Consider the following 144179-nt stretch of genomic DNA (forward strand, 5'->3'; position numbering starts at 1 on the left):
CAAAAAGCCAAGAAGCCTTACAATAGGCTGTAATCCTATGGGCATTTACATGGAAGTAAACTCCATTTAATCCAGTTGGAGTTACTTCTGAGTAAAGATTATTAAAACGGAAAGTTTTCCTTACAATGGGAACTGCTGTTAATCAAGGGAGGCAGCAGAAGGGTTAATTCAGGGCAAAACTGACCAATAGCTGCCACGGGGTGGGATACCTGCACTGGCATCTTTATTTTCCCCCTTGGGAAGGCAAATGGCACCTGGGGAGCACCTGAGGTTAGAAAAATGGAATATAAGAAACAGAGCTAAACCTCTTTATATCACAGCCCCAAGCGAGTTTCTCCTTCCTTGCTCGTTATTAAGTCCTGAGAAAAATCCTGTTTATGAATCACCATGTCTATTTGATCCTCAGTGCAAGGCAACTTCAAATATCCAAAAAGCCCTGAAATGTTTGTGCAATATTTCATATGTGTGTAAAGGAGTTTTTGGGACATGGGCATGATCTCTAAGGGCGTTTTCGCACTCACCTTCAGCCGGCGCGACCCCCCTCTTCACCGCGCAGGATCTGCGCGGATTTCGCACTAAATGCCGCGGAGCAGCCGGAAGAGCCGGAAGCTCCCAGCGCAAAAGCCGCTCAAACGTAAACCACCAAAAAGCAGTTTCCGTTTGCGCGGCTTTTGCGACGGGAGTTCCCGGCTCTTCTGGCTGCTCCGCGGCATTTCGTGCGAAATCCGCGCAGATCCTGCGCGGTGAAGAGGGGGGTCGCGCCGGCTGAAGGTGAGTGCAAAAACGCCCTAAGCTTCCCACTTGGCCGTTAATTACCTGATGGATATGCAATTTTCCCCCTTAAAACGCACAAGTGCTTCTCCCAAGTGCTTTAATAGTGAAAATCTGCCATCTGGGTTGCCAGTTCTAGGTTTTGAAACTCCTGGAGTTTTGGTTTGTTTGGGGTTTTTTTTTTGGGGGGGGGAGGTAGATCCTGGGGAGGAAGGGGCTTGGAGAGAGATGGGACTCGTCAGGGAATAATGTCATACAGTCCATACTCCAAAGGTGCCATTTTCTCCAGGGAACTGATCTCCATAGCCTGAACATCCGTGGTGATTCTGGGAGATCTCCAGGTTCTATCTAGAGGGTGGTAACCTTAACCACTGAGGAAAGCTATTGAGCACCTCTGCAATGAGCAAATACGTATTGTCTTGAACGGTTCATTGAAAACTGGTATTTGCATCAATTGCCCACATATAAGTGATACACAGAAAGTCTGTGTTTCGTTGTGTTTCCCCAGCCCAATCAAGGAACAAACGGACAGATCCTGAAGGAAAGAAAAATATCGAAAGCTTTATTAATAAGAATACACCAGTACTGATAGGAGAAGTCTGAGCCCACAGGGTGCAAAGAACCCCAGGACGTCCCAAACTCCTCAGAGAAACAAAGGGTTGCAGACCCTCTTGTACTACCAAAGATGCATGAATACATTAAACATTTAAACAAACACTATTGGACCCAAAATAAGGCCTCATAGTCCTGGAACCTCTTCATTGGCAGGACTTATTTGGGAGTTTGGTGAAACCAGATCTTGTTTACCCACCCAGGAGGGATGCTCTGATACCCTAGAAGGGGCAATAAAATATACTGGTTTCCTGTTTTCCTGCTTTTTGATCTCTGGGCCATTTGGTGACAATCCAGACTTGTCTCTATAGGAATGCAGGTAGATGCCCACGTCAATGTATTGCAAGGATGTTCTGTATCTCTAAATTGGACATATGCCTTCCTTTATGGTGTTGCTAGGAAACCCAGAGCCTTGGTGCCAAAGGTGGAATTCCACACCCCCCCCCTTTTCTCTCCAACCAGGGGCCAGCTTCTGAAGAAAGATTTTCAAAAGGAACTATTGGCCTAAGCATTCCACCTCACCTATTTTCCTATATTTTTACATGCATTGCTACTAACTATTGCTAGTAGTCATAATTGCCATAGCTGGTTCATAGGTAGTGATAAGAAACATCAGAATAAAGAATCAGAATGTGCTGGATCTGTATCTCATAAGCATAACATACTTTTTTTTTTAACTTACTCAATTTCCTCCCTCTCCCAACACATACATCTCAGAATAGAACTGTCAGGGGTGCGGCGGTTGGTGGTGGGGGGGGGAGGTAAGGCTCTCCTGTTTATTCAAAGTGTGTGTTTTCCTGAAGAGGGGCCATCTGTGGCCAAAACACATTGGGCTTGTTTTGAACTTTGAACACATCTGTTTCTGCACCCACTGGCGATCTGTTCTTGCGCTGCCGTCAAAAATAGTGCCACCAAAAGCTTTGGACAAATGTGCTGAATGATATAATTAACTCAACTATAACAATTTTTTTTTCTTCCATTCTGGATATTTTCTCCGTAGAGAATACATCTCAGATTACTTGGCTCCTAATTGTAGGAATGTGATTAACGTCAAGAGATTTTTAAAAAAGGAAAAAAAACCCCACTGCTACCTTCTGCCAAAAACTGTATCAATGCAAGCAGCATTTCTGTGTTTGTAATCATTCTCCGCTTTGCAAGAAAAGATGCTGTTTATTTGCTGTTCTTGGGAATTAGTTTTGTCCCTCGATTCACCCTCGTCACACAAAGTGCTACTTGGAAATAAAGACAAAAAGGTCGTAGAGAACATTCAAGAATGGTGCATTTCTTCTAACTTGCTAACTTGTGGCTCGTGTAGGGTTGCCAGTTTTGGGTGGGGAAATTCTTGGAGATTTGGGGTGGACCCTGGGGTGGGGGGGAGAGAGGGGCCTCGGCTGGGTTTAATGCCAGAGTCAACCCTCCAAAACAGGCATTTTACTCAGGGGAGCTGAACTCAGCTGTCTGGAAATAAGTTGTAATTCAGGAGATCTCCAGATCCTACTTGAAGGTTGGCAAACCTACATACAAACTAGACACAAAGTGTGACAAGAATTTTGACAACAAATTGCAGTTGTCAAGGAAATTTTTAATTTCAAATGTTTCCCTACAATAAACAAACATGCAGCAGTGCAGAATATAGTCTTCATTTCCCCAGCAACTGGCTGCACTTTCACTCTCTCTCTCTTTCACACACACACACACACACACACAGACTGTTTCCCTTCCTCCTTCCCACCTTGTTTTGCAAGCTCACCCCACCTCCATTCAGCCTATCTGAAGATTTAAAGGCACACACACCTTTCAAAGAGCAAACTGTCCCAGCATCTCCTTAAGCCTTCCCAGGACATGGAGGCTGTTGGGGTGGGGCTTCCCCCTGCCGGTCAGCTGACTGGGGGCAGGAAAGAGCCTGCCAAACCGGGAGATCCCCTGCTGGGACCTGGGGGTTGGCAAGCCTACAAGGTGCACTTCCAAATCTCTATAAATTTGTTAACACAGAGTTGACAAACCTAGACCACAGGGCTAGGGAACAGCCCACCCTCCCCTCTTTCATTTAATGATCTGATTCTGGCACTTAGAGATGGTTCTGTAAGAGTTACGATTGCTTCTGGGAACCTAGAAGTGACCATTTCTGTTCTCTGAGATTGGATCGAGTAATTTAGAAAATATTCTCTAAGCGTCAGAACCCACAGAGGCACTCAGACTTGATTGGGCTGTTCATCAGAAGTCCATTGGAACAGGACTTAATCTGATAAGCAGTTTAAGACAGTGGGAGTAGAGCCAACTTTTATTCAAAAATCTCTAATTAAAATCACTTAGACCATGGGTGTCAAACGTATGGTCCGCGGGCCAGAACTGGCCCACCTGGAGCTTTAATCCGGCCCACGATCAAGTGGAGAGAGGAAGAAACGTGGAGAGAGACCTTGGTTCTCTCTTCAGCTGTGACGAGACTATGCGCTTAGCTGCTCTCCCCTCTCCCCCTCCCCATGAAGTAGAATGGGTCAAAAGCCACTTCCTGTTCCTACACAAATCCCACCCCCTCATTATTTGGAGCTGTATGAGGGACTGGCAGCATGAGAGCAGAAGCCGAACCGAGGAGCCTGAAAGGTGAGTGTGTGTATATTGTTGTTCTTGGGTGTATTTTTGTTTGTTTTTGCCTCGTGCTTCCCAGGCTTGTTTTGGTTAGGATGCAGAGCGGCATGCCTGTTCTGCGGAGATTGCTTTGCCATGGAAGACTCCACATGGGGTCTTGTTTACCCCGCCGGTTTTCGAAGTCATTAGAAATTCCCTCAAGGGAAAGTGATTTTTGCATGGGGCCAGTACTGCAGGCATGGCTGGGGAGAGCTCTTAACCTTGCTGCCTTGTCCTGAGAGAAGCAAGAAGCCACCCCGCGCCCCTCCCTAGGAGACACTGAGGAGCTTTGTGCTTTCTGCATGCAAATTAAGCTGGTTGCTAAAGTCGCAGAAAGGTGCATCTGTGTGTTTACCAGGAGACACCAGCAGCCATTTTATTTAGCCTCTTCCCTTTGGTTTGCAACTCTGCCTGGCAATCCAGCAAAAAGGAGCCTGGGGCGGGGGCAAGACAGAAAATTACAGGCATATTTCTGCCACTTTCAAACCTCGCTTTAAACCAGTGGTCTTCCTTCTCAGCAAGGGGCTGCAAGTGTGGACCTGGAGAGCTCTTCCTCTCGCCTTATCCCAGGGGAAGCAAGCACCCATCAACCATCTTCTCTTTGTGCAGTTTCTGTGGTGATGGCATTTGGGACAAGATGCCCCTTAGTGTGGTTTCTGCTCTAACTTGGCTAGTGGGGGGAGGGAAGGAAGAGGTTTTTGGGGTGTGTGTGGTTTGCATGCAGAGTAATAGAAGTGAACCCGTGCAATTGCTGCTGTGCCTCTCCCGGGTTCTTTTGCACACCCCCTCCCAAGTTTTCTTCAGCACTAATTCATTCTCACCTCCCCTTTTTGCAAACTTAAGCAACGCACGCAAGGTTGGAAGTGAACTTTTTCTTCATTGTGATGCAAAAAAGGGCAAGGGTTTTGCTTTGCACAAAACTGACGCTGCTGTTAGGAGCCTGTGATGGTGTGTGAGGCAGGTAGGGCGGGGTGTGTGTGTGTGTAGCATCCCCTCACTAATAGACACGGAGAAGACTTGTGTTTTCTGCATGCAAGTTAAGCTGGCTGCTAAAGTCATGAAGAGGGGGTGTGTTTACTGGAAGGTAAAAAGGTAAAGCCCCCTGTGCAAGCACCAGTCGTTTCCAGCTCTGGGGTGACATTGCTTTCACGTTTTCACTGTGGACTTTTTACAGGGTGGTTTGCCATTGCCTTCCCCAGTCATCTACACTTTCTGGCCTTTTTATTTCTGTCTGCTACCTCTCCCCTTTGGTTTACAACCCTGCTGACAAGCCAGCAAAAAGGAGTCTGGGATGGGGTAAGAAAGACTAAAGGGCAGATTTCTGCCACTTTTAAGCCTCCCTTGGAACCAATAGTCTTCCCTCTCAGCTATGGTTGGAAATCAGTTGCTTTCTGAAAGACCCTGAAAAGTGCACCCCGCCCCCTTTGCCTGGGGTGAGGAAGTGTAGTGAAAGAGAGCTACCCAACAGCAGAACACTCCTCTCCCCCCCCACCCCCGTCGTTTTTATTCCAAAGGTGCTGGCTTGTCCCAAAAGGAACAATCAGCATTATGAGGAGCCGGTGAACCCAATCCCAGATGAATGGTACTTCTGCTTCAGAATATTTATTCCAGATTCAAGATCTCTGTATGCATATGTAGACTAGTAGCTGTTAATTTAAGACAGATTTGTAAATATACTTTAGTTACATGCACACAAGTTAGCCAAAGTTAAGCAGTTTGAAGACTTGGTTCATCAGAGCTGTAGCCAGGATTTCTTGTTTAGTGAGGCTCATCCTTTTGTAGTTTTCATTAAGAAAAAAGACAAGAGTAACATTGCTTGTTATGCAGCGGCTGTCCTGGGTGCAGCTGGCTTCCCCCTGCCCCTTGCCTCCTCCCTCCCATTGCTTTGCTACAGTGTGTGCATATGTGTGTCTATTTTGTTGTCGTTGGACTCCTTAGAATGGGGGGCAAGGGGTTGTGGCTCAGTTAAAAGAGTCTCTACTTGATATTGAACATATGAACATATGAAGCTGCCTTATACTGAATCAGACCTTTGGTCCATCAAAGTCAGTATTGTCTTCTCAGACTGGCAGCGGCTCTCCAGGGTCTCAAGCTGAGGTCTTTCACACCTATTTGCCTGGACCCTTTTTTGAAGATGCCAGGGATTGAACCTGGGACCTTCTGCTTCCCAAGCAGATGCTCTACCACTGAGCCACCGTCCCTCTTCATATTCAGAGTGATATTCAGGTGATATTCAGAGAGTCCCAAGTTCTATCTCTGGCACCTCCAGCTGAAAGGACCAGAACAGCATACTCAAGATTGCTACAGCACAGATAGTGATGCAATAGTCTCCAGATAGGGATGCAATAATTCAGAGCAAGAGCTGTCAGTTAGGAAAACCTGTTAAATACACAAAATATTCCAAGAGTGCTAATCTTTTAAGCGTGTTTGCATTTGAAGTAAAAAAAAAAAATCTTTAATTGGTTTGTCTGTGTCCTTTGTAAAGTTTATATCTCTGCTACCTGGCATTACATTGTGTGATGCACATGGCCCGGCCCGATAAAGCCCCTTTATGTCAGTTTCATATAGTCCCCCCCCCCACAGTTTCATATAGTTTTTGAGGGCGAGTACTGGGCACAACTCCTTTTCTGAGCAGACACCAAGGGTCACGACAGAACCCCTCTGCTTTTGATTGATTTTAGACCGTCTCACGTGTAAGGCCACCTGTCCATCTTCCAGCCTAATGTCTCTCACCTGCAAAGCCCTAGCTGAGGCATCATTGCGGGACATAACTACCAATTCTGATACTCGTAAAGCTCCAAAAAATGCAGTCAGCGCAGCTGCATGTAACAGTGTTACCTCGATGGTGGAGGCACAAGTGGAGCCCCAAGTGGTATACAGCCCCTTAAGGACCAAGGGGAACATGGGCTGCCTACAGTCGGACCAAGGTCTGGCTTCCCATGCCCATCCTTCTAACATTTTCTGTATCCTAAAGTCCCTTGTGGCTTCCTGGTACTCCTGCGCTTTACTTACAAAAGCCAGCGCAGCCAACTGGCCCTTGATAGTTTTAACTGTCAGGCCCCTCTTTTTCTGTGACGCACAAAATTGCATCACGTCGTCCGCCGGGATTGGCAAGCTGTCTAGCAGCTCTGACTCACTCCTAAAAATGTTGAACTGGCTCACAGCCCGGTCGTATGGCCTTCTGGTGCTGGGCGCTATGGCAAGCTGAATCGCCCTGCCAGCTTCAGCCCTCCAATCCTCCACAGCTCCACGGGGATATGCACCGGTAGTGGGTTGGCCTCTGGGGCAAGATGGCGAAAGCGCTCCATCTGTTGGCAAGACAGAGCATCCACCACTTCGTTGCAGATACCAGGGACATGCTTAGCCATGAACAATATATTTAACTGTAAACAACATAACATGAAAACTTGAACTAAAAGCATAACCTGCAGGGATCTGGATGTCAGATGATTCACCACATGCACCACGGCCATGTTGTCACACCAAAACTGCACTGTTTAAATGGCTAAATCATGACCCCAGAAGAAAAGCACGACAACAATGGGAAAAAACTCTAAGAAGGTCAGCTTACGGCAAGGGTCAGACGCCAACCATTCCGGGGGCCACTGCTCGTCACACCAATGCCCCCGAAAGAAGACTCTGAAACCCATAGTGCCAGTGGCATCTGATGTAATCTGGAGCTCCACTTGCAGTTTCATATCTTCCCGCCAAAATGACACCTCATTAAAGGTTCTCAAAAATTCTTCCCATACTTTAATGTCATTGCTCATGCCCTCGGTCACCCGCATATGATGGTGGGGCTGCCGCAGACCTGCCATGGTGTCACAGAGGCACCGTAGAAAGGCCCGCCCAAAGGCCATGACTTTGCAAGCAAAGTTCAAGTGCCCACTAACTGCTGCAATTCCAAAAGAGTGACCTTCCATTTTTCCTGTGCTGCCTGCACCCTGCTAAGAATAACCTTTAATTTGACAGGGGGCAATCGTGAAGCTTGGCGCTCAGTATCAAGTTTGATACCTAAGAAGGTCAAAACGGTAGCAGGGCCTTCAGTTTTTTTCCAGGGCTAAAAGCACCCCTAGGGCCTTGGCCATTTTCTCAAACATGTCCAATAGAAAGGCATACTGCCCAGACCCGGCTGGACCAACCAGGAGAAAGTCATCAAGTAATGCACCGTATTGCGCAAACCCAACTTGGCCCTAAGTGCCCATTCCAAAAAATTACTGAGAACTGTTCAAAGGCAGCACAGGATATGGAGCACCCCATTGGGAGCGCCTGATCCATATAGAAATTGCCTTCAAATGCAAAGCCTAACAGCTCGAAGTCCTCAGGGTGGACCAGGAGAAGGTGAAATGCTGACTTGATGTCGCACTTTGCCATCTCTGCGCCCACTCCACATCAGCACACGATATCCACCGTCCAGTCGAAGGAAGTGTACCGTACAGTACACAACTCAACCGGGATGGCATCGTTCACCGATTGGCCCCAAGGGTAGGATAAGTGATGAATAAGGTGGAACTCGCCCTCTGCTTTTTTAGGAACCACCCCCAAAGGTGATACCTGTAAGTTGGCAACTGAGGGGTGCTTAAATGGGCCTAGCATAGCCCCTCCGCACATTCTTTCTTAATCTTTGCTCAAAGAACATGCTCTAAACCCTTAACAGAACACAAATTAGAGCAGAAAAACGGAGCCCGGGGCCCCTGACAAGGGATTCTGAACCCTTTGGTAAAGCCTTCCCATAATTAACGTGCGTCCTCCCTGTTAGGATAATCATGCAGCAGGGCCTTAAGAACCATCAGCCAAATGGGGCTGGGTCCCTTTTCCAGTCTGCTGTGCTGGCCCACTGCCACCCTGCCACTTGCCGGCCCCCTTGGGCTTGGCTCTGTTACAGGCTGTAAACGCGTAGGGGCCTCTGCACAACAGGTATTAATGTTTGTATTTGCAGACTTTTCTGGCACAAACACCCTGTGAGGTAAATTCCCAGCAAAGCAGCTGTGGCTGAACCAACTGCCCCGCAGATGTGTGGGTGCCAGAAGAATGCAAAGCCTTATGGACAAGATGACCACTGTCAGATCTGTCCCCTAAATTTGGCTTAGTGGGGGCCAAAAACTGCAACCACAACTGCTGGTTAATCTGATCCCAGGGAAGACCGGGGTTAACTGCGGCCCTCATACAGAATTCCTCATCATATTGAAGCCACACACCTCCCCCCCCCCCCGCTGAAATCAGTCTATGGGCGATATATAATATCGCAATACTGAAACAAGGGGGCGGCCCACAGCGGCTGCGCCCTTGCAATAATCCCGGCGTAGATAAGAAACCAGGCAGCCAGATGTCCCAGGTCTGCTCCACTAGCCTTCGCTTTAGCTTCTCTTTGTCCTTCTCATCCAACTCATCCTTGAACTTCTTGTCCAGCTCCCTATACAAAAGGCTAAATATATCTACATATTCCCCTTTTAAGATCTTGTCCCGGGTTGCTGCTGTCAGGTGGTCGCCCAGCGGCATCGCTGGGTCCCCAAAAGGGAGGGCATGAAAAGGGATCGAGCTATATTGGACTGGTGGGTGGGGCGGGAATCCCCACCCGCCCCAATTGATGGCTGCCCACCCTGTGGGCAAGGAGGCAGATTGCTGCCACCCCCATGGCGATAAGCCAGGCATCGTTTGTGCCACCGCTGCCCCAGCACCTCCGCCTTAAAATCCCGAAGCCATAGCTAAGGGACAGGGGAACCAGCTACCCATCAAGGTATGTGAAGGCATAGGACCACTGTGAATGGGCTGAATACTCTGAGTGGGTTGTTGTCCCACCAGAGGGGCCACTCCTCTACTGGGCGCAAGGCTCACCATCGCCGTCACAGTTGGAACCTGCGGACTTGGCATCCCACTTGGACCTCAGGCACCCCATGGCCAGACTGGGCCCTGCTGTGTCATGCCCGACCTACCATCCACCTCTGGGGGGACCAATGCCACCGCATCAGGCTCCTCTGGCTGCTCCTCCTCAATTGGTCTCGTATCCATAGCACCGCTGCAGCCTTCGCCCGCCTCCTGTAAAGCAGATAAACGTGCGAGCACCTCCTTCTGAAAGGACATGGTCGCTGCCCACCCTGAACCTTTCAGCCCTGCAAATCTGTGAGATGGGCCACTTAGACTTTTGGCTTCCTCAAGAGCCACTAGTTGTTCTAGGATGGCCTGCCTTGTCTGGCTGTCCTCCTCTTCCTCCAACATAGGGTGTGGTGGAAGTGGACGCTTGGTGGGCTTTTTGGCTGGTTGCTTGCCCTTCGGCAGACCCTGGCCCTTCTTGGGTGCCATAATGCCCCACCCTACACTGCCAGTCATTTCCTGAACCCCAAGACCACTCAGGCCCCCCATGCAAGGAAACCCGAGGCTACCTGGAGAAAAAAGGGGGGGAGGGGAACAAGGGAAGCACTGGGTGAATGCTCCTAGTGAGCGCCTTCCAGGGAACCACCCCTACTGGGGGACCGCTTTCCCTTACTCCCTATAACCCCCCCTGCAATGCCCGAGGGCCCTGCAAACTGGCCCGTCTGCAGCCGCCTGGCTACCCAGGCCCGGAGCCCCATGCTGGGATCCTCCTCTGCTCCAAACCCACGATGCTGGGCCATCCTGGCCGCCGAACCTTGCCGCTGCAGTCCTCGCACTGGTGGATCCTGCCACTGACCTCCTTGTGCCGCCCATGCCGGTCCCGATGCTCTCAGCCACGTTGTCGACAAGCTGCTGATCGTCTGCGGCTGTTTGGGCCTGCCCGCGCCACTCTGAAGCCGGAGAAGAGTGAAAGGCTCCCTTCCTGGCCAAGAGCGGCATTCTAAGTGCACCACAGGGGGCGAGGCTGGCCTATTTAAGACCACGTCCCACCCCCAAGCTTCCAGATGGCCGGGAAGGAACGACCTGCCTCCGCTCTTTCTGGGGCGGCAATGGGAGGTCCCTAGCTTTAGCGGCCGTTGGCAGAGTAATTATCAGATCAGATTGGATGGAGGAAAACAATTCTGTAGTGATTCATGATAATTCCACATGCAGAATTCCTCGGGTCATTCCATGATTCTTGATGTTTTAACTGCACATCTCTAATGATCAATATCCTCTTTCATCCAACAATATGGCAAGCCACACCAGGGAACATATGAACATATGAAGCTGCCTTATACTGAATCAGACCCATGGTCCATCAAAGTCAGTATCATCTTCTCAGACTGGCAGCGGCTCTCCAGGGTCTCAAGCTGAGGATTTTCATGCCTACTTGCCTGGACCCTTTTTGGAGATGCCAGGGATTGAACCTCAGACCTTCTGCTTCCCAAGCAGATGCTCTGCCACTGAGCCACCTTCCCTCCCTGTTTGGTCAGAGGTTAAAAAATGTCACTTGTGCAAATATTGGGCACTGCTACTTTCCCAGCCAGAACAAAAACCTTCAGTGTTTACAAATTGTCTTTAAGATAGAAATTATTAAACATTTGCATGCTAGTCTGTTTTAGGGTGATTGGAAATGCAAGCTGGCCTGAGGTTTCTGCATGTCTTCACAGAGATGAGAACGCTAATCTCAAATGACAGGCTGTTGGAATGGTATGAGTGATACTTGAAAAAATATTGTTAAAACAGAGCAAAAGTGCCTGAAATAATATAAATCAGATCCAAGTTGAGCAATCAAAGGTGACAGAATGTAAGTAACAGCACTCTTTGCGTTCAGTGAGCAACAGGATGGCACTCAAGGTATGCCCATCCACTGCTTTTGGCAGCAATCCAGTATTTATAATGTCATGATGAAACCACAAATGCACATTATACGATAAATACTATTAAGCAGCTATGAAAAGTGATTCTCAGTTATCTCTTGCAGAGAAGCATAAACCGGATCATTTCAGCAGCAATGCTGGGGATACAATGCAGGAACCTTGCCAGGATTTTTGAGTAATGAAACAAATGGTGCTTCGGATAATGCTCTGCTGTATGGTATGCTAAATTTATCCTGTTCACACCGAATTGCAGAAGAGGTCGCTTAATATTTCATATTCCTTTCATTTCTCTGAATTACCTTTCCAAAAAATTAGATCTATCCGAAACTAGAAAAAAACATTTTAAAAGCATCCTGCTTTAAAACTCCAAAGAGAGGATCAAGAGACTTTTAAAACAGAGGGCATTTCCCCACAAAGCTTACCGCGGAGCGACGTCCCTCTTCACCGCGCAGCATCTGCATGGATTTCCCACCAACTGCTCCGCAGAACCAGGAAGAGCCGTGGCTTTTGCGTCGCTAAGGTAAACTGGTTTTTAGCAGTTTACATTTGCGACGCAAAAGGCCCGGCACTTCCTGGTTCTGCGGAGCAGTTGGTAGGAAATCCGCGCAGAAGCTGCGCGGTGAAGAGGGACGTCGCTCCGCGGTAAGTTCTGTGGGAAAACACCCAGAGTCTCAAAAATGATACCAGCATTGTTCAGATCATATCACTGTGTTGAACATAAGAAGCCATTTTACTAGAAGTAGATGAAACAATGAGAAAAAAAAAATGGCGGGAACACTTTGTAATTGATTTTTTTTTTTCCTGCATGGGTTCCTGGTGCTTAGTTAACAAAGTAGAGATGGTTAATAATCCTATTTTGAAGGTTTCACATTGGTGGAATTTGAATATGAGAATGCTTTTACATAGTCAGAAATTGTGGTCTGTGGCTGTGAGATTTTGTATATTGTTATTGCTGCTCAATTGACTATAATAAATTGGAATTGGAATTGCATGCTTAGTTACAGGATTCACAGAGGAGAAACTTGATGGCTGAAGAAACATTCTCCAGGCATTTAGCTTGCTCTGGAACTCTCTTCCGGAAGTAAGACACATTGAATAAAATGGTATTTACTAGGGGTGACCTATCAATCCAGGTCTATCAGATCCCAGAGCTTTGAGATGGAAGGGGGAAGGCCTAATAACAGGTGATACCCGTTGCCTAAATTGAAGGCCTGGTGGAAAAGCTCTGTTTTACAAGCCCTGTGGAACTGAATTAAGTCCCACAGGACCTGGCTCTCCAAAGGGAGCTCATTTCACCAGGTAGGGGCCAGGGCTAAGAAGGCCCGGGCCATTGTTGAGGTAAGTCAGATGTCTCTGGGTCCAGGGGTGTTGAGTCGCTGTCCTTAAAGGCCTGTGGGACTCATATGGGGAGATGTGGTCCCAAAGGTATGCTGGCCCCCGAGAGCCAAGTTTGGTGTACTGGTTAAGTGTGCGGACTCTTATCTGGGAGAACCGGGTTTGATTCCCCACTCCTCCACTTGCACCTGCTGGAATGGCCTTGGGTCAGCCATAGCTCTGGCAGAGGTTGTCCTTGAAAGGGCAGCTGCTGTGAGAGCCCTCTCCAGCCCCACCCACCTCACAGGGGGGGGAGGAAGGAAAAGGAGATTGTGAGCCGCTCTGAGACTCTTCGGAGTGGAGGGCGGGATATAAATCCAATATCTTCATCTTCTTCTAAAGGTAAGTACCAGCACCTTGAACCAGATCTGGCACTCAAGAGGTAGCCAGTGCAGTTTGCGCAGCAGAGGATGAATTAATGCCTGCACAAGTGATGACGTCAACGTTCTACTGACAACATACTACTGACAAGACCTGTCTGAGTGAATGATTTCTTTTTGTCCCAGGTGACCAGGTGTGAGTAAACTTCTGAGTCAAACCAAACTGAAGGACTTGCTTGGCAGTTTCCTTGCCTGCTCCGTAAAGAATAGTAAAATAAGGGAGCCTCGTTCACCTATTCTTTTCCACTCCCATAGCAACTTTATCAGCCTTTCCTGGTTACCAGAATTAGCACTAGTAGCTGCCGCAATCTCTGTTCACATTTATGGAGAATGTACACAGTTAGGTGCGGGATGAACAACAACACTCTCGGGGATGCTCTAGGCTGATCCTGCATTGAGGATGTCCCGTATGATGCCTAACAAGTCTAAGATTCTACGTCCATTCTCTATGCATATATTGACTCAAGAGTGTCAGAGAACCAGCTCTAACACTATAGGTGCAGATAGAAAGATTTATAAAGCAATAAACACACAGGGAGACGTCTGAAAAAGTTTCAAAAGGTGCACCGGGAGTTTGCGCAAGGAATCAGCAGGGACCTAACTCCTCCTGTCGCCCCTGTTGCTTTTATTAACAACATGACATCACAACATTCCATCTGCATCAGCCAATTAAGGGTCGTACTTATTCTATCTCTGTGCATGCTTACATCAATCAGCCAGCATGTTTTCTCTGATAACACTAACAAGCTTCAATGCATTACACTTTGTCTATGATCTCATCTCTCCTGCTCTTCAACCTGCATTCCTACACAAGAGGCCTTGTGCACAACCTGTGAATGGCCATGTACTTAGACCTGACATCAATGCAAAATTGATGCTTTGCACTCTAGGACTATCATTCTTGCTGGAGCATCAGCCCTTCTATGTTCCTTTTCCACGGGTTAATAGTTAAAAAAAAGAAAAGGCAAAAAGCACAGACGTGCTAGAGTAATACCAAGAAAGGTGCTGGTAGAAAAGTTAATTCAAAGCAGGCTGGGTAGGCTGCGTCTGAAGGGCTGGTGTGGACAGGCTATAGTGCTCAACTCTTTCTTTTCGGAAGTTTTTTCAACTTAACATTTCCCTTCCTGAACTGTTTATACTAGGAATGCCAGATTTTTGGGTGGGGGTGGGGATCCCCTGCTGCCAGGTCCCACTTCTTCATGACCAATCACCTGTGTTAGAGAATTTGCACGCAGCAGAAGACACTGAAGAAGAGGGACATGGAACACAGGCATTAATAGACAAGAGAGACAACTGTATGCAACAGTGGAATATATTTACCAGGACGGTATCCAATATTCAAAGTCGTTGCCAGGCCAAGGTCATACACAGTAATCAGTTCACACTACAGTAGATAAAAGTATACACCAGTAAGTATACACAGAACGATCCAAGCACAGTAGCACAGGATCAACACCAGCAGTGTTCGCTGCCACCCGGACGGTAAGTAACACAGTACCCACAATCCTTACAGGCAGGAAGAGCAAGCTCACTGAGCTTCCCTTAATACACATACCAATCATTCAATCTCACTAGAGGTTGCATCAGCTCTGAGTCAGCACAAAGCCTAATTACAGGTGAGGTCATTCCACCTTACCTCAGTAACAAGAAACAGCTGGTCCATGATTCAGCATGACTCAGCATGACATTTGCAGAAACAACATCACTATTACTAAGATGGAATCAGTCAGCCATTTTAAGAACTGATTCCCAACAACCTGGCCATGGGGGACTCACCTCCCCTAAAAGGAAGGAACATCCAACATTTCAGCAACATGCCTATGTGACTCCAACATGACCCGGAATTGATGTAGGCACATCAGGAACATTGGGACAATACTCTGGTTTCTGGGCAAAAAATGCTATGGTAGAAGTTACTATCTTATAGCTTTTGCCTCAAAACCAAAGATTTTCCTGATGTCCCTGACATGTTTATGTCACTTCCAGATCATGTTGGAAGACATATGGGCAGGGGTGGCATTCAAGCATGTGCTCCTTAGCATATTAGACCACACACCCCTGATGTAACCAATCCTCCAAGAGCTTACAAGGCTCTTTTTTGTAAGCTCTTGGAGGATTGGCTACATCAGGGGTGTGTGGCCTAATGTGCAAAGGAGCTCCTGCTAGAATTCCACCCCTGCATACGGGCATGTAGCTGAAATGTAGAATGAAACTTCCTGCTCCCAGTAAGGAAAAAGAAAGGAAAGGTCCTCTGTGCAAGCACCAGTCATTTCCAATTCTGGGGTGATGTTGCTTTCACAATGTTTTCACGGCAGACTTTTTACGGGGTGGTTTGCCATTGCCTTCCCCAGCCATCTGCACTTTCCCCCCCAGCAAACTGGATACTCATTTTACCGACCTCGGAAGGATGGAAGGCTGAGTCAACCTCGAGCTGGCTACCTGAAAACCCAGCTTCCACTGGGGATCGAACTCAGGTCATGAGTAGAGCTTAGGATGCAGTACTGCAGCTTTTAACACTCTGTGCCACGGGGCTCTTGCTCCCAGTAAACCCACCCCCTATCCCCCACCGGCTGCCTGGAGAGACCTGGCAACCCTGTTTTACACCAATGTGGAGAAAGTCACAAGCAGTGTTCCCTCTAAGCTGCAGAGCCTTGTGAACAAAAATTCTACTTTGTGAGCTACTGGCATTAAACTTGTGAGCTATTGCATAAATTAGTGTGCTCTGGGGTCATCCTTCCTGAGCTAAGACAAAAACGTGTGAGCTGGAGGCTAAAAATCTGAGAGCTAGCTCACACTAACTCAGCGTAGAGGGAACACTGGCCACAAGTAGACTTTTCTCCACATGAGAAAAAACAGTGTGACTAGCAATTTTAAGCTGAAAAGTTTTTGTGGCATGAGAAGGATTAAGCAGCCGTACTCAGGAAATCTCTTCTCCACGAAGATTCACAGGCTGTCTCAGTTACATTGGGTTTATATGTATGTGGTGGAAAAAAAGGATGCCACTCCACATTATGTATAGTGTTCGCCTCAGTTTAACAAATAAACAGTATGTTCAGCTGCTCTGAGCACAATGGGAAACCTTAAACATTTTGCCTCAAAACCAAAGATTTTCCTGATGTCCTTGACATGTTTATGTCACTTCCAGATCATGTTGGAAGACATATGGGCAGGGGTGGCATTCAAGCATGTGCTCCTTAGCATATTAGACCACACGCCCCTGAGCTCCAAGAGCTTACAAGGCTCTTTTTTGTAAGCTCTTGGAGGATTGGCTACATCAGGGGTGTGTGGCCTAATATGCAAAGGAGCTCCTGCTAGAATTCCACCCCTGCATACGGGCATGTAGCTGAAATGTAGAATGAAACTTCCTGCTCCCAGTAAGGAAAAAGAAAGGAAAGGTCCTCTGTGCAAGCACCAGTCATTTCCAATTCTGGGGTGATGTTGCTTTCCAATAAGAAAGCTTGTTCAAGGATCTGGCCTAAATTTTCTTGTGTGTTTGTGTTAAGTGCCGTTATGTCACTTCTGACTTTAATGCCTTAAAATGAATATTAGAAAACCGACTCACTTTGTAAAAACACAGCCAGATTGCTTTATATATAAAAATTAGTCCACACTGGTACATAGACATTCAATTATAACGTTCCCTCAGGCTGAAAACATCTGGTCTGGATATACTCTTTAGCATTAGCTTTCATAACACTCCATCTTGTTTCCTTATTTCTGAGGCTGCAGTATAATGGGAGAGGTTAACCACTGGGAGATTTCCCATCTTCTTCTTAATAATGAATTAGGTGTTTTCATTCAAAGTATTCAGCCAGCAAGTGGGTTGATTCAGTTATATGAAAAGGGGGAATGAAAAGACAAATGAACATTTGAGATACGCAACACGCTACCCGCCTTCAAATAATTAAAGCAAAGGGATTCGTTGCAGAGGCAAAAGTCTGCAGTTTCAGTCCACACGTATTTTCTTCAAATGGTGATATCTGTTTGAGTAGTAACATTTCAATTCTACAGAGACTGAATTTATTGATTCCATTTTTTATCCTGTCCTTCTTCCAGGGAGCTCAGGCTAGTAGAAGTCCTCTTCTCTACTTTATCCTCATAACATTCCATGATGTAGGTTAAATTAACAAAAAGCAACTGGCCCAAGGTGACTCTGTGATCTGGGGATCTAGAACAGTTTTGTAAGAACTTAAGAGAAGCCATATTGGATCAGGCTAATGGCCCATCCTTTCCAACACTCTGTGTCACACAGTGGCCCACCCCCCCCCCCCAAAAAAAAACAGGAGCCACCAGGAGGTCCAGCAGTGGGGCCAGGAAACTAAAAGCTCCCAATGTCTCCCCCCCTCCCCCCAAGCACCAAGAACACAGAGAATCACTGCCTCAGACAGAGAGTTCCAACAATACGCTGTGGCTAATAGCCACTGATGGACCTCCATCATGTTTATCCAATCCTGTCTTGAAGCTGCCTGTGTTTGCAGCCACCACCACCTCCTGTGGCAATGAATTCCACATGCTAAACACCCTTTGGGTGAAGAAGTACTTTCTTTAATACCTTCTAACCCAACTGCTCAGCAATTTCATTGAATGTCCATGAGTTCTCATATTGTGAGAAAGGGAGAAAAGTACTTCTTTCTCTACCTTCTTTATCCCATGCATAATCTTGTAAGCCTCTATCATGTCACCCTCAGTCGACATTTCTCCAAGCTAGAGAGCCTCAAGTGTTTTAACCTTTCTTAATAGGGAAAGTGTCCCAACCCTTTAATCATTCTAGTTGCCCTTTTCTGCATTTTTCCCAATGCTATAATAACTTTTTTGAGGTGCAGTGATCAGAATTGTGCACAGTATTCCAAATGAGGCCGCACCATCAATTTATACAGGGGCATTATGATACTGGCTGATTTGTTTTCAATTCTCTTCCTAATAATTCCCAGCATGGTGTTCGCCGTTTTATTATTGCAGTCACACACTGTCTTGACATACACTGTAGTCCTAATCTAGTCCTAATACTGCATTACCTTCATTTTACAATAGCGCCCTGTTTATATGTTACAATGAATGCATGTGTGTAGTATGTGTATTCATCAGTTCATAAGAATGAACCAATGTGCATTCATTTACAAATGCAACAAGGGCCAGAGGTTTAAATCACATGTTGAGCTACAATGCATTGTATGTAACTTAATAAATGCTCAATGCACATATGGGGGGGAGCATACACTGAGTTCACTGTAACTTGTGTAACAGGGCTAGTAAAGAGGAGAGGAGCCACAGAGTTGGTAGAGATTAGAAAGTTAGATGTGCACATTCAAATGATGTATGCACTCAAATGCTTACCCAATTTTTTCCCCTTCTCACATGATCACTAGGCGCACCACAGGCTTTGACACAAACACAGCCAAGCAAACTTACCTTACTTGAACACCCTCAATGGTGAGCACCTTGATGGGTGTCTCTATCTGGACAATCACTTACAGTATGTCACAGAAGTGAGTACACCTCCTCACATTTCGTAAATATTTAAGTATACCTTTTCATGTGACAACACTGAAGAAATGACACTCGGCTACAATGTAAAGTAGTGAGACTACAGCTTGTATAACAGTGTAAATGTGCTGTCTCCTCAAAATTACGCAACACACAGCCATTAATGTCTAAACTGCTGGCAACAAAAGTTTCTCTGATTCTCTGGAGAATCAGAGAAACTAACAGATAGACTGGTATAACATTATAATGTTTGAGCAATCTAGTTGTTATGTATTGAACATAAGTACCGGACCTCATGGCGATGGCTACCAAAAGAGACCCTGGGTCCTCGGATGGAGCTCGCCTGAGGCCCCGCCCACCAAGATCTGTGGCAGGAAGTTTGACCAACCAGGATTGGCCTGGTCGGAAGAGGGAGGTTGTACCAGGAGATGTATATAAGCGGGACCCGGCCCGCATGCTCCCTCTCTTGTGTGATGTACTATTAAAGACTCTATGTTGCCTTCCAACCGTCTCGCGTCTCAGTACATTACACTAGTTATTGCTGATTTTTTAAAAGGCCACCTGTGGTGCAGAAGGTATAGCAGTAGTTGGGGGGAAAGGCAGGGAAAGTACAGGGAAACCCATCACTTGGAAGCCCTGTTGCCACGGCACTGAATTGGCACTCACAGTGGTAATAGCAAAAGTAGTGGGCATTCTTTCCGAAGCATGGTTTGCCACATGGATTTTCCCTATCATGCAGAGTTTCTTTGCCAACAATTGAAAGGGTTCATGTTTCAGAGGTACCAAAACTCTAGAACTCCTGCCATGTCACATTTTTTTCCTGCTGACTTTCAGGCACCTAGTAAAGATGGGGCCTTTCTGGCTGTCTTGTTATTTTTGCTTCAAACAATTTTATTGATAACATATGGTAACAATTTTCGTTAATAACTTCTTTTCATCTATCCCATATGCTTCTTTCTAATCACCCCTCCCCCCGTTACTTGACCCCCGCCAGTGTTATTTACTTAAAATACTAACATTAAAAGGTACTGTTAATTACTAAGAACTAAAATTAATATTCTTCTTTCTTCTAAAGTTTAATCATTATCAAAAATTGTCCAAAGTCCTTTTGCTTTCCACTCATCTTCTACATAACTTCTAAATTTTTTCCACTCCCTTTTAAAATCTTCTAAATCATAGTCTCTTAAAGTTCTTGTTAATTTGTCCATCTCACTCCATGTCATAACTTTTACAATCCAATCCCATTTTTTCTGGTATTTTTTCTTGCTTCCATAACTGTGCATATAGTGTCCTAGCAGCTGAAAGCAAGTACCAAATTATAGTTCTATCTTCTTTTGGAAATTTTTCCATTTGTAATCCCAACAGAAAAGTCTCTGCAGCTTTCTTGAATTCATATCCCAAGATCCTAGAAATTTCTTGTTGGATCATCTGCCAGTCTTGTTATTTTTATTTGAATGTTGCTAATAATTTCCAGTGCTCTGTTAGACACCTATTGGTTTTATTATTGGCTTTTTTGCATTATTGTTCAAATATATCTTATGGTGTTTTTAAGACTTTTTTTGAAATTGGAAATAATAATCTAAAAATCCATGCTTGCTGTTGAATGTTATGGCATGGAGAGTGACATATAGAAATGGCCTCCAATGCAATGGCACAACCCTACCCAATTTGTGACCACCTAGGATGGCTCAGTACGAACTGGATAAACTCCTGCGTTTACTGCCTGCCCATGTAAGGATAGGTCATGCACATGGCAGGCCACAATGCACGACTAGTGGACTAAGTTTGATTCCATGGGTCAGAAGATGCTCAGGCCTGGGTTGTATTTTCAGTGCCGACTCAGACTTCGAAGAGAGTCTATGCATCATTGAAGCCTGCGCGGACTGGTTTTGTTTAGATAGGATTTAAGGCTGAGTCCACACTGCACTTAGACCTTGCTCTTCTTTCAGTTGAAGAGGGAGGAATGGTACAGGGTTAACAGGGCAGATGATTCTATGTAGGTATGAATGATGGGATTTCTGATCATTTCAATGGCTTTCCCTTATGCAAGTCATGCTGAGCTGCAGAAGCACCACTTCAACAAGCGCTGTGGTTGTAAAACCACCCTGAGGTTTAAACAGCTGAAGACAGACACACAAGCAGTTACACAACATGAGAAGAGCTTTAGAAAATGGTATACACTCCAGGGCAGCTGATAATACGGCTTTAAAAAGCAACAAATCCAAGGAAGTCCTAATCAAACCAATGGAGAAGAATCTGACATCCCTACAACATACATCGAGCAGTCCTTAAAAACAAACAAACTTTTTGCCAGTATTTTCCCATAATGTTTTCCAGCAAGGTTCTGGATGTTGGGTTATTTTTTTTTTTTGGGGGGGGGGGGGATGGGATTTCTATATATATATTTTTTTCGCAGTGAAAAAGTTTATACATGTTTAAGAAAACAAAATACATGGGCTAAAAAGTAGGTTTTCTGCCAGTGTTCGGCATTACGTTTGTTTTGCTGCTACTTAAATTGCCTTTTCAGATACGGAAACTGTGTGGCATGGAGCAATGAATCTATGAGGATGTTTTCCATTGTCACTTGCTATTTTTTGCCAAATGTCAAGGTTTGATATTTGGTGTTATGCTCTGCTATCGGCTAATCACTCATCCCCATTTTTTTCTTGTTTTGTTTCTCCTAATCAAATCAAATAAATAGCCATGGTTCTGGTGTTTAGTTCTTCTTGGGGGGGGGGGGGGGAGGCAAGCAGCAACGTTTCAATTAGTCCCCTTGTTTTCCTCTGCGCTCTCTTCATATCCTGGTGCTTTTTGATGTCGTGCCTCTGATCGATCCCCTTGAGAAGGAGAGACTTACTAAGTGTGTCTCAGTGGGGCTGCCTTTGCTCTCAGATGAAATATTCTTTCCGGCTCTCATCCATGGCTTCTTGAAGGGTAGGGTCATTTTTCAAAGCAGCATCTGCGCTTTCGGCAAATTCGGTTCCCTTTGCTTCATTGGTGTGGTAAGTGCCCTTGTGCCGGTACATGTATCGTAGCATCACGACCAAGAGACAAATCAAGACAAAAGCCACAGCAGCGATGACACCTACGGGAACGAGACACATTTGAAATTTCCTTTTCATTACCAATTTCAAATAGCCCAAGTTGTTCTTTAAAAAAAGACTAGGTCCTTCAAAGAGAAGACGTGCATAAATAACAACACATTAGAAAGGGGCTCTGACATTGCGATAGCGAGACATTTGTTCATTTCTCCCAGTCCAAGTGAGGCAAATACAAGAAAACAACAACAAATCAAAATTCTCCTTCTTCACAAAAGTTATTTCCTAATATGTATCGCAGTTGATGGAAAGATCCAGATACTGCCTTGGATCCAGTGGAGGATTTCTGTGAATAGAAGGGAGGGTGATTTCTCTCAATCCCCCCTCCTAATGCAAACCTCCAACTTCCCCATCATGCTTTCCCTGGGGATCCCCTGTCCTTCCAAAGCACTATTTCAGAGGCATTTTAAGATGCAGCAGGAGAGGGAATATGAGCAAGTCACACTCTCTAGATGGAAATCTCTTCCAACTGTGGAAATTGCTGCTGATCCAAGCCATTTTCAGTGCAGGGCATCTCCTTTTACCGTCGATCACAAAGGAGGGCATTCAATACTTTGGACTGTGCCTCGATGCCGGCCACAGATTTGATTTTTGTCGTGACTCCTGTTTCTCCACGCCACTGTTTCTAATGATGCTTGGATCTGTACAGTGGCTTCTCATGTGGTAGGGCAGATGGTAGACTGCACCGGTAGATGGAGGTTAATGAACGGCCAGTAGGATGGGTTGATGACATCATCAGGCCATGCCCTTGTGGCGAGGCATTCATCAGCTATAGACTGGCACAGTGTTGCCCAAGTCCCTCCCTTCATCTGGTCATCATTGCGACAAAGGGATGTTCACTGGGGGCAAGGGACCCTCTTTCTCTTAAGTTTCGACAGTTGCATCAGTCTGTTACAATATGTCTTTTCCCCCTACAAGCTACACCTGGCCTTGTAGAACTTACTAACAATCCCTGGGCCAAGAGAAGTTAGGTTGAAGGCTACTAGGGAGCAGGCCTTCTCGGTGATAGCCCCTCGTTGGTGGAACGACCTTCCAGAGATGGTGCGAGCCCTGCGGGACCTGAACCAATTCCGCAGGGCTTGCAAAACATTTCTTTTCCAGCTGGCGTTCGAGATAGAACCTGATTAACCCAACGAGCGGACATCTAGCCGTCTTGTGTACATTATGATTACAGCATTTTAGCACCTATTTTATATATTTTACCTATTTTAAATAACTTATTTGTAATTGATATGTTTGAATTGCTCATGTTGTTTTATGTGAATCATGGGACTCCCATGTCTGTTAGCCGCCCTGAGCCCGCCTGGCGGGGAGGGCGGGATATAAAAATAAAATATTATTATTATTATTATTATTATTATTATTATTATTGTTGTTGTTGTTGTTGTTGTTGTTGCACTTGTATTTAACTCGCTATTTGACTGTGTGCTCTCAGCAGCATTTGGACAGTTAGCCTCTTGAGCTTGAGTTGATATAACATGAATATCTGGCTGTAAATCAGCTGCCCTACCTGGAATCCTGAAGCAAGATCCCAATGGCTATGGCATGAGTGTGGGGAAACCACTCTAGATGTACCAAATTCACTTCAATGTATACCATTAACAAACCCTCAGTACTTTATGGTACCTGGTTCCAAACCAAAGTTACAACGATCAAAAACAAAATTGCCCATGTAAAGATGTTGCTTCTGCCCCTGTAATGTAAGTCTAACAGGGGATTCATCAATTTTTAAGGACGATGTTGGATTCCCCAAACACAATAGGCCTTGATGCTCTTTAGCTATTGTGCAGTGTTAACAAGCCTCAGGGACGGAACGCAATTCAATTTTCCTCCTAGTAACAGGTTGGAAGCTGAAATTAAAGTCAAAGGAGATGGAACCTGAGGGGAAATGTAGTAGAACTTCACTAATTTTCACTAATGATTAGAAATCCACCTGGCAAATTACTGAAATTAGCAAGTACAGCAAAGAAGTGAAACACAGTAGAAAACACATAAAACACAGTAGAAATAAAATGACAATACATTTTAACATCTAAGATGCTGTATTAGGGAGGGATTGTAATTTGAGCGAACAACTTGAATTAGCATGACAATGCGCTTATGGAACTGTAGTCAAATCGCTGCACGTTTATCTGTGGGAAATCCCAGTAAAACAATGATCGTTTTAACACCAGTTGAAAATTTATTCTGTAGGCTGTTTATTCTTTAGTACTGTTCCTATCACTGATACTGCAAATAATTTATTTATTATTAATGTATAACCGGCTTGCCTGAAAATTAATGGGGTTTGGGGGGGGGGGCTTTTACATCATTTTGGAGGATGTATCTCTATGATGCTTTTTTAAAAAAAATTATCCCTGTCGTTTTCTAAATATAATGTATAGCCCAGACATCTTACAGCAGTCTCAGAACTATGGTATTCAGACCTTCTATGCCTATCAGGCTTTATGAGTTATGATCTTTCTTGGCTCTGGCCTCTGCCTGGTGGAATCAGCTCCTTATGGAGATCTGGGCCTACTTGAGTTAATACCATTTCATAGGGCCTGTAAGATGGAGCTATTCCGCCGGGCTTTTGGTTGAGGCAGCGGGCGTCCTATTCCAGCAATTATTCCATCAGTTGGCCTCCCTTGTTGTGACATCATGCTTTGCAGCCTTGTTGTGGTGCTGAATCTTATTATTAACACCATCATTTCTTTCTTGGGCCAAAAACTGCTGTATTTCGTGAAATGTACCCTTCCCACCTGTGGTGCACCTTATTTTGTTCTATTGTTCTGGTTTTTAAAATTTAAATTGTAGACTTTTCATTGTTCAATTTATGTTGTGATCCACCCTGAGCCCGTTATGGGAAAGGGCAAAATATAAGCAAAAGAAAGAAAGGAAGAAATTTTCATGCCCTCAAAACTTGAAACCAGGTATATTTGCTTGGTGTGCCCCTTGTCCTTGGAGAGCCAGTTTAATGTAGTGGTGAAGTGTGCGGACTCTTATCTGGGAGAACCGGGTTTGATTCCCCACTCCTCCACTTGCACCTGCTGGAATGGCCTTGGGTCAGCCATAGCTCTGGCAGAGGTTGTCCTTGAAAGGGCAGCTGCTGTGAGAGCCCTCTCCAGCCCCACCCACCTCACAGGGTGTCTGTTGTGGGGGAGGAAGGGAAAGGAGATTGTGAGCCGCTCTGAGACTCTTCAGAGTGGAGGGCAGGATATAAATCCAATATCTTCATCTACCTCACAGGGTGTCTGTTGTGGGGGAGGAAGGGAAAGGAGATTGTGAGCCGCTCTAAACTCTTCGGAGTGGAGAGCGGGATATAAATCCAATATCTTCTTCTTCTTCCTTTTCCTTTGCCATCCATCCCAGCTGGTGAACCAATTCTTATGCTGGTTGCCCCACCCCACTGTGGGTTCTAAACACTTCCTTTTCACACTATGCCACTTTCAGGTAGACAATATCAGATTTCCAGGTAGCCTTTAGCAACTGGTACTTAGAACCTTGTTGCTGCCTTTTGAAGGATGTTTTTGGGGAATCCATGAATAGGTCTTCCCATAGTTTGTTCTCCTTTTTTAAAGGGAAATGGTTGTGGAGGAACCTGATTCAGATTGGAGCTCCTGTGTGCAAGCATAGGGGATCAACTCTTCTTTCTGAGCCATTTGCAACTGAAATCAACCCTTCACTGAGGCTGTTAGTAGCCCTGGGGAAAGAAAAATAAACAATTTAATTGTTTTTATGTCTCTGTCTGTATGTATTTTTAGCTCTGTTTTAATTGTATGTGTATGTTATTTTCTGGGAGAACTGTTTTTAAATGGTCGAAGTGTTATTTTATTATGTATGTTTTAATTTGTCAGCTGCTTTGGTGGCTCTTGTGAGGGAAGAAAGGCAGGAAATACATTTTGTAAAATTTTATTTTATTTTATTTACATTAGATTTTTATCCCGCCCTCTCTGCAAGCGGACTCAGGGCGGCTTACAACAGTCGCCTACAAGATTTAAAACAATAAGTCAATAAAAAACTATAAAACATTAATACAATTAAAATTTAAAAACGATTCCACGGTGCTGTACCGTTACTATGTTGGCAGTTCTGCTTTTCAGACGGTTGTTTACCGGGAACTCTAGCTGATGTCAGGTAGCAGCTCTCTCTCAGTTTAAGCATCGAAGGTTTGTCAAAACAATTTGGTCTTACAGGCTCTGCAGAATGTAGGGAGGTCCCGCAGGGCCCTTATGGCCTCCAGGAAAGCATTCTATGGTGCTGCCACCAAGAAGGCCCTGTCTCGTGTTAAACGCAACCTGGCCTCCTTTGGTCCAGGGGTGGACAGCAGATTTTTTTTGTCCCTGAACGCAAAATGATGATAACTAACTACTAATAATGACAAATAAGAAGATAAGCATCCTTTCAAGAATTTCCCACATGATGTCTTCTCAATCAACACTTCGTTGGAAAAAAATTGCAGAGGTAGGCATGCACACACACTGTTGGTGGCAATGCACAAAAATTAGATAATTTTGGGTGGATGTACTGAATTGAATGTGCTTGATCTTGAGTTACTGTGTTCCTTTTATACTGGAAGTACTGTTCTTGAATTACTGGCCTGGGTGTACAATTTCTAAAATTAGAAAATATCTAATCTTCACTTTACTAGTGGCAGTGAAAACAGCTATTGCACTCGGTTGGAAAAATAAGACAGCTCTGAAGCTGGCATTATGGCACTGTAAAATCTGGGGGCAATTTGTGATGGAAATAATATCAGCTCAAATACAACAATATGATCCACACTCTCCATGCTTTAATTTCCCTGGAAAATAGTCTATTGGACTGGAATATTTGGTTGAACAAGAGGTTATTCCAAGTGTGTTTAAAGCTTTCAATTTACTGCACCTATAAACAAGTATAGGCACCAAGAAAACGACATTGCTGTTAGACTAATATCTCAATGTAACAGTATGATCAGATATAATTTACCTTTTTCCCTTGTGCATATTCAACGTATGCAAATCAAAAGCACCGCATATGCTTGTTGACAACTACATTTTATTCTATTTTTACTTCTCTGTTCAATTGTATGTTTTATTGATATACTGTAATTCAAGCATTTTAATAAAATGTTTTTGGGGAAAAGGAATGTGGCAGAGGTGGGCATTCAAAAACTTAAATATGATGGGATAACTCCCTGCAAGGCAACCCCGCGTCCTGTCAGTTGCTTGTTTGTTTGTTAGTGCATTCATAACTTGACTCAATAATAATAATAATAATAATAATAATAATAATAATAATAATAATAATAAATTTATTTTTATATCCCGCCCTCCCCCGCCAAAGACTCTATGAAATCTCTAAAGGGTTGTAGCTGTGAGAAACCCTTAGCTTTAACTGTTTATAAGTTTGTTACAAATACTAAACGTCAAATTTGCTCTTCCCTGTTCCCCATGGTATTGCACAATCCCTAGAGAAACCCACATCCTCTGTGTGAGAAATCTGTTAAATAGCAGTTTCTTGAAAGGCGTCTCAGGGCTCCCCCACCCCGAAATGGTGTTCCAAGTTTTTAGGACTATAGGCAAAACTGAGATGGTACTGAATTGTGTCCCGGTACTGATTTCTGCAGAAAGCTGGCTAGGTAAGGTTTTTTTCCCTATCAGATGGAGAATCACATTTTGCTTCTTCAAAACAATTTCTGAAATACAGTCTTGGTTCTAGAAATATCATCGCCTTACCTCCAATAACTGCAATATCATCTCCCGCTGGAGACCTTCCAATATTTGCGGCTAAAAAGAAAATATATAAGATCCAATGAGACAGAAGACCTCAGGTGATAAATAGCCACAGCAGTGAATGGAGTGATGCTGTTTTTAACCCTTCCATTGAAATAAAGGATGTGAAGCAATGAAACAGCAAAAAAGCAATCTTTAAAAAGTCTCCCAACATTATACACATGAAAAATAAATCACTGACTGACTGCGGTGGTAATGCTGAGACTCAGGGAAAAGTCTACGAACCATTACAAACATATTTCTTGGCAACATCTCTTGGTAAAAATTCATACCTGCATTTTTTTTTAAAAAAAAAATTCCTTCCCTTACAAGTAGAAACAACAAGCAAGCAAGATGTACTCTTTCTAAATGGTGGCAGAAACGTAAATGGCACTTTTGGGAAGCGGTGAAACGGGGGATTCTAGGCACCAGATAGGATCTGAGAATACCCTCATATGACAGCTCCTCTCTAGACTACAGAGCTTAGATCCCCTGGAGAAAAAGGATAATTTGGAGCACGGGGTCTATGGCATTGTAACCCTCTGGGGTCCCTGTTCTCCTCAGGCTTTATCACCAGATCTCCAAAAGTTTCCCAACATGGGTATGACATTCCTTGCCAGGGAGGACCTTGCAACCCTAGGTGAAACACAGGCTTAAATCCTGCCTAGATTTCTGAGGCTACAAGCAGGGCCGGATCTACAGATTTTTTTGAGTGGGGCAAGAGTAAAAAATGAGCCCCCAATTAAAAAAAACGGGAGGGGACAGCATCAGCTCTAGAGTGCTGCCTCCCCCCCCCCCAGGGAGACCCTCTGGGCTGCTTTCGCAACTCTTCATCTTGAGGGGTGAAAAGCAACTGATCTGCCTTCCCCCCCTCCCCATTTAAAGGCTTCACTGGCTAGTGGTCTTTAAATGGGGAGGAAGACAAATCGGGGATGACCGACTGCTTTCACCGCCTCTCTGAGAGGCGGAGAGATGGGGGCGGGGGGAAGCAGGAGATCTGTCTCCCTCCCCATTTAAAGACCCTGGCTGGTAAAGACCTTAAATGAGAAGGAGGCAGATCTGGGAAGCGGGGCTCCTTGTTTCGCTGCCTCTGCCTCCCTCCCCATTTAAAGTTTGCTGGTTGGGTTTTTAAATGAGGAGGGAGGTAGAGCTGAAACGTGGGGCTGCTTCACCTCTCCCCCATGCCAGGCGGAGAGGCAAGGAAAGAAGCAGCAGATCTGAAGAAGAAGAAGAAGATATTGGATTTATATCCCGCCCTCCACTCCAAAGAGTCTCAGAGTGGCTCACAATCTCCTTTACCTTCCTCCCCCACAACAGACACCCTGTGAGGTGGGTGGGGCTGGAGAGGGCTCTCACAGCAGCTGCCCTTTCAAGGCTGGAGTCTCAGAACGGCTCACAATCTCCTTTACCTTCCTCCCCCACAACAGACACCCTGTGAGGTAGGAGGGGCTGAGAGGGCTCTCACAGCAGCTGCCCTTTCAGGGACAACCTCTGCCAGAGCTATGGCTGACCCAAGGCCATGCTAGCAGGTGCAAGTGGAGGAGTGGGGAATCAAACCCGGTTCTCCCAGATAAGAGTCCGCACACTTAACCACTGCACCAAACTGGCTCTCTCCCCATTTAAAGATCCTGCTGTGGTCTTTAAATGGGGGGGGGGGAGTAGATCCGGGAAGCAGGGCTGCTTGTTTTGCTACCTCTGCGCTTAGTGAGGCACAGAGGTGGTGAAAGAAGCAGCAGATTTGCCAGCCAGCTAGGGTCTTTAAATGGGGAGGGAGGTAGATCAGTGATGCTGGTTTGCTCCCCCCCCCCCCCCCGGCAATGAGCACCCAATTCAGCACCCCAGGCGGTGCTGGGGCCACATCCTCTGCCCCCCCCCCACTATATCCGGCCGTGGCTACAAGGAAAGGTGATTTATACCCATCTCCCCTATCTTTAAAGCCCTATATGGCCTAGGACCTGCCTACCTGAAGGACCGTCTCTCCCCACATGTTCCCCAGAGAGTACTGAGATCGGGAACTCGAAATCTCCTAATTATCCCCGGGCCAAAAGAAGCCCGCTTAAAATCTACCAGGGACCGGGCCTTTTCTGTTATGGCCCCCTCCTGGTGGAACCAGCTGCCGGAAGAGGTGAGGGCCCTGCGGGATCTTGCCGAGTTCCGCAGGGCCTGTAAGACAACCCTCTTCCGGCTGGCTTATGACTAGCTGGTACAAGAAACCAGGTGTAGTTATAATAGAGGTTGCTGTCCCTAATGGTTTAAATGTTTAAAATGTCTTAAATGTCTTAAAATTTTAAATGTATTAATTATTTTAACAGTTTTTATGCTTAAATTGTACTTATGTGGAACTTTGTGCTGTGAGCCGCTCTGAGCCACTTGTTGGGAAGGGCGGGATAAAAATCATTAAATAAATAAATAAAAATTGCAGGAGACCTCAGATTTTCCTCCACTCCCTGGAGTTTGGCAATGCTAGTATGCTCCTGTCAAAGGGATGAGACTACTGCAAGTCTTGTTCAATGGGAAAATCCCCTGGTATGTCTTCTTTGACTTGCATCCCTCCTGCCATTGGCAAGTCACTCAAAAAGGCCTGATTCCCAACATCGGACAGATGGACACCACCTGGCCGATACAATTCTACCCTATCCACCCTAATTCCAGGGTGGGGAAGGAAGGCACCCAGACCGCCTTCCAAGGCCTTCCTCGGGGCCCAATTTGCCTTTTTTCTGGCCCACTCAATCCCTGCAGGGTCCAAAGCGGCCCGCCAGACTTTCCGAGGCAAGATAGCCGACCAGATCAAGTGAACTCCGGGCCACCTCTGCACGATGGCCCGAAGATCCGCCACTGCCTGCAGAGACAGGGCCTTCCCCTTCATCAAACCCAGATCATCCCCCCAAAGGTGAATGACGAGTATGTGAGGCGGCGGACCGACCTTTCCAGCAAACAGCAAAGGCAGAAGCCCAGGCCAACGCAGCCCCCTTCACCCCTGCCATTCCGCAACTGGCAAAAATTGTTCCCCCTTCTGTTGAGATCTAGGCAGAATCCAACCTACTGGCAGTTAGAAACTAAATTAGCCCTTGCAGGGCAGAGAAGGGGCAATAGGGCAATCAGAGTTTGCTATAATCAGATTAATGAAAATTAGTGACAATGAAAACAGAGAAGCAGGTATGTTCATAAGTTTCCATAGGTAAGTTTTTGTACTTTGAACCTCAGCCTTTTTGTATATAGATGAAAAGAATGACCATGCAGCAAAAGCCATATACTAAATGGAAAGGAAAGAAAAGGTCCCCTGTGCGAGCACCAGTCGTTTTCAACTTTGGGGTGACGTTGCTTTCACAACATTTTCATGGCAGACTTTTTACGGGGTGGTTTGCCATATGCTAAAAGAGGGGGAGAATTGAATCAGGCTCTGCATTATTTATTTTCTTCCATCGTTCTGATTTCAGTTTTCCTCCGCAGTATATTTCATGTGACTATGCAAGACTGATATAGGATGCATCTGTGGTTAGATATTAAAATAAAATGATTTTAAAAATTTAAAAACAAACTCAAGAAGTTGCAATTTGGGTCTGATTGCGTCTCAATATCGTTTGTAAACTCTGCGCTCAGCAATGGGACCGCCTCTTCCCAAAATACTCAACACAATCTGTGCAAAATGCAATTAACGTTCTGCCAAAAATAAAGAAATGTGCAGACACATATATAATACTCATACATAGATGATATGTTTCCGTGGAGGGGGATTACACTTGCTTTGTGATTTCTTCTGGCCTTTCAGATCGATTTGGTTGTACTGAGAATTTTCCCCTCCTCCTTCAGCTACAGCAGTTATTTTGACCCAGTTGTCACTGGTATTGTAAACTTCTGTCTGGGCTGTACCACATCAGACTGCAGGCAGAGAATTCACAACATTGGGTGCGTCCATGTCCAAAGAATTCCCTACACATAGGAAGCTGTCAGGAGAAAATCTAGGCTAAACAAAATGGACATTTACTTTTCTGTGTACGGGGAATATTTTGTGCAGATTATTCTTCAGCTGCACAAGCTGCCACCTGCAGCCTGAAGTGGTACAGCCCAGACACAGGTGTGACACTTTGGTTAGAACTAGGCATTTCTTTCCATGAAAGAACAGGGCTTTGTTACAAACAGTTGCAACAGCAGTAAAGGTAGAGGGAAGATATCTATCTAGGTCACTTGTCATAAGCAGGTGCAGTATCGGCAGAATGGCAGTTCCCTAAAACAGGGATGAACGTTCCCAGGAATCCCAATTGCATTCTCTACTGGATTAGAATAACACTGGAGTAGATAATTTTGCAATTTAAAAGCATGAGAGTCGACAAGCATGTTTTTTAAAAAAAGGATCTGCGATAAGGCATTGGCTCGAAAGCAACCTCAGTCTTAATTACAGCCTTTAAAAATCCAGACTAATAAGTATTTTTTCACAAAGAAAAGCAAATTTCAGAGCTTTTTTTTTCTTTTTCAGTGTCTGATAGGATTTAATGCATCAGCACACTGAGAAAGTGTTCCTGCTATTGCAGTCCCTATTGTTCTCTTGTTTTCTTTGATGCAGTGTCTGCAATTGAGAATTCATTTTCTCCGCAGCAGCTGTATAAAGAGTCAGTGGGTTTTGTGCATCCTGTATTAATTCTTTCCAAACACTTGGATGCATATCATCCAGATCCAGTGATTTGTTCATTTTAAATTTATTCATTAGCCCTAGAATATCTTCGGATGCCGTTAGCTGATTCAATACTTCATACATCTTCCCTGAAAAATCTGAACAGGGATAGGACTAACAGCTTACACAGTCAATATAGATAAATATTTCTTTAGTTTCTCCACAACCTCCCTACCCCCCACCAGGAATCTGCTTATAATTTTTAATGCTTAAACAGGTTTCTTTGCTAGTTTTTTGCATCTGTTCTGTTGAAAGACGTTCTTGTTCTTTGTCCTAATGCTTTTACCAGTACCTGGAGAGCCAGTTTGGTGTAGCGGTTAAGTGTGCGGACTCTTATCTGGGAGAACTGGGGTTGATTCCCCACTCCTCCACTTGCACCTGCTAGCATGGCCTTGGGTCAGCCATAGCTCTGGCAGAGGTTGTCCTTGAAAGGGCAGCTGCTGTGAGAGCCCTCTCCAGCCCCACCCACCTCACAGGGTGTCTGTTGTGGGGGAGGAAGGTAAAGGAAATTGTGAGCCGCTCTGAGACTCTTCGGAGTGGGGGGCGGGATATAAATCCAATACCTTCTTCTTCTACCTCTAGCAGCTTCTCTATTTTTCTCCTCCACCCTCGGATCATGCTCTGAGCTTTACAGTAGGGTACACCAAGCACTAAGTTACTGTTCAGGTCATGGAAGAAAAAAACGTAAGGATTCTAACTCAACTCATTTGACAATAATTTCTCAAGTCATGATTAGAGATGTGTATGAACCAATCCACAAATCACAATTCGTGCATGAATTGAGTTGATGCATGGTTCATTTTGAACTGGTTCAGCTCTTGGTGATTATTTGGTTTGTTTTTGTGATTTGTTTTTCCTGACAGTCTGGCACTTATTGAATCAATTCCTATGCAACTCTGGGGGTGAACTTCTGGAAGCCCTAGAAACACCCATAGCAACTGTCCATAGCTTGATTGGCAGCTCTGAGAACCAATCATGGAGCTTTCATTCTGCTCTATAGGAGCAGACACCCCGACTCAGCTGCTGTCACTTTTTCACTTCGTGTTGCAGTTAGTTATTGTGAGAGCTGAAGATGAGTTTCTTGGGGGCACCTGCTTTGCGGGGCTATAATGCAGACATTTCAAATCCCATCTTTGCCAAAGTTGGAAGGCGGGTGGAGGAGAGCCTGCTGAAGACTCCCAGTGAGTTTCACATCTCCCAAATAAAACAAACCAATGAACCACATATCAGTTCAAGCAATCATATGAACTCACAAATACCTTATACGGTATGGCAAAGAGCTCCACCACAAAGAAACCTTTATCTTAATTGGTTTTTGAAGATCAAATTTTGATGCATCTGATGGAGTATATGTGTAATTTCTGTTCACAACAATTGCTAAAGTCACAACTCATAGGAATACAGATATTTATAAAGAATTCCCTACACTTATAAATGTAATCTCCGGAAGGGACATATAGAAGAAGAAGAAGAAGAAGAAGAAGAAGAAGAAGAAGAAGAAGAAGAAGAAGAAGAAGAAGAAGAAGAAGAAGAAGATGATGATATTGGATTTATATCCCGCCCTCCACTCCGAAGAGTCTCAGAGCAGCTCACAATCTCCTTTACCTTCCTCCCCCACAACAAACACCCTGTGAGGTGGGTGGGGCTGGAGAGGGCTCTCCCAGCAGCTGCCCTTTCAAGGACAACCTCTGCCAGAGCTATGGCTGACCCAAGGCCATTCCAGCAGGTGCAAGTGGAGAAGTGGGGAATCAAACCCGGTTCTCCCAGATAAGAGTCCACACACTTAACCACTACACCAAACTGGCTCTATGTTATTCACAGTAATGTTATAACTATGATCTTCTTCGTGGTCTCTGTGCTTCACACTCATGGGGATAGTGCGCCTGCGCCGATCCCCGAATCGGTATCTGAAAAAGCCCGGGATTTTTCCGCGCTCGGCGCCAACGAGCATGCGCAGGCGACCCACTGCGCATGCCCACCAGCGCCCGCGCGGCAATCCCGCCAGTTCCTTTCTGACCGCTGCGCTGAGAGGTTTACCTTTCCGTTTTCCCCGGTCGGTGAGAAGTTTTTGGCTTCGCCTTTTCTTCTTGTTAGCCCGTTTAATATTGTTGTTTAGTAGTTAGTTGTAGTTTATAGTTGTTAGTTAGTTAGTTAAAAAAAAAAAAAAAAAAAGCGTTTTGTGTTCGTCAGGCTACGGCCCTTCGGGGCGCTTCGCCCGCGCTTTTCCCCCGCTCTTCTTTTTCTCGCTCAGATTGTTCTGGGGAGTTTTTTTGCGGCTACTTTCTATGGAAAGTCGCTGGGGGTTTTTCAAACGCTGCCGTGCGTGTGGGAAGAAGATCGCCCCTCCAGACGGTCATTCCCTCTGCCTACTGTGCCTGGGAGAGGCCCACCGAGTAGACGCGTGCCCGCATTGTCTCCGCTTTTCGAAGCAGACGAGAAAGAACCGGGCGGCTCGTTTATCGGCGGCACTGATCGAATCGGCGCTTAGACCCCATCGACCGATGGAGGCATCGGCGCCGAAGTCGTCCGAAACCCCGGCACTGGAGCTCGCATCGGCCGATGCGGCTCCGATACTGACTCTGGACTTGCCGGAAGAGCGGGGCTCCACTAAACGTCCCCTCGAGGGCACGGTGGATATGCCTGCTAAAAAGCGCCAGGAGGATTCGGGGACCCGACCTCCGAAAAAGGCGAAGTCGAAGGAGAAGCGAAAGCGACCCCGCACTCCTTCCCCATCGGGCGGTACGTCGGCATCGACGTCGACAAAACCCCCGAAAAAACCTCGGACGCCTCCGCGCCGTAGCCCAGCTGGCCAGCAGCGCCTGTCGGCGTCGGAACAAGAGCCGGAAATCGACTTGACCCAGCGGTCTTCGTCTTCGGGCTCCCGTCGTCGCTCCGAAAGCGGATCGACCTCGGAGGTTGACGCGTCGGCACCGGTGATCGATCCACCATTCAAGCCCCGAGTCAGGCGAGAAACTTTCTACCCTCCTCAACGCTTCCCGATACCATCGTGGGAGCAACGCAGGTGGCAGCCTCCCTACTCCCGGTTCGAGACCTGTCGTTGGTACCCGGACGACTACCCCGATTGGGAGCAGGCATCCCAACTTTCATCGGTCTCGAGGGTTTCCCATCGGTCCCGAAAGGCTTCTGCGTCGGCATCGGTTCCCCCGGATCGACAGCTGGTTCCGGTAGATGCGGATCGAAGAACACCAACCCTTCCACCGCGAGAGTCGACCCCGATGCTCTCGGAGCACTCTACACACAGAGACTCCTCGTCGTCGGAATCGGAGAGTGAAGTCCAGGGACTGGAGCCTTCACCGGGTTCCCAGACGGCCGAGGATCTTCCGATCTCACCGTCGGAGGATCTGAAGTCCTATGGGGACCTTGTGAAGCGGATTGCTGCCACCCTCAAGCTGCCTGTAACGCAACCGGAGCCTGTAGTGGACGACAACGTGTTCGATATAATGCAACGGAACACATCCACTGCGGTGGCTCTGCCAGTGACCAAGGTGATCCTTCAAGTGGTCAAGGAGCCTTGGGCACGACCCTCCTCGACGCCAGTCTCATCCAAACGACTGGACCATATGTATAGGGTCCAGGAGCCCGGGGCTGAATTTTTGTTCACCCATCCGCGCCCGAACTCGGTGGTAGTTTCCTCCTCTTCGAAGGCAAGGAAGGTCCACTCCTCCCCACCGGACAAAGAAGGGCGGAAGATCGATGGAATGGGCCGCAAGGTCTACTCCGCGGGGGCACTCGGCATAAAGGTGTCTAACTATGCCGCCTGCATGGCTAGATATCAGTATGCCATGTGGGAACAACTTTCCCCCTTCCTTTCCTCGTTAACCGAGGACAAGAGAGCTGCTGCAACCAGGCTACAGAAAGAAGGTCTCGCTGTGGCCAGACAACAACTGGCCGCAGCAAAACATATGGTGGAAGCTTCAGCCAAACAGATCACGTCTGCAGTCTGTATCCGACGGCACTCCTGGCTCAGGTCTACCACGCTCCACCAGGACACTAAGACCTTCATTGAGGATCTGCCATTCGAGGGTGACGGGCTCTTCAGTACAACGACTGACTCGGCCCTCCAGGAGTTCGACAAGAGCGTTAAGACATCTAAGAACTTGGGTGTCCAATCTGCTGCTAAGGCTTCCAAATCCAAGCAATGGTCCAAACCCTGGACCAAAAAGCCTTACCAGAAGTTCTCCCCAGAGCAGTGGCGTCCTCGCCCTGCCCAATCCGAACGATCACCCTACTCAGGCAACGGCAGGAACCGTTACGGGTCACAACCGCCCAGCAAGTCGAAGGGGGCTCGCTCCCAGAAGCAGGGGGTTTGACTTCTTCCAAGCACGCGTCATCGCCCCCATTGGGAATTCATCCATCCGCCTACGCCCTTTCCTACCGGCCTGGGAGTTGATCTCCACAGACAGGTGGGCTCTGTCCATCATAGAAGAGGACTACAAAATAGAGTTTGTTCAGATCCCGAACCAGTCCGTGGTAGTCACCACTCCCCCTTCCCCACCTCTGCTGGCGGAGGTGAACAACCTCCTACAGAAACAAGCCATAGAGGTAGTTCCACCGGAGGCCAGGACGGGAGGCTTCTACTCCCGGTATTTTCTGGTCCCCAAAAGGGACGGAGGCCTAAGGCCTATCATGGACCTTCGGAGTCTGAACAAATTTATTCTGTACCAGAAGTTCAGAATGGCTACGCTGCAAACAATCCTGCCCCTCATCAATCAGGGAGACTGGATGGCGACTCTGGACCTCAAGGATGCTTATTTTCATGTCAGCATCCATCCAGCGTTCAGGCGTTTTCTACGGTTTGCAGTAGGTGCTCGTCACTTCCAATTCAGGGCCCTGCCGTTTGGACTGTTTACTGCTCCTCGGGTGTTCACGAAGCTGATGAGTGTGGTGGCTGCCCATCTTCGTCTGCAGGGAGTAGTTGTCTTTCCATACATCGACGATTGGCTTCTTGTGGCGAAGTCGAGGGAGAGTCTAGCAACCCACATCGCTATCACTCTGCGTCTTCTTGGCACCCTGGGCCTGCAAGTCAACCTGGAAAAGTCCCATCTCACTCCTTCAAAGACAGTTCAATTCATAGGGGCTCTGTTGGACACTCAACAACATCGAGCATTCCTCCCTTCGCAGAGAGCGAAGGACATTATCACTCTGGTACAGCTACTTCAAAGGCGGCAGTGGGGCACGGCTCAGCAGCTTCAGCGGATGCTGGGGCTGATGGCCGCGACGACAAGCGTGCTACGTTTCGCAAGACTGCACATGAGAGGCCTACAGATATGGTTCTTGCGCCATTTTCGACCTCTCAGGGACTCACCTCGGAAGAGGTTCACCATTCCACCCGGGACTCTCCGCTCCCTGCAATGGTGGGGAACAGAGAGCAATATCCGTCAAGGGGCCCCTTTTCATCTGCCGACCCCTACAGTAACCATCGCTACCGATGCCTCCATGTGGGGGTGGGGAGCCCACCTGGAAGAGCTATGTGTGGGGGGCAAGTGGCCACCGAAACTGAGCCGGTGCCACATAAACTATCTGGAACTGCTAGCAGTTCACTTTGCCCTTCGATCGTTCCGCCCGCTGCTGGTGGGACAGACTGTGGCATTGCTTACGGACAACACCACTGCCCTGTGTTATATAAACCGACAGGGGGGGACAGTGTCTCGCAGGCTATGCTCGCTGGCGATGGACCTCTGGGAGGATTGCCTCCAGTGGGACATTTTTGTAAAAGCTACACATCTGCCGGGGGTCCTCAACATACAGGCGGACTCGCTCAGCAGGGGTGGAGCCTCCCCTCACGAATGGGAACTGCATTGGAGGTTCCTAGAGCCGGTGTTCCAACTTTGGGGCTACCCACAGTTGGACGCTTTCGCCACAGCGCAGAACAAGAAGTGCCCATTGTTCTGTGCCAGGGGAGGTGCGGATCCGGCTTCCTTGGGAGACGGACTTCTACTTCAGTGGGAGGGCTGGTTCCTGTACATGTTCCCGCCCTTACCTCTGCTAACGAGGGTGGTCCACAAATTAGTGCAGGAGAAGCCACGTTGCATCCTGGTGACCCCGTGGTGGCCCCGTCAGAGCTGGTTTTCGATCCTGCTCCAGCAGTCGAAGGGGACCTTTTACCAGTTCCCGGCAGAACCGGACCTGTTGTCGGCCCAGGGAGGGCACGTGTTCCATCACAACGTGCCGCACCTGAAGCTGACAGCGTGGTTCATCGGCCACTAGACTTTTCCACCAGGGTTCAGCAAGTGCTCCAGAGTAGCAGGAAACCTTCCACCCGTGCCTCTTACGAGAGGAAGTGGAAAAGGTTTAGTGACTTTGTGGCTGACTCTCCAATGTCACCTGACACTGTGGGGCTGCCCACAGTTTTTGAGTTTCTTTTGTCCTTGGTGGATGAGGGGCTGGTATTCTCATCCATTAAGGTCTATTTAGCAGCTATTTCTGCTTTTCATGGTTCAGTTGAGGGTTACTCCGTCTTTGCTCACCCGCAGTCCAAGAGATTTATGAAGGGGTTGTTCCGCCTTCATCCCCCGTCTAGATCCCCTCCACAGCTGTGGGACTTGACTTTGGTTCTGGACAAGTTGACTCGTCGTCCCTTTGAGCCTATGGCGACATGTTCCCTGCAACTTTTGTCTTGGAAGACTGCATTTTTAGTTGCCATAACTTCGGCACGTCGTGCGGGGGAGCTCACAGCGATGCGTTGTGACTACCCATACCTTGCCTTTAGGGAGGCTGGGGTCTCTCTGGCTCCAGACATTACTTTTCTCCCGAAGGTGGTTTCCCAGTTTCACCTTAACTTAGAAGTTTGGTTGCCCACCTTTTACCCTAGTCCTTCCTCGGATGAGGAACGCAGACTGCACGCGTTAGATGTTAAGCGTGCCCTCCTGTTTTATTTGAATCGTTCACGGGGTTTTCGTAAGGACAATCAACTTTTTGTTTCCTACTCTGCCCCAAAGTTAGGGTCCAAAATTTCCTCTCAGAGACTGTCCAAATGGCTTACTGAGACGATCAAACTTTGTTATTTGTTGGCTAAGAAGCCTTTGCCTGGACCTGTTCGTGGACACTCCACAAGGGCGATGGCCACGTCGGTGGCATTCCTGAAGGGGGTGTCCCTTTCCGATGTCTGCAAGGCGGCTACCTGGTCTTCTCCGCATGCCTTCATGAAGCACTACGCGCTGGACGTGCATGCTCAGCAGAGGACTCGGTTGGGAGCTGCGGTGTTGCAAGCTGTTTCTTCAGGCTGACCGTCTTCCCGCCTCCAGGTATGCTTTGCTTGCTAATCTCCCATGAGTGTGAAGCACAGAGACCACGAAGAAGATAGACAGGTTGCTTACCTGTAACTGTAGATCTTCGAGTGGTCATCTGTGCATTCACACTACCCGCCCTCCTTCCCCGCTGCTGACGGTCTCTCTTCAGTAAGGGGCTTTCAGCGGTCAGGGAGGAACTGGCGGGATTGCCGCGCGGGCGCTGGTGGGCATGCGCAGTGGGTCGCCTGCGCATGCTCGTTGGCGCCGAGCGCGGAAAAATCCCGGGCTTTTTCAGATACCGATTCGGGGATCGGCGCAGGCGCACTATCCCCATGAGTGTGAATGCACAGATGACCACTCGAAGATCTACAGTTACAGGTAAGCAACCTGTCTTTATTCACAGTAATGCTACCAAAGCAGGTTGTTGCATATACCTTTCCTGTTGAAGTCTCTCCCTTCACCAAACTCCAGCCTTCCCAGGACCCACCCCCCAAATCCCCAGGTATTTCCCAACCCAGAGCTGCTAACCCTAGTAACTGAACAAGTGGTGACTGGCCAACTTCAGAGATTGCTGAATGAAGCTGATTGTTTGGATTCATTCCAATCTGATTTCAGGCCTAGTTATGACATGGAAACCACCTTGGTCACCCGCATGGATGACATGCACTGAGTGAGAAAAAAGAGAAACACAATGCTGTTAATTCTCCCGGACTTCTTGGTGGCTTTTGATACCATTAGTCATGATATCCTTCTGGATCACCTATTTGGACTGGAAGGCAACATTCTGTAATCGTTTCAGTCCTACCTCAAAAGTAGGTTTCAAAGTGTGGTGCTGAGGGACTGCTTCTCTGTTATGGAATGGATGAGAGCTAACAAGCTGGAATGTAATCCCCATGAAATGGAGGTGCTATTGGTGAGGGGAAGGTACGACCTGGGAAATGGTTTATCCCCTGTTCTGGATGGGGTTGTACTTCCCATAAAGAATAAGATTCATAGCTTGGAGGTGCAGCTGGATCTAGGCCTCCTGTTGGATAAACAAGCCATAGCAGGTGATCAGGGGTTCCTTTCAACAGCTTCAGCTGGTGAGACAGTTTTGGCCCTTCCTGGGCAGAAAAGATCTTGCCACTGTAGTGCATGCTCTGGTAACATGTAGATTAGATTACTGCAATGTGCGCTATGCGGGACTGTCCTTGAGGATTAGCTGGAAGCTACAGTTGTTACAGAATGCTGCAGCCAGAGTGCTGACTGGAATGGGCCATAGGGACCATATCACTCTAGTCTTGTTTCATCTACCCTGATTTCTGATTAGTATTCAAGGTACTGGTGCTCTTAAAATCTTATATGGCCTGGAACCAACATACTTTAAGGACCACTTTCTCCCACAAGAAGACACCTTCTAACTTCAGTCATTCTTGGAGGCCCTGCTTTGGTTGCCCCCACCCTCTGAAACCAGACAGCCACCAGCTGGCCGGTGGGTGGAAACCCTGTCTTCAAATGCCCCCAAATACGGTACAATGGCATCATCCAGAAGTGATGTCATCACACCACCAACATTGCACAACGACGCTCTAGTTTCTGGGCAAATCTCTATGATAAATTTGGACTCAGAATATAGAGTTGTGCTGCAAAACTAGAGCGCTGTCATGCGATGTCACTCCAGAGAAGACCTTTAAGCTCCCCCCAGCAGAACAGTAGGACCTGGCAACCCTAGCCCAAGAAATGGTCTTCTCAGCTGTAGCATCAAAATTTGGAACTTCTTTCCCAGGAGATTAGTCTGTCTTCCTCTATCAGTGTCTTTTGCCAGCAGGTGAAGACTTTTTTTTTATTTCATCTGGCACATTCCCAGTTACCGTTATCGGTCCTCCTTCTAGTGCTTGCTTATGTGTTTTAATTAAATTGTCCTATAATTTGACTGTTGTTTTTTTTAAATTGTTTAAGCACTTGTGGACCCTGATTGGTTAGAAAATCAGCATAAAATGTTTTAAATAAAAATAAATTCTTTCTGAAAAAGTGACACAATATAATAGTCAGTCAGTCAGTCAGTTTATTGCGGCTCTAAGCCAATCGACAGCAACAACACAACTCATCAATAAGAGTACAACACAACACCAAGTTGAAATATAACATAACAATATAAAATTTGTACATCCATCAAAGTGGTAATAAAATTAGCTGACGTAGGCAACACTTAACTAAAAGCATCTTCTTTCAAATACAGACAGCATTAAGTTTCTTCCTGTCAAGGTCGGTAACATATAGAAACTTAGCAAGATCCAAAGAAAGTTGATCACTCCCATCCCCTAAGAGGAAGTAAATGGTTTGGGCCTGATTTAAAGATTCAGCTAGCATTAGATGGTTCCGCAAAAGTCTGTACCTTGCCTCTGTATGGAAAAGACAGTTCAGAATAAGGTGGGAAACCGTATCGACCTCCTCCAGGCCGCACGGACAGATCCTGTCTTCTAACGGGATCTTGTGGAAACGGCCCCTCAGTACTGCTGTGTCCAGAATGTTCAGGCGTGCCAAGGACAGCATCCGCCTGATCTTAATTGGCTGTATCTTTTCTAGATACCTGGCACATTTAAGGTCACTTGTAAAAAGGGTTGGGATGTACAATATAATAGAGAGGTGATAGGTGCCCTCCGGGGGCCTGATTCAGCCCCCGGACTGCATATTTGACACCCCTGGTCTAGGCTGCTTTTCCTAATGTCTATGGCCCTTACCATAGAAACTAGGAAAACCTCTTAGAGTGTCAATATGTGAGCATACTTTTTTCTCCCAATCCTCTGTTCTTTGAAGCAAGAAAGTTGGGGGGTGGGACAGGCAATGCCCCGCTCAGGAGGGTAAGTGGGAGATTTAGATGTGATCCATCTTCAATGTGCAGTCTGCGGGTTTATATCAAAAGAAGGTGGTCCAAAAGTACATCAAAAGGGGAGGGACGGTGGCTCAGTGGTAGAGCATCTGCTTGGGAAGCAGAAGGTCCCAGGTTCAATCCCTGGCATCTCCAAAAAAGGGTCCAGGCAAATAGGCGTGAAAAACCTCAGCTTGAGACCCTGGAGAGCAGGGGAGGGATGCTGGCTCAGTGGTAGAGCATCTGCTTGGGAAGCAGAAGGTCCCAGGTTCAATCCCCAGCATCTCCAAAAAAAGGGTCCAGGCAAAAAGGTGTGAAAAACCTCAGCTTGAGACCCTGGAGAGCAGGGGAGGGATGGTGGCTCAGTGGCAGAACATCTGCTTGGGAAGCAGAATGTCCCAGGTTCAATCCCCGGCATCTCCAACTGAAAGGGTTCAGGCAAATAGGTGTGAAAAACCTCAGCTTGAGACCCTGGAGAGCAGGGGAGGGATGGTGGCTCAGTGGTAGAGCATCTGCTTGGGAAGCAGAAGGTCCCAGGTTCAATCCCTGGCATCTCCAAAAAAGGGTCCAGGCAAATAGGCGTGAAAAACCTCAGCTTGAGACCCTGGAGAGCAGGGGAGGGATGCTGGCTCAGTGGTAGAGCATCTGCTTGGGAAGCAGAAGGTCCCAGGTTCAATCCCCAGCATCTCCAAAAAAAGGGTCCAGGCAAAAAGGTGTGAAAAACCTCAGCTTGAGACCCTGGAGAGCAGGGGAGGGATGGTGGCTCAGTGGCAGAACATCTGCTTGGGAAGCAGAATGTCCCAGGTTCAATCCCCGGCATCTCCAACTGAAAGGGTTCAGGCAAATAGGTATGAAAAACCTCAGCTTGAGACCCTGGAGAGCAGGGGAGGGATGGTGGCTCAGTGGTAGAGCATCTGCTTGGGAAGCAGAAGGTCCCAGGTTCAATCCCTGGCATCTCCAAAAAAGGGTCCAGGCAAATAGGTGTGAAAAACCTCAGCTTGAGACCCTGGAGAGCCGCTGCCAGTCTGAGAAGACAGTACTGACTTTGATGAACCAAAGGTCTGATTCAGTATAAGGCAGCTTCATATGTTCATATGTATCTACATATTCAGAATCTGATTCAAAACTCATACATCTTTTGAAAGTTTTGCCCATTATCTATTTAAATACTTGCTGCTAACTCTGATGCCCCACTGGAGATGACATCCACTTTTCAGAAGGGGTCATCAGGGTGAACTCGTCAATCTGACATGCTGTCTGCTGTAAACGCCATTGCTGCCTTCTCTTCGCTAGATAAACTCATCGACGCTGCTCTTTGAAAATTAAGGAACAGTTTCTCATCTGTCAATCTGGACAGGAGATAGAATAATTTGGCCTCCATTTATATGTTAAATTATTACAAGGATAATAATGGTGGGTCCAAAAAAAGGGGGGGAAAGCTCATCCACACTGATCGTTTAGGTAACTGTAAATGGATTGAGTCAAGGTCAAAAAATGCAGATAAATACACAGATTGCTTCAAAAGCAAAACACTCAAGGCTCAACGTTCTGTTTCTGTAACTAACGGCCTTTCAGATGCAAATATTTAATTGCATCTCATTGAAATAAAACCAACCCGAGTTTTTACTGAAAATGATCTTTCCAGGGAAGCATTATAGACACACTGTAGCATATTTAATGAATTAGAATAATAAACCTCAGATAATCTGAGCATCTCACCTTTGACTTTTGAATACAGTGGAGCTATCTTGTTTTATCTGAGCAGCCTGAAACACCACTGCTTTTGCCCCTCCCCCCAAAAAAAACCTCTAGTGGTTTAGTTTTCTTACTGCAGTTTAAAAAAATCAAAGGAAGTCAGTGTTCCCTATGAAATACTGTAGCGTTATCCATGTGGTACCATTGGTTGTTGAGTCAAGCGGGCTTTTACATTTTTGTGTGCAGCTTCCAGAGCATAGATGCTCTTTTGTTTTAGATTATCTAAAGCCAACGGACAATCATCACAGACTGTGGTCGGGAAAACAATAGTACTTCCTCGTTTATTTGATTTGAAAAAAAGAAAAGAAAAAAAAAAACAGGCAGTACTTACGAAATTCAGCCACTTTATTTTAGTGGTCTTTGATACTGATACCATAAAAACACATCAATAGGGCAATATTTGCTCCGAGTTGCAAATTTCTGAGTTTGGAATTTCATTTACAAGGAAGAATGCTTTACGCACACATGCCCCCCCCTTCAAAAAGTGAATAGATTGTCTGTGATATTTGCAATTTTATCCCCCCCCCAAAAAAAAAACAACAACAACAACAGCAACAACAAACAAACATGAAAATGACTTGGATCTTTCAGAACATGGCACTTAACGGCAAACAGGGGAGTCCCCGAAAAAGCACAAGGTAGGTGATAGAACTCTGCAGCAGGAGAGGAGAACTGGAGAAAATCACCAATTCCATTCACAGAAATACTCTACAGCAGGGGTGTCAAACGTGCAGTTTGGGGGCCAAATCAGGCCCCGGAGGGCTCCTATCAGGCCCCCGAGCAACTGGCTGTCATCTGCTTTCTTCTCCCTCTCTCTTGCTTCCTTCTGTGGAACAGCTTGCTTTGCAAGGCTTGCTCAATTGCACTGTAGAGCTACTGAGCAAAGCCTCTCTTCCTTCTATTGGCTGAGGCTCCTCCCCCCCCCATCCCCTGGAGAAGGAAGGAAAGAGCCAGAGCTTCCTTTGTCCAGTTCCCTGGATCCCATTAAAGAAAGCATCTTTAAGACCAACAAGTAAGTCTGAGAGAAGAGTTTCTATCATTCTCACTTCTTGGGTTCTCTTCTTGGGTGGTGTCCCTAAGCTGTCAGAAACCTTCCAGCCACACTCATCCTCCTTGCCTGTCTGAGCTCCCTTTTAAGAGGTCTACCATGCAATAGTGTAGGTCCATGGCTGCCTCACTGCCTCGTCGATATCACCCTGGTACCTCCCTGGTAGGAAGAACTCTGCCCTTGTGAATGGGGAAATCTCCAACGCTCTCCAAGCATATTGATACCCAGCTGGCTTCATCAGAAGTGAGCATGTTTCTCATTTCCTTCCCCTTGGCAACTGGATGGGAGCAACCTCTTGAGGATGAAAGCAGGCCGAGACCTGTCTGCAGGCTCCAGACTCATCCTACAAGTCCATATTTCTTGAATAGCCTCCTGCCATAACATAAGCTACAGCAAATTTAATGTGGAACCCCTAGGCAACTGTGAATGCTATTGAAGCACTGGACCAGACCATTAAGCAGTGACAGAACATGCCATTCATTTCCCATTGTTCACTCTGAGCTTTCAGAATTAGGGTCACCCATGAAAATATGTTCCTTGACCTCTCTAGATAATAGCAAATATATCACCCAAGAATAATCCAAGTTCTCTTTTTAAGCCCTTCTTATGTCACTTACCACGTCTCAAAGCAGTGTTAATGAAACTCAGTGACTTTAAGGGTCCAAACATAAGAGTATTTGGCACAGAGAGGGCAAAAGTAGATCAGAAGTAGACTGTCAAGCAATTACATCTGGGAAGGGGGAAATCCACACACATAAAAATTCAGAAGTGCTACAGATTGGGCGCCAAAGTATAAGACAACCCACAATTTGGTGATAATCATAAAACGAATGGTAATTAATAGCGGCAATCATAAAATGAACATTTGTGACATTTAAATGTCACATATGTTCATTTTATGATTATCATCCAAGAATTTGTTGTTTTGGTAAGGCCACTGGGTCACATTATCCTATCAAAAGACCTGCCTAAGCCGTTGAATGTAAGGGAGGATCGACCATTTAAATAGTGCTGGGAAATCAGACATATAAAGCTCTGCTGGGAAATGTAAACATTTGCATTTGACAGGCAGCCAAATGTTCTTTTTTTAGATGCAGAGGCAAAATAGGCCCATATCGAACTAGAGACTCCATGAATTTCTACTTGTTAGCATTCAGAGTTTACTTGAATGAAGTTTGCATCTTGGTGTAATTTTTGGTGCAATTGCAAAACAGATGTGCAAGTGATTTTCAATTAAATGGACATAATAAACTACCTTAAAATGGTTTCATTATAAAGGTGGACCCTGTTTATACTAGGTGGTTATGATGAAAGACACAAAGTTGCCCAGATTGGTGACTGGCAAGCAATAAGGGTGAAATGAACAGATCTGAGGCTGTGAGTCAAAGCACCTTGATTTCTTCCCCCCAAGGGTTAATGTGAATATTGGTAGGCCAGCTCCAGCTTTCAGGTGCCCATAACTGGGCCTCCCTGCTTACACCATCTTTATAGCCTTCAAGGTCCGTTTCAAGAAAGTGGTAATTGGCTAATCCTGGGAACCTGTGTTCACTTCTGTAACCAGATGGGAGGGGGGTAGCAGGAGTAGATGTCATCATGGGTTCTCTCAAGTGAGCTCCTTGATTGGGTTTGAGAGACCCCCTGATGTCAAATAGTAAAAGACTATAATTATGACATAGACAAGAGGAAAGCATGCTAAGGAGAGCCAGTTTGGTGTTGTGGTTAAGAGTGTGGTCTCTAATCTAGGAGAACTGGGTTGCCACTAAAATTTTATTTTTCATTTCCCTGACCAACATTTGTCAATTTCCCTGACCACCATTCAAATATGACCACAAGTTAAAAAAATGAAATAGGTCATGTTGAATTAATGAAAGGCTTAATGAAATGTTCCACGCTACAACTGCACAAGTCTCAACTGCAAAAATAGTTGCCAAAGTAAGAGATTTAATATCAGCTTCTTTCAACATTAACTGCAGCAACATCTGTTTTGCAATTGCACCAAAAATTACACCAAGATGCAAACTTCATTCAAGTAAACTCTGAATGCTAACAAGTAGAAATTTCCCAAAGCTGGGAAAGTTTCACTTCCACTTTCTGGTTCTAGAAAGTGTAATGAGCAGATCAACAGCAAAAAAGGAGGTGGAGTTTCTGCAATCTAGAGAAGCAGAACCTTTGCAACCTTTATGCATGGGTGAAGTCAGGAAAGAGGATGAGAGAGCTGGTACTCTGTAAACTCCAGCAGGAACAAAATTGACTTTGCATGGTGCAGAGTAGAAACTGCTAGTTGTCTGTGAAATCCAACAGCGGCAGAACTCATTTGCTGGGTTTAGCAGGAGACAAAACGTCCATTCCATACACAAGCATGACCCAAAAACATGCTTATCTTTATATGTAAATTAAATGCAGTACTAGCAAGTAGGGATGAAAACAGATGTTTAAAGTTTGTATATTTTACTAAATGTTTAAACTAGCCTTGCAAATGCTACAGGCAGACATTGGAAATCATGCAGGGACAGAGCTCAACAATCACATTAGGCTGGTTGCTGAGGGTGGAGCTGAGAAACAGGTGGAGCTGGGAAAGGACATCATTAAGTTTTACTTGTATTCTGCTACTTCTCTATTTCAGTTGCCACAAAAATAGATCATGCTCTTGCAGCAGCAGGTAAAAAATCCACTGCTTGGCGTTTTCGCACTCACCTTAATCAGCAGCGACGCCCCTCTTCACCGCGCAGGATCTGCGCAGATTTCGCACTAATTGCCGCGGAGCACCTGGAAGAGCCGGAAAGTCCCGGCGCTTTTGCGGCGGAAACGGAAACTGTTTTTTTGCGGTTTCCGTTTGTGCCGCAAAAGCGCCGGGACTTTCCGGCTCTTCCGGGTGCTCCGCGGCAATTAGTGCGAAATCCGCGCAGATTCTGCACGGTGAAGAGGGGGTAGCTGCTGATTAAGGTGAGTGCGAAAACGCCCCTTGAATATATTTTCATCCCTGACATCAGACCAATTTCCCTGACTTTCCCTGACCAATTTCCATTTCCTGACTTTCCAGAAATTGGCAACTCTGTCTCTAGGCTACAGCCTGCCTCCAGCTCAGCCTTCCAGGAAAGAACATGACCTGTCTGTGCTTGGCCCTTTTATGTTTTCCTCCCAGGTAGTCTAGGTCAGGGGTGTCAAAACATGTGGCCCAGGGGGAGAATCAGGCCCCCAGAGGGCTCCTATCAGCCCCCCCCCCCCCGAGCAACTGGCTGTCATCTGCTTCCTTCTTCCTCTCTCTTGCTTCCTTCTGCATAACAGCTTGCTTTGCAAGGCTTGCTCAATCACACAGGAGCTACAGAGCAAAGCTTCTATTTTCTGCATTGGCTGAGGTGCTCCTCCCTTGGGGAGGAAGAGGGGAGAAATAGCTTGTTTTGCCAGGATTTTTTCAATCACACAGCAGAGCTACTGAGCCAAGCCTCTCTTCCTTCTATTGGCTGATGTTCCTCTCCCTCCTGGTCCCCTGGGGAAGGAAGGAAAGAGCCAGAGCTAGATCACATGGGAGAAATACAAAGAAAACACTTTAAAAACCAATGAGTGCTAATGTTTTAAGGGTTTTTTTTAAAAAAAAAAATCTTTAATTGTGTTTGTCTGTGTCCTTTATAAAGTTTATATCTCTGCTGCCTTATCTTAAATAGGTACCCACATGGCCCAGCCCATCATTCCCGGCCCGACAAGGTCTCATTTATGTCAGATCAGGCCCTCATAACAAACAAGTTTGACAACCCTGATCTAGGCAAACCTGATCTCGTCAGATCTTGGAAGCTAAGCACGGCTGACCATAGCAAGTACTTGGATAGAGACCTCTAAGGAACGCCAGGGCTGGAACACAGAGGGTGCAGCCAGACGGACCACTTAAAGCGAGATGAAAGAGCCTTTTTCTAGACCGGGGCTGAAAAATCCGACATGGCGGCGTTCACATGAACGGTCGTATAAAGAGTTGGTCCCGTTAGTGAAAAGCAGTTGATCGATCACACGGTGATGGTGATTTCTGGGAGGGGGGGTCCATTGAACATGTGCCCAACTGCTTGGAGCTGGGAAATCAAACATTGCTTCAGTGGCAGGGGGGAAGGGGGAAAGTTTCCGGAAGTAACGCTGCCGATCCAAACCAAGGCACTGGCAGGAATTATTTTCCTAGAAATTGGCAGTGACAATGATATCTTGAAATCCTCACATTGAAAAGAAAGATTTTTTTCCTGTTCTGAAAAGTGGGATAACGTTCCCCCCCCCCCTCCGATCCTGTGTTGATTGGAGAAGCAGAAGCGTCATCTCAGATTCCCAGATGATCTGTCAATGCGCATGTCTGCTGGGGCTTTTTTTAAAAAACAAGGTGGGAGGCAGTATCGCGCGTGAGCTGTCCAAACAACAAAAAACCGATCTTGTGTCGCTGTTTTGAAAAAGGGCCGGACTTTCTGTGGTGTCAAATTAATGCGGCACTGATCTGCAGCAAGTCAGAATGACGCTGGATCACACTCAATTGCCAGATGTGGATGTCTGAACGAACACATTTAATCCGTCAGCGAGACGGAGCTGTGTCGCCACTAATGGTATGTCTGGCCGCACCCAGAGGTAGGCAAGCAAGCCACTTCTCTAAAACATCCAAGCTCCACTAGGGGTCGCCAGAAGTCAACCATGACTTCCAGGCATGCATTCACACACACATACATTCTCTCTCTCTCTCTCTCTCTCACACACATACACACACACACACACTTATAAATACTCAGCAAACAGGAAAAAAAGAAAAAAGGGATCTAAATCCACAGAACAGGATATAATTGTATGCTTCTGTTCTACTGATGGGAAATATTAATCACATTGGATAGCAAACAGAGAAGAGAATTGTGTTGGAAAGTGTGTTCAGGGTGACAAGACCTCTGGATTCTCTTGCCCATTGGTTCCTAGCTCAAAAGACCTGTCCTTTAGCTGGAGACCAGATTTATTGGAAAGGGAATTGGGCTTTAAGGACATATACCCTCTAGCAAGTGTACTTAGAGGTCAAATTCTCCTTCTACAAAGATCCATCAAAAGGATTATTCCTGGGCTGGAGTGGACCATGCCTTTGTTTCATAAGGCAGTGAAACTCTGACTATCTACACAGCACAAATATTTTGTATCACATGTGCAATGAGAGTTTTGTGCTTGGAGCCATTTCACCCCCTGCTTCTGCTCCCTGCCATTTTTTTCCCGGCATATTGATTTGCGGCTTGGTTCATGGTTCAGCAACGAACCACAAACTGAACCAAACTGCAAAAATGTTGCGCCTACCTAAGCATATCTGGATTGCCACTTTCTGTTTTTAAAAGATGTATTGCGTGAAAAAGGTTTGCGGTAATCCCTTTGGCAGCATTAAGAGCTCATAATATAACACATACAGTAAGAGTGATATGCATTTTGCAACCATTCGATAGCACTTTTTGCTGTCACTAGCACACAGCAGGGAAGAAGTGTCCCAAACCATCCTGGAAAGGTATTATTGTTGCGTTTCAGCTAAATCTTTGCTTATTAAGCGGCTGCTAAATCCATGGTGCTGTTGCCCCGCATTTTCCTCCTGCCCAGTCCCATAGTATTCTTTCTTAGTTTATGCAGATCTATCAGGTATTTTGGGTGACATTACATTTCTAGTAGTCAAAACATGTAAGGCTGCTTTCCCATTGACAAATAGAGGCTATTGTTACCAAGCCAGTTTAACTTGATTGCTTATGGCAGAAAGCTAGTGAGGTGCAGTGGCTAGAATATCAGCTTTGGATCAAGAGGACCCAGGTTTAAAATCTCATCTGCCAGGAACCTTACTGTAATATAGGGTTGCCAATCCCCAGGTGGGGGCAGGGGATCCCCCGGTTTGGAGGCCCTCCCCCCGCTTCAGGGTCGTCAGAAAGCGGGGGGAGGGGAGGGAAATGTCCGCTGGGAACTCTGTTATTCCCTATGGAGATTTATTCCCATAGAAAATAATGGAGAATTGATCCGCGGGTATCTGGGGCTCTGGGGGGCTGTTTTTTGAGGTAGAGGCACCAAATTTTCAGTACAGCATCTTGTGCCTCTCCCCAAAATATCCCCCAAGTTTCAAAACTTGGAGTTCAATTATGCTTGTCACAGCCTTGATCTTGGCTCCACCCCTAATGTCTCCTGGCTCCACCCCCAAAGTCTCCCCAGATATTTCTTAAATTGGACTTGGCAACCCTACTGTAATATCTTTGGATTCACAGATGAAGACTACCAGAATGAGGAATGTGGAATGATTTAAAATGCTTAAATATACAGAACAACCAAACTACCTTGTACAGGAGCCTCTAAACCTTGTTCTAGAACTAAGGACATATGATCTCAGGTTCATTCCATTCTTTACCACTCTTAAGTATAGGGAAATGGCTCTTAAATTATAAATTATATTACTACATTGACATTGGCTCTGTCACTTCCTCTCACTGTACTCTCTCTCGGCTTAGCTTCGTGAACGAAGATTTAAGAAGGGTGCAATAGTCCACGTCTGCTGCAGGCTCGCTGGTGGCTGACAAGACCAATGCGGGACAGGCAGGTCCGGCCACAGTGGCTGCAGGGAAAAGTCTGATTTAGGGTTGGTGCTGTAGCAGTGCGATTCTTCCTCAATCTCCTTTTGTCCTCAAGACCAGCTATGCGTGCGTTCTCAAAAGAAGAGACAGCCTGGTGGATGGTGTGCCTCCATGCTTTGCGATCTGAGGCTAGGTCAGACCACTGGTGATGGTTGATGTGACAGGTGCCAAGGGATTTCTTCAAGGAGTCCTTGTACCTCTTCTTTGGTGCCCCTCTATTTCTATGGCCGGTGGAGAGTTCGCCATACAGGGCAATCTTGGGAAGGCGGTGGTTTTCCATCCTAGAAATATGCCCTGCCCAGAGCAGCTGCATCTTCAACAGCAGTGCCTCGATGCTGGTAACCTCCGCCCGCTTGAGAACTTCAGTGTTGGTCACAAAGTCACTCCAGTGGATGTTGAGGATGGTGTGAAGGCAGCGCTGATGAAAGCGCTCAAGGAGTCGCAGGTGATGACGGTATAAAACCCACGATTCGGAGCCGTAGATGAGGGTTGTCATCACAACCGCTTTGTAAACATTGATCTTTGTGCCTTTTTTCAGATGCTTGTTGCTCCACACTCTTTTGTGCAGTCGGCCAAAGGCACAGTTTGCCTTTGCCAGCCTGTTGTCAATCTCCTTGTCGATCTTAGCATCTGAGGAGATGATACACCCCAGGTAGCTGAACTGCTGGACTGTCTTCAGAACTGATTCACCCACAGTGATGCAGGGAGGGTGATAATCTTCCTGGGGTGCAGGCTGGTGGAGAACTTCTGTCTTCTTCAGACTAACTTCAAGGCCGAATAGCTTGGCAGCCTCTGCAAAGCAGGACGTCATATGCTGCAGAGCTGATACCGAGTGGGTATCTCACTGTACTATTGTGATATAAAATGAGGAGGAGGAAGTCATGTAAGCCACCCTGAACTCCTAGATGGAAGCAGGGGATTCAAAGGTCAATTGGCTAATATCTAGATACAACTATATATGCAGCAGAAATCCCAACAGTTAGGTTACCAACTTCAAATCAAAACATTTTTGGAGATTTGGGGAGACAGTTTAGGGAGAGCAGGGTCTGCAAACAGGAAGGACCTCAGCAGTGTTTCATGGCATAGAGTCCATCCTGCAAAAAACAACATTTTTCTCTCTAGGGAATGGACTTCTGTGTTCTGGAGATCAACAGTAATTGGAAGAAATCTCCAGACCCCACCTAGAGGGTGACAATCCTGCTGAATGAACAAGAGACTTAGCTCTCCCCTCAATATCATTGACAGTGAAGTTAGTTTTAGTGTTACTGGGTCACCACAAGAACTTCTTGTCTCAATAAAGATTTAAACTTTTGCTTCCCACAAGCAAATTTTACATGTCTCCTCTAGGGTTGCCAGGCCCGACTCAAGAAATGTCTGGGGACTTTGAGGGTGGAGCTAGGAGACTTTGGGGGTGGAGCCAGGAGCAAGGGTGTATCAAGCACGACTGAACTCCAAAGGGAATTCTTCTGGCCATCACATTTAAAGGGATCGCACACTTTTTAAATGCCTTCCCTCCATTTGGAAATAATGGCTAGAGGTACCTTCTTTTGGGGTTCATATAATTGGATCCCCTTGTCCAACCTTTTTTGAAACTTGGTGGGTGATTTGAGGAGAGGCACTGGATGCTATGCTGAAAATCTCGTGCCTCTACCTCAAAAACAGGCCTTTCCCGGAGCCTCAGATATCCACAGATCAATTCTCCATTATCCCCTATGGGAATTGGTCTCCATAGGGAATAATGGAGTGCCCAGCAGATATTTCCCTCACCGCCCCCCCCCCCGCACTTTCTGATAACCCTGAAGCAGAGGGAGGGCCTCCAAACTGGGGGATCCTCTTCCCCCCAACTGGAGATTGGCAACCCTAGTCTCCTCTGATCTCGAATGAAGTCATTTAAGCTATTCCAATTATGAAGGGATGAGCAATGAGGGAAAGTAGGAGGATTGTTGAAAGCTTTTGTCCCTGTTTCCTTCTCCTCCTGCCCTCCTAATTTGATTTGTCTATTCCTCCCTTCTCAGCAAGTGGATGGCCCCACCCTCTGGGTAGTTCAGGCCTGCGCTTATGGTTGCTGACAGTGGCTTGGGAAATTCCTAGAGATTTGAGGGCAGTGCCCTTGGAAGGCAGAGTTTGGGGAAGGCGCTCAGAGAGATCTGATGCTGAACAGTCTGCCCACCAAAGCTGCAATTTCCTCCAGAGGCTCTCTCAGCATTACAACTGATCCACTTTGGAGGGTGGGTTCTACGGCATTATACCCCACCGTCCTCAGGCTCCACTTCCAAAACTCCAGGAATTTTCCCAACTTGGAATGGGCAGCTCTAGGGAAAATAGTTTTGTACCAGGTATCCAATAAAACAGATTACATTAATCGCCATTTTTATTAGAATTTAAGAATTTTTGTCATGAGTTTATGGTTTGTATTTGTTTCTTTGAGTATACACATTAGGGTTGCCAAGTCCAATTTAAGAAACATCTGGGGACTTTGGGGGTGGAGCCAGGAGACATTAGGGGTGGAGCCAAGATCAAGGCTGTGACAAGCATAATTGAACTCCAAAGGGAGTTCTGGCCAGCACATTTAAAGGGACGGCACACCTTTTCAATGCCTTCCTTCCATGGGAAATAATGAAGGATAGGGGCACCTTCTTTTGGGGCTCATAGAATTGGACCCCCTGGTCCAATCGTTTTGAAACTTGGGGGATATTTTGGGGAGAGGCACTAGATGCTATACTGAAAATTTGGTATCTCTACCTCAAAAAACAGCCCCCCCCCAGAGCCCCAGATACCTGTGAATCAATTCTCCATGATTTTCTATGGGAATAAATCTCCATAGGGAATAATAGAGTTCCCAGAAGACATTTCCCTCCCCCCGCTTTCTGACGACCCTGAAGGTGGGGGGAGGGCCTCCAAACCAGAGGTTCCCCTGCTCCCACCTGGGGATTATACAACACAAAAAGAGTAACATGGCAAAAGGGCAAAAAAATCAAAGGTACATAACCCACCGTGAAAACCAGCTTCTATTATTGAATTATACAAGGTCAACAAAAATAAACATACACATATACAAATTCCACCGTCATGAATTACAAAACAACCATAACTTTTAGTCCTTTGTAATTTATGATGGTGGAATTTGTATTGGGGATTGGCAACCCTAATACACGTGTACTTCCTAATACACTTCTTTCTCTTTGCATCACTCCAAAATTGGGTAGGTTTAGTGTTACTGGGTTCTTTCTTCTGCTTTTTGGTATACAAAAGTGAAGTTCCTTCGGTAGCACACAGATAAAGGCGAGGAGCTGTGGTGGAATTAACAACCAGCATGATCTTTAATTACAGGACATGTGCTGCAGACGCCTGGAGATAGCTACAATTACCCATCTGACAAAAATAGTCATGTCGAGCTTCAGACAAGCAAGCTACTGTTTCACCTCTGCATGCGCTGATCGGTTACCACAAGGCAGCTGTCAGGATGTGTAAGTCACAGTACCATTCTATGCGCCGTTTGAAAAAGAGGAGCTGGGGCAGAGTGCGCTTGGTGTGCCGCTTCATTGATTTAGGAGACTGAAAAGCAATACTGTTGTGAGGACACATGGAATTCATAATTTCATCTCCTCAATTACTGCCTGGGGCAGGGTAGAGGGGAGGCTAGAAACCTAACACAGGATTCACTCCCTTCCTGGGTAATGCTGTTAACAATACAAGACAGAAAACACAGCCTTTCTTTTTCAGGAGAGACAAGCCTTTTCAAGAAGGGGAAAGACCTTTGCCTCAGGCGACTTTTGTTTCATTTAAACTGCCCTCACACATCAGCTCTTTGGCTGGTCCCCTTACCAAAGCCTCATCTATCATATGTTTGCTCAGACAAGAAGCTCTTCTAACAAGCGTTCTGTCAAGATGCTTATTGCCTCTTAGGTCAATCACAAGTTCTGGGACCAAAAATCGGATGCTACTCTTCGTTTGGAGCAAGTAGAAACAGTTTGGTGGGAGTTAACTTTTCGCTCACGTCCCATAAACAGGAAGCAAGGATTAGCCCATGGGGTGTCAAACTCATTTGTTATGCGTGCCGGATCTGACATAAATGAGACCTTGTTGGGCCGGGCCGTGTCAGGCTGGGCCATGTGTGTACCTATTTAAGATTAGGTAGCAGAGATATAAGTTTTATAAAGAACACGGACAAACACAAATATATATATTTTTAAAAAAACTTCAAACATGCTCGAAATGTTAGCAATCATTGGTCTTAAAAATGCTTTCTTTAATGGGATCCAGGGTACTGGACAAAGGAAGCTCTCTCCTTCCTTCTCCAGGGGACAGGGGGAGGAGCCTTAGACAATAGAAGGAAGAGAGGCTTTGCTCAGTCGCTTTACTGTGCAATTGAGCAAGCCTTGCAAAGCAAGCTGCTATGTAGAAGGAAGCAAGAGAGAGGGAGAAGAAAGCAGATGACAGCCAGTTGCTCGGGGGCCTGATAGGAGCCCTCCGGGGGCCTGATTTGGCCCCCCAACTGCATGTTTGACACCCCTGGATTAGCCTATTGTTCAGGAGTTGTGTGGAGGCAGAGGGATTTTTCCTATGCTAAGAATTTGATGGATTCCAGAAAACAGGGAGCAAGCAAGCATGAAGTAATAGAGCTGCAATGCAACAACCACCTGGATTTGGATTGGGACACTGTAGATTGAACTGGAAACCATTGCATATGCCACTGTAAATCCCGGAAGGCTTCTCTATACACTACAAATGCAAACCAGGTTAACACCGGTTAACTTGTGAATTTCTCCAGAAGTGGCTTGGAAACCGTAATTTGGCATTTTGTCAGACATCACTAGATACTTCACCAAGTCACAGTTTCCACTTGGTTGGGAGTTACGGCAGTTTAACAGGCTTGAAACATTCGCAGTGTGGGTTAGCAACAGATTACATTTTTTAAATTGTCTGTTGACCAAGTAGTCAGAGGCAAGCTGAAGAATTGCATGGATTTATGCGAGTCAATGGTGGTGTAGCGGTTTGAGTATCAGGTGATATGGGAGGCGCAGGTTCAAATTTCCATTATGCCATGTAATCTTGTTGAATGACCTTGGGCCAGTTAATGCTCTCAGTCTAACTTTATTTATAAAGTTGTTGTAAAGATTAAATGGAAGAAAATGGTGGAAGCGACTTTGGGTTTGCACTGTTGAGAACCATGGAGTATAACCTCTATGCTAATGCTTGGCATCAATCTGATACACTGATGTCACACTGATGTCATCCAGCATAATTTCTACCACCCAGCACATTTCTCCCACCAATCCAGCAAATATATGCCTGACAGAAAGAGACAGCCAATCGGAACACTTGGTCCACAATTGTACTAAACAGCATCCTATATTCCAGGGGCGGCCAACGGTGGCTTTCCAGATTTTTTTTGCCTACAACTCCCATCAGCCCCAGCCATTGGCCATGCTGGCTGGGGCTGATGGGAGTTGTAGGCAAAAAACATGTAGAGAGCTACCGTTGGCTACCCCTGCTATATTCTAATAGTCAGATAGCTAAATCTGAGGATACTTAAATCCGGTGATTGGAGCCCTGAATGGACAAGACAGACATTTCAACAAACCTGAAAAACATGCAGGTTTGCAAACAACAACAACCACCCTGAAATCTTAACAAAATGCATTAAGAGGTTAAAAGAAAACCCAAAATGATAAAAGGAACACCTTTAGCTTTAAGAAATGGAAACCCCCAGGCAATCATAACATTCTAGGCTTGGTTTATGTTAGTAAAAGGCAGGGGGAGTGGATACAGGCCTTTTCAAGGGATGCGTTGACATTTGAAGGAGGACTTATTAGCAACCACCGAGTAACTTGATACCACCTGACTTGCCTGACTCACGAAGGCCTGGATGCTTCCTATTGTTTCATAGCAGCCACCTTATGAAAGCCGGTGTGGTATCACAGTTAGAATTTCAGAGTAGAGATTAGGAGACCCAGGTTCAAATCACCAGTCTGCCGTGAAAGCTCACTAGAGTGATGTTGTGCCAGTAGGGTTGCCAAGTCCAATTCAAGAAATAGCTGAGGAGTTTGGGGGTGGAGCCAAGACACTTTGGGGGTGGAGCCAGGAGAAAGGGTGTGACAAGCATGACTGAACTGCAAAGGGAGTTCCAGCAATCATATTTAAAGGGTCCGCACAGCTTTTAAATGCCTTTCCTCCATTTGGAATAACGAAGGATAGGGGCTCCTTCTTTTGGAGCTCATAGAATTGGACCCCCTGGTCCAATCGTTTTGAAACTTGGAGGGTGCTTTGAGGTTAGGCGCCAAATCCTATGCTGAAAATGTGGTACCTCTACCTCAAAAATCAGCCCCCAGAGCTCCAGATATCCAAAGATCAATTTTCCATTATACCCGATGGGAATTGGTCTCCATAGGGAATAATGGAGTGATCAGCAGACATTTCCCCTCCCCTGTTTTCGGCTGACTCTGAAGCAGGGGGAGATCCCCTCTCCCCCCAGCTGGGGATGGGCAGCCCTATGTGCCGGTCACCGAAACAATGTAAACATTTACCAACTTCAGTAACAACCCGAAACGATATTAAAGAACCCGAAAAAAAGTTTGGATAAAATTCATTATAATATAGTGGGTTCTGTGGATCGATGAGTCGAGGTGGTAATGAAACATCAGCCCTTTATCGATTACGAAGTAAAGCTAAGCGTAAGACTGAAGATTGGGCCCACAGGACCAATTTATATACACGTCAGCGTTCCCGCACAAACACTCTATTGGTCCATTCAAACCAGCGGGGGGGGGCATGATTGGAGTGGGGCAGCAGAAATTAGGATCCTGCTGCCCGTTGTTCCCAAGTCCGCAAGCTCTGGTTGTCTGGCTCCGAATAGCCAGTCAGGAACACCCAATTCAGTTCTCACATGAGTCCACATACAGCATATAACATTCACACAGGAGGAAAAAAAAATGAGATTAGTTGTTGTACATTTCCCGGGCTGTATAGACATGGTCTTGGCATTGTGAGAACTGACGTTTCACCAGCAACTGTGACTGGCATCCTCAGAGGTATAACCCAGAAAATTGGAGTTCTCTCTGGGTCAAAGAGATTGACAGCCAAGCTGGTTGTAGTGGTTAGAATACTGGACTATTTCTATGGAGACCTCTATTCAGATCCCTGCTTATTGTGGAAAAACGATGTGGCAACAGAGGAGGTGTCAAGGAACAGACTGCTTGCAGAGGTTCTAAGTATGGGGCTGAGGAATCTGGGGTTAGGCTAGGCTTCCCAATCCCCAGGTCCCGGCGGGGGATCCCCTGGGTTTACAGGCTTCCCCCATCCCCCAGCCAGCTGGCCGGCGGGGGAAGCTCCACCCTCACAGCCATTATGCACCTCCAGGAACGATTCCCATAGGGAATGATGGGGAATTGATCCGTGGGTGTCAGGGGCTCTGGGGGGGGGGGGCTGTTTTTTGAGGTAGAGGTGCAAAATTTTCCATATAGCATCTAGTGCCTCTCCCCAAAATACTTTATTTATTTATTTTATTTATTCGAGATTTATATCCCGCCCTTCCCACAAGCGGCTCAGGGCGGCTTCCAAAATTGATCAAACATGAAAATTAAACAATTTTAAGTATAAAAACAATTAAATATTTAAGCAATTAAAACCTTAAAAACCAATAACATTTCAATTACATATAAACAGATGGCTGGCCAAGTTACATCAAGTTTTCATCCTAGCTAGGTGTAAGCTAGCTGGAAGAGGGTCATCTTACAGGCCCTGCGGAACTGAACCAGGTCCCAAGTTACTTCCCAAGTTTCAAAAGGATTGGACCAGGGGGTCCAATTCTATGAGCCCCAAAAGAAGGTGCCCCTATCCTTCGTTATTTCCTATGGAAGGAAGGCATTCTAAAAGGTGTGCTGTCCCTTTAAATGTGATGGCCAGAACTCCCTTGGAGTTCAATTTTGCTTGTCACACCCTTGCTCCTGGCTCCGCCCCCAATGTCTCCTGGCTCCACCCCCAAAGTCCCCAGATATTTCTTGAATTGGACTTGGCAACCCTAGGTTAGGCTGATGTATATACAGCATGAAGGCTGCAAATGGCTTCAGTGAGGAAGGCAAAGCCACTGTGGAGACCTGGGGAGAGAGAAAGGGCAGTGGAGGAGGATATATAACACTTGGTGGCAATTTGCCACCTTATTTTGTTACACAGAAACTTCAGGCAAGTGCTGAGCTAAGTGCCTAGCAGGAAGGAAATTGGTTGCAAAAAGAGGCGAAACAACTTATCCCCAGAGGAAGGCTTTGTGTCTCATCTTTTCTGTGCTCTGCTCCTGGGGCTGTCACAGTGGTTGCAGGCGTTAGTAGTTAGTGCTGCCTCTAGGTCCCTCCAGCAAGCAAATTCTCTGTGCAGCACAGAGATGCTGTGGCCATGTGTCTAGTTGCTAAAGGTAATCCCTAGTGGCAATTTGCCTTCCTGCCTACTGATTTAAAATCCACAGAGCATGAAGTTAGGAGCTAGCGACTAGGCCCCAGCCTTCATTTGCAATTCGGCAAGCAAAAATCCACTGAGGCAGCTTTGAAAATTAAAAGGAGATTGGTAAAGGCTTGGTCTTGCAAGGACTGGAGGGTTTGTTTGTTTTTTAAGTACCCAAGAATGGAACCAGGGGAGGGGGGGAATTCTTCATATCTGGCTCCTGAAAAAAATGGAGCTGGGGACACCAAATGTCTTGGGCAGGGATACGTTGAGAAAGGAAATAGCTTTTGCACCAAAAAAAACAACACTCCAGGCTATGTTGAAAAGGAAAGATTTGTGCCTTCCTCCCCTGTGGCTGTAACTTCCCTTCCTTCCTCCTTTCCTGCTGACGCTGCTTCTAGAATACCCTGAGAGAAAAGGAGAGCTTTTTTTAAAAGTCCATTTAGTGTGAAAAACAGTAGTCTGTGGAGCTTTATAGAAGAAATTAAGGTCAGGGAGAGGATGTGTCCGTGGCGAGCAGGCTCAACAAAACCCTGGTGGATTCTGATTATTTTAAGAGTTCTCTTGCCCCCTTTTTCTGGGACCCACATTCCTATATAATGTAAGGACTATGTCCTCTTGTGGGTGGCAAAACTCCTGAGAATGCTTCTAAGATTTTTAATGATAACCTTACTGGCATATCAGTTTGCGGGGCTGTTAAGACACACAGTATAATCAGTTGTTGCTGCTGTTTCATACCGGATTAAAAGTGGCTGATCAGACAGCAACATCTGCCTCCTGGTATTAACTCGTAGTAGCCCCCCCCCCCCAATCCTTCTCAGAACCGGAGTATTTTGTTACCTGCTCCTTTGCAGTGTTTTTTGAGTTCTCCAGTTTCATCTCATAGTTTCTCCGTCTGGATAGTTCTCGATCAACTTCCGGATATCTGAAGGCTGTCCCAGAGCAAAAGAAGCCTCCGACATCCGGTTTACGGTCGGCATTCTTTTTTTACTACTTAGAGATATGCGCATAACTGCATAATCGCATAATGTTTTAACCTATGCACATGTGCACATAATGTGCATAAAAGTGGAGGAAAAAAAGAACTGCATGGTGCCGTCGTGTGGACGGCAGAAGACGGTTTCACCGCGAAGTGATTCGAATTGCAGTAGGGCAGTCTGATCGATAATATCCGGAACAAAGATATTCGGAACAGAACCGGGTCAGTAACACGGACTCAACACGCTGTGTGAACAGGGCCTATAAATGTCAAAAGAAGACTGGAGGTTGACTGAGCAACCTTTGGCGGGGAGACCCAATCATTTATGAAACACACTGAGATAACTATCCTCAGCAATTCCCAGTTTGCACCAGGGCTGCCATCAAGAGAGCACTCATAAATGTCATCAGCATTGTTTGGAGGTAGGTAAGAGAGAACACAGGAGAAGCTCGCACACAGAACAAAGAAGTCTTTGAGATAAGAGACCTGCAATAGCGGCTGCAGACTTCTAAGCAGTCACATGACAGTTGCAGCCAGCAAAGGGTAAGGAAACATGTACTGGTCCAGACCCAACCATCTACATGCTGATTGATTCATGTAATATATAAGAAAATAAAAGCTTAAGAAGAGCTCTCTAGATCAGCCCAGATGTCCATCTAATCCACCTTCCTGTATCTGTGACCAGCCAGATACCTCTAGGGAATGGTGTAAATGACTGAGGTGGCAGAATGGACTTGAGACTGCAAATGAACAATAGTATTTTGGAATAGCCCTTGATGTTAAAAGCTCCTTGCATAGAGAAAAGTGGCATGGCAAGTAAAGAGAGAAAACATATCTCCTGTGCTGTGCGCACAGATGTTTTTGTATAAAGGAATGTTCAAATGTTTTTGTATAAAGGAATGTTCCATCTGAAGTCTGAATCGGTACAGTCAGTTTTACCACTCATTGCCATCTCGTTTAGATTCATACATGTAAGCCCATGTCATTATTTAAAGGTTACAGACCCAGGCGCCCTTACTAGGGAGTAAGCTCCGCTGAATACAGTGGGAGTTAATTCTGAGTAGATGTATTTAGGATTCAAATACAATACAATGTAGAGTTGGATGTGAGGCAATCTGGCTGCAACATCTGTCATCCCATTGATTGCCAGGGTTGATTTGGCTGATCTGACTGGCTAGGCGGGTGCCCCCTCCCTCCCTCACCACTCCATGTGCATCCCTCCCGAAACTGCATACTCGGTGGAAGAGGACGGCCATCCCAGATAGAAGGAGTGTACCATTCTTAGGTCAAGGGTATACAACAGCTGCACTCCCCTGCTAGAACCTCCAAACATTGTAGAGTTTCTAAATCCACTGAAGTCCATGGCATAGACTGCAATAACTATACATATGCCTGGAGTGTAGGTTATAGTTATCAATATTAGCCAGGCCTATTGCCAGGGCTTTCTTTGAGCAGGAACTCACAGGAATGCAGTTCCAGCTGGCTTGGTGTCAGGGGTGTGTGGCCTATATGCAATTGAGTACAAAACAATGGTGATGTCAGGGAGTGTGACCTAATATGGATATGAGTTCCTGCTGAGCTTTTTCTACAAAAAAGCCCTGCCCGTTGCTTTGGGGGCCCTGCCCCCAACTTCCTGACAAGGATCCCTGACTCAGGAGCCCTGACCTAGTAGTGCAGAAAGGGAGGGCGAGAACAAAGGGTCTTGGGTATTGTTGTGGGAATCTAGTTACTGTGAAAGGATTCAGCCTAAAGTGAGGGACTAGAACTTATGACAAAAGAGTTAATCTTTTCTAATGACAGTTTATGTTTCCTCAGTGAGCCTTGTTAGGAAATGGTGGTGTCCAAGAACCCATCAATGGTGGTGAGCCCCCCTCTCAGCTTAAAGAAAAAGGCAGATTTGATTTTTTGTATATGAAGAAAACACAGGTTCACTTCTGGCAATAACACAGAGAGAGGAGCAAACTGTCACAACAACAACAACAACAAAATTTTATTTGTATCCCGCCCTCCCCGCCGGAGCAGGCTCAGGGTGGCTAACAACATAACAAGCTGGCTGAAGCACAGGGGCAGGATCCCAGTGACTCTGACTTTAAAAGGCTTAGACAGTAGCTACAAGGAGTAAAGGGAACAGTAAACCACTGAAACTCAGTGCTAGGATGCAACATTTAATTTAATTTAATTTAATTTTTCGATTTATACTCAGCCCTATTTTGCAAGTGGGCTTTGGGTGGCTTAAAACATTAAAAAACCTTACAAAACATAAAAAACCTACATCCAACTAAATAATCTCATAATTACAGAATTAACAGAAACTATGATCCACATCATTGGCAACAAATCATAAACCACATATAGGCTTGTAGTGTTCAGCATAATAAACACCTAGATGGTAAAAGTGCTGGGGGAAGCAATGATTTCAGGAAACACCCGCTGGATCAATTAAAAGCCTGGCAGAAGAAATCCGTTCTACAGGCCCTGTGAAACGTAGATAAATTGGGAAATTATTGGTGATACATGAGAGTGGAGCATGGGTGTGACGTATAATCCCATAAGGTCCATTTAATATAATGGGAGTCAATTGTGAATAATAGCTATCCCATCCCCCCAGGGAATTGATCTCAGTTGTCTGGAGATCAGATACAATTCTGAGAGATTTGCAGGCCCCACCTGGAGGCTGAAAACCTGGAGAAAACTCTATTGAAAATATTTAGTTACTGACATTGTGTTCAAATATTTAGACACAATGTTTGCTGAACACTCTACTATTAAACACTCTTCTTAGTAAAATGGGTTTAAATATGTAATTTATAAAGAATGTTATGCAACATAATATACACACGTATTATATCATAATACAAAAATTAGCAATAGCACTGCAAGCATATATCATAGACATTCACAAAGACCATTTGCTGGTATGCATTCGCAGATTCCACTAGCAATATAAAGAAATAAATTTTCTTCAGTACACTGGGTACTCAAAAGGTGTTAGCAGTTCTCTCCAGAATAATAATGAAAGTGACATGCTTCTGGTAAAAATAGGTGTGTTTCGGTAACGTCCTTCGTCTGACAATTTACTTGATTATTCTGGAACTGAATATAAAAATACTCACAATACAATACTCAAATGAGGATCTTAATTAAGAACAGTAATAAATTCACAATGGTGACTCACCCAATGCTCAATTCATTATAAGCACAAAACACATAGTCTGGCCAATTACTCATTAGGCACAAATGGTTCTCCTGCACAGCAATGACCGTGTCTTGCTGTTAAATATCTGCACCTGGGTGTTTGCACTTCAACTTGAAGGAAACTTACAAATATATGAAATTATTACAAGAAAGAAGAAAGGTCCATGGCTGCATTGAGACCATGAGGAAAAACAGTACCAAATTTGTGAATATGATTCTTTTTGCAAAAGTGATTTGTGGACCTCCTTTACATCAAAGAAATTGCTAAACTGTAATTTGTAAATGATTACACATTTCAAATCCTTAGGATCATGGTTGTGTTCTACCATGTGATTTACAGCTGGAGCTTCCAAAACCTTAAGTTTAACACAGGGCAAATGTTCCAAAAATTGGACCTTGAAAGGTCGCATAGAAGATCCAATATAGAAAAGGGGACAACTGCACTGAAGATAATTATTCAGGACAACTCACAATTAGAAAAAAGTTGCAGATGCCAAGTGAAGTTATTGATGGTGATCATGTTAGTCTGTATGGTGTAATTACAAACCGTGCATTGCTTACCGCACTTATAGTGTCCATTAGGTAAGTGCAGCTCATGAGGAGACTGTCTTAAGATCCAAAGGTACTAAAAGGTCTTGTAAATTACATCCCCATTTCCAACCAACAATGGGAAATTGAATATTGCCTAATAATGGTTGGATAATATGCCAATGCTTATGAAGTGCCTGTACTAGTTGTTTACAATGAGGTGAGAAGGTTAAAGAACAGATCAATTTATTAGTAACCTATGGCTTTTTTACAAAAAGATGTTTTCTCGGCATGGAGTCTGCTAAGGACTTGGCACCATGAACCACTTCAATAGAATAACTTCAATAGGATAATAGAACGTGGTTTTACCATCACACAGAAGAACCATTGTGCCTTGTGAAACTGACTACTGTGTTTTGCGCTTATAATGATTTGAGCATTGGGTGAGTCACAATTGTGAATTTATCTACCGCTCTTAATTAAGATCCTCATTTGAGTATTGTATTGTGAGTATTTTTATATTCAGTTCCAGAATAATCAAGTAAATTGTCGGATGAGGGACATTACTAACACACGCCTATTTTTATCGGAAGCGTGTCACTTTCACATTATTATTCTGGAGAAAACTGCTAGCACCTTTTGAGTACCCAGTGCACAGAAGAAAATTTATCTCTTTATATTGCTAGTAGATTCTGTGTATGCATCCCAGCAAATGGTTTTTGTGAATGTCTATAATAAATGCTTGTAGTGCCATTGTTAATTTTAGCATTATAATAACATGTGTATATTAAGTTGCATAACATTCTTTATAAATTACATATTTAGACACATTTTACTAACAAGACTGTTTAGTAGTAGAATGTTCAGCAAACACTGTGTATTAAGAATATTTCCAACATGGTTATCTCCAGGTTTTCAACCTCACCACGCTCCCTTCTTTTATTTACCAACCTGGAGGTTGGCAACCCTGCACAACATCAGGGAAGGGTCTTGGCCTCTAAGATCTTTTTGTTGGCTCTCCGGAACAACTAATTAACCATTGTGTGAAACAGGATGCTGAACTAAATAGGCAACTTTGTCTCATCCTGTTCTTATATGATATAATATAAGGCAGAGGATCTGTTATCCACAGGAGTGCCTGATTGATTCCACCCAGGGCTTTTTTTGTAGCAGGAACTCCTTTGCATATTAGGCCATACATCCCTGATGTAGCCAATCCTCCATGAGTTTACAGGGCTCTTATTACAGGGCCCACCGTAAGCGCTTGGAGAATTGGCTACATCAGAGGTGTGTAGCCTAAAATGCAAAGCAGTCCTGCTACAAAAAATGTTGTGGTTCCACCAGCTGGAATATTTGTAAATAAAGCAAAATACCACAAGCCACCAGTGTTCTCTCCTTGAAAGGGAACTAATCCATGGCTGCATTCAGACTGGCAGATTGGGATGGCAGCCTCCTGGCTCAGAAAAAAAGCCAGCAAAGTTTGAGGCACCCCAGGGAACTCAAATGGTGCATGCCCACCTGCTGGGAGACGGACAGACTGTGTGTACTCCAAAGGAATAGTCACACTGCTTGTGCACTTGGGAGGTGCTTCCCTGGTGTGCCCCAGCCATTCAGATGGCTGGGAAAGGTGACAGGAAAGTGCTTTGAAGATTTGCCACCAGTTAGTACCTAGTGGCTTTTTGAAGCGGCAGAGAGGCAGTAGATGATAGGTGGGGCAGGAGTGAGGTGAGATGCCATATGAATGTACCATTTTGATCCAGATGTGGAGGGTGCCTTTGTCACCCCAAATTGCCTGTCTGAATCCAGCCCATGGTAAGCATCATCCCCTAGAATTTCTTACCATCAGTGAAGTAAGAATTGCACATGTTCCATCTACGTGGATTTATCAGAACTGTGCATCCACTGAAGTTTAAACACAGACTCGTTTTTGAAAACAACTTGACATGAATTGTATTAATGTCTCATGTTGCAATTACACGCATGTGCCGGCCGAAACATGACCACCTCCAATCGCAGCACAAGATCACTCATAGCACCCTGAGCTGAGGCTGCCACATTCCCAAATGTGTACATTAAGTGTCCTCTAGTCAATTCTGAACTTGAACATGAACATATGAAGTTGCCTTATACTGAATCAGACCCTTGGTCCATCAAAGTCAGTATTGTCTTCTCAGACTGGCAGCCGCTCTCCAGGGTCTCAAGCTCAGGTTTTTCACACCTATTTGCCTGGACCCTTTTTTGGAGATGCCGGGGATTGAACCTGGGACCTTCTGCTTCCCAAGCAGATGCTCTGCCACTGAGCCACCATCCTTCCCCTGCTCTCCAGGGTCTCCAGCTGAGGTTTTTCACACCTATTTGCCTGGACCCTTTTTTGGAGATGCCGGGGATTGAACCTGGGACCTTCTGCTCCCCAAGCAGATGCTCTACCATTGAGCCACCATCCCTCCCCTATGAATTCTGAATTATAGTGACCTTATGAATTAATGATCTCTAAAACATCTTATCATTAACTGCCTGGCTCACATCTTGCAAAGTGAGGGCCTTGGATTCCTTGATTGAGTTAATCGATTTCATGTCGGGTCTTCCTCTTTTCCTGCCTTCAACTTTTTCCTAGAATTATTGTCTTTTGCAGACATTGTCAATTTCCCCTAAGTAAAAGAGCAGTCTTAAGGAGTTAATTTTTCAAGTGAGATATCTGAGGATTCTGAGAAAAGCAAACAAAAAAAGAATTTTGCTAAGACTAGAAAAAAAAATGCTTATAGCATATATAGCTCTGCTTAGTGCTTCATATTTAGAAAAAAAAATAATGCACACTGTTAGTCAAACAGTGAAGTCTGTGGCCGTTTTCCCACTTACCTTACCCCGGAGCGACGTCCCTCTTCACCACGCTGCGTCTGCGCGGATTTCGCACAAACTGCTGCACAGCACCAGGAAGAGCCGCGTAGTCCCAGGGCTTTTGCATCGCAAATGTAAACCACCAAAAAGCAGGTTTACATTTGCGATGCAAAAGCCCCGGGACTACGTGGCTCTTCCTGGTGCTGCGCAGCAATTTGTGCGAAATCCGCGCAGACGCAGCGCGGTGAAGAGGGACGTCGCTCTGGGGTAAGGTAAGTGGGAAAACGGTCAGTGTGTCCTACATGTTAGAGAGAAGGGTGCTCCAAAGAGTGATGGTGAGAGCGCAGAAGATTTGTGGATGTTCTCTCCCCTCATTGGTGGATCTGTATGATATGGGATGTAGAAGGAAGATACAAATGATCTTAAGGGACCCTTCACTTCCGGGCCACTTGCTATTTGAGATCTTACCGTCAGGTAGGCGATATAGAGTGCTGAAGGCAAAGACAAATAGATTCAAGGGCAGCTTCTATCCAAGTGCCGTGGTTAAGCTAAATGCAGGGTTATGAATGGTTATGTGTTTTTAGATGCATTTAAATGGTCTATGTATATGTCCTTTTGTGGGTGTTGATGTGTTGGTATGTTTGTGGAAGAGCACCTCATTTCGTTGCTCTCATTTTCTTGAGAACAATGACAATAAATTTATCTATCTATCTATCTATCTATCTATCTATCTATCTATCTATCTATCTATCTATCTATCTATCTAATCTGCCTGTCACAGCACTGGATGGGAGTCTGGGTCTGGCAATGATAATCTCATCACAATAGACAAAACTGATAAGACATAAATAAGGTGTGTTACTGAATTCCACCTAAAGCAAAAGTTCACAGCAGAATGGGAGTTTCCTGTTTGCAAAGGACTCATTTATTTAGACCCAGTGTGAATGGCTAATATGCCCCTTCCCACACAATTCCATCCACAATTCCATAGCCAGTTTCAAGAGGGGATTGGATAAACATAGGGAGTAGAGGTCCATTAGTGATTATTAGCCACAGTTTATTGTTGGAACTCTCTGTCTGGGATAGTGATACTCTGTATTCTTGGTGCTTGAGAGGGGGGGGGGCGGGAAACAGTGGGAAGGCTTCTAGCGTCCTGGCCCCACTGATAGACCTCCTGATGGCACCTGCTTTTTTTGGCCATTGTGTGACACAGAGTGTTGGACTGGATGGACCATTCACCTGATCCAACATGATTTCTCTTATGTTCTTATTCTACAATCTCACGTGTCATGATTAACGCTGCCAACCTCTAGGCAGGGCCTGGAGATCTCCCAGAATAGCAACCGGTCTCCAAATGACCAAAATCAGTTCTCCTGAAGAAAATGGCTGCTGCGGAGTGTGAACAGTATATGCTCCAATGAGGTCCTCTGCCTCCACAAACCCTGCCCTCCCCAGGTTGTATTTCCAAATCTCCAGGAATTTTCCAACCCAGAGCTGGCAACCCTGTGATTTTTTTTTAAAAAAATCTGTTTTGTTTCTGAGATGACATCATAGTAATGGGATTACAGCCTAGAGTAGCCCCTTGAACACATGAAGCTGCCTTATACTGAATCAGACCCTTGGTCCATCAAGGTCAGTCTTGTCTTCTCAGACTGGCAGCGGCTCTCCAGGGTCTCAAGCCGAGGATTTTAACGCCTACTTGCCTGGACCCTTTTTGGAGATGCCAGGGATTGAACCTGGGACCTTCTGCTTCCCAAGCAGATGCTCTACCACTGAGCCACCGTCCCTTGGACCCTGACATACTATATCCATTTCTAACACACACACACACACGAGTCACCCACTTGGACCCACTTGAAAGAACCCTCTCACAAATCTAATGACCCTAGCCCTACCTGAATTCATAACTGAGTCTGAGAAAGTTAAAGAGGTTCTTATTTTTTGCTTATTCGGTGTGTAAGTGGATGGAACAATATATTTGACGCTTTCTTGTTGAAGTTCTACAAACAATAAAACCAGTAACTCCGTTGAAAGCAACACTTCCAACCACATCAGAAGCCACACAAGCATAAATTGCACTTTGGTGCAACATACCAGGAGAGAAGAGGTAAATAATGAACTGTTTTCCCACACAGCTTACCTCGGAGTGACGTCCCTCTTCACCGCGCAGCATCTGCTTGGATTTCCCACCATCTGCTCCGCAGAAGCAGGAAGTGCCGGGGCTTCTGCATCGCAAACGTAAATCACTAAAATCCAGTTTACGTTAGCGATGCAAAAGCCGTGGCTCTTCCTGCTTCTGCGGAGAAGATGGTGGGAAATCCGAGCAGACGCTGCGCGGTGAAAAGGGACGTCACTCTGAGGTAAGCTGTGTGGGAAAACGGTTGTGGTCTTTCCAGAGGCGTCACTAGGGTGGGTTGCACCCTGGGGTGTAACCCCCCCATTGGGCATCACCCCTTTTGGAGGGCTGCGTCACCCCCTCCGCACACAACCCCGCCCACTTCACATGGCCCCTCCCTCATCCACCCTCTGGTCACATGACCAGCCCCCGTAATCCAAGATACCAGTTTTGCAGCATTTAAGTTTTCCCCCCCTCACCCACACGCTTTTAGCTGAGCCGGCGGCAGCGCGGCCCCGGTTTCAGAATCCCGGCCAGCCCACACACAGCAGCAGTGTTCTAGTCCCAGGGCCAGCCCCTTCCTGTTGGGGGGGGTCATGGGTCAGTGCCTGGGGCCAATGAGAATGTTCTGGGGAAGGGCCGATGGCCCCCTTGGCCCCACCCTAGTGACGCCGCTGGGTCTTTCTCCACATTTTGTTCATTTGTTTAACACAATCTTACTGCATCTTGAACTCATCAATATAGTTGCTTTATGCAGGAAGCTCGCCCTTAGAACCCCGGAATATGGTAGACTTTATCAATTCCAGGGCGACCCAAAGTTTACTAAAAATTCTTGCAGTGCAATTTGCTGATAAAAGCTTAGCGTCACCTTTGAGTTTATTGGGGAGCAAAGATTACATTCTTGTAAAATAAGGGGGGGGGGGCGGGTTTTGAAAAAAATTGCTATAAAAGAAAAGGAGGTGAAAATCACTTTGCAGTGAGAATGCTGCACATTAAAAAAGAAATGAGCAGACTACAATTTTCAGCAGAATTTTTCTGTTTGATTCAGACAGATCCCTGCGGTGAAACATATATTGGAGGGGGGAAAAGGCTGTGAAAGCCTGGTCTCCTCTATAGATTAATCAAAGCAGACTGATGGTTCAGAATGGCCGCATGCAGCAAGCAGGCAATTGATGTTTCAGAGATGTAATCTCAACTGGATGTGACGTTAACAACAGGGATTATGGTGATGTCTTGAAGATAACTTCATTAATATGGATTTCAGTTTCTCCTGCCTTTTGGTTTTGTATGCCACCGTTGTCATGTTATTGGTTCCAAATAAATCATCCCACAAAGCTGGTTCAGTTGACTTCCAAATGGAAGTCAGTCTGAACATGGGGGGGATCCACCGTGATTCCTTCATACCGGATAGGCCACATGGAAACTGGTCAGCTTCACTTGATTTATTAGCCTAGATTTTGACAAAAATATGAATATGGGCCTAACTCCATTTAAGTCAGTAGGCTCAGAAGCATGTAATTCTGCCTAGGATGATAATAAGGTTCACCTACGTTACCAAGTAATGTTTCCATTCTTGTTTAGATTATTGAAATGTGTGAGAGAAAAATACAAGTAAGAGGAAATTGAGGAAGAAGAAATAATTTATACAGCACAAGAAAAGATAAATTCTTCAGTCCCAGCTGTCCATACAGATCTCCTGTATATTTTCTATAACCAGGGCTTTTTTTGAGCAGGAACACACAGGAACACAGTTCCGGCTGGCTTGGTGACAGGGGGTATGGCCTAATATGCAAATGAATTCTTGTTGGGCTTTTTCTACAAAAAGTCTGGTGTGAAACAATGGTGGCGTCAGGGGTTTGTGGCCTAATATGCAAATGAATTCTTGTTGGGCTTTTTCTACAAAAAGTCTGGTGTGAAACAATGGTGGCATCGGGGTGTGTGGCCTAATATGCAAATGAGTTCCTGCTGGGCTTTTCCTTCCAAAAAAGCCCTGTCTGTAATAATGTTTCAGATGACTGTAAGCATATTCCAGCTATCACTATTTACTAGGGGCAGGTGCTAGAAATTTGTTCTGAAGGGATAGCTAACCCTTGCAACCAAATGCTGATTAGACTGTGCCATTGTATTCCCCATAGCAACCTATGGCTGTGAAAGAAGATAGGAGGAAAATCAACTTATCTGAGCTGTGGTGCTGAAGAAGACTCCTGTGCATTCCTTGGACAGCAAAGGTGACAAACAAGCAAGTACTGGAGTGCATAAAACCAGACATGCCATTGGAAGGAAAAATCACAAAACTGTGACTGACTTATTTTGGCCATGTCATGTGGAAGAACTCACTAGAAAAAGCAATTATGCTTGGATCGGTTAGCAGCAAAAGGAAACCAGGCTACCAAAGAACACAGTGGCTAGAGACCATAAAAGTTGACACCAGTCTGAGCATGGAACAACTCAAAGAAACAGTACAAGATCAGAGAATGTGGAGAGAGCTGACCCATAGAATCACCAGGAGTCAAACATGATTGAATGGTTAACAACAACAACTACCTGTCATCTAGTACTGATCCATAAAAAGTAACTTCCTTTATTCTGTCACTATATTTCCCTTTAGGGAGAAGGAGGAGGATGATATTGGATTTATACCCCACCCTTGGAGCGACTTACAATCTCCTTCCCTTCCTTTCCCCCTAACAGACACCCTGTGAGGTAGATGGGGCTGAGAGAGCTCTCAAAGAACTGCTCTTGAGATAAAAGCTCTGTGAGAACTGTGGCTGACCCAAGGTCACCCAGCAGCTGCATTTGAAGAAGTGGGGGATCAAACCTGGTCCTCCCAGATTGGAGGTGATAGGGTGAGTCTGTCAATGTGCATTGTGGGGCTTGTCATTTCTTCAAAAACCAATCCTTACCTGCGAGTTGCTAGTCTTTAAGTGTAGTCTCTAGAGCACATGCATGTAAACACCCGCAAAAAAGCCTTAAGGAACCAGTGTCATGGAGGTTATACAGCACAGGTTTCAGGATCAAACGTTGGAATGACCACAAACTCACGAGGGCCAAAGGCAGGCTACAGCTTCATGTCTAAAGCACACACGGCCATCTAAAAGGGATCCCATAAAACCAACAAGTCCAGAGTCTAATTCACATTCTGGAGAGACTGATTCGAAATGCTTCATTACAGATGGCAGGATTTTATATCCTTACTCTAACTAACGAAGACCACTTTTGTTTCTTTAAAGTACTGCCAAAAAATGACAATCAAGCTTTTTCTATATATATATTAAAAAAAAACTCTTCATAAAAGTATGTATAAACGTATATATAATTTTTTTTGCCACTGTGTGACAGAGTGTTGGACTGGATGGGCCGTTGGCCTGATCCAACATGGCTTCTCTTATGTTCTTAAAAGATAAATTTCAGAGAGGTAGCTGTATTACTGTGTTACAGTGAAAACCAAACAGGGTCTTATGGCACCTTAAAGAGTAACAAATTAAAGTACCCAAGATCCAGAAGACGAATTTAAAAAGCTGTTGCTTTATATTTTAAATAAATAACTCATCATTAATATGACGCTCTTACTATGATGGTCTGGGAGGAGGCTGTTTAATCAAAATGAACCATCTGGATTTAACAGTTTTATGCTTGAAACTAAACACTGGTGTTTGCGCTCCCGTCCTATACAAAACATTGCGCTCTGATTTGGCAGCGCTTGTGTAAGCTCTGATGAAATCCCCACTTCATGATTTAAACATCTCTCTCTTGCATTCTCAGTCACACAACGTAATTCTTATGCAAGATGAGAACAAGTAGTGGAAACTGTCCTGCTCTAGGGTGTCCAGTGACATGTCTCTGGGATACAGAATGTTACTGGAATGGACAAGCTTCTGGACTGATCTAACAGGGATCTTCTCAGATTCCTAAAGGCTTCCCTATTCATCCTTTCAGTTGTGGGTAAGTAGCCTAGTCTGTAAGAGCTCTGTGGATACATTGCACATTATCTGATAAACATTGTTTGTTGGCCTCTGAGAGGCAGAATTTGGTTCTGTTTCTTTTTGTTGTGTTTAAATGTGTTTTGTTTTTAGTTCAACTATCATTTTTTTCCCATTATTCACTTGTTTTTCATCATTTTCCCCTCCTCTTCCAATTACTGTGCAAGCCAGGGAGGGAAGTGGATGTAGGCCAAGAATTTCTCTCCTCTTTCCAATCTCCTTTGACATCTCAGATGATTTAATGCATCCAATGTGTTTTTCTCAACACACCCAGCAAAAATCAGTCCCAGTGTGCCTGACATGCATCTTGATAAATGTAGTCCCAAATTAAACAAAGGTATGGCACCTTGGATGCATCAGATAGAGCATCCCATGCGCTGAAGGTGGTAACTGAGGGGAGACGGAAGAAGAAGAGTAAGTTTTAATATTCTCTCAAAGTGGTTTATAATCTTCTTCCCTTCCTCTCCTCACAACAGGCACCTTGTATGGTAGGCAGGTCTGAGAGAGTGCTGAGAGAAATGTGACTGGCCCAAGGTCACCCCAGCAGGCTTCATGTGCTGGAATAGGGAATCAAAACCAGTTCTTCAGATTACAGTATACTGCTCCTAACCACTACACCATGCTCAGAAGAGAGCCCATGCCAATCCATTGTCTGGCCTGGTTGGACAGCAGTGGTGAATGTACATGTGATCAGAAATAGCATTAGATGCATGAGAAACAGCTTCCCAAGCACTGCAAGAGGCAACAAGGAAGGAAGGAAGGAAGGAAGGAAGGAAGGAAGGAAGGAAGGAAGGAAGGAAGGAAGGAAGGAAGGAAGGAAGGAAGGAAGGAAGGAAGGAAGGAAGGAAGGAAGGGGGAAAAAAAGACTTAACCCAAAATTATTGGAATTAAGAATCAAAAAGGTTAGTACAAACCAAGCTTAGGGCCTTTTGTTAAAAACAGTATGTATAACTTGTGTGTGTGTGTGGACAGACAGACAGACAGACAGACAGACAGACAGACAGACAGACAGACAGACAGACAGACAGACAGACAGACAGACAGACAGATAGATAGATAGATAGATAGATAGATAGATAGATAGATAGATAGATAGATAGATAGATAGATAGATAGATAGATACATTTAAGAGCCCAACATTTGCCTCATTAGTGGGTGATTTTCCCTGTGGAAGATGCTCCAGCTGTAGTTTGATGGCACATACTGATTTTTGTTATGATTCCACTAAACAGGAAAAAAAATTCAATTAGAGCTTTTTCTATTGTAATTTCAAATAATCCATCTATGTTATTAAACGTACATACGATCCAATGTACATTGGCTGGACAACCAGAGCTGTGAAGATCAGAATTGGTGAACACAGAAGCTGTACCAGATTGCAGAAGAGGAATGCCCCATTAGTTCAGCACTTCGCGTCATCAGGCCATTCTGATAAGCACCTGTGCTTCTGTGTCTTGAAACAAGACCAGGCTCCTAGTTTACAACTTGTCCAGCAACTGAAAACCCGAGAGTCATACCCTGATCCATACCTTGAAAACATTAACCCCAGTTAAATGAGGAAACAGATTGGCTCTGTGTGTGATGTGTTGTCTAATGTTGCTTGAGTGTTGATCAGTGGCTCTGATCAGGGATGTGCATCTGTACTTTTTGGACCAAATTTGGGAGGTAAATTTTCAAGTAATTTTTATTTTTAGAAAAAATTAATAAAAATTGAAGTATACAAAAAATTATTTTCCATAATGGTTAAACATATATTAGAATAACATTTTATTATTTTTAGGCATACAATAGAATACAATATTTACAATACTTTTAGGCATTCAACACATACACCTGTGACTATAACATAAGGCTTTACTGCAAGAGGCCTCACTAGCATCTTTAAGCCTTGTACGAATTTACTTGTATTATAAGTGAGTAGTGATTTTTTAAATGTATATAGAATTTAAGAATTTGGTATAAAATGAAATTTGATCATTAGTAACTGGGAACTTTCATTTGTTTTTATCTTTACAGAAACTCCCCCCCCCCTTTTAGTCCTATATAGATTTGGTGAATGTTTCAATTTGTAACAGGAGTCTGTATGTATACAAAATGCTTGACCACTGAAGCAGGACTTTTAGGATTGAAACATGTTGGGTCACATTCGTTTCCACTTGTGTTTTATGTATTTTAGTTTGTAATGAAACTTATGTCGGGTCCTTAAACGCTTTTAAGCATTTTAAAGTAAATACACATATTTTTTATAACATTTGAAGTTATACATTCTGTTTTTAACAAAACACTCTACATTTGATTTATACTAAATGTTGGTTCTTGATTATTTTTTTTAAAAAAAAACCCAGTCTTTCTCAGGTTTGGATATATTGAACCTGAGAAATATTGTCATTTCCTGAATCCTAATACCAGTATGGTATTGGGAATTGGGAAATATTTGGGAAACCTGAAAAAAAAATGGCTTCATAATACCATATAGTATCTGTTGCTTGGGGGGGACCATTTTTTGAGGTCGATGCGCCAAACTTGCAGAAGCACCGCTAATGCCTCTCCTCAATGCCCCCCCCCAAAAAAAAATTATTTAAAAAACTGGACCTAGGGTCCCAATACTACAGGCCCCCAAAGGAGGCCATCTAGGTGAGGAGGGCCGGATACAAATGGAATAAAATAAATAAATAAATCTCTCTGCCGCTTCAAAAAGCCACCATTTAGTAATTGGTGGCAAATCACTGAAATGCTTCCTGGGCACCTTTCCTGGCCATCTGAACATCTGGGGAGCACCAGGGAAGTGCCTCCCATGCACTTAAGCAATGTGACTGCTCCTTCAGGGTGCATGCAACCAATCTGCCATTGAAACCAATCCTCCACTGAAACCAGGCTGCAAGAGGAGCCAGTCTCAGCGGAGGCAGTGCAAAGCTCTCAGTTCCTGCTACTCCGGATAATCCTGGGATGACTCCTTTTGCAGCTCGGTTTAAACTGAGCTACAAGAGAAGCCAGCTTCTGCCAAACCATGGCACATTCACCCGGAAGGTGTTTAAAGGGACTGCAAGTCCTTTAAACATCTTCAGAGTTCTCCAAGCCATGAGGTTATGCAGCTTGGAGGAGGCATTTAAAGGGACCACAACCCCTTTAAATGCCTTAAGGTCATCTATCCAGTGATCCCAAAAATCCTGAATATTTTTGGAATTTTGGGGGCTTGGCCATTTTGGACTACCAACATCCAAAATGGCCATCCAGCTGAATCAATACACAAAAATTACCAATAAGGTATTATCTGGGTATTTTTTTGGCTCTGATTTAGCCAATTGCGCTCCCCTAGAGGCAACTGAAGGGAGAAGGAGAGAGATCCCACATCAGTTCTTTGCCTGGACTGGCTGGCCTGCAGTGGTGGCATAGACCCCAAAACCAGCACCAGGCCCTTTCCTACAGCAAGTGTTACTTCCTCTTCCAGTGTTACTTCCTCTTCCCCTTTCCATTCTGTCTGACCTCTGTGAACCTTGACAGAAAGCACAAGAATAACAAAAGGATATGAATACTAATATTAATAGAAGCCATTATTTTAGATTAATAAGGATTTCAATAAAACGTCCTTTTTTCTTGCATTGTTTGCTAAATAACTGAAAGCACATCTCTGTTGGCTCATGGAAACTACAGAGATAGAAGAGGAAGTCTCCTTTTTTTACTTCTCCCTCTTCTCTTATAGCCTGTAAAGCTGATATGCTTGATATCTGTGTTTTGTTCATTAGATGCAGTCCTTAACCTACAAATATAATGCACCTTAGTATAGGCTGAGTCCAGATGGCAAATCTGGGCTAAACAGGCACCCGCCCCCCCCCCCATGTCCAGATGTAAAAGACACATTCAATTGCACACATCTGCCTTGCTCCCACCCTTACCTCACCCTCCGCCATCTAGGTGAGGAGGGCGAGATACAAACGGAATAAAATAAATAAATAAATAAATCTCTCTGCCACTTCAAAAAGCCACCATTTAGTAACTGGTGGCAAATCACTGAAATGCTTCCTGGGCACCTTTCCTGGCCATCTGAACATCTGGGGAGCACCAGGGAAGTGCCTCCCATGCACTTAAGCAATGTGTCTGCTCCTCCGGGGTGCACGCAACCCATCTCTCTACCAGCATACTGTAATGTACTGGGAGACGAGACGTGGTAAAGGCATTGGTCTTTAATCGCTGGTACATTACAGAACTGGGGAACACGCGGCCGGGTCCGCTAATATATACATGCACCCCGGATCAACCCCCCTGCTGGCCAGCCCAATCCTGGCCAGTTAAACTTCCCGCGCTTGGTCTTGATTGGCGGTGACTTTTCCCGCGCTGCGCCAGGTAACCCGAGGACGTCCCGGCTTGCGCGGCGCGGGTGCAGAGTCCGATACTCAACACTCCTCCCCCCTTAGTTTAAACCACATAGTCCCGGAGGTACGCCGGTGCTCTCCGTTCCCGTGTCGATCTCCTCGGGGTCGCTCTTGGTGCGGAGGCTGGTTCCGTTGTGGGCGATGCTGCTTCTGGCTGCGGGATGTTGGGGTCTGTTTCAGGCTCCGGCTCTGGTTCGGTGTCTCTGGGGGCGTCATAAGTGGGTAGTTCCTGTATTGGCGAGCGCCCTTCCGGACCTTCGGTTGCCCGCGGATCCCTATTCCCTACCTCCTCTGTTTCTTCGGGTAGGGTGCGGCGGCGCAGCTGATCTATGTGCCGCCTTAGTACCTGGCCCCCCTCGGTGGTCACCTCGTATGACCTGGAACCTGTCACCCTAAGGACTCTCCCCGCGACCCACTCGGGACCGCTTGCAAAGTTCTTCGCGTATACCGGGTCACCCGGAAAGAACCCCCGCACCGCCTCCCGGACCTCTGGGGACCCGCGGACCTCGGGGGCCCGGTCGGGGTGCAGCCTGTCTAGGCGTGTTGTCAGTTTCCTCCCCATAAGCAGTTCTGCGGGGCTGGATCCCGTTATAGGGTTTGGGGTGATCCTGTTGTGGAACAGGAAGGCTGAGAGGCGGTGGTCCCAATCCCCTTGTACTATTCTCCCCAGTGCTTCCTTGGTGGTCCGCACCATCCGCTCTGCCTGGCCGTTGGTGGCCGGATGGAAGGGTGCGGATCTTATGTGTCGTATGAGGTACCTCTCCGTGAACTCCCGGAATTCCCGGGAGGTGAATGCAGTACCGTTATCCGTCACCAGGGTGTCTGGGATCCCGTGCGTGCATAGGACCCTCCTGAGTGCCCGGACGGCTGCTGCTGTGGAGGTTGAGGCTACTGGAATCACCTCCAGCCATTTTGTGTAGGCATCCACAAGTATAAAAAAGATTTGGCCCTGATACGGGCCTGCAAAATCTAAGTGGAGGCGGGACCATGGTCGCCTGTTAGACTCCCATCTGTGGACCGGGGCTGATGGGGGATCGGGCCGGGATTCTTGGCAGGGTTGGCACCTCCTCACCCACCCCTCTATCTCCTCATCCATGCCCGGCCACCACACATAACTACGGGCCAGGGCTTTCATCCTCACGATGCCCGGGTGGGTCTCGTGGAGGTCTTCCAGCACCTGCTTGCGCAAGGGGGGGGGAACCACCACCCGACTGCCCCAAAGCACACACCCCTTGTGGGTTGATAGCTCGTCCTTCCTGGACGCGAATGGCCTGAACGCGTCTTCGACTTTGCCTGATGGCCACCCCCTCCCCACCCAGTCCCTGACCCGTGCCAGGATGCGGTCCCTCCCTGTTGCCCGAGCCACCTCCGCCGCGTGCAGGGGGCGCTCGGGGAGCGATTCAATGAGCATTACCGCATGTGCAGGGGCGGGATCCGGTTCTGTCATGGGGAGCGGCAGGCGGCTGAGGGCATCGGCGTGTCCCATGGCTTTACCCGGGCGGTGGACCAGTTCATACGTGTAGGAGTTCAGGAACTGGTTCCACCTCAGGACCCTCTGGGATAGGATTTGGGGGGTCTGACGGTCTGGAGCTAGGAGGCCCAGGAGCGGCTTGTGGTCCGTGGCGATGGTGAAACGCCTACCGTAGAGGTAGTCGTTGAACTTGTGCACCCCCGCCACGATCGCCAAGGCCTCCTTGTCAATTTGAGCGTAGTTCCGCTCCGCTGGAGATAGAGTCCGTGAATAGTACGCGACTGGCACTTCCCTCCCGTCCGGGAGTTGGTGCCCCAAAACCGCTCCTACTCCGTAGGGGGAGGCGTCGCAAGCTAGGATCAGGGGTAGGTTTTCGTCGTAGTGGTGAAGTACCGCGTTAGAGACCAAGAGGTCCTTCACTGCTTGGAACGCCGCGGCTTGGCGTTGGCCCCAGACCCACGGGGCCTGTTTATCCAGCAAACGGTGCAACGGTTCCGCTACGGCGGCTTTGTGCGGTAGGAACGTGTGATAAAAGTTCAACAATCCTAAAAAACTCTGTAGTTCTGCCTTGCATTTGGGCGCAGGAGCCTGGACTATGGCCCTGGTCTTGTCCGCCGTCGGGTGTATCCCCGCCGCGTCCACGGCGAACCCCAGGAACTCCACTCGCGGGACCCCTAACAAACATTTCTCCTTTTTGACTCTCAGCCCCGCCGCTTGGAACCGCCTGAGGACCTCGCGCAGGCGGCAGCAGAACTCTCCTTCATTGGGGGCGGCGATTAAAACGTCGTCAAAGAAGGGTTGAACTCCGGGGATCCCTTTAAGGAGAGAGTCCATTATGCTCTGGAATATCCCCGGAGCCACACTGACCCCGAACTGCAGCCGTTTAACCCTGAACGCGCCCCTGTGGGTCACGATCGTCTGCGCCTCCGCTGTCTTAGCGTCGACCGGCAGTTGCTGGTATGCTTGTGCTAAGTCCAGCTTCCCAAAAACCTTCGCCCCGGCTAGCGCTGCTAGGACGTGGCTGACCACCGGGACTGGGTAGGGGTTGTCTTGTAGCGCCTTATTGATCGTGCACTTGTAGTCAGCGCAGATCCTCACCTCCCCATTGGGTTTGACGGGCGTTACTATGGGGGTTTCCCATTCCGCGTATGTTACCGGTTCTAGGACGCCCTGGGCCGTTAGGCGGTCCAGTTCTGCCTCTATTTTCGGCTTAAGGGCGAACGGGACGCGCCTCGCTTTAAGCCTTATGGGCCTGACCATTGGGTCAATCGGTAGGGTGGTGGGCGGACCCTTATAGCTCCCCAAAGACCCATCAAAGACCTCGGGGAACTCTCGGCAGACCCCGTCGAAATTGCTTGCCTGCAAGTGGTCCACCCCCACCAGCTGGATCCCCAGGGGATTGAACCAAGCCAACCCTAGAAGTGTGGTCAGTTGGCGCTTGACCACTAGGATGTCCAGGGGCCCTCTGAAACCCCTTCTTTCCACATGCACCCGGGCCCACCCCACGATGTGTACTGGGTTCTTCTGAAAGTCCCTCAGTACGAAGTCCGCTGGCCTCGTTTGAAGGCGGCGGTGGGGGCATAGTTTCTTGAGGGTTTCCTCCGAAATGATGGAGATGGAGGAACCCGAGTCCACTTCCATGGTGCAGGGGGCGCCCTCGATTAGGACCGACATTTTGACCTTGTCTGGGGCCGATAGGGGCAAGTTCAATACCTGCAGAGTGGTGGATGCCGTCGTGTGGGTGTCCAGGGAGTCGTGATGCGCTGATGGTTGTCGGCGGCTGTTCTTGGCCCGGCAAGCCCGAGCGATGTGGCCCGTCTTTCCGCAGCTGCGGCAGTCCAGGTTGCGGTACGGGCAGTCCCGGCGCTCGTGGGGGTCGCCGCAGCTGGCGCACCTGGGACCGGTGGTGGCGGTGGCCCTCTCCGTCGCTCGCTGTCTAGTGGGGGCCCTTGTGTCCGTTCTTTGGGGCCGCCGGAGTTGAAACGCTTCTTCCTCTGTTCGGTCTTCTGGCTCCGTTTCCCCTTGGTGGACTGCTTCACCTCGTGGCTGGCCGAACGCCTTGGTGGCCCTCTCGAAGGCCGTTGCCTCGTTGAAGGCTTGTTGTAGCGTTAGCTCCTCCTTCGCGAAGAGCTTCTGCTGCAATCGCTCGTCGCGGAGGCCCCAGACGAAACGGTCCCGCAGGGCTTCGTCCCTTTTGTCAAAGTTGCAATTTCCGGCGATCTGCCGAAGGGCCGCCAGGTAGACCGCCGCTGTCTCCCCCGACTTTTGGTCCCTCTTGTGGAAGAGGAATCGGCGGGCGACGATGGACGGTTGGGGTGAAAAGTGGCCCGTGAGGAGCCTCACGACTTCCCGGTAGGTCCTCTCCGTCAGCTTAGCTGGAGCGGAGAGACCTCGTGCGATCTCGAAGGTCTCTTCGCCACAGACGCTCAGCAGGACGTCTCTCTTTCTCTCGTCATCGTCGATCAGGTTCGCCCGCAGGTAGCACTCGACCCTTTCGGTGTAGGTCTCCCATCTCTCGGGGTGCTCCGGGTTGAATTCCGCAAGATGGCCCGTCGTTACGCTCGAGTTCGCCATGGTGGCGGCGGGCTGCCCGATCCTGCGGTCTCTCGCCTTCCTCGTCTCCGGCCGGACCTATCTAGATCCCATCCTCGTCGCCAGTGTAATGTACTGGGAGACGAGACGTGGTAAAGGCATTGGTCTTTAATCGCTGGTACATTACAGAACTGGGGAACACGCGGCCGGGTCCGCTAATATATACATGCACCCCGGATCAACCCCCCTGCTGGCCAGCCCAATCCTGGCCAGTTAAACTTCCCGCGCTTGGTCTTGATTGGCGGTGACTTTTCCTGCGCTGCGCCAGGTAACCCGAGGACGTCCCGGCTTGCGCGGCGCGGGTGCAGAGTCCGATACTCAACACATACCATATAGTATCTGTTGGGGAGGGACGGTGGCTCAGTGGTAGAACATCTGTTTGGGAAGCAGAAGGTCCCAGGTTCAATCCCTGGCATCTCCAAAAAGGGGTCCAGGCAAATAGGTGTGAAACACCTCAGCTTGAGACCCTGGAGAGCCGCTGCCAGTCTGAGAAGACAATACTGACTTTGATGGACCAAAGGTCTGATTCAGTATAAGGCAGCTTCATATGTTCAGCAGTCAGGTGTGTGCCGTCTGACTGCCCCGGGGCATTTTAAACTATGCTGACTTTCTTCTGAGCCTGGAGGCTGCTGCCCCAAGCTACCCATCTGTACCCAGCCATAGTGTCAGTTCTGTTCCTGAGACTAAGATAGAAATCCTAAGCAGGTCTACTTAGCATCTTACTCAAGTCCACCCAATGGTGCATACTCCTGTTGCAGCCTGATTCATTTAGGAAATTGAGGCTAACCTCTTTAGTTCAGGAAGGCTGAATCTAGTAACTTTTTTGTCCAGTTCTGTTTGGGTTTTATGTTCCTGCTGTTCTCTGAGAAACAGAATTTCTTATTACAAGTTTTTTTTAAAAAAATAATAATTGAAATTGTCTTTTGGCATGAGACAAAAACTGAAAATGATCTGTAGTCCTCGCTTGTGACTTTATTGCCCTCGGATACTTTATCTAAGTTGGAACGAAGATGCTAAGAACCACTTATTTAACTCATGAGCTCTTTAAGGGAACTGAAGCCTTGGGGTACCCCTGCCTTGTAGTTCGGATCACAATTAAGCCCCTAGGAATTATTCTGAAAACAACAGAAGGTTTCATAACCACTTGAAGAAGTAATGGAAAATATGCAGTCTGTGTCTGGGGTTGGATGCAATTCACATGGAATCAGCCTTGATAGCAGAAGGTGAGACTGGAGGGCCAAAATAGTTCTGGAAAGGGCTCTGCCTCCTGGTCTGGCTCTTGATGGAGGGATGAGGGTAGGAGGGAGAGAGCCACCCCCTGCCCCCAGTGGAAGGAGGAGGAAAGGAGCAGGTTTGCACTGGATTCTGCCTGCCTTCTGAGGGGGCTGAGGACCGTCATCTGATACCCACCAACAACTCCTATTGGCTTTAATGAGATGCTGGCAGCTCTTTTTGGCCTTGTACTGGGCAGTTTTGGGGGTAGGGTGAATCTGGTGAGGAGGCTACCTTCCAGACCATTGGCCCACCAGGACTCTTCTTGGTGACCTTAATGGCCTACCTGTCCCTGGATAGCGGACAGAAGGATAAAAGATATACTAGTAGAAGCCAGTGAGGTTATTGGCATGCATTAGTTGGCTAATTTGCTCTTCCAAAACCACAATATCAGTCTGGCCTTTTCTGCTGCTGCACAGAGCTTCCCCATTGGTCACCGTTAATGACAGTGGGCCCTCATTAGTTTTCACTGTGTTTAGGCCAGATTTAAGTGTGACATTGGCTGAGAGCAAAGATCTCTTCTTCTGGACTCTGCTCTCCCAGCATGCCACATAGCTGCTTTGCACAGGTAGCAACCAGTTGAAGCGAGACATTGCATGAGTGCAAAGTTCCACAGGTCCCACAGTTAGTATTTCCTTTTGTCTGTCTAAAATTACTGCCAATCAGTTTCATTGGACACCTTTGAGCTCTAGTATGTCGGAAGAGGAAGGGAAATTTCTCTTTGTCAGCTGTCTCCACCCCATGCATACTTTTATAAACCTCTATCACGTCCTGCCTCAGTCGTCTCTTTTCTAATCTATCACGTCCTGCCTCAGTCGTCTCTTTTCTAAACTGAAGTCCCAGACTCGTCAATCTTTCCTCATCGGGAAGGGGCTCCAACCCCCCATCATCTTGATTGCCTTCCTCTGTATTTTTTTCCCAGCTCTGCAAGGTTCTTTTTGAGATACGGTGGCCAGAACTGTACACAATATTCCGAATGAGGCCACGCCATAGATCTGTCCAGGAGAATTACAATATTGGCTTTTTAGAGATTTTCGATCCCTTTCCTAATGAACTCTAACCCAGAAAATGGCAAGAGTCCGGTAGCATCTAAGGACTAACAAAATATGCGACAGGGTACGAGCTTTTGTGAGTCACTGACCGCTTCTTCAGATACAGCTAGAATGTGAGTCCATGTGTCCTATATACTGAAAAGCGGAGTAATTTCAGATGTCGAATGACAATAGCAAATGAATGACAATATCGGGAGTGACTGGATTAGGTGTGATATGCAGAGGGGCAGCTGGCACCTTGGTTTGTTGTAGGCCTTGGTACCAGAGTCCATGTTATTGTTAAATTGTTTGCATATTAACACAGCTGATCAGTAGTAAGGTAGTGACATATTAAAAAAAAAAAATTCCCAGGATGTACGTTAAGAAAAAAAAAAAACAGGTATGTGGCATGGGGCTCTATTCTTCAAGAGCAAGTAGTCTAAGAAAGGAAATCTATTCTTTGCCTTTTTGTTTTTTTAAAAAATATATTGCATTCGATAGAATTTGGGGGGAGGTATGACATTTTGCTTATATCAGGCTATCCATCATAGCATAAAGCAGTCCATTAATACATCCCTTGTGCTTTCACACTACTGTGAAACTATGTGGGCTAGAAGCTTATTTAAAAATATGCTAAGGGAGAACGAAAGTATGTATTTCTTTTCCTCCGCTGGTAGGCCTGCTTGAGAACCGGAAAACGTGTTCTCATTGTTCATATTGGATACAGGCATACCAAAGCATGAATAGACGTTACATTATATAGCAGAATAACCTTGATACAAATCCCGCTGAGGGTAAGAATGGATGGTGCTCATATTTTATCCTCTCCTTTCTTCCCACGTCTTCCTCACCGGATCTGAGTCCTGTTATTTCCCCCCCCCCCCCGACAATACTTTATAAAGTGTCGTGTGCATTCATTGCACCGTAGCAATAGGAGGTTTTAAAAGGAGGAGAAGGATGAAGAAGCATTCTCACAGTCAGACATTAGAGCGGCAGATTGTGTTCTGAAATTTGAGATCTAGCCAAGTTCTTGGGGACTGCAGATGTAACTTTGCAGAATTATTGCTGTTCGGAGCAACACTGTCTTCTGGAGCTGAGCTGGTGTCATTTGCTTACCACTACAACGACTACTACTACTAATAACAACAACAACAACAACACTTATTAATAATAATACTTAATGATTCTATTGTATTCTATTTTAATATTATGAGCCTGATAGGGGAGGGCAGGATATAAATATAATAAATAAATTATCATCATCGTCGTTATGGAATAGTCACATAATTTGCTGTAGTCATATTAAACAAATTCCGGTTGAGTTGTCGTATTTCTCACCTGCCTCTCCAGACTTGATTTGTGGTTCTGAAACTGTTTTGGCGACCCCATTGGAAACCTCCCGCAACTTTACAGTTCCCAAGGGCTTTGCTCGCTCAAGACTGACAAACATCAGCATGCTTCTGTCTCCGTAACCTCTTACCCGAATCTTCTGGGGCTAACTTTTTTTTCTACTGCAACTTCACCGCAAGCCTGTTGAGCGCTGGAAACAGGAAATGTAGCAGCCATTTCCCGTCGTTTTTGTTCATTCAATTGCTGCATTTACCAAAGTTTTCAAAACAAAAATGCATTGTGACTAAATATAGGCTGTCAGTTTGGGGCTTGGCTCTCATGTTACATAGAGACAGCTCTGTGCCTGTATAAGAGTGAGGTAGTAATGTCCCAAGAGAAAGAGAGAGAGAGAAAGAGAAAGAAAAAACCTACCAAACAACTAACTACTTGTTAAATGCAGAAATGCAATTAATTTTTTTGTTTCAGTTATATTTTCTACATAATGAAGATTCAGAAGTTTTACTCTAGAGGAGATCCTTGCAAATGACTTTTGTTTGGATTCCTTCCTCAACTTCTATGCATACATATTTTAGTCTCCCTCCCTTGTTGCTCAAAACACTCCCTCCAAAAAGCAGGAAAGGAGTAAAGTTTCAGCAACATATTTTGCACAGGAGGTTTCTTTAAATGTTGAATTCCATTTTTAAGAGGGGGAAAAAAAAAAAGCTTTGCATTAATCTTGTACAGCCACAGTTATAGTACGGGGGGAAAATATCAAGTACTTACGTGGAGGAGATGTTGTACTGTTATGGGAAATCATCCTTTATGCATTCAGAAATGCCCCCCTGTTTTGTTTTGTTTTTGCCCTGACAGCCTCGTTTTCCTAGACAGTTCCAAAGATGGATGGAACAGAACAGCTGGAAGAGCTGAGCAGAGACCAGGAGAAAGCAGCTCTTGTTTAGATGCTGCTTGCCTGGTTCTTGACCAGTTACCACTGGAAAAGGAAGCAGCCCATGTGTCATGCAGTGTGGTCTCTCCGGCTCACATGAGAAGGGGAGGGGCGCTCATTTTCAGATAAGCACTAGCGTACTTTTTAAAAAAACATTTAGACCCATCCTCCAGCTGCCCAAAGACGTTCCAACTTTCAGAAAGCGCAACGATGAAAAAGAAATGCCCGTTCGTATTCCCAACCAAAAACTAAACGTGGCTTTGTTCTAGAAACGTATACGCAAATACAAATATACACACATACGTATATATATATAAAACTGGAAGGGAAAAAAAAGATTCGTGAAAAATTATCACTGTCAAAATCCTGCTAAGGTTGATTTAACAAAGGAGCTTTCATTCTGCCACTTTGGCGGGGCAGCCTCTCTGTATAAATTCCAGACTCCGGCTGGATACAGAGGATAGATTTTGAAGAGGCATGAAGGCAGTTTGAAAGAAGCTGTGCTACTAGGGATGCATATTCTCGTCCAACTTTCCCTTTGGTAAAAAAAGGGTTTGTGCAGGTTTTCATACCATTCCAGAAACCTGAGCAACCTGAAGTGTGTTTCTCAGGGCTAGCCTGTTCATTAAGCACACTTACACAACTGCCTAGGGAGCCAGAGGTAAAGGGGTACCCAAACCAGACCTGTCACCGTCTGCCCACCTGTAGTGTCGGGCTCTGCCACAGCAGGTAGCAGTCCCAGACAATGCCCTCAACCCAGTTTGGTGGCCCAAGTCGAATCTGCTCCTTTCCTCTTTCCACTGTGGGATTGGGATATGCCCTCCTTCCCTCCCCCCTCCCATCAGGAGTGAGGCTCTGGCTGGGATGGGGCCAGGGTCCTTTTCCTCAGCCTTTTCGCTTTCCAATCCACTTCTCTTGAGAGACGTAGAACTGCAGCAAATTATAACTGTGGTCCCAGTGAGGACAGTGTGGATGGGAGTGACTTCTTTGCAGTGCAGCAAAAGCATTATGAACATATGAAGCTGCCTTATACTGAATCAGACCTTAGGTCCATCCAAGTCAGTATTGTCTACTCAGACTGGCAGCGGCTCTCCAGGGTCTCAAGCTGAGGATTTTCACACCTATTTGCCTGGACCCTTTTTAGTTGGAGATGCTGGGGATTGAACCTGGGACCTTCTGCTTGCCAAGCAGGTGCTCTACCACTGAGCCACCATCCCTTCCCATGAACATATGAAGCTGCCTTTTACTGAATCAGACCCTTGGTCCATCCAAGTCAGTATTGTCTACTCAGACTGGCAGCGGCTCTCCAGGGTCTCAAGCTGAGATTTTTCACACCAATTTGCCTGGACCCTTTTTTGGAGATGCCAGGGATTGAACCTGGGACCTTCTGCTTCCCAAGCAGATGCTCTACCACTGAGCTACCGTCCCTCCCCACCTTGGGTGCAAAAGAATCAGTGAACCCCGAATCCAAATCAGTTCCCCAACTGTTTCAGAACTAAATTCCCAGCATGGAACTCAAAAACAAAAAAAAAAAACATCGACCTTGTTAGGTGCAAATCAGCTCTCACTCAGCAGATACATAACAGACAGGGCTGTTTACCATTCAGCAGAGTTATACCACTCTTGCCACTGAAAAGTGTTTTCCGGATAGACTGGTCTTTTCCAAATGTTTCCTTCACATTGCTGATCCATTAGCTTCGAGGACTTTGTTTCTAAATGATCTCGCTTGTTTCTGTGATGCCAAGAAAAGGACAAACATTTGAGTTGCTCACTGTCACATACAGGTGCAGACTGGAGAGCAGAGGCTACAGGTAAAGTTTTTTCTCACAAGCTTCTGGGGTGAGGCAACCGCTATACTTGCACTATCCCAAGCCCATAGATACCAGGTAGCATCTGCCATCGTCTCTCAATAATGTATGAGTGCTGTAATCAGTAACGCAGTGAGAGGCTACAGCATGGGTGGGGCTCCATTCAGAAAATGTCTTGATGGGGGACACAGAACTGTATGTAATGTGCCCTTCTTTTCGCACAGAATGGGCAGAGGAGTGTTAGCTGTGCTCTTAGCAATCTCATTCTCTCTATGCCCAGTACAGAAATCCCTGCTAAACAAGCCGCTTGCTGAAAGATAATTTATTAGTTATATATTATTTGTGCCTGCTCTGCCATGCCCTATGCTTTTGAGCTGCCCAAACAAACACCAACTTGTACCTAACCTGCCTTTGAAAAAAAGACACTTTCTCCTATTTGCTCCAAAATGGAGACTCTTTTGAAGGAAGGGTGTAATCCCTGAGAACTTGTTTCCCTTTCAAACAGAAAATGAACTGAACATCTAAGGGTCAAACTACATGCTACAGTTTTCAAAGAGATGTGTCTGGGTTCCCTGGACTCAGCTGGTGTCTTCCACACCTAGGGATGGGCATGAACCAACTCATGAAATAAAGTCCATTGTTAATTTTGGCCAGTTGATGGTTCACAAAGTGAAGTTGGTGGCAGGTCAACCAGCACAAACTTTCCATGAACTTTCAAGCTGTTCGTGTTCATAGTGGTTTTTGAATGGATACATTTCCAGACAGACTGTCTCCTCTCAATTCAAAACAATAGAGGGGGTAGAACTTGGAGAGCATGTAGAGGAGCATCCAGGGGAGGTCCCCTGTGATTTTAATGTCTCTGACTTTCACAGGATCCATTATAAACACTCATAAATCTCCTGGACCTGCACCTGTCAAAATGACTGCCTGTCATTTCCCCAAAATACACTTTCCAGGGGCTCCTTCTTTGGGGATCATAACCCTGTAAAGTTAACCCTAACCAAACTTGGAGGCAGGTAGAGGAGGGCAGCTGGAGATCCTCTGTGAATCTGGTGTCTTTAGCATGCTAGGGGGGCATTCTATGGAGTCACAAACCTCACCAGTTTGTTTGGTCCTTAAAAGTTCATGATGGTTCATGGTTTGCAAACCAGGCATGCAATAAACCATGAACCAAACCCATCGCTACCCACACCCACACAACAGCTGTGGGAAAAGCTTTTTTTAATAAAATTGAGAGCCCGAATAGGATCGGAACCACAAAATTCACAGAGCTGTAAAATCCACTGAGCAGCAAAACTGAGGAAATAACTCCCCCAACCCATGCACCAGCTCAGTTTTCTTAGAGAAAAAATTGATCGGGAGAGGTAAAAGCCCTTCTTCATCTCATGGCAGTCATTCTACCAGCTGCTGTGTGGCTGCTGGGAACATGAGTTGGGTCCAGGGAATTTAGACCAAACTCTTTATAAACCTTAACAAGTAGTTTAGCTCTGAAGCTAACAGGTTTAACTACAAATATACCTATCAGAGAAGTGAATTATGTAAGCTGCTTTGGGTTCCCACTGGGAGAGAGGCGGGATTTAAATAAAGTAAAAAAGGATAAAAAGCAAAAGGGGAAAAAAAAACCATCCAAATTTTAAAAACTGTGTCACATTCTTAATGGACATTGACTGATAGGCAGAGTCACATGGCTGCCTGGAATCAAGGATGCTCTAAAATGGTCGCTTTTAACTTAGTCCATATATCACTCAGAAAAGCTATAGCCCATGGAGTGCAATTACTTTCTTGTTAGCGGAGCCCTTCTGTTTTATGCTCCCTGTACGGCGCTTGCATCCTGTCAGATTACAACCTAGGCCAGCTGGGTCATTACAACGTGGAGTGAAAACCCTCTTGGACACTCTGCAAGCATGATGCTGTGACAAAGAGAGCTTGGGTATGAAAACAGCAACTGTGCACCAAGAAGTCTTTTGCGATGAACTTGCTTAGGCAAACTGTCTCAACACTCCCTCCTGCTCTCTTCGCCAGCAATATGGCCACAGAGATATAGCATAAGTGCTCTGAATACTTCAAAATGTGCTCTGTGACGGATATCTGTCATTATCACATATCCTTTGCTTATGTTCCTCTTCATCTCTGATGGTTTTGTTTCATTCTGCCATGAATTCATCTACTGTTTTCACATCTCTGCATCATCAGGGATACACCCTCCCCCCCACCCCCCCCACCCCCCATACCCTTGCCAAGATGAGGTGGATCTTGTGCTGTTGCACACACTGCTCAGAATGTGACCTCCTCTTTGGTTTATGCTGTTATTTCTGTAATATTTTTTTCCCATCTCATTTCTAACGATTGCCTATTTGAAGGTGATTTTGTGTAGGGTTTCCATATCGATCTGAAGTTTACACAGAGCCACTGGGGAGTTTACACAGAGCCACTGTGGAAGAGCACCTCATTTCGTTGCTCTCTTTTTGTTGAGAACAATGACAATAAATTCATCTATAAATATTTTGCTCTTAAGTAACATGTACTGATGTATAAATGACAGATAAGGACTGGTACCCTGAAGATATATGAACATATGAAGCTGCCTTATACTGAATCAGACGCTTGGTCCATCAAAGTCAGTATTGTCTTCTCAGATTGGCAGCGGCTCTCTAGGGTCTCAAGCGGAGGTTTTTCACACCTATTTGCCTGGACCCTTTTTTGGAGATGCCGGGGATTGAACCTGGGACCTTCTGCTTCCCAAGCAGATGCTCTACCACTGAGCCACCGTCCTTCCCCTACGTGATCTCATTACTGGTTGCTGTCTCTCCTTCCAGGTCCCTAGGTCAGTTAACTCTTCTATTAGTTGCTAGATTTGTTGCTGTTTTTTCCACTTCCCCATTCCGCTGTGGAAATCACATGCAACCGAAAATTAGTCTGGGAGATGAGAACATTTCCTCCACATCTTTGGAGGAGCAAAACAAGTTTGTTGTGCATCACTTCCAGCTTTTCCCCCTTCTTCTCTGGGAAAGGGTACTGAAGCCAAAATACACGACTCACCAATGGTAAACCAGTCCAGCCCTAGGTTTCCCAACATCACAATACAACATCAGCTGCTTATGGATATCTCTGTATATGTTCTCATCTGATGTCAGGTTCTAATGTTTTGTATTCATGCTCCTTCAAGATGTGAAAAGTTCAGACCTAAAAAATTTAAACCTTTCTTTCTTACATAACAAAGCTGTGGGTCCAAAATTCCCTGCCAGACTGGCCGCACACTGCATTGTTTTTAGAAACGTAGGAGCTCTGCAGCGGTCTGATTTGAGTCTTCATAGTGCTAGACGCAGCCCATGTATGGAGGCTTTGCTTATACTGAATTTTGCCATGACATTCAGATGGATTTTAAGCCCTTTTGAGAGTCTCAGATCCCCTGGAGCACATAATAGATGCACTCTGTAAAGAACCTTCTTTGTTCTTCAGGGAAATATAACACAGAGAAATATTCCCAGCTCCATTCTTTCTGGAATAAACATGGAACATGGGGGGAAGAACTGAGAACAATCAGAAGCCTAATTCTCTCCCATTCCTTCTGACCTCAGATGTGACTGCCCCAAGAGGTAGCAGAGACACAGGCCCACGAGGAAACAAAAAAAAAAGCCATAGCTGTGCCATTAAATTATTAAATCCCTTCTTGTCTGAACTTTCTGGTTATGTTCATATGCTGCAGCAATGAAAGCTATGAAGAAGAGGCCACTAAAGAGGAGCATAAAACAGGTTTTGTCAGAAGAATGTACTTTTTCTGTGGTAGGACCTGGATCCTTCAGAACAGCAATGGTATTTATGGAGTCTGTAAACGTTCATCAGTGAGGACCTGAGTCACTACGACCCAATAAAGAGAAGTTGATTTTAATAGCTTTCCCTGGGTTTTTGTCTTCGGGTTGAATAGCTTCCTTTTGTTATTGCGGAATATAATACCTTCCAGCTGTTTTCAAGACTGATCAGGGCCTGCTTTTGTGACCCATTATTCTGAGGTTGTCATTGCAGAATTAATTTCAGATACTAGTGTGTTGTTGTACATTTAGAAGAATAATCTGAAATCAAACCGGATTGAGAGAACAACCATAATTCCTGGCAGTATAAGGAGCTCTTTCCTTGCCTGTTTCCTACCATGGTAAACCATGGTCAACCACAACATGGTTTCCTACCATGGTAAACCATAACATGGTGCCTATCTCTAATGACTAGAAGAGAATACTATAAAGCCTGTGAAGAAGCCAAGCTTTGTACCTGTTGGTGCCAGGTTTCCCACTACAGTGCCCCTGTTTCCTGCTGCCACTTGAGAGGGTGGGGGAATGTGGGGGGCAGTTTAGCACAAAACCAAAAGTGATATCATTGGATCAGCACAACACTTGTGAGGCTGCATGTCATGTCCCCCAAATTCTCCTGTATAGGCACAATGGAAAGCCCAAGGCAAAATGAAGAGGCTCCCTCAGGGAACCAGTTTTGGATATCACTACATGATAAGGTTGTCAGGTCCCCCGTGGCCACTGGCAGGGGATGGGAGGAGGGTTGCTAGATCCGGGTTAGGAAACTCCTGGAGATTTGGGGATGGTGCCTTGGGAAGATAGGGACCTCAGGGAGGTGTACTACCACAAAGCTCACCCTCCAAAGCATCCATTTTCTTAAGGGGAGATTGATCTCTGTAGTATGGAGATGAGTTGTAATTCTGAGGGAACCCCAGGTCCTAACTGGAGGCTACAGGCTTGCTACCCCCCAGGTCGCAGTGGGGGGTCCCCTGGTTTTGCAGGCTCTTCTCCACCACCTGACAGCTGGCTGGCAGGGGGAAGCCCCACCCCAACAGCCACCATGTGCCTTTAAACTTAGAAGATGTTTGGAAACTCCTTGTGTTTTGGAAAGTGTAAATGTAGTCCCCTGTGCAAGCACCAGTCATTTCTGACTCTGGAGTGACGTTGCTTTCACAACATTTTCATGGCAGACTTTTTATAGGGTGGTTTGCCATTGCCTTCCCCAGTCATCTACACTTTCCCCCCAGCAAGCTGGGTACTCATTTTACCGACCTCGGAAGGATGGAAGGCTGAGTCAACCTCGAGCCGGCTGCCTGAATCCAGCTTCCACAGGGATCAAACTCAGGTCGTGAGCAGAGCTTAGGACTGCAGTACAGCAGCTTTACCACTCTGCACCATGGAGGAAGTATGTATGCCTTTAAATCTCAGCAGGAGGAAAGCTGCATGGGCAGGACAAGCAAGTGGCTTTTCCTGGTGAGTGTGTGAACCATGTGAGAAAGGAAAAGAAGCCTGCACAGTCCCTCTGTTTGTTTGGAAGAAAACTCCACCCCCTAGGCTGCTCTTCTTTCATTTTCCTGTTAGTCTGAAGAAGTTGGTTGAAATACAGCAGATGGTAATGTTCAGTGACTCTTGTGAGTAAATTGCCCCAGTGAGATCACAAAAGTGTGTGCTTACATACTGCTTATTTTGGCTGCTTTTTGAGTATGTGCGTATATGTGTGTGTGTTCATTTTCATTTAGTGAAAGTACAGCTGCTAGGGGATGCGGAAATGAAGACTGTATTCAGGGGAACTGCACTGCTGTATTTTTATTTATTTATTTATTTGAGGAAATGAGAAAATCTCCTGGCTCTACCCCCAAAGTCTCCTGGCTCCATCTCCAAAGTCCCCAGATATTTTCTGAGTTGGACCTGAGAACCCGAGGAGGCTAGCATCAGATGACAAAAAAAGTGTCTCTTGTTGAATGGATGAACAATACACTGTAGGAGGGGCACACAATATGAACAGTATGAACTTTCTAACTTAGATGCCAAATCGCTTTGTGCCAGTGCTGCTGGTAGCCTCGAGCAACTCAGGGCTAACTACATATTTTCCTTACTCTAATCTGTTCTCAGGTTTACAGATCAGATAGTGTTAATTCCAGGACTGCAGCACACAAGAGACCTAAACTCCCCCCAGCACCATTTCCCCAAAACTAAAAGAGCCTCAAGAAACCATTATTTATGCCATTGAGGGGGAAAAATATATATATATACTGATGGGATACTTGTTAAGCTTCCAGGCCCATAGCTACGGAGGGTGGGGTGGGACAGGCCGCTCTATGTAACCCCCCCCCCTTTCCCACTGTAGAACCCCTCCATTCCCAGGCTATTCCCCACCCACCCACCCTGCCCGTGCATGTGAGAGGGAGAGGGAGAGCGAGGTGGGCTAAAGAGCTATGGTTGGCACTGAGCACTGAGGAGGAGGGAGGTGGCGAGTGGCAGGTTTTCATGGTGTTTGGAGCAGAGACAGCAGCAGGGGGAAGCAGAGGCAGGGCAGCATTATGAGTGGTGGCAGAGCAGTTGCTGATCTGGCAGGTTGTGGTGATCATAGATGCTGGCAATGAGCTGAAACGCTTCCGCTACAAGCTTTACTGCCTCAGCAAACATGTCACCCGCCTCCCCCCAACAAGTCTATGCAGGAGAGAGAGCGGGAGAGTGAGAGGAGGCAGTGACAGTTAAAGCGACAGAGAGAGAGAGAGAGCAGGCAAGAGAGAGAGTGACAGAGAGAGAGCGGGAGAGTGAGAGGAGGCAGTGACAGTTAAAGCGACAGAGAGAGAGAGAGCAGGCAAGAGAGAGTGACAGAGAGAGAGCGGGAGAGTGAGAGGAGGCAGTGACAGTTAAAGTGACAGAGGGAGAGAGGAGGGGAGAGAGAGCGACAAAGAGAGAGAGAGAAAGCATGAGAGCACAAGAGAGAGACCAGTAGCCTGGCGACTGCCTGCTGAAAGAAGCAACCAAGCCCCTTGCCCCCCCCAAAAAAAATATTCCCTTTCCCCACCCAAAAATTTCTGGCTATGGGGCTGTAAGTTTCCCAGTGGAGAAAATATGCTCCAGAGGGCCAATTCAGCTTGAGAAAATGGCACAAGTGGAAATGCTCAAGTCCCTTTTCCCCACACACTATGGTAGCACTTTGAATTAGGTTTGGGAAAGCACAAGACTCCCTGACTACATCTCTCAACCCCTTACCTCAGGTACACCATAAAGTTGAATCAAAATGGACATTTTTGGTATTTTGGGGGGTGTTTTTAACAATTCTGTACTTTGATGTTGTCATCAATTTGGTATACCTTGTTTTCATTGCTCTTAATCCCCCCTCCCATTTTTACAGGTCTTTCAGTACACACACATGCACACGCACGCACACACACTCCAATTTAGATGCAATAGGGGGGGAAATCACATTGAAAATGCATATCTTTTAAGGAATTATTTGGTGTATAGAAATATTAAATAATGAAAAAAGCCTCTATTCTGGAGAAAATGACAACTTTGGAAGGTGAACTGTATGGCATCACATCGTTATTGACCTCCCTCCCTTCCCTAAATTCTGCCAGGCATCTCCCCCCAAATCTCTAGGAATTCCCCAAGCTGGAGCTGACAATGGATTTTTGACAAGGCAACATCAAATTTTTTACCTTGAATGTCAATGTGCTCCTCTTTGTTGCCTCCATGTTGCAAACAAGGTCTTCCTGAAGATCTGTGAGGCAAAATCAGCCCTAATCATTTTCTATACTACGTGAACATCAACTACAGAAACAAGCTGGCTAACTTGAATGAGGTTGCTTTAGGCTGTGGTCAGATGAGCAGTTAGGCCTGATATAGTTGCTGTTCCCTTACAGGTTACATGGGCTCATTCACACAGCTGCATCTGGTGCCTGTTCCCCAGTCATACTCACCCCACGATGTGATGAGTTCGATGTGGAGTAAACAGCCACCAGAGAATGTCCGGTGCTTATGGATGTCCATACATTCATTCCACGTTTCCAGATGCCTGAATGCATGGAAGAGCACACAAAATGAAGGGGGAGTCTGAACCCTCCAAGCTATTCCCGGTGATTCCTCCCTTCCCACTCGTGACGTGCTTAAGTACATGCCCCAGGGAAACCTCCCAAACTGTGTTGCGTGGATGACTACTGCCTCCTTCAGTCTTGCTGGGAAAGTCCAAGAGGAGAGAGACGTGTTGATAATTTCTCCCAAGGGGACCTGAATACCCTCCCCACAGGTTTTAACCAGTCGAGAACGGCATGGATCAAGGAGAAAAGTGGTTGGCCTCAGAGCTGCCAGGACCCAGTTGACATCCTGCTGAGTCAGCTGAAATAGTTCAATATTGGACTTGATGAGGAACAAGGGGTTTCCAGTTCTCTCACTGTATCCACTGTGGCCAGGAGGTCCTGTTGGAGCGGTAAAACTTTATCTGTGACATAAATCACAAACGCTTCAGCCAGATTCTCTACCATTTTGTTTGTCTTGTTGCAATGAAGTTAGTGATCAAATGGTTCTAAATAATTGAGCTAGGTGCAACCTCACAGATTGGAAGCTGCATAGAATTCTCTGTCGGCAGCATTCATTGCCATCTCATGGACCAGGGGTGGCCAAACTGTGGCTCAGAAGCCACATGTGGCTCTTTCACACATATTGTGTGGCTCTTGAAGCCCCCACTGCCCTATGACCGGCTTGGAGAAGGCATTTCTCTCTTTAAATCACTTCTCCAAACCAAGTCAGAAGGCAACCTGGAGAATTCATTTGAAGTTCAAGTTGCTTTCTTTCTACTTCTACCTTCCTCTATTTGCTTCCTTCCTTCCTTCTTTCTTTCTTTCCTTCCTTCCTTTCCTCTCCCCCTCAAACATCTGACATTCACGTCTTGCAGCTCTCAAACATACAATGCTCATATTCTGTGGCTCTCAAACATACAACATTCCTGTCTTGTGGCTCTCAAACATATGGCATCATGTCTTGCAGCTCTCAAACATATGATGTTCATATCTTGTGGCTCTCAAACTTACAAAGTTTTTGTCTTGCGGCTCTCAAACATCTGACGTTCATGTCTTGTGGCTCTTATGTTAAAGAAGTTTAGCCACCCTTGTCATAGACCTTCATAAATGTTCTATAAGATGTTCTTGTATCTCCATCATGAGTAGGCTGCAACACTCACTCTAGCCATCTCAACTCTTGTTTCATCTTCTGCAGTTCCAAGGAATACCATGGAGCTACTTTGGTCCAAGGGCACTGGGCAGGGGGGCGATCTCATGGATGGCTTCAGAGAACCAGGAATACCAGTCCTTCAGCAGCACATCTAATGAGTCACCAGGGGCAATGGATCCCACAGAGCATCCTGAAGCTGCTCAGGGTCTGTTTGGCTCTGCAGGCAAGCAAAAATACACTCACCACCTAAACATGGAGTGTTTGATGTGCTCAGACAGATCTTTAGGGCGATGTGGTCTGACCATGAGACTGCATCTACTGACAACAGGTCCACATTTATCCCCATCCTAAAAATCAAGTCCAGCGTGTGGCCTGCTTAATTGTGGGAGTCAATATAAACAGGGAGAGTTCCAGAGCCTCCAAGGATAACACTAAGTCTTTGGCCTGAGAAGATGCCGCATCAGCAACATGGATATTAAAGTCCCCCAAGTCTGATAGTTTGGGGTGCTCCATCGTCCAGTCCAAAACAGCATCTAACAAGACAGGCAGGGTATCTGCTGGTGCATTAGGCAGACAGTACACCAGCCAGATAGCCAAACTCTACTTGGCATCCCATACTATGCCAGCACATTCAATGCTAGTTTTTTTTGGTACAGGCAGCGCCCTCAAGGAAAAAGGACCTCTAATGAGCAATACCACACACACACACATTTGCCCAGTGGTCTGGGAGTGGTGAAGGACCAAGAAGCCAGATGGGGTCCAATTGATCAAGGGCAACGGTCTCGCCCTCCCGCACCCAGGTCTCAGTTATACAAGCCAGGTCTTTATTATGTTCTGTGAGATATTCTCATAGAACAGATGTTTTATTATTAACAGACTTGGCATTGAACACCACCAGTGGGAGATGGATAAACAGTCCTAGTCCCACCGCTAACATTCCCTGGGAAGGGACGTAGGTCAGAAAAGGCCCGAGCATTTCCATATCTCTGGCCTTTTCCATTCCTGAGAACAGAATTGTTTTTAACCATTGGCCAGATGATTCAGTCCCACAAATAAAGGATGAAAACTGATTGCCATCCTTTTAATAGCAGCAAAAACATCAATAACTGCTACTTGGAAATGTTCAGATGTACCTACATTTATATTATGGCACTGAAATATATGGGAAATGTATATAATGGACAGAGTTACTTATTGTCATGGGTGCTGGGGACCCTGCAGAGGAAGTTGAGCCTGCAGAAGAAACTGTGCCCCTGCCACCTGCACCAGTGCCCCTGCCTCCTGCTGGAGAAGATCCCAGCCCCCCTGCCTCGCCCTCTCAGGTGGCGCGTGTGCGTGACCGCCTCCGTCAGGACCTCAGGGATCGGAGGAGGGCGGCACGCTCACAAGCAAGACGCTCCCTGAGCCCTGAGTTTTGAGAGGATTCTGGCCCTTCTAAGAGCAAGGATGCTTGAGTTGCAACAGGATCCTGGCTGCCTCTCTGAGCCAGCAATTAGCCCAAATGGGCAACAACCAGCAGAGGGCTATATAGCTGTAGGCTTTGGGAGGAGGCTTTGTGGAAGCAACTAGTCATCTCCCTGATGTTCTAGCATTTGCTCCGGCTTGACTTTGGTGTCTGGACTCCCTGACTTTGGCTTGTGACTTCTGGACTCCCTGACCTCAGCTTCTGCACCTCGGACCTGTGATACTTGTACAGTGATTCAGATTTGGCGCCTTGGACCCTCCTGCTTACTGGCTACAGACCTTGGACTGCCCCTGGACTTTGCCTGACCCGGCCCCAGCCGTGACACTTATCAAGTGAATCAGTATGAATCCCATCCATCTTGTTCTGATTTTGTTGAAGTTTGTTCCTTTACGTTAGATTACTTGTTGCAACCTAAAATGGTCCCAAAGAATCTAAAATCTTTAATTTTAATATAATATTGTATTGCACATAATTTATAAGATGTGATGTGTGGCATTGCTCTGTTTCTATCGATACAGTGTTTGATTATTTATTCTGATAATTTGTAAAATGATTATTTTGTGTTAAGTGTGGCCATAAGTATGTAATATATGTATTATTTATAACCTGTTAAATAAGAATGGATTATACAAAATGCTCGCCTTCCATGATTGCAAGCAACACACAATCACAGCTGGTGGTGGCTCAAGCACGTCTGTGCTTCACGCTTAAAGCAGGAGAAAACTGATTTTTATCTGTGTTGTATTTGCAAAGTTTTATTATCTGTCCGTTTTCCCCAGATCCATTTTTCCCAGGGACCTAATTGCAAATTTAAGTAGGTTTGGCTGTGAATTTGAGTAGGTTTGGGAAATCTCTTGATTTTCCAAAATGGCAGAAAAAACAACTCGACGATGGCTAGAGGAAGAAGAAAAAGTCAAAATATTATGGATGTTGTAGTCTTTGAATGGTAGTTCTTGACATGTCGTGCTTTAAAACAGCTCAGTCGGCTCTTGCTGTTGCTTTTAGTGGCGCAGAAGTTAAATAAGTTTTTAAAAATGGTTTATATCTGCCTGCTGCAATGTGAGTAACGACTTAGCAGGGCTGATTCTAATAATAAATTGCATACTGATCATTTTTTCTAGTGCAGCAGGAGAACATTTAAGCTGTATCTGATTGGCATTCATTCAAGACTCCCAACATGCTGAAGCCATAGAAGAAAAACATTATAACAGGCTCATGGTGTTTATAATAGCCACTCAAAACAAACCAGCCTCCTGGATGAACCAAGATAATATTTACTGATTGCAACACACTCAGCTCCAAGGTTCTCTTTACATGAACAGTTTCTAGGACTTCCCCCCTGAAAATTTCCTGTTTTTTATCCTTTCTATGATGAATAGATGCCAGTCCCAAGAAGCTGAGAGTCACACATCCATTTTCAATCATAACAACTGAGGGAAGGGCCTTTTAAAATGGGGCCTCCCGCACTTCTGGGTTACCCTTCAAGCTTGAGAACAGAATGTACAAAAGTGTCACAAGGCCTGTTATTCTTTGACAGTATTGACATGTGTGGAAGAACATAATAGTGTCTCAGGCATTTCAGAGCTCTGAGAGAGAGCAGATAAGAAATGCTATAAGGGTGAGGTTTTGCTTACTAAACAGCTGGGGGAGTTGCTGAGAATTTCTGAGTTTGTGTGACTGTGTGATTGCTGAAAATTCTGAGTTTGTGCTTTCTGGGGAACTGCTGTATGTTTGGTTTGCATGGGCTGAAGGTGATTGTTGCTGATTGATTAGGAGTGGCTGTGTTCCTGGGGCAGACTGAGGCCCCACCCTCTTTGCATTATTAAGCTGCACCTTGCCAGAGGTACGAGCCAAAGGACGAGAGCGAAAGGGTTCTTGGCCTGTGGCTCTTAGCCTGGGGACTGTGTAAGGACCGGGAACCCTATTTTCCTTTTGTTCCCAATAAGGTAAGTAGACCCTCCAGAAAGAGAGTCATATAAACAGGATTTAAAAGGGGACTGTATATTTTAAAAAAGCTATCATGAAGGTAGAATGCCAGCAGGGGGGTGGGGGCTTTCCAGTGTTTTGCACTAAATGTCACATGTATGTCTATCTGCCCACAGGACAGAAGTCTTGGGTGTGTGTTCGATGCAAGGAACTCCTGGTACTCAGGGAACGCGTTTGTATCCTTGAGGCCGAGGTGACTGACCTGGAAAAGCAGAGACAGTCAGTTAGGCACTTGAAGAAGACTCTCGGGGACGTATTAGATGAGCCCCACTGTGAATGTGGCAGCCCCGTTGCTGCCAGGGAGCATGAGGGTCGAGAAGGAACAGGGCACCGTGCTGAGGATAAGAGGAATGCACCCTCAGTAGGGACCTCTTCTTCAGTTGGTGAATGGGTATCCTTTTGCACCAAGGAACCATCCCTGGACAGGGAAAGGGGGGGTCTTGGTAGTTGATGATTCGATCCTTAGGCAAGTAGACAGCTGGGTGGCAAAACCGCGTACTGACCGTATGGTGACTTGCCTGCCTGGTGCGAAGGTAGTGGACATTACACATCTTGTAGATAGGCTGATAGACAGTGCTGGGGAGGAGCCAGTGCATGTTGGCACTAACGATGTGGGGAAATGCAGTTGTGAGGTCCTGGAGGAAAAATTTAGGCTGCTAGGCAGGAGACTTAAGGCCAGGACCTCCAAGGTAACCTTCTCAGAAGTGCTACCTGTTCCACGTGCAGGGCTGGAGAGACAGGCACAAATTAGAAGTCTCAATGTGTGGATGAGACAATGGTGTAGGGAGGAAGGGTTTAAGTTTGTTAGGCACTGGGATGCTTTCTGGAACAAGCGGGAGCTGTAAAAAAGAGACAGTCTCCACTTGTCCGCAGATGGAACCCAACTGCTGGTGCTTAAAATCAAAAAGGTGGCAGAGCAGTTTTTAAACTAAATCTTGGGGGAAAGCCGACAGGAGATGAAATGACTCTGGTTCGGAAGGACTCATCTCAAAGAGATGAAGGGTTAGCTGTTACTTTTCTACCGGGTAATGAATCAGAATTGTCCACTGAGATGGTCAAACGGTATGGAGTGTCTGCCCAAGTCTTGAGGCAGCAGGAGGAAGGTTGCAGGCCTAACTTGCCTGGGAAATTGTAGATGTTTGTATACAAATGCTAGAAGTGTTCGAAGTAAAATTGGTAAGTTGGAATATTTAGTGTTGGGGGGAAACATAGACATTGTGGGAATTTCAGAAACTTGGTGGAATGAGGAGAATCAGTGGGACACGGTGATTCCTGGATATAAGTTATATCGGAAGGATAGGGAGGGAAGGGTTGGAGGTGGGGTGGCTCTGTATGTCAGAGAAGGTATACAGTCCAGTAAGACTGAGGTCAAAGAATTAGATTCCCTTCTAGACATGCTTTGGGTAGAAATAGAGGGCCCAAAAGGAAATTTAACTATGGGAGTTTGTTATCGCCCACCAAATCAAAAATAGATGATTATAATATGATGGAAGGATTAAAGATAGCGGCTAAACGTAAAAACTGTGTCATAATAGGTGATTTTAACTACCCGCAGATTGATTGGGTCAATATGTGTTCAGGTCGAGAGAAAGAGATTGAGTTTCTTGATGCTCTCAATGACTGTGCTATGAAGCAGATGGTCACAGAACCTACCAGGGGTGGGGCGATCCTGGATTTGGTCCCATGCTCTTTAACTTGTTCATTAATAATCTGGAGTTGGGAGTAAGCAGTGAAGTGGCCAAGTTCACAGATGACACTAAATTGTTCAGGGTGCTGAGAGCCAGAGAGAATTGTGAGGCACTCCAAAGGGATCTGTTGAGGCTGGGTGAGTGGGCATCAACGTGTCAGATGAGGTTCAGTGTGGCCAAGTGCAAAGTAATGCACACTGGGGCCAAGAATCCCAGCTACAAATACAAGTTGATGGGGTGTGAACTGGCAGAGACTGACCAGGAGAGAGATCTTGGGGTCGTGGTAGATAACTCACTGAAAATGTCAAGACAGTGTGCGATTGCAATAAAAAAGGCCAACGTCATGCTGGGAATTATTAGGAAGGGAACTGAAAACAAATCAGCCGGTATCATAATGCGCTTGTATAAATTGATGGTGCAGTCTCATTTGGAATACTGTATACAATTCTGGTCACCGCACCTCCAAAAGGATATTATAGCATTGGAAAAAATGCAGAAACGGACAACTAGAATGATTAAAGGTTTGGAACACTTTCCCTATGAAGAAAGGTTAAAATGCTTGGGGCTTTTTAACTTGGAGAAACGTTGACTGCGAGGTGACATGATAGAGGTTTACAAGATTATGCATGGGATGGAGAAAGTACAGAAAGAAGTCCTTTTATCTCTTTCTCACAATACAAGAATTCGTGGGCATTCAATGCTGAGCAGTCAGGTTAAAACGGATAAAACGAAGTACTTCTTCACCCAAAGGGTGATTAACATGTGGAATTCACTGCCACAGGAGTTGATGGCGGCTACAAGCATAGCCAGCTTTAAGAGGGGATTGGATAAAAATATGGAGCTGAGGTCCATCAGTGGCTATTAGCCACAGTATATATGTGTGTGTGTATATATGTATGTATGTATATGTGTGTGTGTATATATATACATATATATATACCCACACACACATGTATTGGCCACTGTGTGACACAGAGTGTTGGAATGAATGAGCCATTGGCCTGATCCAACATGCTTCTCTTATGTTCTTATGTTCAGGGTATTGCGTGTGATTCAGTATGTGGAGATGTTAAGGCTCATTCTTGGATAATTAAGTTAAAATAGCAAACAGCAGTGTGAGGGATCCTACACCTTTCCTACTTCCACTGAGCAAAATTTGAAGTCTTCCTTTACCCCCAAGGGCCTTGGTGAGAGTTGCCAGGTCATACTTTTGTCTTGGTGGGGGAAGTTTCTCATGCAGGCAAAGGGTTGCAGCGCAACATCATTGCGCCAGGCATGTCAGGTGCTTATGGAGCACTTTGAGGGTGAGGAGCCCCCTGCCAGCCAGCTCCATGCCAGTGGGTTGGGGACCCCAAAGCCAGGGGGACCCCTGCCCCCAGTGGGAGACTGAGAACCCTAGCTTCAGTGGTTTAGCTTCAGTGGTTGAGCTTGGTTTAGCTTCAGTGGTTCTTTTTTTTCTAACAGAAGAGCTTTTTAGGGTGGACAAAGGCTTTTGGAGGAAGTCGCAACACCATCGGTGTATTTTTAAAGGGAATTTGTTGCGATTATATTTTAAACCTCATAATAGCTACAGCAATATTGTCAACACCAGTCGCTCTTTTATACGGAGGGGGAGGGGGGGAGACATGTGCTTCAACATTTGCAGCTGATACTAAACCCATTTAATTGTTTAGCAACAGGGCTCAGCCATGAACCTCTTAGGTGACCTTAGTAAACCACTGTCCTTTCCACCTCAGTGTTTAACTCAAATGTGGAGATTACAATCTATTTGTAGTGTTTTCATAAGGGTTACTGAAAGAGCATTAAGTGCTATGAACACCCTAAAGCTGGGGTGTCAAACTCATTTGTTAACGAGAGCCAGATCTGACATAAAGGGGACTTTGTGGGGCCAGGCTGCGTGTATCATAAAATGAAATGCCAAAATACAAACATGCTTAAAACTCTTGCAACGTTGTGTTTAAAATGGAATGGTGGAAGAATAGTGGGATTTGGCGATGCAATTTTAAAAATAAAAACATCAGGAAAAACCACCGCATAAACTAAAAATATAAGCCAAATATATAAAATGCTCTGGGCTTGAAATGACTGGGCTTTGCAAGCTTCTCCCCCTCTCCCCAGGTCTACTCAGATTGGCAATGGTCTTCAGTGTAATATCTCCCTTTGGTTGTGGGTTCCAGATTAGAGTACTCAGTAGGCCCCAGTTCTAAGGTCCATTCAGCAGAGAAATGCTGGCTCAAAGTATCAACTCTTTATTTGCAAGGCCACACAACTCCAGCAAGGAACAGCTTCTAGCCGGCCATATGAACGCTGAAAAGTGAAACTGAGCTCCACTCCATTAAAACACATTGCAGCACAGACAAAGCAAGGAAAACATGGAATGGATTTTTCATTAAAGTCTCTCTGCCCAGATAGACTACTCTGGGAGTAGCCCAAAATTCCTTTCTGCCTCAGCCTGCAAAGACAAGGAAGGAGGAGCTAGGAACTTGGTCAGCCTTGCCGTTTCAAAGGGTGAGGATGGGCGTGGGGGGGAAGAGCCCTGCAGGTTTGATTTAAGCCCTGAGTGTGCTGGTTCTGGCCTGTGACACCCCTGCCCTAAAGCTCATCTTTATACATATAGGGCGAGAACAGTCAGGCGTTTAAAGCCGTCCGGGGAAACGGGAGGCAGGCGGACCAAAAATGCGCGTCTCCATGGACAGAACTCTTTACACCAGCAAAAATGCAATACTAGATTCAATCCACTATCCTTTCTTATTGTTTGGATGGTATTTGGGCTTTGAACCATGAAGAAAAAAGATTTAAATCTAGACTGAGCCCTATGGACATTTTTCAGAAGGAGATTGTCTTTTACCCACACAAATGTTTCATGTATAAGTTTCATACTTCTAACATATGCTGGATCATGATTGGACTGGTAGACAGTTGTACATCAGGGAACTGACCTTTAAAAGGGTTTGTTGACTCGGCACTGAGAGAGAATGTTGCAAGGATGGAGAAGGAGCTTCCAGTTTCCATCCCACCCTGCTAGAGAGCCAGTTTGGTGTAGTGGTTAAGTGTGCAGACTCTTATCTGGGAGAACCGGGTTTGATTCCCCACTCCACCACTTGCACCTGCTGGCATGGCCTTGGGTCAGCCCTAGCTCTGGCAGAGGTTGTCCTTGAAAGGGCAGCTGCTGTGAGAGCCCTCTCCAGCCCCACCCACCTCACAGGGTGTCTGTTGTGGGGGAGGAAGGGAAAGGAGATTGTGAGCCGCTCTGAGACTCTTCAGAGTGGAGGGCGGGATATAAATCCAATATCTTCTTCTTCTTCTTCTTTTGCCAACAAAAGGGAGACTTTCAACATTTTATTTGCTCCCCACCCCGCTTCTGCTGTTGAAGTAGGATGAATGGAACCTGGAAGCTCCTTGTCCTCTCTCACAGCACTCTCTTGAAGCACTGAGCAAACAAGCAGTTTTACAGGTGAGATCCCCTGATCTGTGAGTTCAGTCAAGCTCCCATGACCTGGCACATATGGGGCACAATGTGTAAATATGCGCTACTGGTGACATTTTGGGCTTTATGCAGATATATCGTGGTGCAGCAGCCAAGAAATCTGCTGAAGGTGTTGTCCAGAGGCAACAGAAAGTGAGGGAATGATTTATATTTACTTTTTACTCCGCAATTTCAGCAGAATTACATCCTTCAGCATGACTTTGTAACAGAAAAAAAATCATCCAGTGAATCTTATGCCTTGCCCCAGCATTTTGCAAATCTGCCAGAAATGCTACAGGAAAGAAAAAAAACACGCACACACACACGCTCTTGGCTCTTGCATCAGTTCTCTGGAATTCATAACACACCAGCCCTGTAACATAACCTTTTATTTGGCAATGTTCTATAAAGAACCACCCTATCCTTCCTCGTGCATGATTTAGATGGAAAGTACAGTATGGAAAACTCAGACTGTGTTGTACCCTGACTATCCTTTATACACAACTCAAAGAAAGGCAGGGGGAGGGGAATGCACAAAGGAAGAACCAAAGATTATACTTGGATATTCTTTCTAATTTTGTTTCTTGGAAGCAAACCTTAGTGGTTCAAGAGATGCCTGAAGCATTTTAACATAAGGCTGCTCAGATCCCATACGTTCTTTCTGAACAGTCCACTGGAAATGTATTCTGTACAAATCACACGGACGTTAACAGGGGTCGTTTTGTAGAAAAAGAGGTGCCGGAGCTCATTAGCACAACTCATTTGCATATGCCGCACACCCCTGACATCACCAGAAGCTGTACTAAATTATATCAGCTCAGAATCTACCTTAAAATGCTTCTTGAATTATTATTGTCATAATAAAACCTTACTCTCATCATACTTTTTAAATTACTTTCTCCTATGTGCCCACAGCAGCATGATGAAGATTTCCGCCTGTCTGCTTTACATGTTTTGGTTATTTTCCCAAATAGCACCCAATACTATTTATGTTTTTATTTATTCTGTATTTTTATATTTTTATGATTGAAGTTTTTATTGATACTGGGTTTTTATATGACTTTGTTATGGAATGTAAGACACCCTGAGCCTGCTTCGGCGGGGAGGGCGGGATATAAGCTGAAGAAATAAATAAATAAATAAATAAATAAATAAATAAATAAATAAATAAATTTTGGGTGGGGAAATTTTTTAGAAAGTTTGCCAAATCTTAAGAGTTCAGCAAAATTCTCACAGGGAGGGTTGGACAATGGAGCCCAGAAGCAATTATTGTGAGCTCCTGCCCAAAATGAGGCCTGGAAGTTAATAGGAATTCATCAGAAATGTTTAGCTATCTGGGCATGCAGATGTCATGGCATGTGGAAAGAATAACGGGAAAAGCTATTGCCTTCTGACCCTGTTTGCAGACTTCCTGGGGTGTCTGGCTGCCCACCACTAGAAACAGAATACTGGACTTGATGAAGCCTGTCGGAGCGGGAGTAGCAGAGTGAGGGAGATGACTTGCCCGACACAGGGCTTCAGGAAAGAAAATCAGGCAGACACGTGCAACTAGTGCCAAAAGGTGTATTAACATATATACACAACAAGTGCTCTCTTGTGCAGTCTATACAATATCACCTCCACGGACAAAGTGCTTCGCCTAACCACCATCTCACAGGGAGAGACCTGTGTGATGCACACACAGATCATATATAGTCCAAGCAGCCAATCCTGGCCGTGCTGACTCAGCAGATTGCATCACTTGGCTTCTGCCGGCTCAAGCCGGTCTGCTGATCAGGTCACTGTGACCTAGCCTGGCAGCTAGATCACCAGCTGTCATACTGTAGCTGTCAGACTGGGTTTATGTAGATTCTTGCTCCAACACACCTCCTAATCTATTTAAACCCAGTATACCCAAACACTTTACACAGTTTTCATGTTCACTTGCAGTTAAACATTTCGTGAATATATCAGCGGCATTCTCATCCGATGTACACTTTATTATTTTTATGAGGTTTTTAGCCGCTGCTTCCTTCACATTTTGGTACCTGATAAGTATATGCTTGCTTTTCCCTCGAGCAGCTTGGTTCTCCGTCAGTTCTTTGGCTGCTGAGTTGTCAGTATATACTGAAACTGGCAAATTTATAGGTATGCTAAAGTCCCTCATCAGTTGTACTGCCCACTCTAGGTTAAGTACACATTCGTTTATGGCACCGTACTCTGCCTCACACGTGCTACATGCCACCAGGGTCTGCTTGGTGGCTTTCCATACTACTAGGGCATCTCCCAGAAATATTCCAATTCCTGTGGTTGATTTTGCCTTGGGCCGGTCCCCCCAGCTTGCGTCAGCATAGGCGCGTAGTTCAGGTTTTTCTCCTACTCTGAGGGATAGCTTACGTTCTATTGTGCCGCTGAGGTAACGTAGTACTCTTTTAGCCGCCACCCAATCTTTGTGGTGGGGTTCAGCATTTTTCTGGCACAATATATGTACCGCATAGCTGATATCTGGCCTGGTCCAGCACGCTAGGTGCAATAAGGACCCGATCAGGGACTGGTATAATGGTACATTCTTGAATATCTCACCTTCAGGTTCCTTGCTATAACCTGTGGTCATGGGTGTTTGCACACTGCTAGCTTCGTTCATACCATACTGAGCTAGCAGCGCTCTCACTTTGTTGCTCTGGGACAGTTCAAAACAACCATCGGCCCTCCTCGCTATTTCCACCCCTAAGTAGTAGCTCACTGGCCCCAGGTGCTTGATAGTGAACAGCTTACTGGCTGTTTCTTGAAACCATGCTAATTGTTGGTTGGAGTCCACTAAGACAATCAGATCGTCCACAAAGATGAGGACTATCATTCTGGACTCTCCCACCACCCTGCTAAACATGCAAGGGTCTGCCAGATGCTGGTTGAATCCTACTTTCATTAATGCTGACTTCAAACACTTGTACCATGCGTGTCCGGCTTGTTTCAAACCATACAAGGCTTTGTTCAGTTTTAACACACCACTCCCACCATCAAAACCGGGGATTTGTTCCATAAACAGCTCCTGGTCTAAGGGGGAGTTCAAATAGGCTGTCTCGAAGTCAAAGTGATGGGCTTGTTGCCCCGTACTTCCAGCCTTACACAATGCTGCCCTGAGGGTTTCAGCTTTTAAAGTGGGGGCAAACACTTGCTGATAATCCACTCCCTTCCTTTGGCTGAACCCTCTGGCCACTAACCTGGCCTTTCGTTGCACGGCTCCGTTTGCGTCTTTCTTTAACCGGTAGGTCCACCTACAGGAGATAATGTTCCGGTTGCCCGGCCTTAGCACCTCAGTAAACACTCTGTTTTTCAGCAAGGAATCATATTCCTTCTGCATTGCGGCAAACCATGCTAGCCTTTCTTTACTATCTAGCTTCAGCACCTCCTCGTATGTTTCCGGTTCAGGGGTGCTGACTTGGTTTGCACTTGGGAACCCGTATCTATCAGGAGGGATGCCTTTTGTGGCTCTAGCCGACACCCGTGGCCCTGTGCCAGGATTCGGCTCACCTTCTCCAGCCCCACTGGGTGCCACCTCCTGGGCTGGGCTTCTGGGCTGCGCTCCAACATTCTTATCAGTACTTGGCAGCATTCCCAGGTCTCTTTCCGTAGAGTGCAATCTTGCCCAGCTGGACTCACTAAATCCAGCGGACCTACTAAAGGTTAGCTTCGCCCGCTTATCACAAAAGCGATATGATTTGGTTTCTGGCTGGTAGCCCAGAAAGGTTAGGCTCACTGCCCGGTCACCTCCTTTCCTTCTATGTTTCAGAGGAATATTCACCCAGGCTTGGGTTCCAAATACCCTCAGAAAGCTCAAATCTGGGCAGTGGTTATATAGCCGCTTATAAGGCAAATCATTTACAGGCTTACACCAAACCCTATTATGTACGTATGCCGAGCAATGCATCGCTTCCGCCCAATAACGAATTGGCAGCTTTGCATCCTCGAGCATGCTGTGCATTAATGTTTGTAACACGGCGCCTGTTCGCTCGGATAGCCCATGTTCTTGGGGCGTTGCCGGGTTCGTCAGACGGTGGGCAATGCCCTTGTTCTCCAGCCAACGTTTCATCTGGTTAGATAAGAATTCCCCCCCTCTGTCGGTTTGTACAGCTAGGAGATTAACCCCTAATTGTCTCTCCACTGCTTTGACCCACTTGGTGAATGTCTTATACACCTCAGACTTATGCACCATGGTGAAAACCCACGCGTACCTCGTGTGGTCGTCGGTGGCCACCAAGCAGTATCTTTTCCCCGACAGACTCTTTGGCAATGGGCCAATAACGTCTAAATGGACTAGTTCCAGGGCTCGTGTGCTTTCCCTTGAGCTTTCTTTAGCAACAGCACACGCCTTGCTTTTGGTCTTCTTGCAGACCTGGCAATCCAAGTAACATTTGCAAGGATTTACTTTCAAACTAGGCACAAGCTCCAGGGTTTTCTTTAACGCCCTAAATCCGCAGTGCCCAAGTCTCCTATGGAGCAAATGTATACAATTATTGTGCACGGGCTCATTCGACACCTGAGCCACCTGGGCACAATCACTCTGGACCACATACAGTTTACCTTCCCTCTTTCCTGTCACAAGCAACTTTCCCCCACCTCCCAGGATTTTGCAGCAGGTTTTCTCAAATCTCACCTGGTATCCCTGGTCAAACAGTGTGCTAACACTCAACAGGTTAGACTGCAGTGAGGGTACATACAACACATTTTGCAACATACATTTCAGTGCAGGAAATTCCACATTGCCTGAGCAAACAGAATTGGCAGTGGTCCCATCAGCCAATCTCACATACTTATGCTCAGGACTGTCAATGTTTTTCAACAACTCCTTCTCGCAGCAGAGATGGCTCGTTGCCCCGGAGTCTAAAATCCAAGCAGACCCTGTGCTCTCTACTGCAGACGTGACCAGCCGGGTTGCTTCCTCACACGGGCTGGCGGTCCTCCGCTCTCGCCGCACACGCCCCCGCCTCTTCTCCCTCTCAGGGCAAGCTCGGAGCAGGTGCTGCGACGACCCGCATCCATAGCAGCGACGGACTGCAAACGCAGTCGGCTCCACTTCCTCCACCTTCGGACGCCTGCCAGCAGCAGAAGCTGGCTCATTCTTGGCTGTCTTCCCGGACACACCGATAACAGCACGCTGCCCGGCCGACACCCCCGGACAGCTCACGGCCGCAATTCTCTCTTGGAAGTCAAGCAGGTGGGCACAGACGTATTCCATGGTCAGGGTCGCTACGTCCACCGTCTCCAGAGAAGTTATCAGGGGAGTGTACTCAGGTGGCAACGACGACAGCAAAATGTACACTCTGTCGTCTGGAGCTACAGTCTTGCCTCTTGCCTCCAGCTCAACGAAACAGTCCGTTAGCCGTTTGATGTGATCGTTCACACACCCTCCAGCCGGCATAACGGTGCGGAACATCCTCCTTGTCAAGGCCATGAGGGAACCAGCAGTGGTGCTAACATGCACCGCACTCAACGCGTCCCAGGCAGCCTTGGGAGTGTCCTTCCCTCGCACATAAACCAGCTGGTCATCTCCTATAGATAGCACTATGTTGGCCAGTGCCTTATCCGATAACACAGTCTCGGCAGGAGATAAGTCAGCAGGGGGGTTACTCACGAACAGCCATTGCCCTTCACGCTTGAGGTAGTGTTGCATTCTCAGGCTCCACACCGCGTAGTTGGCTGAGGTGAGCTTCTCAACGGCTACTCCAAGCTGTTGCTGAGCCATCGTGCCGACTCCTCCTCACAGCTGGCTGCCGACGTCCCTCTGGCTCTCAAACAGAGAACGGTGGTGCTTCTGTGTCCTTCACCGGCGTTCCTCGCCTCCGGCTCTTTCCAAACTCACAGTCAGCTCAACTCTCAACTCTCTCCTCCGCGCAGCGGAACCGCCCTGGGCCCATAACCCTGTCGGAGCGGGAGTAGCAGAGTGAGGGAGATGACTTGCCCGACACAGGGCTTCAGGAAAGAAAATCAGGCAGACACGTGCAACTAGTGCCAAAAGGTGTATTAACATATATACACAACAAGTGCTCTCTTGTGCAGTCTATACAATATCACCTCCACGGACAAAGTGCTTCGCCTAACCACCATCTCACAGGGAGAGACCTGTGTGATGCACACACAGATCATATATAGTCCAAGCAGCCAATCCTGGCCGTGCTGACTCAGCAGATTGCATCACTTGGCTTCTGCCGGCTCAAGCCGGTCTGCTGATCAGGTCACTGTGACCTAGCCTGGCAGCTAGATCACCAGCTGTCATACTGTAGCTGTCAGACTGGGTTTATGTAGATTCTTGCTCCAACAAAGCCTTGGTCTGACCTATCAGAACTCTGGTTTGGTGTAGTGGTGAAGTGTGCGGACTCTTATCTGGGAGAACCGGGTTTGATTCCCCACTCCTCCGCTTGCACCTGCTGGCATGGCCTTGGGTCAGCCATAGCTCTGGCAGAGGTTGTCCTTGAAAGGGCAGCTGCTGTCAGAGCCCTCTCAACCCCACCCAACTCACAGGGTGCCTGTTGTGGGGGAGGAAGGTAAAGAAGATTGTGAGCCGCTCTGAGACTCTTGAGTGGAGGGCAGGATATAAATCCAATATCATCATCATCATCTTCTTCTTCTTCTTCTTCTTCTTCTTCTTCTTCTTCTTCTTCTTCTTCTTCTTCTTCTTCTTCTTCTTCTTCTTCTTCTTCTTCTTCTTCTTCTTCTTCTTCTTCTTCTTCTTCTCATCTATAACTTCTGATACCTTGTAACGAGTGGGGAAAATCCACCATAAACTCAACAGCTTCATTTTAAAATTAAGGAATCTCTGGGTCTACAACTCCCTGAATCCCATTTCTTTTTCTTTTTCTTCCTCTCTTAGATTTGCAGTTTATACAAAATGACTAGCTGCTACAGAAAACCTTAATTTCCACATCCTCCAGCCTATGCAGAAGTGTGCTATTTCATTAACTAGGGCTGGACAAGCACAGCAATTAAATTAAATTACTTTAATAGCTTAGATATTAGTGACAACAAGGTGAAATTATGGCAGTGAGAAGGACTATACTTCTCCCAGGTCTAATGTTGCTGGAATGATTTAAAAAGCAGTTAGTTCCTCTGTTGTTTCCCACAGATCTGCTTTCATCAGCAATATTTATGGTGTAAATTATCCAGTCTTTTAAATGTGCAGATCTTTCATTATCTCAGAGGAAGTCATTTTTTTTTTTTTTAACAAACCTGGAAACTTCAGTAGGAAATTTGACTACATTGATGGAACCGCTTTCTTTCTCTTTTCCTCACTGAAACACAAAGTTGTAAGTCTTTGTGGAGAAATGCTTTGCCTGCTGGAGAAAGGACAAGCAGGAAAGGGGGAGGAAGTTAGCCCCTGGCATTACAGCAGCATCTGAGCTCTTAAGAGATGCTAATAGAGCTCCTTGAAGAGACAATGGACATCCTTCTCCTCCAGGCAGGAAACAGAGTGGGGGAGTGTGTGGGGCTAGACCAGACCCAGAGGCTATCTCCAGGAATGAGCTGGAGATTTCCTAAAACACAGGGTTTTCCCAGAATGCCTACCAGAAAGGAGGCTTCCTGGGGATAACAGGAAAAAGAAGTCTAAACCTAGGCTTTCCAGATAACAAGGGGTAGGGAGTGATGTAAAAGTGGGTGGAGTCAGGGGATTAATAAAAATGCTTCCTCAGAAGAGCTCCCTCTCTCTGTGTTCTCTCTTGGAGCTGGGGCTTGAAGATAACAGACTGTTACTCACCAGCCAGTAGGCAGCAGCCATATTTGACCATGTGATCTTGGCGTACAGCTGTGTAAATAAAAAAACCGCTGCTAAGAGACATAAATTTTAAACAACAAAACAGTGTAATGTAAAAGTTAGTGGTGTCCTGACAGAGCTTGCACATAGAAGACGTCTTTGGAAGGGCTTCTTTAGTTCCATGAACTAAATACTGGAAAATTGTCACCCCTTGGTGATTGGAAAGACTGCTTTTGAACTGTCTTCCATTAATGTCTTCTTGCTACATGCTCTCATCTATTTTGAAGTTCTACAGTATGTGCAAGCTCTGTCAGGACACCATTGATCTTTACATTACACTGTTTCGTCGTTTAAAAATTATGGTTTCTCTTCGCGGTTTTTTTATTTTCATATTTGACCATGTGGCTGGGCTGGCTGGCTGCAGGAAGCGTGAAGCAATGAGGTATCATGAGAACATTTTTGTAACTTACTAAGCTTAGATGTGCCTGCTCTGCTGAAACATCTGGTAGGGCAAGTTTTTAAACCAGGGACAGAAGGGTGCATTCCTAACCTACTTTCGTTTGGTCTTCTGGTTATTGAGTGTGTGCTGTGTTAAAGTTATTCTTGTAGCCTTTCACTTTTTTTAAATAAACATTTTACTATTTTGAATGTTGGCAGTAAAGCTCTGTATAGTACCACATAGTTCCCCAACTGCCTTATACCACACTACTGTAAAAGGGGAGTTCTGGGAAGGCACACAGTTGGCAGGGGTGCCAATCCTCCAGGGGTGTCTTGAAGAAGGACTTTGGCCTCTGTGGCATTCAAGTGCTGGGTAACAGGGGACCTGGAGGCCAGGCCTCAGAACTGGAAAAGGGGATTGGGAATCCTGTGCCTCTCAGTCAGGAACCCCTAAATTGAGCAGGTGGTGGCAGTGCGCTCTAGTGGCAGGACGAAGAATAGCTCCCTCCAGGAACTGGCAGCCCAAGCGGGAATTAACAGAACCAGGTCTGAAAGCCAAATTGGGCTGGATCCACCACAGTCCGCATAGGTCTCTTGGTAAAAAGCTTGGTAACAACCTTTGTCACTGATATGGAAAAGTTTGGGGAGAGGCGGGAAGAAAGCTTTCAATTAAACTGACACAAATCTTAATTCTGAGGTCAGTTCTGTGATCCCCGTTCACATAAAACATCCCGGCATGAATGGAATTGTTAGTCAAGCCATATCCTGACGCTGAGTGGTTTCCATCATCATTGTGATACTGTAGGATAAAAATTCAGTGACACTAATTCCCCAAAATTAGTGAGCATGTATGAAGTCTAGTAGAAAGTCTCCCGCAAACCACAATAACACAGCATTGACATGCATTAATAGACCACTGAAGGGAGCTACTTGGTCAGGAGCACATGCAAGATAACAGCCTACACACAGGTGAGGCCTCAGAACAGGGAGAGAAAGCTGGGAACCTTGGCTCTCTCAGTGGACAATTCCTGTAAAGACCAGGTGCTGGCAATGGTTGAACTGAGAGAGGGAGAGAAAAGCCAGGTGGGTGGCGCATGTCAGGCAGAGATCTTGGACAGCGACTGGGGTCCGGATGCTAAACTTACAGATTTATATAATCTAAAATGAAGGATTAGATGGATATGCACTCTACCCTAAGGTAGCCAGGGCCTGGAGTTCTAGAATTACAGCTGATCTTCAGACTACAGTTCCTAGGGTTGCCAAGTCTGACTCAAGAAATATCTGGGGACATTGGGGGTAGAGCCAGGAGCAAGGTTGTGACAAGAAGAGAAGAAGATGATATTGGATTTATATCCCGCCCTCCACTCCGAAGAGTCTCAGAGCGGCTCACAATCTCCTTTACCTTCCTCCCCCACAACAGACACCCTGTGAGGTGGGTGGGGCTGGAGAGGGCTCTCACAGCAGCTGCCCTTTCAAGGACAACCTCTGCCAGAGCTATGGCTGACCCAAGGCCATTTCAGCAGGTGCAAGTGGAGGAGTGGGGAATCAAACCCGGTTCTCCCAGATAAGAGTCCGCACACTTAACCACTACACCAAACTGGCTCTCCATGATTGAACTCCAAAGCGAGTTCTAGCCATCACATTTAAAGGGACTGTGCGCCTTTTAAAAGCCTCCCCTCCATTTGGAAATACTTGAGGATGGGGCACCTTTTTGGGGGGCTCATAGAATTGGACCCCCTAGTCCAATCTTTTTGAAACTTATGTGGGGGTGGGCCGGGGATCTGTGCTGTGTTTGCAAATTAGTCAGTTGAACTATAATATAACCATCTAAGAATAGGCTTGGGATGTCCGGTCAGGGGATTCCAGTGCTCCTGGGGAGGGGAAGATATGACGGTGGGAATGGATGGAGATACGAGAGAAGGAGACGGAGACAAAACAGTGCTCGGCCCCCTTCTAGTCTGTTTCCCATCCCAACGGTGACAAGTAGGGGGACCAAAAGAAATTGCCCGCGTCCGACACTGGTGTTATGCAACGCCAGGTCTATAAATAATAAGATCGAGACTATTAGGGACTTCCTGCTTCGGCAGGATGCTGACCTGGCTTGCGTGACCTGGGTTCAAGAGGGAGAGACGATGGCACTCTCCCAGATGACTCCCCCAGGTTACTCGGTCTTCCACCAGTCGAGGATTAGCGGGCGGGGGGGCGGGGGGGCAATATTCATACGGGAGGCTTACTCCTTCTGGGCCCTCCCAGCCCCAAAGATCGACAGTGTTGAGTGTGTCGGCCTTGCGTGGGATGTCGGGGAGAGGTTGGCGATCTGGCTGGTGTACCGTCCGCCTAACGCACCGGCCAGTGCCTTACCATCCCTGATGGAGGCGGTGTCCGGCTGGGCGTTGGAGTACCCAGGGCTCTTGGTCCTGGGTGACTTCAATGTCCATGCCGATGACGCGGCGTCCACTCAGGCGATGGACCTAGTGTCTTCCATGGCGACACTGGGACTCTCCCAATTTGTTACGACTCCCACGCATCAGGCTGGGCACACATTAGATTTGATCTTTGCGACCAGGATTAAAGTGAACGAAATCGCAATGGAGGCGATACCATGGTCGGATCACTTGGCCCTCAAGGCTCGTATGGAGACGCTACCACAACCCTGTAAGGGCGGAGAGCCTATTTTGGCTCGCCCGCGGAGCCTGATGGACCCGGAATGGTTCCAAACGGCTCTTCGGGATCCTTGGCCCCCTTGCGATTCCCTTGATGCCCTGGTTGATGCCTGACAAGACCGGCTATCTGGGGCAATCAACGAGATCTCACCCCGACGTCCTCTGCGCCCAAGATTGCGTCTGCAAATTCGCGCCCAGCACAATTGTTTAAAATAATTGGACATTTTACTACACTGCCCCAGGGCAGACCAAATGTTAGAGAATTAGAAATAGGCTGCGAGGCTTTTGCGAATACAAATAAAATTATCTATCTATCTATCTATCTATCTATCTATCTATCTATCTATCTATCTATCTATCTATCTATCTATCTAAGAGAGGCACCAGATGCTATGTTGAAAATTTGGTGCCTCTGCCTCAAACAATAGTCCACCCCAAGAGTCCCAGATGCCCATTGATCAATTTTCCATTATACCCTATAAAGACCAGTCTTCATAGGGTATAATGGAGTGCCCAGTAGACATTTCCCTTCCCCCTCCCATTTTCTGATAACTCTGAAGTGAGGGGAGGGCCTCGAAACTGGGGGATCCCCTGCCCCCACCCACAGAAATCTATAATTCATTTAAAACTAGAGTTGATTTTTATAAGTTGATTTGCATGTTGAAACTTAAAGTTATGTTTGGCAACAGTCCACAGGATGACACGGGTTGGGGTGTGTGTGTTAAAATAAAATCTTCTTTCATCCCAAATGTGAGTGAGCCAGTGCTCTTGACTTTTGAAAAAATTGTATTAAGAGATATAGAAAAAATAGAAGCCATTCCTTTCAGGCGGGAATATAACCTTACTCGTGAGGAGCATTTAACCTTAAAGAATCTTGCATCAGATACTAGTGTCATTATAAAAACTGCAGATAAGGGAGGAGGGGTGGTCGTAATGAATAGGGTTAATTACTGCGACATTGTCATCAAGTTATTAAAGGTACCTGGACATTATAAAAAGCTGCTGTCAGATCCAACTAAACATGTTATGAATATTGTTAAGACTATGGTACATGAAGCCATGATGTTAGGGTATATTAATGAGCAGACGGCCAAATTTTTATACAACGAATTTCCGAGATGTCCTATAATCTTTGTGCTACCAAAAATACATAAGGGTGGTAACCCGCCTCCAGGACGTCCCATTATATCAGGGTTGGACTCTGTTTTGGAACCTTTGGCACAGTATCTAAGTTTTTATTTACACCCCTTTGTTCCCAAGATCGAGTCATACATTAATGATACTAAGCATTTTATTCAAATAGTAGAAGGTTTGGAATTAGATAAAGACAATATTTTTGTCACGATGGATGTGCAAGCGTTGTATACCAACATTCCTCATGAGGAATCAAGGACAGTTATACAGAAGTGTTTAGAGAAGAGGGGAAACTTTAGCCATCCTCCGAGCCATTTTTTGTAGGATATATTAGATTTAGTTTTTGAGCATTTTTTTTAGCTTTACAGACCAATTTTACCTGCAGACTTCAGGAGTAGCCATGGGCTCACCGTGTGCACCAGATGTTGCTAATTTATATATGGAATTTTTTGAATTTTTTTTTGTCAATCCAGATATTAATCCTTTTCATAAGAATATCATAAAATATTACAGATACATTGATGACATTTTTCTTTTGTACAGAGATCAAGAAAGTCTGGAAGCATTTAAAATATGGAGTAATGATTTGCATCCTACGATAAAATTTGATATGCATTATCATCAGACTGAATTTAAAAAAACCGCTAAGAGACATCATAAATTTTAAACAACAAAACAGTGTAATGTAAAGGTTAGTGGTGTCCTGACAGAGCTTGCACATAGAAGACGTCTTTGGAAGGGCTTCTTTCGTTCCATGAACTAAATACTGGAAAATGGTCACTCCTTGGTGATTGGAAAGACTGCTTTTGAACAGTCTTCCATTAATGTCTTCTTGCTACATGCTCTCTTCTATTTAGAAGAAAAAGAAGAAGATATTGGATTTATATCCCGCCCTCCACTCCGAAGAGTCTCAGAGCGGCTCACAATCTCCTTTACCTTCCTCCCCCACAACAAACACCCTGTGAGGTGGGTGGGGCTGGAGAGGGCTCTCACAGCAGCTGCCCTTTCAAGGACAACCTCAATCCACCTTTCCTAAAGTGAACTAAATGTGCATACATGGGCGTTTCCTTCTGTTTTTAATGTAAAAAACAACCCCATGAAGTAAGTAAGTCAGGGAGAACATGACAGAGGACCTAGTAAATCTCACAGCTGAATGGGGATTTGCACTCAGACTTCCCAATTGGATTTGATGCTTCAACCAATATATCCTACTGACGAGCAGTTGCAAGTAGGGATGTGCACAAACAGGCTCATGAACTAAAATTCAGGCAGAACTTGAGCTAGGTTTGAGTTCTGGAACGGATATTCAGGGAAGATGCCTTCCCTGAACATTTACCAGTCTTTTCACCAGTTCAGTTTGGCTGTTTAGGGCAAGCCATTTAAACCTATCAGTTGAAAGAGTCTGCTGCTCAACTGTTAGGTTTAAATGGGGGTGAGTAATTAAACCCTTTGGTTTCACTCCCCTTCTCAAAGAGGGGGAAGTAAAACCAAAGGGGTTAAATGGCTGCAAGCCACTTAAACCTAACAATTGGGCAGGTCCATTTAACACTTCAATTTCTCCACCTTTTGAAGTGATTGGGAGCAAAACTGAATGGTTAAATGGCTGCTAGCCATTTAAATCTAACAGCTAAGCAGTGCAGGGTCCACTAATCAGCTGTTAGGTTTAAATGGATGACAGCCATTTAACCTTACCCAGGTGATCCCCATTCCCTTTTTTCCCTGAGGCATGGCCAGGAGAAAAGGGGGAAGGAAGTCCTTTCCCAGATGATCCCTCCCTTTCTCCTGGGTCTTGTGAGCCACAGCCAGGAGAAAAATGGAAGGGAAGTCACTTCCAGGGCTGTACTGCCCCTGTTCTCCTGGCCATGGCAAGCTGTGGCCATGAGTGTCAGATGATGGGATCTTAAATCAACCAGACCTTGAATTGTTGCAAAGTTAGGCTTTATTCGATAATCCATAAGCATCGGAATGAAGGAAAATTGAGACTGATACATTGTAGCATTAGGAGGCCGGCTATATTGGGATACATCAAAGGGAACTATACAAAGCCACAATTCTAAACATTACCGAGGTGAGGTGCAAAGATTCACACGGTCTCTCCCTCTTATCTTATTGTTACTGCTAGCCTTCCAGGGACAGCCAGGCGGCTGTCCCTGGAGGCGCCTTATCTTCAAAGGGGGGAATTTCTGCCTTTGTTAGTATCAAGGGAAAGAAATGTCCACATTGAGCATTGGTAACATCTGCATTCTGTACTTTGATATGCAAGGTCCTTTCTCATGGTTAGTAACAGAGTTTAAAGATGGCTGCAGTGCAGCTACGCATTTTATTCAGTAAAGTTACATCGGGTGACAATGAGAACAGGGAAACCAAACTTGAATGATCAGCTTGGTTTGGATGGGGCCTGCTTAGGTCAGCTCAGTTTGGAGTTCGATTCATGATCCACTTCAAATCACACCCTGAACTGCCCTTTTTAAGGTTCATACCCATCCCTAGTTGTAAGGGACTGCACAGCAAGCCCTGAACCCTCCTACCTTCTTAGAAGTCCTCCAGCATTTAGTTCAATCTCATCATTCTAAATTTGCTGAAAATCAGCTTGAAACTGTCAGTCTCTTTGACTTCTTGTTTATTCCTTTCTCAACTCAACTCCAACCGGATGGACTCTGATTCCCCTCTGAAGCCATCATAGACGACTCTTATTGTTTGGGAGAAAAGAATAAGCTGACACTGAAAGCTTCCCCCTCCCCCATGATTAATTTTATGGTCCAATTTCTCATTTGTGGGATACTGCCCTGCATCCCTATTATTTGCACCCTTGCTCCATGTTCAGAGATAGTATAACTCTGAATGCCAGTTGCTTGAACAATGCCACTGCTTGTGTGTGTGTGTGTGTGTGGGATTCTAGAACAGAAAGATCATTTGTCTGATCCACAGCGCTCTTATGCCATTTTGGGATATACTTCATCCATATAACTTTCCTAGATGGGGAAACGTAATCACTTAAATCCTATCCATAAGAACAAAATTGTTGTTGTTGTTGTTCAGTCGCACAGTCAAGTCCGACACTTTACCTTGCTATTATGATGGCAAAGATGGCAAGGCAATATCTACATAACAGGAATATCTATAGAACATGGATAGAAACCAAGCAAAAAGAATGGGACTGCTGTTCATTATCAGAAATAGCTGTTTCTTTCCTCTTGGCTAAAACATTGTTATCAGTTGCATCATTCTTAATGGTTTTATTCCGTTACCAATTACACGGGAGTATGGGAAGTGTCATACAGAGCACGAAGTTGAAATGGTTAGTGATTATATTGGGAGTGCAGCCTACAGATAAGGAGTTGCTGTAATAGAATAAAATGTAATCACTAGATAAGTGCTAACGCATCTGGGAGAAGTGGAAAGCAAGACCCTCAATGACCACTAAGGAAAACAAAAAGAACTTCATGGTTTGATCTGCCACACCGGGGCCACAAATAGTTATACAAACTTATTATCCATGCAAGGGTCCAATACTGTTTTCGCACACAGCTTACCTCGCAGTCACAATCCTGTTCCCTCCGCAGCGTCCGGTCGGATTTCCCACCATCTGCGCCGGAGTTACAGGAAGTGCCGCAGCTTCTGCGTAGCAAACGTAAACTGGGTTTTAGCGGTTTACGTTTGCTACGCAAAAGCCGCGGCACTTCCTGCAACTCCGGCACAGATGGTGGGAAATCCGACCGGACGCTGCGGAGGGAACAGGATTGTGACTGTGAGGTAAGTTGTGTGCGAAAACAGTACTTATCTTGCTGGATCAGATCAAAAGTCTACTATCTGTTTCCAACAGCGGTCAGCCAGGTATCCTTGAGAAGCTCATATGTAGTCTCATGATGCTGATAACCACCCAAACATCTATGAATTCAAAAATATGATACTCTGTGTATATATGATTCTATCCTGCTAATAACCATGCATAGGTCATCCATCTTTCATGACTTTGCCAGATCTGAATAATAAATAAAAACTGTATCTACTGTTCAGCCTGTCTTTGCAAATCTGGTTTAAGAAAAATCTTCCCTGACAGTGCTCCACCAGTTTCTGCTGTACATTGTCATGTGTTTAATCAAAATGAAATATACCATATTCCTGGATTCCTAATGTCTTCAGAGTTATAAACATACAGAAGGTGATCACTTAGCTCTACTTGTTAAGCAGTTAAAGAAAAAAGGTGAAATGGGTACCAGTCTCTGAAATGACAGTCTTTAGTATCTGATAATATGATTGAAGATAGTCGTTAGAGAATGGCAGTATCCAAACACATTGTTACCACAGCCTGAAACTGAACAACTCCAGTCAACAAAGTGGATAGATAAGAACATAAGAAGAGCCCTCCTGGATCAGACCAGTGGTTTATCTAGTCCAGCATCTTGTTGCACACAGTGGCCAACCAGTTGCCCTGAAGGGCCACAAACAAGATCCTTCCCTGATGTTGTCTCACAGCATTGCTATTCAGAGGTTCACTGACTTTGAATGTGGAGATTCCCTACAGTCACTATGGCTAGTAGTGGACCTGTCTTCCATCAATATTTCTAATCTCCATTTAAGGTCATCTGCTATTGTCTATCACTATTTACACTGGTGCTGAATTCCACTGTTTTATTATTCAATGAGTAAAGAAGTACTTCTTGTTTGTCTAGAGTTGCCCATCAGCTTCATTGGCTGTCCCCAAATTTCATCTTTTGAAGGAATATTCAGAAGCCTGGCACAGACACTACCCCCTAATGTGTTCAGTCATTGTTTGGGAAGGGGCAGTGGGCACAAGCATTCTGGACCCATGCACTACCTTTGTGCTGTTGCCTTTACAACTGCAAGTACAACCACACAGAGGAAGTGGCTGCCTGTACATTCCCTCTCTGTGACTAACAATGTGAACATCAATGAACGCAGGGATAGTGTGTGTGTGTGTAGCCATTTCCAATCCAAAGTCACACTTTACAGATGAACAGGTAATTGCATAGAGGCAAGGCAGGGCCAAAGAGTTCATGCCTGCTCTCCCTCCCTGCATGGCGAGTCAATGCATTGGCGGGACATCTGTACAACGCTAGAGATAGGAATGAAAGAGGATTGCCCACTTTTGTGTATTCATAGAATCACAGAGTTGGAAGGGACCTCCAGGGACATCTAGTCCAACCCCCTGCAGGAAACTCACAAATATCTCCCCCTAAATTCACAGGATCTTCATTGCTGTCAAATGGCCATCTAGCCTCTGTTTAAAAACCTCCAAGGAAGGAGAGCCCACCACCTCCTGAGGAAGCCTATTCCACTGAGGAACCATTCTAATGGTCAGGAAGTTCTTCCTAATGTTGAGCCGGAAACTCTTGATTTAATTTCAACCCATCGGTCCTGGTCCTACCTGCTGGGGCCACAGAAAACAATTCCACACCATCCTCTATATGACAGCCCTTCAAGTACTTGAAGATGGCGATCATATCACCTCTCAGCCACCTCCTCTCCAGGCTAAACATCCCCAGCTCCTTCAACCTTTCTTCATAGGACTTGGTCTCCAGATCCCTCATCATCTTTGTCATCCTCCTCTGGACCTATTCCAGCTTGTCTATATCTTTCTTAAAATGTGATGCCCAAAACTGAACACAATACTCCAAGTGAGGTCTTACCAGAGCAGAGTAAAGTGATACCATCACTTCACATGATCTGGACACTATACTTCTGTTGATACAGCCCAAAATTGCATTTGCCTTTTTAGCCACCACATCACACTATTGACTCATGTTCAGCGTATGGTCCACTAAGACCCCTAGATCCTTTTCGCACATACTACTGCTAAGACAAGTCTCTCCCATTACGTACATTTATCTCTGTTAAAATTCATTTTATTGGTTTTAGCCCAGTTTTCCAGCCTGTCAGGGTCATGTTTCTGTTCCTGTTTCTGTCTTCAACTGTATTTCCAGCCCCTCCCAATTTAGTATCATCTGCAAATTTAATAAGCATTCCCTCTATTCTTTCATCCAAATCATTTATAAAGATGTTGAACAAAACAGGTCCCAGGACAGATTCTTGAGGCACTCCACCTGTCACTCCTCTCCAAGAAGATGAGAAACCATTCACAAGCACTCTTTGGGTGCGATCTGTCAACCAGTTACAGATCCACCTAACGGTAAAAGGATCCAAACCACATCTTACCAACTTGTCAACAAGGATAGTATGTGGAACCTTATCAAAAGCCTTACTGAAATCAGGATAAACAATGTTTACAGCATTCCCCTGATCCAGCAAAGTAGTCACTTTCTCAAAAAAAGAGATCAGGTTAGTCTGACATGACTTGTTCTTGAGAAACCCACGCTGGCTCTTAGTAATCACAGCCATCCTTTCTAAATGTTCCAGGACTGACTGTTTGATTATTTGTTCTAAAACTTTTCCAGGTATAGACATCAAGCTGACGGGTCCGTAGTTGCCCGGAGCCTCCTTTTTCCCCTTCTTGTATTGATATAACAGAATTTATATAAGACAGCTTTTAGACAATTTGTGATGGCGGCTACCATAATTGTAAGAAATATTTGGACAATAGATGGGGGACAACTGGCACATTTTAGTTATGAAAAATAATAACCTACCAGTTAAAAGTGACCTAACCTCAGGAAGTATAGTATACATATTTTTTGTCACCTAAAGACTTTTCCTTACTTCGACTGAATAAACCAGTTATATGCAAAAATGCAATAATGTTTATGCATACTTGATTACTTTTGCTTTTAGTATATCAAATGATCTGACTATGATGCTGGTGGATGAAGAAGTGTGTCAGATGGATAAATGTCATTTTTTTTCCAGCAATCAAAGATTACAAAATACTAACAGGACGTTTTCAAAAGAAGAAAATATTCTGCACAAGATGTTCAACTGTGAATTAGCAACGTAATATGAATACTAATCTTGAATTACAATTAAACAATAGCTAGCTCTGTCTCGCTTTCAAGTGTATAATAATTTGGGGAGGGATGGTTGCTCAGTGGTAGAGCATCTGCTTGGGAAGCAGAAGGTCCCAGGTTCAATCCCTGGCATCTCCAAAAAAGGGACCAGGCAAATAGGTGTGAAAAAACCTCAGCTTGAGACCCTGGAGAGCCGCTGCCAGTCTGAGAAGACAATACTGACTTTGATGGACCAAGGGTCTGATTCAGTATAAGGCAGCTTCATATGTTCAATTTGTAAATAACTACTTCAGTAATTTTTGTACTGTATATTTAAAAGTCAATTCTTTAAATTGTTACAGCTTTAAATTGTTACAATTCTTTAAAAGTTACAGCTGGATTACAGTTTGGGAGGTTAAGTATTATGGAAAAAATATTATTTTGCACCACAGACGGGGTAAGATGGGGTAAGTTCCAAAAGCCTTTTTTCTGTTAGGCCATTCCTCCTATTCTTCCTTTCTTAGAGCTTTTCCAACTGCCCTCTGAATGTTAAGACCAGCTATCCACTGCCCTGATATGATTCAATATGGGTGGGGGCGGGTGTGGAAAGCAGGTTATGCTTGGCAGGCCATTGTTCATCAAAGAACTACAATTGCTAGGAATGACAAACTTCCTGTCCAAATTCTGTCCATATTTGATAACTGAAGCAGAACCTATAAGTCAAACTTATGTGGTGTGAGGCTGGGGTTACATCACCTCTCCTGAATGAAAAATTTAAGGATAAAATGAAAAGAAACAATCCCCAGAAGAAGAAGAAGAAAAAAAAGCATTTTATTCCTCCCTGAATAAGGAACATAGGTTAATAACGCAATAGGAGCCTTCAGATTTTTAAATAGATCCAGCCAAGATGTTTATACTAATTTTGTAATAAATAAAAGACACATTTCTCTTGTTTTAGACTGATTAGTGAGACCAGCAGGCCACTAGCCAGAAAATTTTTATTGGTGGGGCAAATGAGTACAGTCGTGGTCAGCCCATCATTATTTGTTTACTTTATCTTTATAGATATTTTGTTTATTTACCAATTTTCTTCTTGAGACTCAAGGTGGATTATACGGTACAAAACAATGTTATTGAATAGCAAGGAAAATCTAATAATGCAGTAGATTACAAAAATTAGAAAAGTGCAAAAAAGTATCAAACCTACTATGTCAAGAAATGCAGAAAATGGAATTGCAAAAAATGAAAACAATGCTGTAAGAGCATGACAGAACATACAACAAATCAATAATATATAATATACCCTGTGGCATAGACTGCAGTCCTGTTTTGTATAAGCTTTCTAAAATGCCTACCAAACAACTATTTTACATCGTTTGCAGAAATAAAGAACGCATGGGGCCTAGTTACTGAAACCTAAGAGTGTAAATACAGCCTTCTTTTCTCCGTAAATCACTAGCTTAAGGCTTTTAATCGTGCCACCCAACAAATGGGTAAGACAAACAACTTCCCAAACATACTCATTTTCTGTTGTAGCTCCCATTTTGTGGAATGGCTTTTCTGAGGAAGTCAGGTAAGTGATGAGGCAGGTGGGGCTGAGAGCTGTGGCTGACCCAAGGCTACCCAGCTGGCTTTATGTGGAGGAGTGGGGAATCGAACCTAGTTCTACAGATCAGAGTCTGCAGCTCTTAACCACTACTCCAGACTGGCTCTCAGGGTCACATGGGGTGCAGGTCTGGATCAACGTCATGTGGAGGGCAGGTAGAGTCTTTGTCTGGGGGCCCTTAATGGCTCTCAGCCTCCTTTGCAAAGAGGTTTTCAACAAACCTCAAACAACATGTTCCACAGTCATAAACCATCAAAAATAGAAACGCAATAATTAGCACATTAAAGCTAATAAATTCAACAAAAAGTACTCTGAAGAAGCTCTGCTTTAGAACCTTTTTGAAATGAAAGATTGTGGCCTTCATCCGATTATGCAGCCCATTCCGTAGATTTTGGGCTGCCACAGAAAAAGCCCTGGTCAGTGCTGATGCGAACTTAACCTGTTTCAAAGATGGGATGTCTGGGAAGAGCAGAGAAAATGCACAGGCTTGTACAGACAGAAGCGTTCATTCGGATACACGCATTGGAAGAGTCTAGTAAATTCAATATGGTCCAGCTGAACACTGCAGGGGCATACAATAACAACAATAATAATAAATTTATTCTTATATCCCGCCCTCCCCCGCCGAAGCGGGCTCAGGGCGGCTCACATGACATGGTTTACACCATGATTACACTAAAATCCATCAATACATTAAAAAACAATTAAAATAGTTATAAATACAATTCAGATTAAGTTAAATAACAATTAAAATTTTATCAAGTATAAATTAAAGTGCCACAGTTCAAAATGTGTATAGGATGGCTAGGTGTCATCTCCGGGTGCCATCTTAAATGCGAGTTGACAGACGGTGGTTTTGCAAGCCCTGCGGAATTGATTTAGGTCTCGCAGGGCTCGCACCTCCTCTGGTAGTTGGTTCCACCATTTGGGAGCCATTGTGGAGAAGGCTTGCTCCCTTGTTGCTTTCAATCTGGCCTCTCTTGGTCCAGGGATTCGTAGTAGGTTATGGGAACTAGATCTCAGCGCTCTCTGGGGAACATATGGAGAGAGGCGGTCTCTAAGGTAGGCAGGTCCTCGGCCATATAGGGCTTTAAAGGTAATAACCAGCACCTTGTAACGAACTCGGTACACAATCGGCAGCTAGTGCAGCTCCCGCAGCCTAGGCTGTATGTGTTCCCACCGTGGTAGTCCCACTAACAGCCTGGCTGCTGCATTCTGCACTAACTGCAGTTTCCACGTTCAGTACAAGGGCAGCCCCATGTAGAGGGCATTACAGTAGTCCAGCCTCGAGGTGACCGTTGCATGGATCACAGTTGCCAGGTCGCCACGTTCCAGGAAGGGGGCCAACTGCCTCGCCCTCCTGAGATGGAAGAAGGCGGATTTGGCAGTGGCAGCTATCTGGGCCTCTATTGCCAAGGAAGGCTCCAGTAGCACTCCCAGGCTCCTGACTCTGCACACTGGTATCAGTGACACACCGTCAAAAGTTGGTAGGGAGATCTCCCCTCCTGGCCTGCCGCGACCCACGCAAAGGACCTCTGTCTTCGCTGGGTTCAGCTTTAGCCCACTCAGTCTGAGCCAGCCCACCATGGCTTGCAACGCCCGGTCCAAATTTATAGGGACATCATCAGTCCGGCCGTCCATCAATAGATAGAGCTGGGTGTCGTCAGCATACTGGTGACAACCCAGCCCATACCTCCGGCCAATCTGGGCAAGGGGGCACATGTAGATGTTAAACAACATTGGGGAGAGAACTGCCCCCTGAGGCACCCCGCAATTAAGTAGGTGTCTCTGGGACAGCTCTCCTCCACTCGCCACCCTTTGTCCCCGACCTTCAAGGAAGGAGGAGAGCCACTGTAAGGCTAGCCCTCGAATTCCTGCGTTTGTTAGATTATGGCAAAATATCCCTCATCTTCACTGCCCTCACTAAGAACTATCATGGACTGTTAAGTAGGAAAACAGCGGTGACGTCTAGAGTGGAATGGGTGGGGCCTGTGATTACAAAACAGCGGTGACATCCAGAGTGGAAAGGGTGGGTCCTGTGATTACAAAACAGTGGTGATGTCCAAACTGGAATGGGTGGGCCTGTAATTACAACTGGTTCTCAGACTACAGCTATCAGTTCCCTTGGATAAAATGGCAGATTTAGAGAGTGGATTTTGTAGTATCCCTACTGAGGTTTCTCCTTTCTCCAAATTCCTCCTAGGGTTGCCAGCCTCCTGGAATCACAACTGATCTCGAGACTATAGGGATCATGTTCCCCTGGGCTAAATTGGCTGCTTTGAAAGATAGACTCTTTGGCATTATATCCTGCTGAGGCCCCTCTACTCTCCAAACCCCAGGCTTCACCCCCCAAATATCCAGGAATTTGCCAGCTTCGAGTTGGCAATTCTAGTAGGGATGAGCACAAACCATATGTTTGTAGTTCAATTCATGGTTCATGGCTTAACCATGAACTAAACCACAAACCAATATGCTGGCTCACAAACTGAACCAGTTCATGAGTCAATTAAAGATTAAACCTCTGCTTTCTGTTCCCTGCAATGTACCCGTAACCGGGCCTTCTCCTCTGTAGCCCCGAGCCTATGGAACCAACTTCCAGAGGAAATGCGGGCCCTGCGGGACCTTGAACAATTCCGCAGGGCCTGCAAGACCTTCCTCTTCCGACTAGCTTTCGCTGACGAAGGAAGAAATTGTTAATGATAACCGCCATCCTAAAGAACAGTATTAGCACTTTTATTAACTTAATTAACTAATTTTAAACCTAATCAGAATTTTAATGCTTAAATGTAATTTTGTGTTTTTTGCTTTTTTGTATAATTGAAATTTGTATGATGTTGTTAGCCGCCCTGAGCCTGCCTCGGCGGGGAGGGCGGGATACAAATAAAATTATCTATCTATCTCTATCTATCTATCCCTATGAAAAGCCACTGGGAGTAGAAAGCAGGGGGCCATTTAGACCAAATAGCTGAGCAACAGGAAACTCCTTGCCACTCAGCTGTTTGAGTTAAATGGCTGGGACTCTATGACAATCTTGCCCTCTTCCCTCATTCACATGTAGGATTTTACCTTTTTTCTTTTTCTTTTTTTTTGCTGAGGAGCCCCGTACATCTATTTCATTTTTGTTTGTCTATGGCTGTCCCACCCAAATGCTTAAACATATATATTTTGATGCTGACCCAACCCAGGGAACCATGGAAAAAGATAAAATCACCTTCTTTAATTCAACTTCTGAAATGGCACATGAGAGGCTTTTGAAAGTTCAACATTTACTTTTTTATTTTAGTAAATTTATATTTTGCCCTACCCCACAAACTTAGAGGATAAATGGTCAGCTGGAATCAGTGGTAGAATGTATGAGGTGAACTCATAATAAAACTGAAGTAACTTTGTAATCTCATTAACTCCAGATGATTTGTTGCCAGTCTGCTATTCAAAAAGGTCTTTTAGAATTTTGAGAAGAGAGGTTTTCTTTTTAGTTTCTGCTTAAACACTCAAGTGTAGGTTTTGAACTTCACTGAATCTTAAAATCTAGAAGGCAGGAACATACAACCATGTTCCCAAAATCCTTCTGTATATACAGACCAAAGATCACTTCTCTCTTAAGAGCTGTCCTCATTTTTTACTTTGAAAGCCAGTTTGGGGTAGTGGTTAGGTGCACTGAATTTAATCTGGGAGAGCCAGGTTTGATTCCCCACTCCTCCATGTGCACCTGCTGAGTGACCTTGGGTCAGTCACAGTTCTCTCAAGAGCAGTTCTGGAAAGAACTCTCCCAGCACCACCTACCTCCAGGATGTCTGTTGTGGGAAGAGGAAAGGAAGGAAATTGTAAGGTGCTCTGAGACTCCAAGTGAAGGATGGGGTATAAATCCAATCTCTTCTCTTCTCTCTTCTTCACTGGGCAGGGATTATGTTTATGTTTAATTCGATTTATACCCCATGAACTGGCCAAAATTCATGACAAACTTTAGTTCAACAGCCAGTTCATGCCCATTCCTAAACTCTACCTCCCTGTGATCTGCCCCCAAATCTCCAGAACCTTCCCATTTTGGCAACTCTCATTTGGGCTGTCTTTTCTTGAAGACTCACCAAATCTTACTTTTTAACTTATGGACTGAGTTATATAAATCTCTTGATTGGCTAGGGATGGTAATTCTCCCCTCATGATAAAGAAGAATTCACTTTACAACCTACTGGAACAATGGTTAGCCTCAGCATTACAACTAGAAGAAGGCATATACCCTTCTATTACTAAAGTCTATAGTCTTGGCTCACAAGCGCAAGAAAGAAAGTCCAAGAGACATTGTAATTACATTGTTTGATTACAGAGTGAGACAAAAGAAAGCCAACGAGAAGGGATACCTACTCTATAAAGATGCTAAAATTTTGGTATTTTCTGACATCCCCCCTCCCCCCTGAAGCCCTTCAGATACGCAGAAGCCTTAAACCTGTCACTACTAAACTACAGGATGTTGGGGTGAGATATAAATGGGCCATAATAGGAGAACTTTATGTTAAACACAAAGGCAAACTTTTGATGGCCAATAGTGAAGAAACTGGTTTACGCTTGCTGAAACAACTGAACTTAGAACCACCACCTGACATGGCAAAAAAGTCTGTTAAAAGGTAGTTGGAGCTCATCAGTACTCCTATCAAAACCAGCAGAATTCCGGTGATATCTCCACCTGCTAAAGCTTAGCAAAGAAGATAAAAACATCACTTTGGACTTATGGAAAGTAAACTGACAATCATATATTGAAATTGAAATTGTATATGTATACATATGCATAGATTGGATATTAAGTACTATATAGTTTAGCAGTTAGTTTGCACAAATTTTGATAACTAAATTGATTGTTATAAGTTACTGGCAAAGAGTTAAGAATGCATACTAAAGGGAGGAGGGGAGAGAGATGTTATTGGGAATTAAGCCTGTAATAGAGTGTTTAATAGCTGTAATTACAGTGTGGATAGTAGGTTCTATTAGGTATTGGACTACAGAGAAGTTGGAAGTTAGATAGTAGACTATATAGATTTTTATTGTACTTATAATTACTTTTTTTAGACTTTTTATTTTATAGATTGTGGTTATAGTATTAAGAATTGTTTATATAAGTGTAAACCTGACAATTTCATAACTATCGTGCATAGATATTGCTCAAGCTAGATAGGTAATTTAAGATATTCACAGACAACATTAACTGGCAGTTTTAGAAATAATATGCCTTTGGAATACCAAATAACCTCTCTGAATGTTAGAGGCTTAAATAACAAAATTAAACAACATAGAATTTCCACTTAGTCGACAAGACAAAAATCTGACATAGCCTTTCTCCAAGAGACACACATAAGACTTAAAAACTATTCCCTACTCAAATCCAACTGGTTTGACTACCAATATCACTCTCCTGGGTCATCCAAGGCTAGAGGAGTAGCTATACTAATAGCCAAAAATAAAAGATTTGAATTGCTAGAGGAAAAACATGATTCCCAAGGAAGGTATATTTTAATTAAAGGAAGACTAGAGGGACAAAAAATTACCTTATGTTCTATATATGCTCCAAATACAATGCAAATACTATTTCTTAGACAGACATTCAAAGAACTTCAGGACTTTAAAGAAGGTGAAATTATAGTTGGGGGAGACCTGAATTTTATTGTAAATAAGCTTATGGACAGAACTACCAGAAGGCATTCTAAGAAAGCTGTTCAATTATCATCATATACTGATTTATACTTCCTTTTAAATAAGTTTGTTTTATTTGATATTTGATGTATAAAGAACCAAAATGTTAAGGACTACACCTATTTTTTCACCAAGATAAAATTCATATTCATGTATTGATTATATTTTGATGACAAGGGCACTTATTAATACTACTATACAGGCAAGCATTGGTATTAAGCAATGGATAGACCATTCGCCAGTTCACTGTTCTATAGTAAGTTTTGAGCAACAGAAATCAGACACAAGATGGTCACTAAATAAAGCGGTATTGACTAAAGCATACATTAGGCAACAAATTAGTACAGAAATTACAAACTTTTTTTAAAATAACAAAATAGAAGACACTACACAATTAATTCGATGGGAAGCATTCAAGGCCACTATTCGAGGCCAATTGATTTCCATAGCAACATACCTGAAAAAAGAACAAAAACTATAAATTAAAATGCTGCAAGAAACAATAAAGCGTTTAGAACTTAAACATAAAATAACAGGCAGCAATCATGTATGCAAGCAATTATTAGCAGAACGTAGAATATTAGAATCACTGGAAAATACAGCAATAAAGAAAAATATCCTATATGTGAAGCAAAAACTTTGCAAAAGTCACATAAAATTTTAAACTTATTAGCATGGAAAGTAAGAAAGCAAAAATTAGCTAGACAAATCCATTCAATCAAAGATGGCACTGGGAAAGTACTGATGAGCACAAATGAAATTATACAAACCTTTGAGAAATGCTATACTAAACTGTATACAACACAAAAACCTAGCATACAACACATTAAGGAATATCTGCAAGAAAATAAACTTTTGGAAAAACTCACTCAATACCATATTCAGTATTTAGAAGCAAACATTACGCCTGAAGAGGTTTCTAACACAATAACTCAACTGCTTCGGGCAATGATGGATACCCTCCTGAATTTTTTAAAACCTTTAAAACAGGACTTGTACAGCCTTTAACTGATCTATGTAATTATATTTTAGAACATGGAGAAATGCCCCTTTCTTGGTCGGAAGCAAATATAGTTGTAATCCCCAAACCTGACAAAAACCCAGAAGACACAGCATCATATAGACCAATTTCACTATTGAATGTGGATGCCAAAATACTTAACAAAACTTTTAGCCAATTGATTAAAAACTATATTACCATATTACATCAATCCAGATCAAACTGGATTTATCAACGTCAAATGACAGGCAACTTGCATAGAACTCTCAACATTATTCAGCATTGTAACAGGGAAAACCAGGAAGCTATAATACTGTCATTAGATGCAACAAAAGCCTCTGACAGCATTGGACTACCTTATGTAAAAACTGTATTAGCAGAAATGGAATGTGGCTTAAAATTTCAAAACGCTATTAAGGCAATTTATAAAAGCCCCACAGCAAAATTAAAAAATAACAATTTATCACCACAAAGCCTTAAGTTACAGAGAGGCACCTGGCAAGGCTGTCCTCTCTCTCCTTTATTGTTTGTTTTAGCACTTGAGCCCTTGGCAGAAATTATCTGTCAAAATGTGGTCATCTCAGGAATTCAAATTGGCAATATAATACATAAAATTAGTCTGTATGCTGATGATTTGACACTCTTTTTGTCAGACCCGGTGTAATCTCTAAATAGTTTACATCCTATGCTTAACCAGTTTAGCTCACTGTCTGGATTAACCTTTAATCAAGATAAATCAGTAATCTACCCCATAATAATAAAGCAAAATACACACAAATTAATTAAACAAGTAACTTCATATAAATGGACTAAGGATACATGGAAGTCTCTGGGTATTAATATACCAATAGAGACTATTGCCTACCTTAGGGACCGTCTCTTCCCATATGTTCCCCAGAGAGTACTGCGATCTGGCTCCCAAAATCTGCTCGTAATCCCCGGGCCAAAGGAGGCCCGGTTGAAGTCAACCAGGGACAGGGCCTTCTCAATAACAGCCCCTTGCTGGTGGAACCAGTTACCAGAAGAGGTCAGGGCCCTGCGGGACATTGGACAATTCCGCAGGGCCTGTAAGACAGTCCTCTTCCGGTTGGCCTATAACTGACCGGCACCAAACTATCAAAATACCGAAAGAAGCTTATAGATTGCACATTGTTGGACTGATGTACTGATTTTTTAAATGTTTTTTAATGTTTTTAATTTCTTAACTATGTAAATTGTTATTTATTTAAAATTTGAATTCTATTGTTAGAATCTCTGTATTGTAAGCCGCCCTGAGCCCGCTTCGGTGGGGTAGGGCGGGATATAAATCAAATAAAAAATAAAATAAATAAATAAAATAAAAACTGTCAGTCTTACTGAAATGTAATTTTTTAAAACTACACAAAGAAATTAAACAACAATTTATAAAATGGAATAGACTTAAGCTTAATTGGCCCGAATGATACCACCTGATTAAAAGCTTTATTTTGCCCAAATATATATTTTTATTTAGGTCTATTTCTATAAGTATTCTTTTAAAGGACCTTCATTCTTGGCAAAACGATTTAAGTAATTTTTGTGGGCTTCGAAAAAAGCTAGAATCCAACATAAAACATTAAGACGTATGTCAAATAGAGGTGGCATAGTCTTTCCTGATCTTATTTTATATTATGAAGCTGCCCTTTTATCTCCTTTATTAAGATCACTTAAAAGATGAACCCCTTTGGACTAGGAGCAAATAGAAAATGTTAGTTTGTTACCTTATACTTTAACAGCTGTGTTTTGGAATTGGCAACTTCAGTTGGAATATTTCATATTGCAGATATAACTGAAAAAGGAAAAATAATAGATTAGATTGGAAGCAAAATTGAAATTTCAAATTCCTTGGTTTACATACTTCCAACAAAAGCATTTGACCGAATCTCCTGTAATGCATGACACATTAAGTGAACCCTTAAAGGAGTTTGAACAACTCTTAAAATCAAGCAATGCATATTCTAAAGGATTTTTGTCCAAATATACAAAATATTGAATAAAGCTTCAGAGGAAAAATCATTGCCTTACCAGAAAAAATGGGGAAAAGAATGCAAACTAGACTTCCTACCTGAGGACTGGGAACAAATATGGTCTTCTCCATCGATAACCTCTAAGGTATTCACAATAAAATTTCAGATAATTAAAACAATGATGCATTAATACTTACCACCTACCACGATGCACAAAATCAATAAACAATATGACCCACTATGTAGGAAACAATGTGGAAATATTGCAAATTTTCTTCACTGTTGGTGGAATTGTCACTATATAGTTCAATTTTGGAGACAAATTGCATTTCACTTATCACAGATAACAGGGTACACAATTCCAATGTTGCCAGAGAATTTCTTGTTAGATAAGTGGTTAGACTTAGACATGAGTAAGAGAACAAAAGAGCTGATAACCATCTTAATATCTACTGCTAGATTAACTATTGCTTTAAAAATGGGTTGACAAATCCCCTCCTACTATAAGCATTTGGCAAACAAAACTATGGGAACACTTTATTTTGAGTAAAATTTCTTATCAAACATCAAATGCTTCATTAGAACATTATGAATCAAAATTTGTAGCAATATGGTTAACATAAGAACATAAGAGAAGCCATGTTAGATCAGGCCAATGGCCCATCCAGTCCAACATTCTGTGTCACACAGCGGCCAAATATATATATATATATATATATATATATATATACACACACACACACACACACACTGTGGCTAATAGCCACTGATGGACCTCTGCTCCATATTTTTATCTAACCCCTTCTTGAAGGTGGCTATGCTTGTGGACGCCACCACCTCCTGTGGCAGTGAATTCCACATGTTAATCACCCTTTGGGTGAAGAAGTACTTCCTTTTATCCGTTTTAACCTGTCTGCTCAGCAATTTCATCGAATGCCCACGAGTTCTTATATTGTGAGAAAGGGAGAAAAGTACTTCTTTCTCTACTTTCTCCATCCCATGCATTATCTTGTAAACTTCTATCATGTCACCCCTCAGTCGACGTTTCTCCAAGCTAAAGAGCCCTAGGCGTTTCAACCTTTCTTCATAGGGAAGGTGTTCCAGCCCTTTAATCATTTTAGTTGCCCTTTTCTGAACTTTCTCCAATGCTATAATATCCTTTTTGAGGTGCGGTGACCAGAACTGCACACAGTACTCCAAATGAGACCGCACCATCGATTTATACAGAGGCATTATGATACTGGCTGATTTGTTTTCAATTCCCTTCCTAATAATTCCCAGCATGGCGTTGGCCTTTTTTATTGCAAACGCACACTGTCTTGACATTTTCAGTGAATTATCTACCATGACCCCAAGATCTCTCTCTTGGTCTGTCTCTGCCAGTTCACACCCCATCAACTTGTATTTGTAGCTGGGATTCTTGGCCCCAATGTGCATTACTTTGCACTTGGCCACATTGAACCGCATCTGCCATGTTGACGCCCACTCACCCAGCCTCAACAGATCCCTTTGGAGTTCCTCACAATCCTCTCTGGTTCTCACCACCCTGAACAATTTAGTGTCATCCGCAAATTTGGCCACTTCACTGCTCACTCCCAACTCTAAATCATTTATGAACAAGTTAAAGAGGATGGGACCCAGTACCGAGCCCTGCGGCACCCCACTGCTTACCGTCCTCCACTGCGAAGACTGCCCATTTATACTCACTCTCTGCTTCCTATTACTCAGCCAGTTTTTGATCCACAAGAGGACCTGTCCTTTTACTCCATGACTCTCAAGCTTTCTAAGGAGCCTTTGATGAGGAACTTTATCAAAAGCTTTCTGGAAGTCAAGGTAAACAACATCTATCGGGTCTCCTTTGTCCACATGTTTGTTCACCCCCTCAAAGAAATGTAACAGGTTAGTGAGGCAAGATCTTCCCTTGCAGAACCCATGCTGAGTCTTCCTCAATAACCCGTGTTCATCAATGTGCCTACTCATTCTGTCCTTGATAATGGTTTCTACCAACTTTCCCGGTATTGAAGTCAGACTGACTGGCCTGTAATTTCCCGGATCTCCTCTGGAACCCTTTTTAAAGATGGGGGTGACATCTTTAAAGATGGTTCCCGGTTTTAAGTTATATGACTATAAATAATATAATACCAGAAAACCCATTGTATAAAAATACGATTTACTTTTAGATAACTAAATGTAACTTTTATGCTTTATAACTGAATGTTATTATATTGTAACTTTATTATATTACCTATACCTAAAGTAGAACAATAACAATGTAATGTATCATAGTTTTTTTTTTATTTAGCTATTACTTGTAATTGTAACTGTAACTGAACTTTAAATTGCAATGACATTTTAAATTAAAAAAAAAGGTGTGAGTGACTCTGTGGTAACTGGTCTGTGAAAGTCAGGCAATTTAGGCCTAAGCCAGAGGTCCATGCTCATGCACCCAGCAAGCTGTCCCTTCTGCTCCACATCCTGAGTATGTCTGCTGAAGTAAACAACAGAGTTAAAAATCAAAGACCGCACAGCTGTCACTGCTAGGTAGGCCCGTAGCCACGGTGGGGCCCCAAGGGGGACATGACCCCTCCACCCTGACAGAGTAGAAGTGGAAGCGTCCTTCAGGGCCACTCTGGTCAGGCCAGTCTCAGTTGTTGCTCTAATGAAGACTCTCACAAAGACAGCCGGTTCAACAAAGTTGTATTGGGATTAGGCATATATCATAGTCAAGTCACAGTCCAAGAATCATTCACTTACAATCAGTCCAGCCAGGCAAAGATACAGATACACATTCCAAATAGAATAGTCAAGTCACAGTCCTTTATCATCAATCCAACGGTCCAACAGCACGCCACTCTCTATCTCCGTCTGATCAACTCCACACTAGATAGACATTGGGTTACTGCTTTTATATCCCCCTCAACCAAGCACATTGTTCGTTGGTTGATGGTATTCACATGATTCTCACATGCTTACATTCTAACAGCTGCTTGCAAGAGTTACACAATCATTGTTAACAGTTCCAATAGGCCTTAAGCTATAGGATACTGTCACACCCAACCCCCCCCCCCCCCTTTTACCTGTGTGGCCACTCCTTTCCCTGCTGCTCTCTCCGCAGCCCTGTTTTCACCGGCGCCACTCTTCCCAGGCTCTTCCCTGCCTCCCAATCTCTCCTTGCAGCCCCATTTTCACTGCTGCCACTCTCCCCAGGCTCTTCCCTGCCTCCCAAGCTCTCCCCGGAGAGCTGGTTTGGTGTAGTGGTTAAGTGTGCGGACTCTTAGCTGGGAGAACTGGGTTTGATTCCCCACTCCTCCACTTGCACCTGCTAGCATGGCCTTGTGTCAGCCATAGCTCTGGCAGAGGTTGTCCTTGAAAGGGCAGCTGCTGGGAGAGCCCTCTCCAGCCCCACCCACCTCACAGGGTGTCTGTTGTGGGGGAGGAAGGTAAAGGAGATTGTGAGCCGCTCTGAGACTCTTCAGAGTGAAGGGCGGGATATAAATCCAATATCTTCTTCTTCTTCTTCCCCGCAGCCCCATTTTTGCCTCAGCTGCTCTCCCCAGGCTCTTCCCTGCCACCCCCACTCTCCCCGCAGCCCCATTTTCGCTGTTGCCGCTCTCCCTGAGCTCTTCCCTGCCTCCCAAGCTCTCCCTGTACTGCCCACAGTCCCATTTTCGCCACCACTGCTCTCCCCAGGCTCTTCCCACCCCCAAGAGCATGAGAGAGAGAGAGCTGGAGCCCGGCGGCTGGCTGCTGGAAGAAGCAGCCAAGCCTCCACGCTCCCCCTCACCCAAAATTTTATGTCCTGCCCCCCCCCTCCCCTCAAACATTTCTGGTTACGGGGCTGCTGCTGGGGTGGCACTGAGTCCGCAAGTGAAACACAATTAGGAGTTGTCTTGAAAAACTGAAGGAATTTAGCTACTCCTCTGTTTACTGTCAGATAGTTCTCATAGAAGTGGAGCTTAATATTGCCTTGTTCTTTGCTTGTGTACTCTCACATTTTATACAGCAGGTTTCCCAGCTGCATGAGGTGATAGTAGAAAAAAGGCAACATCGCAGGGGGAAGAGAATCGATGTCTCCACCACAGATGTTACTGATAACTTTGAATCCTCCACGCCTGTAAATGCTTGCAGCTCCCGGAAGGCAAAGCTGTATTTTGGCATACAATAGGCTGCTCCCACACAGATGCAAACTGGATGGAATATGCTTTTGTGGCCTTTTCTTTCACCATCTTTGATTGGACACGTTATATGTGTTACTGATGAAGACAAGAGCCAATTCCAGCCTCATTCTGGCTCACAAGAATTAATCCGGAGGGTATAGAGCCATGTTTTACAAGACAGCTACAAAGTCCCAGTTTTGCTCCTATTTATATCATTGTTCGAATCTCGGGTGAATACATGAAATAGTTAATGATGCCTAGGTTCCAGCAACTGAGTATACAAAAACAGATACACTTGTTTTATATTTATCTAACCAATGGAAAAAGTGCTCTTTCAGTGAGGTCTGGTAGCATACCTTGCTAGAGATGCTTTGGCAATCTAACTTAAAATCTAGGTCCCTAAGAAAATGCATTTGTAAATCAGGTCCCAACCAACTGAAATCAAAGGGACCATAATGTATCACATATGGTCATCTGCCTGAGCTGCACAGTCATAGCTGCAAGGGAATCCAAAAGTTGAAATGAGTCTAGCTGTTTCTTTATTCCCCTTGCCAAAGGCTGAGCACATCTCACAGAGGTCTGAAAGGAGCAGAGCAGCTCTGATAGCTGAGACAGCTGGAGAAATTGCTGAGAATTTCTGAGTTTTGAAGGACTTCATTCTGAGGTTTGTGGGGCTGCCTAAAATTCTGAGGTGTGATAGCTGGGGAACTGCTCTTTGTTTGGTTGACTGCTCTTTGTTTGGTTGACTGGGCTAAGGGTGAAAGAGATTGAGAGTGATTGCTGCTGATTGCTGAGGAGTGCCTCTGCTCCACCCTCTTTGCATTTTAAGCTGCGCTTTGTCAAAGGGCGAGAGCTAAAGGGCTCTTGGCCTGTGGCTCTTCGCCTAGGGGTTCTCTAAGGACCAGGAACCCAGATCCCTGATTTCCTTGTTCTCCCAATAAGGTAAGTTAAGGTAAGGTAAGTTGACCCTCCAGAAGGGGAGCCACTTAAACAAACAGCATTTAAAGAGGACTGTATATATATATATCATGAAGATAGAATGTATATATATATATCATGAAGATAGAATGTATATATATATATCATGAAGATAGAATGCCAGCAGGGGGTTGGGGGCTTTCCAGTGTTTTGCACTGAGTGTCACATGTATGACTATCTGCCCAAAGGACAGAAGTCTTGGGTGTGTGCTTGATGCAAGGAGCTCCTAGTCCTCAGGGAACGAATTCGTACCCTTGAGGCCGAGGTGATTGCCCTGGAGAAGCAAAGACGGTCAGTTAGGCACTTGGGGAAGACTCTCGGGGGCGTATTAGATGATCCCCATTCTGAACGTAGCAGCCCCGTTGCTGCCAGAGAGTGTGAGGGTCAAGAGGGAACAGGGCACCATGCTGAGGATAAGGGGAATGTGCCCTCAGAAGGGACCTCTTCTTCGGTTGGTGAGCGGAAATCCTTTCGTGCCAAGGAACCATCCCTGAGCAGGGGGAGAGGGGGGGGGGGTTGGTAGTTGGTGATTCGATCCTTAGGCAAGTAGACAGCTGGGTGGCGAAACCGCGTACTGACCATATGGTGACTTGCCTGCCTGGTGCGAAGATAGCGGACATTACGCGTGTAGTAGATAGGCTGATAGACAGTGCTGGGGAGGAGCCTGTGGTCGTGGTGCATGTTGGCACCAACGATGTGGGGAAATGCAGTCGTGAGGTCCTGGAGGAAAAATTTAGGCTGCTAGGTGGGAGACTTAAGGCCAGGACCTCCAAGGTAGCCTTCTCAGAAGTGCTACCTGTTCCACATGCAGGGCTGGAGAGACAGGCACAAATTAGAAGTCTCAATGTGTGGATGAGACGATGGTGTAAGGAGGAAGGGTTTAAGTTTGTTAGACACTGGGATGCTTTCTGGAACAAGCAGGAGCTGTACAAAAGAGACGGTCTCCACTTGTCCCCAGATGGAACCAGGCTGCGGGCGCTTAAAATCAAAAAGGTGGCAGAGCAGTTTTTAAACTAAATCTTGGGGGAAAGCCGACAGGAGATGAAATGTCTCTGGTTCGGGAGGACTCGTCTCAAAGAGATGAAGGGTTGGCTGCTATTTTTCTACCAGGTAACAGACCGGAGTTGTCCACTGTGAAGGTAACAAACAGTATGGACTGTCTGCCAGAGTCTCGAGGCGGCAGGAGGAAGGTGGCGGGCCTAGCTTGCCTGGGAAATTATAGATGTTTGTATGCAAATGCTAGAAGTGTTCGAAGTAAAATTGGTGAATTGGAATGTTTAGTGTTGGGAGAAAACATAGACATTGTGGGGATTTCAGAAACTTGGTGGAATGAGGAGAATCAGTGGGACACGGTGATTCCTGGATATAAGCTATATCAGAAGGATAGGGAGGTAAGGGTTGGAGGTGGGGTGGCTCTGTATGTCAGAGAGGATATACGGTCCAGTAAAGCTGAGGTCAGAGAATTAGATTCCCTTTTAGAAATGCTTTGGGTTGAAATAGAGGGCCCAAAAGGAAATTTAACTATGGGAGTTTGTTATTGCCCACCAAATCAAAAGAGAGAGGATGATTCTAATATGATGGAAGGCTTAAAGATAGCGGCTAAATGTAAAAACTGTGTCGTAATAAGTGATTTTAACTACCCGCAGATTGATTGGGTCAATATGTGCTCTGGTCGAGAGAAAGAGACTGAGTTTCTTGATGCTCTCAATGACTGTGCTATGGAGCAGATGGTCTCAGAACATACCAGGGGCGGGGCGATCCTGGATTTGGTCCTAAGTAATGCCCAAGACTTGGTGAGAGATGTAAAATAGATTGCGCCGCTTGGGAGCAGTGACCATAATGTTATTGATTTCACCGTTTGTATAAATAGGGAGTTGTCCAAAAAGACCACCACAACCACGTTTAACTTTAAAAGGGGTAAATACACTGAGATGAGGAGGCATGTGAGGAGGAAACTGAAAGGAAATGTACATACAGTCAAAACCCTTGGGGAAGCTTGGAGACTATTTAAAACTATAACCCTAGGAACTCAGATAAAATACATACCACAAGTTAGGAAAGGCACAAACAGGCATAAGAAAAGGCCTGCATGGTTAACAAACAAAGTAATGGAAGCTGTAAAAGGTAAGAAGTATTCCTTTAAGCGGTGGAAAACCAGTCCAAGTGAGATTAGTAAAAGGGAACACAGGCTGTGGCAAATCAAATGCAAGACTGTGATCAGGCAGGCAAAAAGGGACTATGAGGAGCATATTGCAAAAAACATAAAGACCAACAATAAAAATTTCTTCAAATATATTAGAAGTAGGAAACCAGCCAGGGAGGCAGTGGGGCCCTTGGATGACAATGGGGTAAAAGGATTACTGAAGGAGGATAGGGAAATGGCTGAGAAGCTGAATGAATTTTTTGCCTCCGTCTTCACTGTGAAAGATGAGAACTTTTTGCCCACCCCAGAACCACTAATTTTGGAAGGGGTGTTGAAAGACCTGAGTCAGATTGAGGTGACAAAAGAGGAGGTCCTACAACTGATAGACAAATTAAAAACTAATAAGTCACCGGGTCCGGATGGCATACATCCAAGAGTTCTGAAAGAACTCAAAGTTGAACTTGTGGATCTTCTAACAAAAATCTGTAATCTTTCATTGAAATCTGCCTCCGTTCCTGAGGACTGGAAGGTAGCAAATGTCACCCCCATCTTTAAAAAGGGTTCCAGAGGAGATCCGGGAAATTACAGGGCAGTCAGTCTGACTTCAATACTGGGAAAGTTGGTAGAAACCATTATCAAGGACAGAATGAGTAGGCACATTGATGAACACGGGTTATCGAGGAAGACTCAGCATGGGTTCTGCAAGGGAAGATCTTGCCTCACTAACCTGTTACATTTCTTTGAGGGGGTGAACAAACATGTGGACAAAGGAGACCCGATAGATGTTGTTTACCTTGACTTCCAGAAAGCTTTTGATAAAGTTCCTCATCAAAGGCTCCTTAGAAAGCTTGAGAGTCATGGAGTAAAAGGACAGGTCCTCTTGTGGATCAAAAACTGGCTGAGTAATAGGAAGCAGAGAGAGTATAAATGGGCAGTCTTCACAGTGGAGGACGGTAAGCAGTGGGGTGCCGCAGGGCTCGGTACTGGGTCCCATGCTCTTTAGCTTGTTCATAAATGATTTAGAGTTGGGAGTGAGCAGTGAAGTGGCCAAGTTTGCGGATGACACTAAATTGTTCAGGGTGGTGAGAACCAGAGAGGATTGTGAGGAACTCCAAAGGGATCTGTTGAGGCTGGGTGAGTGGGCGTCAACGTGGCAGATGAGGTTCAATGTGGCCAAGTGCAAAGTAATGCACATTGGGGCCAAGAATCCCAGCTACAAATACAAGTTGATGGGGTGTGAACTGGCAGAGACTGACCAAGAGAGAGATCTTGGGGTCATGGTAGATAACTCACTGAAAATGTCAAGACAGTGTGCGTTTGCAATAAAAATGGCCAA

At 45.3% G+C, this 144179-nt stretch overlaps 1 protein-coding gene across 2 annotated transcripts; it reads right to left on the reverse strand.

Moving 5' to 3' along the window:
• Positions 1-20320: 20320 nt before the first annotated feature.
• GYPC (glycophorin C (Gerbich blood group)) lies at positions 20321-87152 on the reverse strand. 2 transcript variants are annotated; one of them, XM_060261885.1, is made up of 3 exons: positions 86891-87152; positions 27777-27827; positions 20321-22064 (listed from the first exon to the last, which is right to left on the reverse strand). In XM_060261885.1, the coding sequence occupies exons 1-3, from the start codon at positions 86922-86924 to the stop codon at positions 21868-21870; spliced, it is 282 nt and encodes a 93-aa protein (XP_060117868.1). In that variant the 5' UTR covers positions 86925-87152; the 3' UTR covers positions 20321-21867. The 2 variants fall into 2 exon arrangements, with proteins under 2 accessions (XP_060117868.1, XP_060117869.1); XM_060261886.1 differs by lacking the exon at positions 27777-27827 and having other exon boundaries at positions 21466-22064; positions 86891-87151.
• Positions 87153-144179: the final 57027 nt, after the last annotated feature.

The sequence above is a fragment of the Heteronotia binoei genome, chromosome 21 (assembly GCF_032191835.1).
Source record: "Heteronotia binoei isolate CCM8104 ecotype False Entrance Well chromosome 21, APGP_CSIRO_Hbin_v1, whole genome shotgun sequence".
Taxonomy (NCBI): Eukaryota; Metazoa; Chordata; class Lepidosauria; order Squamata; family Gekkonidae; genus Heteronotia; species Heteronotia binoei.

Excerpts from the sequence above, each read along its gene's own strand:
- GYPC (XM_060261885.1), bottom strand. The coding sequence starts at position 86,924 with ATGATTTCCCATAACAGTACAACATCTCCTCCAC. Across the intron at positions 27,828-86,890 it reads CAGTACAACATCTCCTCCAC|CCGCAAATATTGGAAGGTCT; the intron begins GTAAGTACTTGA and ends TTTTCTTTTTAG. Across the intron at positions 22,065-27,776 it reads TGATATTGCAGTTATTGGAG|GTGTCATCGCTGCTGTGGCT; the intron begins GTAAGGCGATGA and ends TCGTTCCCGTAG.